The sequence below is a fragment of the Diplotaxodon limnothrissa genome, linkage group LG4 (assembly GCF_057381915.1).
Source record: "Diplotaxodon limnothrissa isolate DT_005_m linkage group LG4, D_limnothrissa_male_GT1.1, whole genome shotgun sequence".
In the NCBI taxonomy this organism is placed as follows: domain Eukaryota; kingdom Metazoa; phylum Chordata; class Actinopteri; order Cichliformes; family Cichlidae; genus Diplotaxodon; species Diplotaxodon limnothrissa.
Window position 1 is genome coordinate 23,018,026 of NC_140599.1, and position 136,825 is coordinate 23,154,850.

Here is a 136,825-nt window from a genome sequence, read left to right on the forward strand (position 1 = left end):
TTAGACTTTTTTTTCAAATGAATTTGCTTAACCAAATGAATGTATCTGGACAGAAGGGTTGTGTAAATGCTGGCTGCCATCAGGGATTTCTTTATCCTCATGCCACGTGCATATTTGAATAACGGGTAAAGTTTTCATCAACTGTAAAAAAGAGAAACAGAATGCAAATCCAGATTTGAGCCAAGTCTCTGTAATAAAAGTTAGAGCTGTCAAACACAGTTTCAGAAATGGGTGATGAACTCAGTTTGACCAGGTGCACTTTTGGAGGGATGGTCTGATGAGAATGTAACACCAAGTGTGTCTGACCTCTGTGCTGAGCAGCACCGCTGCCAAACTTGAATTACAATTAAACTGAGTTCAGAGTTGCCCCCCCCCCTCCCTCCCCAAAGTTCAGAATAAGCTCGCCGCTGTGTGACAGATGTTTTTGATAGCTTTCTTTTGCAAACCGCAGCCTTAACGTACCCCAGATGAACACCTCTCCCCCACTCTCTTCTCCAACATATTGCAAATCCCAGTTCCAAAAGTGCTAACTTTAAAAAAACGAATGGATTTCGCTCACACTATGTGAGCACACTATGTATGTATGTACACTAGGATTTGCTCCCAGCTCTGGATGAGCACCAGTCTGCCTGCAGTCTTCGCCCTGCCAACGGCTGATCCCAGAGAACAGCCGTTAATCTGAGAGGGAACATCGAGAACGTCTCCTTTTAATTATCAGCCGGGTTGGATAATGGATTCCAAATGCTGAGCTAAGGCAGAAGTGGGTGAAGCATTGGAGGAGGTGGCCACGAATGGAGAAGTGGATCAGAAGGAAGGGGGGGGACGGGTGACTCCTTCTCAGGTTCTGACCTTTGGCTGGCCCCCCTCCTGCTCGTGTGCTCTGCTACAGATTGAGACCAGATTGACTGTGTTAGGCCAGGAGATGACTGAGTGACAGAGCCCAGCACACAGTCCAATGCAGCTATCTTCCTCCCAGGGGATATCTTTCAGGCCTGCTGATACCTTATACGCTCCAGAGATTTCTAACTCATGCTGATATTATGCAGCGGCATCAAAAGAAAGTGTAGCATGAGTAGCAGCGCTGGAACTAGCAATTCTCTGTGTCCCCTAACTGACAAAAGCTTCCTTCAGGATCCGCACCCCTTCAGCATTTATCTTCATAGAAATAGCTGAATGAATTAGAAGCATAATCTCTTGTGTGCTGTTCCTCCTCGCTATTCCCAGGACACGCTGGGGGGTTTGACAAAGACAGAGAGAGATCTTACGGCCCGAGAGCTTAAAACCAAAGCAAAAAAATAACAGAATCACACAAAAACAAAACACAAGCTAATCATCGTGGCTCCAAACACATCGCACATACATTCGCACGCATGGACTACAAGACCACCCCTGAGAGCTGACCTGGCCTTGCCCCCAACCGCTCAGCGCTGGCGTGTGTCCAGAACAAACTGGGCCTCTCCGTAGGGAACAGTGGAGGCCTGAGGCCGCGCTGCTTAGCAGGCGCCGAGGGGGCGGCAGGCTGCCAGTGGTCAGTCCCTGGCGGAGCCTCTGGGAACCGTGTCACAGACGCACCACCTCACGGCGTCGTTGCCGGGTGAGGAGGTCAAGGAAGAACAGCACTCCTACGACCAAGCAGCTGGAAGCACTGTCATGGATGAGCTCATTTTGGCCGGCGTCCAAACAAGAGGCGAGCCAGACCCCTGAAGTTTGAGCTGTCTCCATGAAGTCACTCTTCAAGAGCACAGAGCATCAGCAGGACAACCTCTGAAGACATGCTCACAAACACAGAGAATAACTGAGGTTCATTCAAGGCCAGAACGATAACAGGAAGAGGAGTTACATCTGAACTGGAGCGGGGCTGAAACTGCTTGCTTCAAGACCAAGAACCACATGGAAAGTACTGGCAAAGGGAACCCCCAAGACAACAAAAAAACCACAGCTTCAACAGATGTGATCAGAATAAAGAGCAGAGACAGGGTTAAGATTTGTGGCACAGCTTCACCAACTTCCATGTTGCAGGAAGACGATAAGATCGCAACAAATTAAATCTCTAGCAGCACATGCAGTATATATAACAACTTCAGTGCCCTACCAGTGCACTTCAGCTTGCGGCCAGGAACAATGACCGACTCTAAACCGCAAGATCAAAGTCCATCGTTGTTAGTACGTCAATGACCAATGTGCATGTTGGTCTTTGTGATTGTCTGTTTTGTATTTTTTCAGCCCTGTAATTATCCTACTTAAAATGCTGCCTGTAATATGTTTTATGATTATGAAGAAGGCCATAAGCCGAAACTTTTTGGCCAGCCAATAAAACTGTTGTATGCACTAAATGTGTTAATGGGTCTACAGCTTCAATATAGAGTGAGAGAGCAAAAAAGCTTTTCTTTCAAGGCTAAATTTAGTCTTATCATCATACTCATAACCAAGCAACTATGAATACACAACAAATCTTATCGGACAGAAAAACCTTGACAATTCTAAGTGACGTTAAGTAAGCAAGCCTGAACTTCTTTAATCAAACAAACAGTGGATGGAGGACATCGCTCAGAAGGCAACAAGAAACTCTCAGCAGTCATTTGATATCATTTTAACCCAAACAACATATGTGACTCACAAGCTCCTGACCTGCACTTTTAGCCAATAAGAGAAGAATCGTAACTGTCCTTCACTGCTCACAGGTCAGATAAGTACAGTTGAACAATAAACAAACACAGTTCTTTGTGAGGATGCAAGTGCACAGAAATGCTGCACACGCACTATGAATAGTGAATGGGGAATCTGGGAGGTGCTGGAGCCGATAACAGCTGTCAGCCTCCTCCAGGTCAGCAGTGATAAGGAAGGAAGGCTAATTGGATGGTGCATGCTCTAACAAGGGCGGTCAGTATTCAGAAGACACGAGCCCGGGGAACTCTTTCACATGCTACTGAATAAGCTGGTCACACTTTAAAAAAAACCAAGAGTCTATTATACAAGCAAATAAATGAACATTTTATGGAAAAAAATCTATAAGATAATGTTTTCTAACTAACAAATGAGGGAATTAAAAATACCACCTTTCCGTTCCATTAGCCAAATTATCTACAAGCACATGTAAGCATTGTCGATATAAAAACACACCACCCATTAACCTGTGGTCTACAAAAAGGACACAGGCTTAGCAATTAAGCCACATTCCCAAACGTATCCAACTGCCTCCATATCCAAATGACTATAATTCCAAACAACGTGGTAATTTCCTTGGCAGAGAGCGCATGCCTGGTGTGCTGCTGATTATGGCTTTTTGAAAACGTATAAAGACGGTGGTTTCCTGGAGGGAGACCGCATCAGCTGTCATATTCATAATTATAGCATTTCTGCTATTTCTATCAATCTTATGATTATCGTATATCTGCTATTTCTATCAGTCATATAATTAGGTCTTCTGTCATTTCTACCTAAACTTTACTTCTGCAGTTTCCTAAAGTTTTCTTAAAGTTCACGATCCATGACTTTTATGACATTTGGGACAGCGTTTCTCCTTTTTTTCCGCAAGCAACACAGAATTTTTCTGATTGTGGAGGACGACGTGGCTGAGCACACAGTTTGGAGGATATTGCTGAACAGAAAGCAAAAATAAAGGAAGAAAAGCCTTTTTGTTTGTCAAGTCAATTTAGACACATGGAGGATTGTGGATATACCGGACAAAGGATGTTGACTATGGAGTTGCCAGGCAGGAGGAAAATAAGAAGTCCACAGAGGAGGTTCATGGATGAGGTGAAAGAAGACATGCAGTGGGTTGGGTTGATAGAAAAGGATGTTAGGGATAAGATAATCCAATGTGGCAACCCTTTAAGGAAGCAAGCGAAACAAGAAGAAGCAGCTTAGAAAATAAAAGAACTATCACTTCTAGTTAAGCAAATTCCATCTCAATGTATGCATTTATAATATATTAAAGGTTGTTCTGGAGGCTTGAACTTAAAGGAACACTACCTGTGACAGTGGCTTGATGAATTTAGGCCCTTTACAGCCTGGGCTTCACTAATGAAGCTGACTAGCAAGCAGGAGGAGGGTTTTGCTCCCTCACCAGGTGGCCATATACACAAGGACCCAGCAGGAAAAACACCTGGGAATAATAAACTTTAGCACCATCTCAGGGCTGGGACACACTGAAAGCACAGTAAAAGCTTTATCCATAGAACATATAATAGATAGTTAAACTGCATAAATGCCAAAATTAGAGCCATGAATCTCCAGATTAAATGGCTTCTGCCGCGTGGTGGTTATGTGGTTATTAGGCCACTGATGGCAATAGTATAAATCAACAAGCAGAACTGCTTTATGGGACTACTGGATTTACAAGATTTTTTTTAAACCATTAAATATGACATTTAACATTCTATGTATTGTACTGCAGTAGTAATATAAAATCAATTACCCGTACTATGACGTCAGGTTCAATCCACGCCGCGCTGGCTAAGAGAAGTGCATGCTTGTACTGAAAGACATTTATATGCCGTCCAGTTCCTTTTACCCCAGAAAAGTACTGAGCAGGTCAAGAAACCAAATGAATAAACAAAAGGTTATCCAGAGGGCAATTAGCGTAACACTCGCCTCTGTGTTCACCACAGTTGAGTCATTGATTGTGAGAGGGGAAGTGAATTTTGATTATACATGCTTCTGTGATGTTGATAGCAATCACTGGATCATGAGGTAAATTAGAAACACACTGTTTTCTTTAAGCCATAACAAGTGTTCAAACAGAGCCTGACATTACTGATGAGAGAAAAAAAAAGCGCACAACACCCTCACACCGTCCTCCTGCAGGGAACAGCGACACGACACACAGGAAAAGAAAAGAAAAAAGGGGGCTGAGGAGCGATCGAAATCTTATCTACGTTAGGGAAATTCTGCGATGATCTGGTGATGTTTATGTTTAACCATTTATGAGTAACTCTTTCAGGCAGACTACCAAACCACGTTACATACAGACACACCTACAAATCGCTTCATAATCATTAATCTAAGCAAACTGCATTGGATAAAATGTCTAATAATAACCTGAACAGCTGAAAGTGCACAGGAGCTCTTTCTTAATGTCGCACCAAACTGAATCGACGAGGAAGACGCCTCCCTCCCCTCTCCACTCCTCTAAAAAAAGGCCACCATTGTATGTGAAGAATTACCATGGATACTGCCGGCGCACTGTAAGCCTTTTAGAATTATTAGCATTCCTCTCTACCCTGAGCACTGTAGCAAAGCCGCTCTCTTTACGGTCAATCCGCCTTGAGAGAAACAACATTTCTTTCATTAGCAACTACAGGAATTTCCATCTGGCTGGGAATTAATTAAAGTCGAATTATGGGCCGCGGCAATATTGGCCTACTCAGACAAACTCAACAACGCCCGTGGAGGGTAAGAATGAATGTGGCCTTGTTAATGAGCAGGATACGAGGCACGGCCACTTGTCAGAGACACTAATTCAGAAGTTATTACTCACTCGTTATGAGACAAATCATGTCATATTTAATAGACCTATTTATAAATGAGCCGAAGTGACTGAACGGCTTTGGCACCATTATTGCTGATTCAAGAAACATATAAAGCTAATGGAAACAGCTGAAGCATGGCTTTCATATAAAATAACCTCAAACTTCATGTTATATTTCCTGATTTTGTCATGTTGATTTTCGATTACATAAACCACCACGAGGGGATTTTTTTTTCCAGTCATGGTTTTGTGCCGTGGAACTGCTGTTTAGAATATCATAGAGTTCATCCGTGAAAGAATAACTGGAAAAAATATGTCACTAATGATCTGGCAGCACACGCAGCCTTGCTGAAATACACGGAGCCAAGCAAATCATAAAAAAACTTTTTTCTCTATCCATTTTAAACAGGTCAAAATACAGATCAGTTTCCACGAGAAAGGATAAATCTAGTTACATTAATCATATTATACACAGCACAAAAAAATGTAATGCAATATAGTGATTACCAGCTTAGGGAGTTTCTACACTGTGTGACTCGCAATCAGAAGCACGTAATTTGAAAATAATGCAACAATTCTATCTTTGTGAAGGAAGGTGTCGGACACAATGTGGCTACTATCAGCCTCTGATGACAAAGGCTCTGTACCACAGAGCACCAGGGAGGCTCTGCTATCAGGCCCCGAGACTCCTCTAGCCCTTGGCACTTCCACCGATGCAGAAAAAGTAGGTCTGCGTAGGCCTCAGTGAGATTCCACGGTGTGTGCCAACATGGCTAAATGAAAACATCCCCCTGGAGTGTACGCAGACTACAGTTTAAGTTTCATCTATCTGTGTCATTCCAGGTGCAGATTACAAGTAAACAGCTCTACTGAAACCAAAGTGACATTAGGCTGTAACCAGAACGCACGCAAAGTGATAGAGATATAACCTTTATGCAGGTGTGTCTTAGTAATAACAACACAACAAATCAAGTAATTTCTTTTATACATTTATTGTATTTCGACTGTTTCCATGTGTTTTATTGGCAGTTAGAAGAGCTACCTGACATGGGGTGTTCTTCATTTCCTGTGAGTGATCAGGAAACCTGGACAGGGCCCTGCTGATTAAAGACAGCAGTTAGGATCAACTCAATTCAATTTGTTTGCCTTGTGCTCTAAACTCTCAATAATTACGCTAAATGGTTACCTTTGTAACTGGTTGTGGCCTGGGGACTCCTAACCAGTCGCAAAGCTGATTCCTATGTGGCCGAACTGTGGCGAGGTCGCTTTCCCTGGAAAGGAGCATGGCAACGTTTTACATACTGCTTATAGTCAGTTTATTTAACAGCTGCCTCCAGTATGACTACTTACCAGTTAGTGTCACTTAGCAAAGTCATGGCATCATCCAACACCTCTGGATCAACAACATCATCGTAGGTCAGAAGCATCTCATACATCTGGCTGGCTGTGGTCTTTCTTATCTACAGTTGTGAGAAATACAAATTAGAACAAGAGTCAAGAGCTATTCCAGCAATCAGCTATGCTTGATCCAAACATATAAACTGAGAACTAGACCTGATGACAATAATCATCACCCTGCATGTGTCCAAAGCCACATGCATATCAATTCATCCATTCATTAAAAGCGAGCACGTTATGCTCACATTTATTTTTATTCTTGGACTCTACTTGAGTAGCTTTGCATGATTCACAGTTCAAAAGGATTCATATATCTAATACTAATACAGTTCTGTTGATACACTGTCTGGAGGAAAAAAAGCTGTTTTAGCTCCTCTTGCTTTGAGGCCCCTTCCTTCTGATAGGTTGCCTCTCACAAACAAAAGCTTTGATCAGCAGGTGGGTGGGGCTTATGTGCTCACTGCCAGGGCTTTTCAGAGCAGAAGAAACTAGAAACTGTGTTTAGAGAAGTCTGAAAGCCAATTTTGCACTCTGTAACAGCGTGACAAAATAAGGAAAAGCACAATAGGTCCCCTTTAGTCCACTCAAAAATACAACGTGATGGGGCTCTAGTTTTCCTTAGAGCTGGCTATAAATATACAAAAAACATAAACAAAGCTGAATGTACAGTAATTAGGTGTTGAGATCTTTCCACCTGGATGAAACTGTTGATCAAAAAAACCCAACAATCCTGCTTCAAGGATAGCGGTGCACGCTCCAAGTAAACCTACCACAGGAAATGAATGGCAGAGCAGCAGCAGCAGCTGGGACAAAACCTTCTTTCTCACCTCACCTTGGAACTGGATCAGCCCACATAAACTGGGAAACACAAACCGGCATAGTCAACATACATTTAGCTTTAGCGATTTGCATCATGTGTGCATTTATCAGTGAGACAGAGACTTACACTGATATACATGCTCGCAGCTTGGAAATGTCTTTGGACTTCTTGAATTCTTTGCAAAGGGCCAAAAGGTCCACACAGAACGGATGACTAAGAAAACACAGGCAGAAAAAGTTTAGCTCTGACAAACATCCACATTTAGTTTAATACAAAGAAAGAAAAACAAATCACAGCACTCACTTCTCTTGCATGGTGAATATTTCGAAGCAGCTGTTAGCAAGAATCTGATTGAGCATCTTAAGAAAGGAAACGGACACTCTAAAAGGAAAAGAAAAGAGAATATATGCAGCTTTTACAAGTGTAATGTACTGAAAACAGGACAGATAAAAAAAAGCCTCACATCATCACGTACCTGTCATTGTGAAGATTGTCTCTGAAGATCCTCAGCAACGTTTCTCCAAATTGTCCCAGAGCAGCACTATCGCTCTGAATCAATTTCAGATGGTCAAACAGAGACTGGGAAGAGAAATGCACCTAAACAGAAACAGAAAAAACTAGTAAATATATATAAAAAAATAAATAAAGTGTTATTGTAAAACAGTATGATGTCACAGTGAAGATGAAGTCTGAGCTTTTTGTATATAAAACTACATCATTTTAACTGATCATACATAATAACACCCAAGTTTTGGCCACTGTAAGGTCCGTGTCTATAGTTTAATGCTTGTTCCAAATGGAAAAAAGTGTCTCACGGTGTTTAAGAGACAATAAATTCAATAAGACAGGACAGATTGACAACCCAAGAGTACGTGTACATGCAGTACAAAAACACTGCCGTGTTACGACTCTTTTCCTGTCATTCAAAGGCAAAGGTAGGAAATGTAAATAGAAAAAAACTGAGAAAAAACAGAAACCTGGACTATAATATTAAAATTACTGTGAAGTTATTGCTGAGCGAGTGCAAACTTGAGGAGCCTGGGAAAGAAAAGCATCAGATATTATCAGACCACCGCGAAGAAAGTGTCAAATCTTGACATTTGCAAGATAGCAACATAATATAGTTGCACAATGCCCTATAAACAGAGTTACTAAGAAACTCTTGGCTGAAAATCTCATCCACATTAATGCACATATATACACATAATAATAACAGTTTTTAATGTTTCAGTGGTTAATTTTCTGTTTTACGCCTCCAACTTTTTTCTGTTGTGTGGCTGCTCTTTTTCAGGGTCATGTGGGCCATCTACGTCCACACAATTCCTGGAAAGTTGGTAGATGCTTCATGTCTCTCTGGCCTGTGTGAATATGTGCCTGTGGTGTGAGAACAGTATTCTTGGCCCATGGATTGATGCAGTCTTGGCTCAGTTTCCTAAATGCAACCCTGTGCAAACATATCACTACTTCTCATCTCTGAGGATGTATCTGCAGTAAAAACCACTGGAAGACCAGGACGAGAGCTTGATTGCCTCTTGGGGAATATATTTAGGCCACCACTGGAAGACAAGTTTGACTTTACTGGCCCCACTGCTGCTATTACAAGCATTAAACTTATTTTCTTTAGTACATCTATAAACACTAAAAGCTAAGAAATAACCTAACTGGCTCCAATTTGTGTGTGCAAGTTCTCCTCCGAGTGATTGGTTTTAACAGGTTAGGTCATAACAGACGAAGGGGGGAAACTTGATCAACCCCAGCTGAGTCTCCCGACTGACGTTGAGTAAAATATTAGGACAGGAAATTAGCTAAACTCCAGATACAACCTATGGGATGTTCCCATTTTGAATCTGTAGGTAAGTCTGACTCACGCTTGGCCATAAAAAAGACAAGACGTAATCAGGTGGAGATGAGTAACATAGCTGGTATCAATGACTCGATGGACTGCCGTAAAGGCAGGTGTTATACGTCAGACACGAGATCAGAGTGCATCAGACTGATAGCTCCCCCTGCTGGTCTAAACTCAACCTGAGTATCAACACAAATCTTATTGTGTGTTGATCTTATTGTGGGATGTTTAATGCTGAAAAGTACATTTCTATAATAAGCCACTGCTTTATTCTACGCACAAATATCATTAAACATCTACTGGACTTCATTAAAAACACAAAAGCCCACAATAAGAGGTGCTAAATTTGTCCCTCTTTTCTGAGACGACTGAGTTCTTTAACATCTACCGGATGATGTCTTTCGAGTCTGTGTTAGCCAGTGCGATCCCGTTTGCTGTGGGAGCAGACTCAGGGTAGTGGACAGCCACAGAAGCAGGAAATCATTCCTACCGGTGATCAAACTTTACAGCTCAATAGGTGAAAATCTCTAAATCCCTCACTGCCAACCTTTTAGACGTTTACAGATTAAAACTATCACCCATCTGCACATAACAATGTAAAGATTTGACAATATTCAACTTCTCCACCTACTGTGGACTCTGTGATTCCTCCCACAGACACGGTGAGCCCCAGCAGAGTGTGGTACTGATACTCAAACAATCCCAGCAGCTGGGCGATATACTTGAAAGCGTGAGATGGAGCATTCCAGTTCAGAGTGGTTGTGGTCTCACTGAAACACAGAGCAAATGGGTCACAGATCAGCAAATAAAGCTGTCATCTACGAAACACTGTTAAACTGCATGTGCATGTGCCAAAACCGACCAAACACAAAAGGCTGGTTAAAATTATAGCAATTATTAAAGCTCCTAAAGCTACTGGTTAACTGTGGTAGTGACTCACATGGGGAAAATGCCCAACAGCTCCTCTCGGTGGGGAATGTGAGGTACTACAGGATCTGTGCTGTGAAGGAGGTGAAGGAAGATGGTGCCAGCGTGGGCTCTGTAGCGATCAATCTTCTCGGCAGATTGCTGGGCCAGGCAGCACATCATACATTTCACCCTACATACATTAGTGTGAAATAAAGACAATGAGCACTATCACTATTCTCTCACAGTTGTGTTTATACAAGTTTTGCTGCCATCAAGACTTAAGAAAAAAGATCTTGAACTACAAGAAGCTCAAAGGCAACATTGGATATAATTTATATGACAACAATAAACAGTAAAAGTAAAGTTGGAGAGCCTAGAACATACAGAAAAAACAGAACATATTTAAATAATTAAAGATTCGTACTCACATGTCTGCTGAAAGGATTTCTGGAGCACTGCTAGCCACCAGCATAGTCACATCTTTCAGACTAGTCATTGCCGCCTCTCTGACCCTGAGCAAGTGACACACACAGTATATTTAAATGGCATGGGCTTGAATAAACCCCACCACTTTCTATTAAATCTATCAATCTATTACTTTTTTTTAAGGTAATCTAAATGGACTGGAACTTATATAGTCGTTTTCTACTCCATCTGGGCACTCAAAGCGCTTTATACTACATGCCTGATTCACCCATTCACTCTTACTCATTCAATCACTTTTTTTTCTATGCTTAAGTGCTTTCTATCTAATGTTACACACATTCACCCTCTGATGGATTCATCAAGGGATCAAACCAGGGGATCAAACCACCAACCTTCCAGTCAGTATTTGAACTGCTCTACCTGCTGAGCTACAGCCGCATAAACAACAGAAGACCGTTGCAGTTTTACAGGATTCTGCAGTTTTACAGTCAAATTAGTTTCATGGCTAAAGGGCACAATTTGTTTATGTGAAATGCTGATCAGGGTGTTTATTCAAAACTTAAACACAAGCAACTTGTGAATTCTTGATTATATATGATGAAAATAAGGGAAGGACTGTCTTCATTCAGTGTTATTACGAAAGAAAAAAAAAAAGATTGCAGGTAAACAAGGAAGAAAAGCGATTCAAGAGAAAGAAGAAAATAACAAGATTACTAGACAGTGTAACGCAAGCAGCCCATCCCATGTTGGAGACAAGTGACAAGCCTGGTGACATTCCAGGCGTGTCGGTAACCGTGGCCTGGAGCTACCTGTGACATGGGCACGTCCCTTTGTGGAGGGACAGAAGACCAGACGTCTCAATGGGGAAGAATTCTTCCTCCCCGAGGCGGTTAAAAGAACATATGTGCCTTTGAGGAGCAATTTCACTCACCAGGCCCCGACATCCCCTCTGCTGTCGGTGGTGTAATCGACCATACTGGAGAGGAGAGTGCCATACACCTCATCTACATTTGCAGAGCACAGGGTAGAGTCCGGAGAGCCTTCAGCACATGCGCCTGCTTTCACACTCACTCTGGTGGAGAAAATGAAAAACAGTTTGCAAATCAAAACATAATTTAAAAGGACAACGAGAAATATACACAAACCACAGCAAAGAAATTAAATTTGAATTTTGAGGAAAGATGCTATCGGAGAAATGGCCAGACATGCCCTTCAGGTCCTGCAGGTATAGTCGGCCAATTGTTTATTTTAGCACCACTGTCTACATATCCACGTGTTTAAACTAGCAGGCAAAGAGCCGAGGACAGACAAACAAACATAACAGTGCACAAATACACACCAAAGAAACAACAGGGTAGAAAAAAATGTAGATAGAAGATGAGAAGGCAATAAGCGTGTGCATATGAATACTCACTGAGCTACTGATGTGATTGCATCTCTCCTCGCCTCAGTAAAAGTCCCTTCCTTCTGGGTTTCAGCGCACAGCTGCCGAAGGCCTTCAATGATCTATCGCAAACACACAAACCAATTTATACCTAAAATGCAGAGACAGCTAGATGGAAAACAGCTTGAAAATGAAAGTGTGGACACACTTCAAACACACCTGCTTCAATTTGCCATGGATCATAAATTTTGGCAGACAGCCGAGGGCCAGGGCAGATCCGCAACGAGTGAGCATCTGTGGGTTGTTAAGCCCTTCAGTGTACTGAGACACCAGAGCATCTAAACATGTAAGGACACGGACATGTTACAGACATTAACCAAATCATACAGATGAAATCCATATTTGGTTATAGAATAATGAGAAAACCATAGCTAAGCTACCTTGCATTTGTGGGTCAGCCTGGCCTGGACTGGCCTGGTAGTACTCCTCACACAAGGCAGACAAGGCTGATACAAGTGCAGCCTGCAGACACAGGAAAGGGAAGGCCAGAGAGTAGAAAACAGAAAATAGTCCACAAATAAACAAATGGTGACAGTATTTGATTCCACAGCTTTGAAAATGACCATACTAGTACACACTCTGGTGGAGCAACCACTTTACCTTATACTACAGATACCTGTGTTTTGCTCTATTGATTGGTTACAATAAACAGATATAACTGACGTATAAAAATGAGCATCATCATTCTCACTGGTTCCTGGAATGACCTCAACATTAGAGAAGAATGAAAAGGCATTAAGCTTACCATAATGCCATCCTTTGCTCCACTAGAAACAAGATGAAGAGTCTTTATGGTGTCGTCTATAATCCACTGCCAGCCAGCTGTAACATAATACATACTGTTAGCTGTGATGTTGGAAAAAAAAAGAAAAGCAAAACCTCAGTGCTGTAAAGAACTGCCTTACTAATGATGGGGTCGTTCTTGAAAGGCATTTTGGACAGGGACAGCTTTTCTATAAGACTACAAACTGTGAAAAAATAAAAAACAAACAATCAGGAATCGTCAGCATGTCATGCAACTATTTTTTAAATTCCAACTTTGAATGTAAACTTACTTGCTGGTCTCATCAGCTCTCCACCAAAGCCCCTATGTAACAAAATAAACATAATTGTAATACGAGTAATATATTACTGATCTGCCATACTGCAAAGCTAAACAGATTATTTCAGCATACCTGTACTGTTTTCGGTCGTGTAGCTGAAAGTGGGCCAACAAATTTAAATGAGCAAGAAGAGCAAAGTTTGTTTAATTTGAAGTTAATCTTGAAACTATTTTTAAGTTCATGCACTTACCATTTGGTGAATGTTCTTTAAAGCATCCACACATTCTGGAGAAATCATGTCCACCACAGTCCTATGGGACAAATACAAGCCCGATTTTAATAGTGCCATCATTTAATGTGCCAAAGGCTTACAGGGCACTGTCAAAGCACGCTGCTAAAACAATTACATGGACACTTTGAAAACACATCAAATCGTTATGGGTTATCTATATTGATAAGGACTCAGTAATGTGTTAGTAACAAAAAGATGCCATATTCAGGGAGTCCATTTTACTGAAATTTGTATGGCCCGATGTGCTTCCATGCATGCCTGACAACATCAGGGCATGCTTCTAATGAGATGAAAGATAGAGTCCTGGGGGAATCTCGTCCCTGATTTCAATCAGGGCATCACTGAGATCTTGTACTACCTGGTGGCATCAGATTGACCAAAATATAATGTACCAAAGGTGCTCTACTGGATTTAGGTCAGGTGATTGTGGGGGCCAGTCAAGGGTATCATCGTCCTCCAGGAACTGCCTGGACACATGAGGTCGGACATTCTTGTCCACCAGGAGAATGCCAGGACCCAAAGCGCCAGTATAGGGTCTGGCAATGAGTCCAAGAATTTCATCCTGATACTTAATGGCAGTCAGTGTGCTGTTGGCTAGCCTGTAGAGGTCTGTGCATCCCTCCATAGATGTGTCTCCCCAAACCATCAATGACACACCACCATATACTGAATGATGTCACAGGAATCAATATTTTCCTTGGCTTCTCCAGATCCATTCACGTCTGTCATGTGTGCTCAGGGTGAACCTGCTCTAATCTGTGAAAAGCACACGGTCCTGCCAAATGTGGTATTTTATAGCAAATGCTAATTGGGCTACGAGCACGGGGTGCTACAGGCTGTAAGGCCCTTAGGCCAGCCTCATGAAGGCTTTTTCTCATTGTTTTGTCAGAGATATTCACACTAGTGGCCTGCTGGAGGTCATTTTATAGGGCTCTGGTAGTGCTCATTTTCTTCCTTCTTACACAAGCAGATAGGCGGAGCAGATATCAGTCCTGTTAAGGGGTTAACGACCTTCTACGACCCTGTCCAGCTCTCTTACAGTAACTGTCTGCCTCCTGGAAACTCCTCCATGCTCCTGAGACTGTGCTGGGTGATATAGTAAATCCTTTGCCAGTGGCACATATTGATGCGCCATCCTGGAGGACTACCAGTGAAACCTCTGCAAGGTCCAGTGAGGTATGGCCTCATGCTAGCAGTAGTGACACTAGCAAAATGTAGAAGTGGTCTGTAAAACCATTCCTGTGTTGGGGGTTGTGTCATTGTTTCCCCTCTAGTGCACCTGTTGTTAATTTAATTAACACCAAAGCATGAGAATCAAACCAACAACCCCCTCTGCTACTTAAACGACCACTTTAATATGCCAGAAGTTTAACTGACTTAATGCTTTACTCTGATTAAAAAGTGTTTTTAACCCGTGTACATTAAGGTTTAAAAAGAAGTTTCAGTTCTAGACCAACCCTAGCTAATGCTACTTTTATTGTGTATATAAAGCCTACCTGTTGGTTTGAAGGCCCACTTTGTACAGAGCATGTGTGATCTGCCCGCAAGCCTGGATGGCTCCATGCCGGCCATGGAGATCAATACCCACGGCCATTTTCAACAGCTGCGGTAAAACTGAAACCGAGCAGGGAGGGGGAGTATAAAATTTCCACTCTTTATTTTTAATTGAAGGTTTCATTCAGTTTCATAAAGCATTTAGCAGTTGAACTAAAAGACAAACATTGACTGAGGAACAGGTAGGGTGACATTGTTTACCTGTTGCTGCCATATAATCAGGCACTTGAGGCGTCAAGTTGTGGAGAGCTTTAGTGGCAAGCTCTCGAATCATACTGCAAAATATATACACAAAGATAAATAGATAAATAAATAAGTGAAAACAAAACAGTGTCCTTTTCACATTTGGCAGCATTATTAATGCAAGTACTTACCCATCCCAGTGGTTGATCTTCATAGCTACTAAATGGTCGATCATGGATTTGGTGTACTCTGGGAAACCTGCTATATAGACACTTTGAGACAAGTAATAAAAAAATAACAACACACATAACAGTTTTATGCATGTTTTGGTAACCAATAGAATGCAAACATCAGTTTAGCCACACTTAAATCACATCTGCTATCACTGTGCTATGTTCCTTCCTCGTTCTGTATTCATTCATGCCCTGAGGCTAGCATCTTTATTCGTTTTCACCGCTTAAATGTTTACTAAGTTGGTGACACATTCCTGCCAAAGGTGCAGATTCTTGTAAAGGCTAAAGTTTTTCTGCACTGGCTTCAATATACACTTTATCAAATGTGTATGTGTATATACTGGGTTATAATATTAAGATTTTTGGTGCCGTTACAACTCAGTTACCTTAACCCAAGGTCATGTGATGATGTGATGATGGACTGTACACTTTATGTAAAAGGTTAATTTGAAGCGAGTGAAGAGTGGAGCCCATTGACATAGCAAAGATGAGGTGTGCTCGTGTTGTGGCAACTTGTCAATCACAAGGTAGCCACTCCCTGAAGCATGCCATGGTTTACTGTCTATTTCACTCTGAATAAGACTGCAGTGCACACAAAGACCAGTTTGCTGTACTGAAAAGGTCTTGAAACTGATTAATCAAGAAATAAGGAAAGTGTTTACTATAGTATAAAATGGAAAAAAGTGTAATTTTCTTATAGACATAATAAAGTGTGACCTTATTTTGTCATCAGTCAAAGAAGAATCCAAGATTATGACATTTCTGGACAGGTTTCTCTTTTTAGAGTGGGAGGCAGGGTCTATCTTCAAGAGCAGCGGTCCCCAACCCCCGGGCCTCGGACCGGTACCAGTCCGTGAGTCGTTTGGTACCGGGCCGCAAGAGTTGAGGCTCGGGTGTGAAATGTATGGTTTTCAGGGTTTTTATCGGTTTTCAGCGGTATTTTGTTATCGTTTTTATCATTAACTCTGTTTTCCTGGGTCTTTTCACGTGTGTTATGAATAAATCTTCTTTTTTTCGGTACCGGTACTAGTTTTATTTTGTTGTAATTATCCGCGACACCTTAAAGGCCGGTCCGTGACAATATTGTCGGGCATAAACCGGTCCGTGGCGCAAAAAAGGTTGGGGACCGCTGTTCCAGAGAGAGAGTACACAACCCACTTTTGGCCCGAATGATTTTTTTCTTGCTTGTCACTTATAGTGAGATAAGATATTTTTAATTAGGGACAACACACATAAACAGTAATGTTAGGAAAAACTGAGATTTAATTCTGTGCTGTGCCAGTGTGAAAAGAAAATGTATTACCTGTTTACAACATTTATTTTTTAGGCTACTGTGATTTGTGCAGTGTTTCTTACCTGATGTTCAGGTAGCAGTTGTTGAGATTACCAACTGCATAGTAGTCTGCTGTTGTTAAGATGTCAATACCATGAGGAAATGTCCCCTATTGAGACACAAGAAACCAAGAAAGTGCTGAGATGTTTCTACTGCATTTCATTAATTAAAGGTTGCTCATATTATTAAACACTGAGCTCATGATTATGAGATAGAAAACACACAGTTAGGTTCCAAATTCAAGAAACGATCTCACAGAGTTATTGCTCGAGGTCTACTTGCAAATCAAGCTTTTGCTGGTGCCCTGCAGCCATACTGGGAGGCTATTTCTTTACTTAAAAGGTTCTCACTAACAAGGCAAGTTTGAGCATGAGCTAGATATTTGGCAACAAATAAGCTTCAAATCACAGCGATTCTGTTAGTCACAATGTTCATGTAGTCAATACTGAGGTCACAAACCTGTCTGCCGACATTCTCCTGGAAGGCAGCCTGGGACAAAAAGAGACAAAATGAACTGCTGTCCTGTAACTGTATGTCTTAGTTAGGAAAGCATGGGATGTCGAAAAGAGAACTTACAGATGCAGCTCTGCGGCAGTTAACATTTCGATCAAACACAGCAGTGATCAGCAAAGCACTGCAGAAAGACACAAAGTATATGTTAAATACATTCAACCGCCACCAAACGTGTTGGAGAAGGTAATAACTTTTTCTTGTCACAGGGCGTTAAGTAAAGATGAATCAGCCTTCTTGTACTTTGTTTTTATAATTTTTCTGCTTGACGGATACTTCAATTTTAGAAAATTCTGTAGTTAACGCTTAAATACAGTTTTTATGCATATGGAATTAAAAATATACTAATATAAATGTTAGACTGCCCCATTCCTGTGAAATTAACCTCAATCTTCACCAACAGTGTACAGATTCTTATGAGCGCACAGATGAGTCAGATGCTAGGTTTCAATTACATCATTATTGCAAACTGTGATTGTGAACCACAGATTCTCAGCACAGACGGTAAACCATAATATGATTAAGCACGACTGCCTTCTGACCTAAATATCCCCACACCACGTTTAAGTGGGGGCCAACCTGTGACAGGCTGAGACTGACTGCTGTTGTCCTTTTTCCCTTCATGTACCCAGCTTCAGCAAGATCCCAGCATGGAGATTTACCAGCTGCCCAATTTGGCTATGCTAACTGCCCTCACCCTGAGGGTTTAGAAAACAAACTTCCTGGCTGAACTCTAGACATAAAGGTTACTCTAAATTACTTTTACCACTGCTACAATTAGTATATAGTTTATTTATTTAAGTTAGTAAGAATACAAGTGCATGAGTGTGCCCCCAAGCCACTGACAAAAGTGAGTTTTCTGTGAATGTCATCAAGCTTTGATGAATAGAGCAGGAACCAGCTTGTCTTAGCATTGCTGCCAAACGGCGACCGAAACCTACAACAGCAGGCGAAACCTGGCAGTCCTGTAGGCTAGAGAAAGGGAGGGTGTTGTCGCGACTGCTGATGATAATTTGCAGGGGTTCAAACTGACACTGCAGAGCTGGTCTGCACAGTCACAGGCCACAGGTCCATACATGCACACCAAGAAAAAGAGCTCAAGGATGAGATAAACCGTTACTATTAACAAAGACTGAACACATGTCAATGGGTGATGTCGTACTTCTCTGCATGGTTGCTCATTAGATGGGAAAATCTCCCGATCTTGGTTTTTATTTTTAGAGCTAGTTCTGATTTTAAAGTGAGGCATATAAAACATTTTACTCAGCAAGTACCGTCTGTTAATGTTCATGTAAAAACAAACAAACAACGATTTCAGTACTTCTTGCCATGCCCGTATAAGCATGCTGCATGCAAATGAAGTCTTAACTAAATGCCTGCAGTTTAACATAGCGGCTGCTGCAGCAACATGAGGGGAAAACATGCAGAAAGAAATGCACTTCTAATAGAGATAATGCAGTCTAAGGTAACAGAACATAAAAATCATTTTTATAAATTTGATGAGGATTGTAGGAAAAGACCAGATTTTGGTTCCTTGTTTTTCTAAAATAAATTTCCCTTCATGCTGCACCAGGGTTAAAAAATACTGAGATAAACCTTTCTGCACCAAACCTATAAACCTTCTGTTTTTCAGTCAAACACCAAAACAGAGCAAAATGTGCTCTTTAGCAGATATGCTAGATAATACTCCAAATGTCAACGTCCTGCAAACCAGGAATGCAGATCTTTAGATACTGGATCTCATTTCAAAACCGAAACGTAATATAAAAAGTTCTATGTAAAAAAAAAAAAAAAGGACTATAGCCTTTATTTAGCATATAAAGCCCATGTTGTGCATTTGCTTTAAAAACAACAACAACAAAAAAGTACTTTTCCCACCCACTGCCTCAGACAATTGGAGCTTTACTGAATCTATTTGATTTTTACAACATAAAAATCCAAACTTGTAGCCTATTCTAAATTGAACACATGAAAACATTATCAAATGGCGATGTATGTTGCCTGTGTGGGGACATGCAAGACTGATATGACACAGAAAAACTGGTTTGAGGCAGTAAAAACACCTTGCAGTTTCTATGCAAATTGTAATGATAATGTCACTCCTAACAGCTGCAATCAAATGACTTGACTGATTACTTGACATGTCACGTGCACCGATCTCTTGATTTCAGCCGGTTCTTTGCAAAATTTCTATCCTCCATTTTCAACTGTATTATATTAATTAGAAAGGTGTTGTTACACCCCGGCCTAGGCAACCGGGGTGCAACGCAGAAAAATAAAAATAAGGAAAATAAACGAGAAAAACTAATACGGGCCATCCACAAAAAATAATCCCAAAACGAAAGTATCGACCACTATTTTCTTTAAAGCAAAATATATTTATTTACATCAAAACACCAAGGCGCCAAACTATTTACAAGGGGGGGGAAGATCGCGACCATGACATACTGAAACACAAGGCTTAAATACATAGAAGGAGCAATTAGGGAATAGACCACAGGAGGGAAACACAGCTGGGGCAAATTAGAACTGACGAGACAGGGAAAATGTAAACTGAACACACTAAAATAACAACAGACCTTCAAAGTAAAACAGGAAACACATGACAGTCACGCAAAAACAAAACACTGACACACCGAAACGTAACAATTCCCCCTACCCAAAAATCAAACATGTAACCCTAAGTGAAATGTTTTGATCAAAACCGGATGAAGGCTGGTGGAGGCTGGAGCGGTCCCACGGACCCTCCAGCAGACGACGAAGGCTGGAGCGGTCCCCCCGGACCCTCCAGCGAAGGCGGATGAAGGCTGGAGCGGTCCCTCGGACCCTCCAGCGGAGACGGACGGCGGAAGCGAAGGCAGACGAAGCTGATGAAGGCTGGAGCGGTCCCACTGACCCTCCAGCAGACGACGAAGGCTGGAGCGGTCCCTCGGACCCTCCAGCGAAGGCGGATGAAGGCTGGAGCGGTCCCACGGACCCTCCAGCGACGACAAAGGCTGGGGCGGTCCCACGGACCCTCCCCCCGGCGAAGGCGGATGAAGGCAGACGAAGCTGATGGAGGCTGGAGCGGTCCCACGGACCCTCCAGCAGACGACGAAGGCTGGTGCGGTCCCCCGGACCCTCCAGCAGAAGCGGATGAAGGCTGGAGCGGTCCCTCGGACGCTCCAGCGAAGGCGGATGAGCAGCCCACCAGCTGCACACACGGACACGCAGCCCACCAGCTGCACACACGGACACGCAGCCCACCAGCTGCACACACGGACACGCAGCCCACCAGCTGCACACACGGACACGCAGCCCACCAGCTGCAGAAGGCTGGAGCGGTCCCCGGGCCCTCCAGCGAAGACAGAAGGCCGAAGCTGTCCCTCCTTCGGACCCTCCAGCAGACGACAAAGGCTGGGGCAGTCCCCGGACCCCCCAGCGAAGGCAATCCCGGACGAGCCCCCATATGTTACACCCCGGCCTAGGCAACCGGGGTGCAACGCAGAAAAATAAAAATAAGGAAAATAAACGAGAAAAACTAATACGGGCCATCCACAAAAAATAATCCCAAAACGAAAGTATCGACCACTATTTTCTTTAAAGCAAAATATATTTATTTACATCAAAACACCAAGGCGCCAAACTATTTACAAGGGGGGGGAAGATCGCGACCATGACATACTGAAACACAAGGCTTAAATACATAGAAGGAGCAATTAGGGAATAGACCACAGGAGGGAAACACAGCTGGGGCAAATTAGAACTGACGAGACAGGGAAAATGTAAACTGAACACACTAAAATAACAACAGACCTTCAAAGTAAAACAGGAAACACATGACAGTCACGCAAAAACAAAACACTGACACACCGAAACGTAACAGTGTTTCTAATTCTTAAATGCATTAACTTTAAACTGCTCAGGAGGATAAATGCTGACTTTGCTTGAATATTAAACCGCAGCAAGGTACTGAAGGAATCTAATGAAACTGGAGATAATTCTCTAAGTAATTATTTTGCATTTTACTAGTGGAATAACGATAATAGTTTTCCTCTGGGGAAATGAGGTTTGTTATACATTTTCTATAACAAGTGAAATTACTTTGAAAAAGTAATTAATTATAGTTACTAGTTACTTCTTCAAAAAAAGTAACTGAGTTACAATATTCTAAAAGTAATTAATTACTTGAAAAGTAACTATTGCCTTACTTTAAAAAAAAAATGTAACCCTCTGGGGTCCAGGGTATAATTGGCCATTTTTCACTACTTTTGATGTTTCCTTTACATTTCACCGTTAAAAACTATTTACTTTGCCTTGATTGGTATCATTGTTTTTCAGCACAACCTCACGTGTTTGAATTTACAGTTATGTTTTCATTTTGATATACTGTATTAACGCAATTGATCTAAAATCAGACAAAAAAAAACATAAATTCCAAGTAGAAAAGGTCTTTTACTGTAACAACCACAAACATGTTTATTTAATCATATTTCATAACTTTAAATGCAAATATAAATTGCCAATTTTAAAATCATATGCACAAGTTTTGCAAACAACAAGTTATTTGCAGCCATTTACCTTTTACCCTTTTTAAAAAAAAACATTTCAAACTATTTACAGAACAATCAGCTGTTCTGCATTCAATAAGATGCCACACAAATTATTTGTGCCACTCCAAATAAATAATTTCTGTCCACTATAAAGGAGAACATCACAGCTTGATACCTGCAGATAGCAGTCACCTCATTGCTCGGACACACAACACAAAACTATCCACAACACTACACACTAACTACACAAGACAACACATTAACTACACACTCCAAACACGCTAAACGTCACAAATCTCTCACATCTCAAAACTGTCTCTCTCTCTTTTTTTCTGCTCTCTCTCTCTCGCCATCACTCCTAAAACTTCCCCCTATTCGTAAACAACCAAATGTCAGGTTGCCATATCATTTTTTGATTGGTCGACATTTTTCCACCAACTCGAAAGAGGTGTTTTTTGTTTGTTTGTTTTTTGGTCATAAGCAGAGAGTGCTTGCTAGCGCTGTCCTTAGACCGTAAACGTGATGAAACTATTGAGGAAAAATGCGTATATATTGTTTATCATGACTCTGGTTTTACGTGGCCTATCAACACAATTTAAAAACTGGTATATATCACCTTGTTGCTTTGTCATCTTTAAGTGGTCATGTGATTGGGTTACCACAACTACTTTATTCTTCCTCAGTCAAACAGCAGCACTCATGCGATTGTTTTGCCCCCTTAGCTCCAGGTGTTGTGCAAAAAAGTGATCGTCGGCCAGAAAGTGATTGCCGCCCGTGGGAGCGTGCCGCTGCTTAAAGCTGTAGCGCCCAGATTACTTACAGCTACTTCCGTGCAACTGATTATAGGTGCTGGAAGCTAAACACAGCTTCAACCGTCTGTTTGTTGAAAAATAGTAACGCGACCGCGCCGCATTTTCTTGTTAGTAACGGTAACGGCGTTGTAACGATAGGAATTGTAATTAGTTAGATTAGTCGTTACTGAAAAAAGTAACACCGTTACTTGTAACGCCGTTATTCCCATCATTGCCTATGTGTAGCAGTGTTTCATGTGTATAAGGGAAGGTTACCTGGCAATCTGAGTGACAAAAGGTTTGAGCTCCTTGGGTTCATAAGCCCTCGCAAAAGACCAGCAGACGTAGCAGGCAGCATCACGCACATTGGAACCAACACTGCACGCTCCTCTCTTTTCCTCGTAGATTAGGGACTTGATAATGAGTGGCACAACTGCAAGCAGACACCGCAGTGAGATGAAAAGTTGTCAGAAATGTCCAAAATATATATTACACAAACTGCATGAAATGTTTTTGGTAAGCAAAGATCACTACTTTATCTTCACAAAGCTTGACTTTTGCAATTCCAGATTAAAGGAGAGTAATACAACATGAAAATAAGCTAGCACCAGTTCATAAGACTTTTCAAGGTCAGATTATGAACAATATAGTAAGTGCATGTTATTTAGGATGATTATCAAAATAAATCTGTTTCATAATAACAGAACATTTGTTTTAACAGAAAATAAAAAGGACTAATAGGAGAATAAATGGCCTGCCTGCTATTAAACTTTATTTAAAACTTCATATACATTATTTGTTCAGTTGGAACCAGAAAGGGGAAGAAGGATTGCAACCCCCCCCCCACATGTAAATCATTGCTTGAGGCTTGACTAATACCAGGTACATCAGTGTTGCCCGAGGGCCTTGCTGTTTAGATGAAAGCTCCACCCACAGGTGAGACAACTCCTCAGAGATAGAAACTCACCACACAACAAATATCAAACACATTCATGATCACACACACGTTCACCCACTCTGAACTCCGAGCACGTACCGACGGAGGTGTCCTGACCAGAAAGTGCCGTGCGGCGTGAAGCGTGGAGCAGCCCACTGGATAAAGAGGATAAGATACTGACCCTTTGGCTAGAGAAGGTAGGGTTTGTTTTGTTTTTTTCTTTTTTTGTCTTTCTTTTATTAACACTAAACTTATTTTCAGCACTCTATCAAAGCATTTCTTTGCCAATGGATAAGACTGACTGTGATTTGTAATGGTGTTTCTAACCATTTTTATTGGCTGCATAAAGGGTAGGGATAACTGTGCACCTGCTACCTCTTGATCCTAATTAGTCCCTGCTCAGGCTGCAGTAACTGAGCCACAGGTAAATATCTGAGCTCTGCAGACAACCTTTTAACCAGGTCTAAAATACTTATTTAGACAGCAGACAGACAGCCTTCTTTAAAGAATATCATCTTTAAAAAACTAAACTTACCTGATCTCACTCCATCCAGATTTATTTTAAAAAAACAAGTAAGTTTAGATCCTTTATTTTGTTTTTTGTTTTTGTTTTTTTAAAGCTGTATTATAATGAAAATAAAGACTTGTTATAAGAAGACTTTCGAAAGACTTTTACTTCTTAAGAAGGGAGTGGTTTTGCATGCTACCACAGTTGGGACAGAAACTCGAGTGGCAACTTCTTGCAACAGCGCATGACAAGCAGGTTCCTCTGAGTCCGCCCACCAACACTGAACTTACAGCTTTAGGTGATGATTCGTTTCAGAAGCCTGAAGTGCTACAGATGCCATCCTCGTTTGCAGACTTACTAATTGCTGATATTGTTCAGCTAGCGTGAACGCTGTATCACAAGAAAAACTATTAAACAATTACTTCCAATACTCATGCGTCTCCTGAGCTGGTGAGCTCATCAAGTGATAAATTCATCCCGCAGGTGTAGTCATGGGAAGCAGGTGGCTGGTGGTTCCCACGCCGACAGCGCAGAGTTTAGTAGATTGAGAGCGAGAGAGGGAGCGAGCTTGTCTCTACATGCCCTCGAGGTTTGTGCTAGAAAGTGTGTAGTCTAACTGTCTAGTGGATTAGCGACTCTCTAACATTAGAGGCGTGATGAGCAAAGCAATCGCAAAACCGACTGTCGAGTGAAAGTGCGAAACATGTGGAGGTGTTTGCAGGCTGCCGTCAATCAACCAAAACGAAACTAGGACAGAACTGCATCTATGCAAACGTGTGGCAACATTTTTGCATATGGTAGGCTACTTTACATATTTGGGTATATTTCTGTTTGGTGTCCAAAGCACTGTGAAGTTGCAGAAATACATTAGCCCGAGGGCTCTGTGTTTTGTGCAGCTAGAGATTTTCTGGCTGAGCAGCTGAAGAAACACTCACCGAAAAATCAACCACTTTTTACGGTAACCAGTCAAACAACTTGAGCAGGCTCATTACTTGACAGCAAGCTTGGGAATCTGGTACAGAGTAGGGTTGGGCATTTGGATGGATTTACTGGCCATCGGCAACTGGCCTAGTCCATTGACATTTGTGACTTTTTTTGTAAGACGGGTGTGTTTTGTTTTTTTTGCCGATTTATTGGCATGTTTACTTTAGAATAGAGGTACTTCAGTAAAATCTAAACCATTACTAAATCTCCAACTATGACACGCTATACTCTTCTTTCAGAATCAAGATGGAGACTGTTCAAGAACGCAAGCCAAAAAGACCCCACTATATTCCCCGACCACCAGGCAAGCCTTTCAAGTACCAGTGCTTCCAGTGCCCATTCACCTGCAACGAAAAGTCCCATCTTTTCAACCATATGAAATACAACTTGTGTGAAAACTCCATCTCCCTCGTATCACAGAAAGGTGGGCAAACAGCTAGACAGATGAAGGCAATGGCAAAAGCAATCCCTCCTAAAACTAAGGATTTAACAAATGCCCAACCAGCAGTTCAGAACAACACTCCAGAGAAGCAGGGAGCTGAAGAGAAGAAAGCTGAGAGCACAGATGACACAGAAAAGGTCGATGTAGGGTGTGACAGTCCAGTCATCAAGGACAGTCAGAGTGCAGCAAATCCAAATATGGTTTCAGAGACACAGAGCACGGAAAGCAACGAGGAAAAGGATCAGACGCGCCCATCTGCCTTCTCACCTGTCACACCCAACCGTGACGGAGCAGAAGCTTTCAAGACACCTGTGAAGCAGACCGAGGACTTGCAAGCTCCTGTTCCCACTTTCAACCACCCACGCTTCCCATGGAGCACGGTTTCATCATCCATTCCCTTAAAATCATTCGCGCCTCTCTTGGTTCCCGAATATTCTCCTTATCTCCAGCCTGATCGGCCCCTATATCCACCTTACTATCTTCCAGGAAATCACCATGTGAATGAGCCAAACTCTCCTTCCTTTCAGGCAGATTTTCTGGATCCCCAGAGGCCTATGGTACAACAACCAGTGACTCCAGCTAACACTTCCCCATTTCCCTCTTTCCCATACAGGTACTGCCATCCTCTTCACCCAGGGCACCCTCTGCCTTACACTCTGTACAGACCCCACGAGCTTTCTATGCCAATTGCAGGACACAGATATATTCCTTTGGATATGTATGGCCCAACTTTTGGCCATAAAGACTATGACTTGTACATACATTCACGTGCCAGTCTGAACCACCCACACACTTCTACACAAGCAGAGAGCCACCACGGGCAAAGTGGAGACAAGGCAACAAGGCTGAGTCCCAAAGAGGGCAGCTCAGCTCTGGGATCCCCTGACAGACCCAGCCAAGCTCACATCATCCAGCGAGACATCGAGGCGCTGCAGTACACCAACATCAGTGAGTCACAGATCGGCCCACAACTAGGAAACACGTCTACAGCGGTGCAACACATCAAAAATGACTTAAGACCAGAGGAGTGTGCAGAAATGTCAGCTCAGCACGTAGACAGAGGGTAAGCAAAATTCAAAATTTTGGATGTATTAATTTTAAAAACGTTTTTGTTTCTATTATTGTATTGTTATGTTGTGTACATTATGGTTTTGGCCTTTCCGTTTCAGATTAGCTGCGAACAGCAGATTTTCCTTCATGTCTGATTCTGATCCACATCCTGAAACTTCATCAGAGCGTCATGAAGTCGACAGCACAGATGATATGGCTCCCCTCAACCTCTCAACAAGAAACCAAGACAAGGAAAACATTCAGTCTGTCGACAGACTGAGCTGCTCAGACACAGTGAAATCAACAGAGCATGAGTCGCCCCTGAACCTCAGCCTCAGAACTTCTCAGACCAGCCCTGTATGCAGCTCTCCAACAAGCACTTTAGAAGATCTTCAGCAGAGCTCCATTGAAAAGCTGGATGAAGAGCCTTGTGACCAGAGGCAGACTGCAGCTCTAGCACTCTGTCAGCTAGCCATTGCAAGCTCTGCAGCGTCTTCACGTGACTTCAGTACTATAGACGAGCCCTTGACAGATTCCACAGAAGCTAAAAGTCCTGTTTATCAAGAGAAGAGCAAACAAACGACCAGGGCCAAGGCAACAGCAATCAAAAGACCACACAGTGGAAAGGCTGAAAACAAATGCCATAAACCCAAGAGAGTAAAAGCGCCCGGACGGGTTCTGAGGAGGAGATCTCGTTGCTGCTAACAACTAAACTCTGACTATAATAAGGACCATCTCTGATCTAAAGTCTAAAAGCCTCATTGATAATGGACTTCTTATTGTATTGATTTAGCACTGAAAGATTTGACTGTTTTAGCCAATAGCACTGCTACAAGGTTAAAAATGTAAAATGTTACACTGTTCTTTTTTTTTTTAATCTCAGAAATGACTTGAAAAGGTGATGAGCAAATTTTGCAAGTTTTCTAAAAGTTGAACAATTTTGTAAAGCAGACAACTGTAAATGTCATGTCATATGTATAAAGATGCTTAATAAAATAATAAAAGTTGTTTACAGTAGTCTGTGTATCATACATTAAGTATTGAGATATTAAATCACCTACCATCTGTCAATCTGGAAGGCAGCAGCAGTCCTCTTCTACCCAGTTCAGCAAGTGCCAGGCAGCCTCCATGCCAAGCGTTGTCTGTTTCCTGGAAGCTTCAGGATCAAAACACATGCAAAGCATATCAAAACGCAGAACATTGCCCCTCTATGAGGGGTAAGTAACAGAGAGAGCCGAAATGCCCCAAGCATGAATGTACCTGAAGCAGTCCAGCACTGATCCAACCACCTCATCTGCCAGCTCCTTGGGAAGCCTTCCAGTCACCCTCCCAATGCTGAGGGGTTAAACAACATAGATTACTGTAACACAACAACTCTTTCTCATGATCTGCTTTTGACATGTCAAAATACCAAAGACAAGCAGCAACATGGATGCGTTTTTATAAACAGTTCAGGTTTTTCAAGTGTCATATAAAAGGTTTGTTACCCCTTTGCTGCAGACCAGCGCACGATTGTTTCCTTATCTTTCAGTCCCAATAGCAGATGTTCTGTAGAATAACATGCAAATCAGATTTTTTTATTTTATTATTATTTTTAAATGTTTTGTAAGGACAAACATTTTAAATTAATTGGAAGCAGAAACTTACCAATGACAGTCTCCACTTCCTCGGGAATGTCGTAGTCCTCCTCCTGTTCTTTTGTCTCCACTTCAGAGGTCGCACCAGTACTGTCTGCAGCCGATTGGGACATGGAAAGGTTTGCTGCTAAGGATCGGTTGCCTCTCTGATACCTGAAAATTTTGCATATTACAAAAAAGCACACACACAAAATGCATTTCTGTGTTTCTGCTTATTTTAAAAACTAGCTGGTACTAAATCTGACCTCCAAGCGGCCAAACGGGGCTTTAAAAAGGTAAGGCCGAGCCTCTGGGTTAATTTGACACCAAGCTTCCTCAGCATGGCCTCGCTGCTCTCTGACAGATGCTTCTTTTCCAGACACTGTAGAACTGCAGGAGCTGAGGAAATTTATTTATTAAATTTATTACATGAGCGAACACACAGGAATATAAAAAGTTTGTGGAAATTAATACTTAGATTGAAATATTTTCCAGGTAGTGAAGCTATTAAACAATTAGTTAAACAACAATCACATGCCAGTTATACAAGAGACAGCATGTCAGTGATTCTTTTTATTTATTTATTTTTGTCCCCAAAATGAGACTGTAGAGCAGGGGTAGGCAACTCCAGGCCTCGAGTGCCGATGTCCTGCAGGTTTTAGATGTGTCCTTGATCCAACACAGCTGATTCAAATGGCTAAATTACCTCCTCAACATGTCTTGAAGTTCTCCAGAGGCCTGGGAATGAACTAATGATTTGATTCAGGTGTGTTGACACAGGGTGATGTCTAAAACCTGCAGGACACCGGCCCTTGAGGCCTGGAGTTGCCTACCCCTGCTGTAGAGCAAAGTCTTGCTTCTTACTTTGTGCATGAACAAAGAAAAGGAACCTACCATACTGCAAGAGGTCATCTCGTTTTCCATGCTTGAAGAGCTTTGCCTGTAACATAGTTTGTTTTTTTTAATGCAGCTGGTACATAGCTGCACTTTTAAGCATCTCCCATTAACCACAAAAACATGTAAGCTTGAGTTCTGAAGTCTTGAGACTAAATGCACAGAGCCAGTTTTGAATGCCCTAAGCAACACCTTGGCTCCAGGTTCATTTAGCAAACATTAAGTGCAAAGCGACGCTTTTTAAAAACATGCTATACAAGTTTACGTGCCAATTATACAACATTCATGTGCATGCTTGTGGGATCCATTAGATCACCTTAGATTAGACAAAGTGATCTAAACGTAGCTTATCAATGAAGGTGTAACATGGGAAAAAACTTCTGTTGTCTTAAAAAAAAAAAAACAAGAAACGTTTTTCTTAAATCATTAGATGAAATTGAATTAAGTCACTTGAAGCAAGAGATCCCACACATGCAGCAGGTGCATAACACACCTGCTAAAACCACACAGGCTATTGTGTGAAGCATACCAGTCATGTCAGCTCTTGTAAGTCCCCCTCAACAGGTTTTTATACACACAGACTACACTGTCTTCAAACACACATACACACACAGACAAGTATGCACACAACATACAGGCTTGAGTGTGAGCGCATATGTTTACCAGAGACTGCAGAGCACCATCCAACACCACAATGTTTCTTAATGATTGATCATTGGTCTGGGATATAGTGGCTAGATTCCAGTCCAAAAAGTCTCCGAGGCGCTTCTGTTTCACATCAGGGCGAGTCACGAACCTGCAGAGTCATGTAAAATAAGACAACACCATGAAAGACCAAATCGCTGACACTAAATATAACAAGAGCAATCTTGCCCTCTACTGGATAAAGACCTGATTACAGATCAATAGTTTTAAATTGTTTGTTGGAATTTACTTCGAATCTGAGATATATTTGTAACCAGGGGCAAAATGCTTTAGTAATGATCTTGTATGGTTTTCAGTAAAAAACATATTTTCACAAACATAAAGATGCAAAATTAAAAACATCGTAACTGTGTTTTTTAGCTTAGCTTTGAAGCAACACACTGTAAAATAATTAAGATTATGGTCATTTGAAAAATACCCTGGTTTCCACTAGACTGAAAGTGACTATGATGTCAGCAGCACCTGAAACACACACCACTCCGGCTTCCTCCCACCGTCCAAAGACATGCAGCTTGTGGGGATAGGTTAATTGGATAATCCAAATTGCCACTAGGTGTGAATGTGCGAGTGAATGGTTGTCTGTCCCTATGTGTTGGCCCTGCGACAGACTGGCGACCTGTCCAGGGTGTACCCCGCCTTTCGCCCTATGACAGCTGGGATAGGCTCCAGCGACCCTGAAAAGGATAAGCGGAAGCGAATGGATGGATGGATGGATATCCTATTGCTGGAGCCTACACGGTAACGCCCCTCCCCCACCTGGGACAGTCTGATCACCTTTCTTTGTTTCTCCCCCGAATATTCACCACTCATCAATCGTGTGAAACCATTAGCGAAGACAATCAAAGTGTGGCCAATGGGAGTAGGTTGTGTACTCCACGACAGATTTAAAAACATGGACTGGAGCATGTTTACCTCTCAGGTATGTTACTAAAAACACTGTTTAACTTTAAGTGTCTGTGTGGTATTTGTCCACTTACTTTGATACCAATACAGATGCAGCATTTCTTGCACTGTCGCTCACAACTAGATAAGACTGTGGAAGAAAAAAAATAGTGCGATTATTCATACTGTTTAAAAATACACAAACACATACTGTATTATGCAAATTTGAAAAAATTGACAAAAATCTTAAATGACAAGATTAAATCTAGTGCCAATATCACACTGCTGGATTTTCTTGTTAAGGAATCTCTGGTGGATCAGTTTGTACAGGAAGGCATATATATCATCAAAAATCAAGCCGCAACACTACATAGCGACTCCCAAAGTGTGGGCCGGGACCCCTGGCGGGATGCAAAGGCACTGTAGTAATAGAAATTCACCTTAAAATTACTCTCAGATATGTACAGTTAAATATTTCTATAAAATTAGTTTATGTATATAAAAAACTGGTAATATGAGATGGTTTACTCCTTATTCTGACCTAATTTCACTACTCTTGTACTGAAGTTTGTGTCTCAGTGGAAAGTGGGTCACACATTGGCCTTAGCACTTTACATATGACTGAGTAGCATTAGCTATCTATAACCAACAGCCTTTGTTATGTTTTTTAAATAAGTTTTTCAAGGAAACACATCACTTTCTTTCTTATTTTGATTTGAGTTAAAAATTTAAGACTAAGTGGGCCCCATGCGATTTTCTTTTTTAAGTAGGCCACAGCACTCTTGACTTTGGCAATGGCTATGCCAAAACATAAAAACATCATATCACTTTGGTATAACTAACCTTGGCAATAGCTAGAATGCGATCCATGATAGGCTCTCTAGCCTTACCACCATCTGACTCGAGGTGGCCATCCAGACGAGAAAGATCGAAGGGTATGAGGCAGGTCATAGACAGCCATAACAACAACATGTACCGAGTTTCCCAAGTCTGGAACAAGTAAATAAATAAAGATCAAAACAATATACACTATTGCCTATAGGTATATGTAACTGATGCATCAGTGTGAAGCTATTATTTTTCCCTTTAAACTAAAGCCTCACCTCAGAGTCACTGGGATCCTGTCTGGACATCAGGTCCAGAACTGGCTGGACATCGGCCACCTCATGAGGAAAAAGCTGCATGAAAATTTTATAGCCTCTGACCTAACCAGAAATAAACAAACAACGTGCAGGATTAGTGAATCTGCTGCATAAGACATGCGTGAGTGCAATCACATTGCGGCTTTTATTCAGTGCAGTCAGGAGGTTTTTAATGAGAAAACTGACCTTGCAGATTACGTAGAGGAACTTGAAACACAAATGAACCAACGAAGGTGGAGACTTTTCACTCCTTATAAAGTCCAGTATCATATTTAACATCCATTCTAAAATAAAAAAGGAACAAAATAAGGAAGGAAGTGTTTTTATAAACTGCAAGCTCCTTTGACTTTTTATAAACTGAGTGATTTTATTTGTAAATTAGCTGTTGTAGTGTACCTAGATGAGGGTCCAGCAGATGAGGCTGCTCTTGATATCTGTTCATTATTACTGCAGGGAGAAATTAGCAGACCATCACGTCTCCAAACTAATCACTTAAAATTGCTTATCTTGGGGAAGCTGATTTATTTGTGACCGTCTCACCTAGGAACCTCTCTGTAGTAGACTCCCTTGGCCCCAGGTCTCCGTGGACCTCCGGCAGGCTGGAGATGAGGGCTGTGGTCTCGCCTCTCTCACTGAAGCTGCCCAGCACACAAGTCTGCACAATAGCGTCCGCCTCTCCTCCTCCTTCACCACCGGAAAACCCATTCTCCGTCTCCGATAGAGGCATTATCGCAGACCTTTAGCACGAGTATCTGTTGCAAGTTATGACAGGTTTAGCTAGCTAATATTAGCATTTGTGCGAACAAATAAAAGCGGAAAGGTGGAAATTATTCCAGGAAACTGGTGAATTGAATTAAAACATATACTGATAAGATGCGTAGGAGGTTCAGAGAGTATACGCGCGAAATATGGCAGCTCTCAAAATTACATAAACTTCACTGGACACAACTATTGTTGATGTCTATAACGATGCAGCTAGCTGTTGTAGTCGTACCCCGCCCCGGTACGGCAAGCGAGATGGCTCACGTGGTTAACAGGGGCGGAAAGAAAAGTCCCAGGTCACGTGTTCTCTAGACCGTATTAATGCAGGATATGTTTACTAACCTTTTACTAAACAGTTATTTGGGCTGCTGTGAAGTTGACCTAATGATGAAACATTTCTATCCAAATGGGATTGTTTTTCTTTTCCATGCCTCCATTCACAGGGAATTAAGGTGTGTAAATCTAGTGCGTAAAGGTTTTCACACTAGATAAATAACAAATTCAGCAGGTCTGGAAAAACACAATGGATTCGCTTAGGATTTAATAATGGTTATACCATGCACAACAAGGGCTTGCAATGACTCACTGTTATACAGGGATATTTTGTAGGTGTAGTTAGTATGCCAACCTTTATTCCATTCGTAGCCATTCTACTATAATGTAGATAAAATATAAAACATTGCATCCATAGTGAAAGTCAGATTCTGGTTTGTTCTACCTGCTTATAAAGGATTCCTCAATATTAACATAAATAAATAAAAAACAATAATTTTTAAGTTCAGTCATTGGTGTGCAGTACAGACTTCTGATTTGCAAGTTTTGTTTAATTTATGTCTATAAACAAACTACACTTAATTCACTGTAACACCTTGTGCAAAATACAGAATTTATTTGCAGATTCTGTTTTAAATATTAGGAAGCAGGAAAGTGTCAGATGAGCTGGCAGGATGCAACTGTTTTTTCTATGTTAGGTCAGTATTTTCTGCACAGTACAGAAGACATTAAAGTGTTAGATGTGTTGTTTAGTGTCTTCACACACTGTTTTTGGTCAAATAAGCAAAATCGCATAATACTTCAATGTAAGACTGCAATGCTTTCTAAGAGTGCCTGTGAGTGTGTTTATTTCAGCAGGGTCTTCATAACTCTTATGGAAGAACCTTTGTAACCACCACCAAAGTGGTTCCAGTGATTCAGGTAGTGGAAGAGTTGGTAAAGCTGGTTCCTCTTTGCAAATCCTGGTGCTTGGGGAATCTTGCTGTGGTATGCAGAGTAAAAAGCACTGTTGAAGCCACCAAACATCCCGGCAATACCCAACTCAAACTCAGAGTGGCCGTAGAAGGAAGCAGGATCGAAGATGACTGGGCCGTCTGCACATTCTGCCACGTTTCCTCCCCATAAATCTCCATGTAGGAGAGCAGGGACTATCTCCACATCTTTGAAGAACTGAGGGATCTTCAGCTGGAAATAAGAGACACAACATGCACATTACAATGCTGATACAATCATAATGTCTTGTGCAAAATATGTTTAATTTCAAACAGGATCAAAGGGAGGTTGCACCTGTAACTCAGCCCATAGTTCTCTGGTCTCCCTGTCTCCATACGATTTCTCCACCATGTTAAGCTGGTGCTGTAGCCTCTGCTGGGTGTAGAATGGAACCCAATCACTCTGCCATTGATTGTCCTGGAGAGGTAAGAATGAGAAAAAACTGTGATGCTGCTGAAATTCACTTTAACATCTTGAAGATTTGGAGACCAAACATTTGTAACACAACTTAGAGACATCAATACTGTACACCCTCCACTAGAATGCAGACACAGTATATAGACACATATACATTGGCTTTACCTGTGGCAGATATCCACAGCATGTAGTTACATGGAAGCCAAATTTTTCAACAGCAGCCACATCTGACTGCCCCGCTCCTTTTCCTGCATATATAGCCGTAATATTAATAAACAGTAATCACAAACTTTTTACCTTAAATTTGACACAGTTCATTATTATTCATTGGTGTGTGTGTGTGTGTGTGTGTGTGTGTGTATTATCCACATTGTGGCATCCTAAGATGAAGTTAAACTGAATTACCCACTGTCTGTTGCTCTTTATTTAATTTTTCCAGTTGTTTCTTGTTGTGAAGATGCAGATCTGCCATCTTCTCTCCTAGCTGTTTTGAGTACCTGCTCATTGTGTTTAAAAATCAAGTATGTCATTGAAACAATATTTTGCTCAGTGTTTCTAAAACTAAATTCATCTGCCCAAATTCTGCTTTAATCTGCACTAAAGAAAAAAATGTAGTCAAGAGCTCTCTTACTTGCTAAGACTGTTCATGTCCAGATGTTCCATCACAAATACAGAGCCTCCTGTGTCAAGCTCAATCACCTTTATGGGCTTGGGGACTTTCACGGTTTCTGTCTTTACAATAGCCTCCAGACTGGCCATTTCTCCATCAAACATCAGTTTGGCCTGGATAATTTAAAGACAGGACAACACGGTCTGGTAAACACAAGCTTCAGTAAATGTGAATTTTTGCATTGTTCTCCACTCCACAACATCTACACAAAGTCCACGGACAGTAGTGTGGTGCAGCTGCTGGATCATGTCCCATTCATTTAAGTCCCGAGTTGAGCACACGCCGAAAGCCGATCATGAACTGAATGACACAACAGTTAAAGAAAATGAAAAACTAACAATAACAAATACCTCACTCTTGTGATTTATCTTTACAAACACTTTCCCAGTGTCAGTATGATAACTCTGTCCCTCGCTGATGCATCCACCTCCAGCATGACCAGCTGATTTCAGCATGGTTGTCCCCAACTCCCTCTTTAACTTAGCTTCCATGATTATTTATCATCAGTTCCAGGACAGTTACAGCAGGACTAAAACCACCTACGCATCGCAAATGCGGGTATGAAAGTCTTTCTGACAGTTTCCGTTGCGGCAGCCAACCAGGACTTTGTCCCGAAGCAGGATCTTGTTTTTCTTCCGTTATGTAAATAATGATTGAGTAGTAGCCAATCATAAACAAGTCTGGGTTGATTGATTTCTACTTTGTCCAATAGTTGCGACGTTTGTCCGGTCACGTGAACGTCGCGTGACCGACGTTTGTCCGGTCACGTGAACGTCGCCATGGTGCCAAGTGAGGCTACAGCTATACGCTACGAGTTTAACTATGGTTCTGCGGAAAAACCGGCATGACCAGCAAAGAAATGTGTTTACTCCTCGGAGCGACCGGTGTTGGAAAGACGTTGTTGCTCAAACGTCTACAAAATATCCTTTGTGGCCATGTGAATTTCTTTGACGTAAAAGGAAATACTACCAAATAGCTTAATTAGCTAACTAATTTAGCCTATGAGCTTGTGTAGTACTTAAGTTGCTAAGTAATGGACGACCAGGGTTTGTATATCGCCTTTCCCAATTGCCAAATGTCGATACCCAGTGTTATTTTATTTTGCATCGGTATGTGTACAAATTCATTTTCATAATAAGATCTGTAAGAGAGATTATTATTACAATATTTAAGCTTTGGTAGCCCTTATTAGTCCAATAGTTTGGAAATTCACATTACAGCAGAAATTAGTGCTGTACTGTAATGTGAAATTGTCAATGGTCAGAAAGTGGATAATAACAGTAATAATTATAATTATATAAAACAATAGGAAACATGTACAAGATAGACGAAGTATAATTTAAATGTGTGTACATATATGTCGCAGTGATAAAATAAAATAACATCTTTAGATGCCTAGAAGCAAAAAAACAGAGCCCCAGATGATGCTAATAGAAGATGGAGTGTTGAAAACAGTTGCACACTGTGATTTATCAGTCCCCAATGTGTGCATGTGTAAGTATACATGTGTTTTACTGCTGCGGCTCTGCTGGATGAAAAGACCTCCAATATTGCTCCTTTACACACCGTGGGTCCAGCAGCCTGACGCTGAAGAAGCTGCTCAGTGCTGTAAGAGTGTCCTGCATGGGGTGGGATGTGTTTAGCTACCATGCTACCTGTCACTTACTACCTCCACTGGGTCAAGAGGGCATCACGTTGGCACTCTTGGTCTACCTGTTTCAATTCTTTTTGACCCCAGTAGAGATACTGCTGCCCCAACAGACCAGCACCATTACAGATAGCTGTTGGAACCACAGAGTCTTCAGGAGCTTCTCCTGCACTTCAAAAGTCCTTGGCATACTTACCAGATACAGCCTGCTCTGTCCTTTTTGGTAAATAGCATTTTTTTTGATATAGTCCACATTCTCCATTTCGTAAGTGGAGAAGGATATTTGTGCCTGTGGACGTTCACCACCAGCCCTTTGGTTTTTCCAGTATTTATCTGGAGGCAGTTCTCGTTCACATAGCTATTTCAGAGATTGAAAGGGAAGTGATCTGCAACAGCACAAGTTAAACACTATCCTCCAGTTGCCTAGATTACATGCATGGGGCCCATCGCATATAAACTTAGCCCAAATTGGTGGATTATTAATAAACTGTCATCTGAACAGATGACGTGATTTCATTTGTGAGGTGACAAGTCAACAGTAGTCTCTCAGCTGTGACATCACCAACCTTACTCATAACAAATATTCAAGTTCTACTTTCATAGCTCATAAAATATTGCGTAAACATTTCAAAATGTTTTTCTTTAAAGCTGATAGCAATGCTGTCTCCAGTCGATTTTCCTATCAGATTTCATTTACAGTTTATCGTACATGGTTTAGATGAATTGGGGACACCACCTTCAACTCTTCCCACAGTAAGTACTAATGGACAGTTCAAAGTCTCTGACACCTTATCCGTGTAAGTTCTCCATCTCCAGTCTTCATTCTTTGTAGGTAGGAACCAATCTGACAGATCTAACCGTGAAGAAGAAGAAGGTGACTGTGAGAGAGCTGGGAGGCTGCATGGGCCCTATATGGCCCAGTTACTTCAAAGACTGCTCCTCTGTCATTGTATGATCTTTGTATACATGCTGTTTATATTTGTAATATTCAATATGGGTTTACTAAATTGAAGTACTTGAGTAGATTTCTTTTGTTTCTCCATAGTTCATGGTGGATTCGGCCAACATTGCTCAGATATCCTCCTCCTGTATCCAGTTGCTGTCAGTACTGTCAGCTGAGCCTCTGAGCAAGGCCTCTGTGCTTATTCTCTTCAACAAGAGGTGACACTCGTAGAATACACATCAGTCTCTATTAGTGTTTTACCATATTGTACAGGATCTCTAGCAGGTTTAATGCAATTTGTATGTAATAAGGAAAGCTAATAATACCACTAGGAAATTTTTGATTTTCTTTTCCAATTTTATATTTTCCCCCAGGGACATGCCTTGCACTATGAGCCTTATAGAGATAAAGTCACTGTTCAGGATGGATGACATTGTTGCATCTGCGACTCAGCCAATCACAACACTGGAAGTCAGTGCCAGATCTGGAGAGGGACTTAAAGAGGTGATGAGCTGGCTGGAGTCCGTCACAGTCAAGTGACATACGCTTACTGATTACTTCATTAGGTACACAATTACTCTTTCATGCAAATATCTAATCAGCTAATAACATGGCAGTAACTGAATTAGTTTAAGCATTGAAACATGGTAAAGATGATCTGCTGAACCGAGTTCTCTGGGTTCTCTGGCCTTGTTGTTGTAGATGATCAGAGGAAAAGGAGACCAGAGGGGCTAAGAACAGGAAACAGGCTATAGTTTGCACAGGCTAACCAAAGTTAGACATCAAAGAATTGAAAAATGTTGCCTGGTCCAGTGAGTGTAAGTTTCTCCCAGCAATTTGGATGGTATTGTTACAATTTGGCATAAATAAAATGAAAGTATAGATCCACGCTGCCTTATATCAGAGGATCAGGCTGGTAGTGGTGTAATGGTGTGCCGGATATTTTCTTGGTACCCTGCACCCAGCAGGATAACGCAGTATGTCACAAAGCTCCAGTCATGAACTTGACAATCAGTTCACTGTACTCAAATGGCCACAAGAGTCACCAGATCTCAATCCAGTGGAGCACCTTCAAAGTCTGGTGCAAACTCACACCATGGTTGTGCATATGACAGATCTGCAGCAAATACATAAGACTGTCAAGTCAGTATGGACCAAAATCCAAGGAATGTTTCTAGCACCTTGTTAAATATAATTAAAACAGCTCTGAAGGAAAAATGGGTCCAACCCTGAACTAGTGAGGTATACTTAATAAAGTGGCCAGTGACTGTGTGTGTGTGCGTGCGTGCCAGTTTCTGTATTTGTATCTTATAATAGTGATACTGTTTATACAAAAAATGTTCTGCCTTTTGGTCTTTATCAGCTTATATGCTACTCTGTTGAGGTTTTCATGGTGTGTTTCTCGTGTAAGAGTGTTTATCTTTGGTAGCACAAAGACATAACTGTACATTAGGCAGAGTGAAGAGGACGAAGTGATAGTATAACAGGATCAAATGATTGTCTCATTTGCAAAGGTCTTACTTTCATGCATTTGTTATTCGACGCAGAGTGGGAATCTGAGGTATTCCTGATTGATACTGTCACTTATAAGAGTTCCTGTTTTCTGTTATGGCTGTTTTCCATGGCTGTAAGTCACGTGAACTCTGTCTGAAATTAAAAAAAGCTCTTTCACTTCAGATTTAATATAAAAAAAAAAAAATGAGTAACAACTCTTATAGAACTTTATGAAGATTTTACAGAATATTTTCTCATGTAAGGCATTCAGTATTTATCTTTGTATATGTTTTTTTTCTTAATGAAATTTGGATTTTGTGTATGAACTTTGTTTTCAGTGTATGTGGATGTTATGTTTTAATTGAGAGGAGCAGTTTTTTGTGTTTCTTTTTTGGCTTATTGTCACTTTTTTCTGTTTATTCTGGTAGTGATGCAATGTAAGAGGTAATATTGCTGACTTCACCACCAGCAGGGGGCGCAAACTGCTTATGAGACAGTGATACTGAGTGTGTTCCTGAGTCGTCATGATTTCATGTGGCATGTATTGATACCAAGGGAAATGAGTAAATGCAAGTGAATAAACCCATGTGAAGAACTGAGCAGTGTTGTAAATACACTCCTATATTTGGTGAAGTCAGTGGTTTGCAAGCAATGAATAAACTCATATTCATACATTTTTTAAGGTTACTTCATATGAATTATTTGCTCACAGTCCTCCCAAACTATTACTTCATTCGCCACTTGAATTTCATAATAGCAGACTGGTATACACTGATTTTCCCCCACCAGCTCTGTTCCAGCCATATACCAGTATGATGCAGTACTTCAAGCAGCGAACAGGTAGATGTGCACATACCGAGAATGTGTAATCAGCAGTGACCACCTAAACCTGTAATGCATCTTCCCTCTACTTACAGCTTAGTTTGTTGACAGCAAAATATTATCAGACCTTTTGTTTCTACGTTGTAGGGTATGACCTTGAAATTGTACTTGACACTTAGTAGTTAGATTTAAAAAAAAAAGAAAAAAAAAGTGTTATCTCTGTTGTAGTCTGTTCATTAAAAGAGGAGCAGGATATGTTGCTGCAGTGAAGAGCAGATTCAGCTTGCGTCTACCTAAAGGTTATTGTGCATTACAAGAATATAAAAACAACTAAGAATAGGTTTTTCATAAAAGTCCATTGGGCTGTAGTTTGGTGTGCAGTTAGAGCAATATTTCAAGAGGACAATTTAGTGAATTTCCATTTTTCTAAAATATTTTTTCCGGTTTAGTTTGTCCTCATAAGAAGGGGTTTTGACTGCTCTGTGCGGCCTGTGATCCCTGAGCACTTGCTGAAGAGAAAGGCAACAAGGGCTCAGGGAGCCTCACTGGCAAGTCCAGTCCAGGATGGGTGGGGTGAGTATGTGACGACGGGATGCTGGCACCCGGATGACTTGTAGGCAGCGGCAAGGAGGCACTGTATGGAAGAGAAGTGGCGTGGGGAGCCGTCAAGGCGGAGCCGGTGCCCATTTGATTTAGACTTAGTTTCGGCTGATCTGCTTGGAATGGATTGCTGGGTGAAGGAGCATTCAGGCCTATGTGAAAAGAAATAAAGAGAAAAAGTCTACTTTTAACACCTATTCAAAGTTTATTTTTTCTAAAACTGAGCCTTGAACCTGATGAGTCAATGACCTCTTTATGTCTCTCATGACGCTACAGTTTCAAGCACACACTGTTCCCAAAACTCATCTGAGATTTAAAAGGCAGGAACAAAAAAAAAAACTTTAATTCTCATTCACAAACCAACTGGAGATCACAAAAAACAGATACCAGCAAGGATAAATGGAAAAAATGGAAATATCTAGCACTCTGCACGTGGGGGTTTTACTGCAGTCGTTACATGGCAGCGGATTATCACTCGCCTGCATTTACCAGTACATGGCACACACTGGTAAATGATTAACACTGCCAGGTGGTGGTTGTGCTCATCTTATGCACAACCAGCACCTGGCTGATTTGAATACAATGTTTTAACTACTCTGTATGTCCAATAACAAAGTGCAATGACTGCACCTGCAGTCAATAATACAAAACATACCTGATAAAAACGGGTTCTTGTTCTTGGCTGATGGGTTTCCTGGGATCAAGCTGTCCAAGTTCACCAAGGAAGCTGCCGAAGGGTCCAGGAAGGACTCGGGTGTCCGGCATGTTCGAGAGCTGGGGTCATTCAGGCTTTCTCGAAGACGAGAAAGGTCAAAAAGCTCAGGGCTGTCCTCTCGCCCACTAGCCCCGTTCACCTGACCACCATCCATAGCGTCATCAAACAGATCAGCATCTGTCAGCAGAAAAGTAGAAAGACAAGTAAGACTGCAAGTGGAACCAACGTACAAAAAGTAGAACAAGAATAGCAGATAGTGTATTGTTTACCTGAGGGACTTAGAGTTCGGGGAGCAGGTTCTGTAGGTGCTGATCTTCCTAAAGGCGCTGTGAACAGATCAGCTCCTGACGAGGATAAAAACATGACAGAAATGCTATTTAACTTTCTGTGGAACATAGGTAGTTTTTAAGATATCCAGGTGACGTCTTTATTTTAGTTACCCTACTTGTAAGTGAAAACACTCACCTGTATTTGCAGGCAAAGACCATACAGGACTGAGGCTGGAGACGTTGTCCTGTGGTGGATCCCAGGGGTTGGCTGGAGGTTCCCACGGTGGGGGAGGGCTATTTGAAGGTGGAGGTACCATCCATGGAGAATCAGCTCTTGGAACGCGGCTGCCTTCTTAATTAACACACAAATAAAAGAGTGTTAGCCGGTGAGCAGTTCAAATTATTTTGTAGGTACAAAAAGCAGAGAGTTTCATGTAAAAAAAAAAAAGATTCTTCATCTTCATACGATTCCATCTAAAATAATATACCATGACCAAGCCAACTCAAGGCTCACCGAAAGAGTCCCAATGGTCTGTACCTCCAGCCCCAGCAGCTGCCTGGTGTGAGGCATTATTCCACCGATGGTCACTGGGAGGCAGATCTGTGGGTACTGCGAAAACATCTACCAGGTCCATAAAGGCCGTCTGACCAAATTCATCAAAGAAAAAAACAAAACCAGAAAAAGTTTATATTTCAACATATATTTTGACAGTATTATTGAATGTTTTCATAGTCATATACTACTGCTTATGTTTCAAGCTTTCATACCCCGCCTTTTTTCTCCATTTCACGTTTGCTCTCGTCCAGAGCTTTCTGGAGCAGGGACTCATCTCCTTGGCGGCTGAGCTGCTCCTTTCAACAGATAAAAGACACACGTAAGCCTTTACGGGTCACATATTGTCACATCACACTATATTTCTCATTCAGTGACGGTGCACAGGAAAAATAGATGGCTTGCATTTTTCCTATGCAACATATGTACACAGTTGGCAGAAACCAGAAAATTCCCTGGCCAAAGAGAGGACAGAAAGCAGAGCATCCCTGTGATCTCTAACAGAGCAGTTCTATTGTGTTACTATATAGGAGTGTAGACAGAGAGGGTAAAAAAGGGGGAGGAAAGAGACAAAGAGAGTGAGACAGGAAGCGGGGGTCCAAAGGTTGCCGAGATAATACAACAAAGTGAACGTTATACAACTTTTTCAAACAAGGCAAAGAAAAGGAAGCAGAAAGTGTGGCAATAAGGTACTGTAAAGGTTGTATGGGGGAAAATATAATTTAAAAAAAAATACAGAGAGAAAGGATGATTTAGGACAAGTGGCACTGATCATATAATGGCTTATGTTGTAACAGAGGACTGAAATTAAACAGGTAATATTCTCCTGAGCTATTCAGGAAGCAAGTCTGAATTTACATTATAAATAAAGTATTGTGCAAAAGTTTTGACCCACATTTAATTTCCTTATATATATCACTGGGATATAAAGAAATAGGCAAAATAGTAATGTATTCATTTATGATTTATTTATTTAAGATGTGGAATAAGATGGCTTGAAATACAGCATATATAGCAGCTTTCTTTCTTCTTTGGATGTTGGCTGTCTTTACTTCTGTTCTCTGTCAAGATGATCTCACACTGTTACAATAATGGTGAGGTGTGGGCTCTGTGGAGGTTAATTCATGACCAATAGTGTTCCACTGTGTGTTTTTCTTTGCTGGATTTTTCCTGTTTCTTAAGAACATGATAAACCCTGAGACACATTGGCGACCTGCCCAGGGTGCACCCTACCATTCGCCCTATGGCAGTTGGGATACGCTCCAGCCCACCCATGACTCTGAATTGGATAAGCAAAAGAAGATGGATGGATGACTTTCAGATGCTTTCCATTTCCTTTTTTAGTCCTTCCACTTCTTTTGTCCTCCACTTGTCTGATTTCCTTAAATTTATAATGAACACACCGCACACCATGCTGAGATATGGCGAGTTTTAGCTAATAGCTTTGTGGGAATCACCTTGTTGGTGCAAAATGATTCTTTTTGGTTTGTCAAACCGTGTCATCTTTAGTACTTTTCATAGATTCAACTAAAGAAAATGGAAAAAATTTTTTGATTTTTGTGACAGACTGGAAGTGCCAAAATATACCATTTACAGTTGCTTCTTTGCTAAGTTGTCTGTGTTTACACAGCACTGATTCATCACTTGAGCAGGCTGCCTTTTTTTTCTTTTTTTTTTTGCTTAAATGATTGTTTTTTTTAAGCCACGTAACACTACCAAGAAAATAAAAATCCTTTAATAATGAGTGGAAAAAACAGTCAATGTCCAAGGAAAAGCTTTGAAAGACCTCCAAAAAGTCTGGAGAATTATGGCTTAAGACAACTTCAAAAAATAAAACAGTTACAAGAAGTCTGGTTCCGTAGAAGCCAGAAATGAGGGGGTGGCTCAAGTCTTTTGCACAGCACTGTAATTCAAACTGAAGTGACAAGTGTGGTCACCTGCACCTTCATTTTTTATAAATAACTTGTGAAAAATGTCACGACAGTTCTTACTGTCTATTTCAAAAGTGCTTAGGAAATGGTTCAAGTCCTCTCACCCACTCCCCAGGACACTCTACCTGCTGGTGCTCCTCCTTGCTCAAGCTCAGGGCCAACTGGAGCTGAGTTTCCTCGTCCATATCCAGGGCAGCAGCAGGAGCGCGTTGGACTGGCTGTGAAAGTGTAAACCAAGGAGGGATTTACAGTCAGCTTCCATTTTACCAGAAATAAAGTTGGGCATCCTCACAGTACTTCACAAGCAAATTTAACAGGTTTCCCAATCAATGTGAAGGAGCCAGTCCTTTGCCCTTCCCTGGCACCACACCAGAAGGTCAGCAGCACCAGGTCAGAGCCTGAGATGTGTGTCTCATACAAGTGTACTCAGAGGAAACAACTTATGGTTAGTATAAGAAAAAACAAAGGATGAAACCACAATTGGTTAATTTTTAGAGAAAGTTGCATATTTCTTTGCTGTTCAAAAGTGAGTGAGTGAAGGGGGGATAGTTCAGTTGTAGGAAGGAGAGAAAGTGAGTAGGCATGCAGTTGCTTCTGTGAAGGAAAAACACTGGAATGTGATACTGGGTTAAATGTTTAAACCAAGGGACAAAGAAAAAATGCAAAGGTAGCTGCATCCCTCCCAGTATACATGTACCTGGTGGGCCTCCTCTTTGCTGAGGCTCATAGCGATCTGGAGCTGGGTCTGCTCATCGATATCCACTTGAGGAGGTGGCTAGAGTTACACATGAGGGAATTGGAGGAAGGCAAATCAAAAAAAATGGTAAAAAAGCATGCTTGATTTTGCTGTAATGATAGGCTATGCTGGAAAGAAGAGAAACAGATCAAATGCCTTGGATTTCTTATCAAAAATCACAGCCGATTTGTCTGATTGCTGAAGTGGAAACTGATATGCACTCTAATATATTCCTACAGGAGCTGAAGCAGGAAGTCTCCGAGGGCAAAGCTGCCCTTGGCATGGAGACCGGGGCGGGCTGTGGAAGCTTGAGAGTGGATCAATGCACACATTCTGTCTGGCTTCTCACTCTTTCGCTCCCAGCTTCCTCACTCTGCTCGGTCATTGTTGGCTACATCAGAGGTTGAGCTGATGATATCATTTTCTGACAACAGTTCTGGAAAATACACAGTCAGGAGCAACGCTTCACCACTGGGGCAGCTGTTTAATGTTTTACTACAGCATAAAATGTCAACAACAAAGCGAAGAAGCCTCTTTCTGTCTGGCGCATGTGCCTGTAAGCGTGAAAGGTTTGTGCTCACTGAAAGAGCGAGTGTGTTGTGTGTTTTTGTACCTTTTCACTTTCTTCTCGGCTCATAGCCAGGGCCAGCTGCAGCTGTAGCTCCTCTTCGCCACTGGTTGCTGGCCGTGCTTGTTCCAGGTCTGGAGCTAGTTGAGGAGAGAAAGAGCAGAGGGGAGTGGGTTTTAGGGAGGAATGGGGAGCCATAGGATGAGAGAAACATCAACAGATGGAGGGAGGAAGGGGATGCAAAGCCAAGAAAGAAACACTTTAGGGTGATTTTTAAGGTCAGAAACGAGCTGGCACTGTTTTTGCATGTTAATTTTCCATTGCCTGTTGTTAAGGGCCTTTGATCACATTGCTTGCCACAGTCTGCCTGCACTGAGAACAATGGTGTGGCTGTGTGGAGAGTTCGGCTGGTGGTGGGGGAGAGGAATGGATGGATTGGAGTGGGGCCCACCTTATTACCCCGAATCCTCTGGGCCAGTTGGAGGATTCAGGTCCAGATTTGAGAGAGGGAATAGGGAAGGGGGTCGGGGGGAGCTGGCAGCTTACCAGTCTGGGTGCCAGGCTGTGGGTCACAGGGCTAAAAGAGGGAAGCAGGCCACACGCTGGAAAAGTCAGGTCTCGGAAACCAATCTTTTCCACCGCACTGCCCCTCAATATCCCCCGTCTGAGCTGGAATACTTTCTAGCAATTAGCTGCTGACAACCTGGTGACCCCCTCCCACGGTACTAATCATTATCATTATCATGGAATCTTCTGGAAATCACCAAAATATCCCCCCTTTTTATAGTTAAAATCAGCTAGAGAGAAACAACAACAGAGGACTGGTGGGGCTTTCTAAATCATCTGGGGTTTCTTTATCCAATTCCTTGCTATGATTTCTGGAATGGATAGGAAAGCCTCCTTCAAATAAACCATGCTATTTTTATAGTATCTCTGAACCACAGAACCAGAGCTAGGAATTGGACACTGGCCATGTGCTTCCGCTGGCACTCATTCTTGCTCAGAAAAGTATGCTAGTAATTTGTATTAGGTGGAAAATCTGTTGAACAAAAAAAAGAAAGAAAGAAAATACAGTCATATACCGTCTTGCGGGTATACAGTATTTACTTTTCCCTCATGAAGCAAGCCACAGACATAAAAAGATAAACATCTGCCCTTGAGACACCACAAGGGCAAAAGTTACTAACAGCCTTTTTAAACAACATTCCCCACAAAGACCACACATTTGCCAAAGTATAGTACAGACCAGTAGCACCACATTTATAAATGATGCATTTAGCTTTCCAGTTAGAGTTGTCACTTGTAGCTGATGAAGTCAGTGATACCATCTCTCCTCAGTCGCACACTGAAAATTTCAGTCTTATATCATCAACCCATCTAATGACCTAAACACTTAAGTGGCAGATGACAGAGTATCACCTCAAGCAAACATGCTGTAAACCTGTGTTGGAGTGAAACAAGCACACATTGGGCCTCTTCTCTATCATAAATCCAGTTTAGCTGCCAGACAATCAAAGGAATGCAGATGCCCAACAGTGTGAAGAGAGCAAAACTGAAACGAAATCGCAGTCAGTTTATGCATGTCAAGGCTCGGAAAGGTGGAGCGTGAGTATTAAAACTAATAGTGTTTTCGAAACTACCTTGAAAACAGGTTTTGATTTACTTCATCACATAAGAGTTCAGGGAACTTATCAGATGAACTCATGACCATTTTAACTTGTGACTTGCCATGTGAGTGATTCAGAAAAATGACAGCTCCCGTGCAAAAGGAAATATTCAAGTACTCAACACTGTGTGCTTTGAGTAATGTAATATATAGTCTGTAGTTACACAACAGCCCCTGCTACTCACAGTGGAAGGAGGAAGGAGAGCTTCTGCACCTGACGCCCTCATCACTCGGGTATCCTGGGTAAGGAGGTGGTAAGGGACTCGAACCTAAGCTACTTGTGACCCCTGTCATGCGTGTTTTGGTCTTCAGTGCCTGGGTTCGCTCCTTCTTTAGCTTTTCTTCATCCCTCAACAGAGCCACCAACTGTTTAGCCTTTTCCCTCACATTGAGGCCCTGGTCACGTCCATCTCGATCTAAGTACTGGAAGTCTCTCAGTGTCTGAATGCTGTATATGTTGTCCCGGCAATCCCTGGCTACGCGCTCAGACCCTGTTTTGATTAAATAGTCCAGTAGCGTGAGCGCCTTGTAAACATGCCTCCAGTTTTTGCCATGATCATTGAGCCTCTTCCAGACCATACCCATAACCTCTGTGAAAGCCACAACATTGAAGGTCAGATCTGCAATTTCAGCCATGAGCGAGCTGGAGGGTCCCCAGGGATCGTTGGAGGTGGCCTCTCTAACCTTTATCTCGGCCTCGGTGTAGTTGTTGACCATGTTTTTCATTTGGCGGCGGATCGATGATGTCTGCATGATGGCAGCGGTGTTTAACAGGTAGAGGAAGAAAATCTAGCAGCAGCAGGCCAGCCCACTGTGTTGCTTCAAAGGAAAACGGCTTGTTCAGCTTAATGGAAAAATGCGGTTAAAGGGAAGGCCCAAAGGTGACTTCAGCTGTGTCCACAAGTGTGCTCCTTCTGGAAGAATAAAAACATGATTTAAGCATATGCATATGTAAAATAAGAATTTCACATAACTTGTCAGCTTTATAACTCCTTATACATCATCTTCTGTCTGCAATTATCAGCAGCATTAGTGAGCTCGCTTAGCTCTCATGTTTTCCCACCCATTATTAGTGTTTGGAAGGAGAGAAATAACTCCACGCCTCTGAGCAAAGTGAAAAAAAAAAAAAAACACCTGATCTCGGTTTTCCCCGAATTTACTTGAAGACATGGGCGATGGCTTAAGGCATGCAGTGCACTGTTCCTAAGCGGGCAGCCACCAGCTTGACAAATATTTGCTATATCTTATTTCATTCGTCACTTTTGCTGCTAATAAAAGCACAGTTTTGTGTCATACCAAACTCACTGTATCTGGGACTACTGTTTAATCTGCAGGTGTTGGGCATTATGAGAAAAGGGAGGGGCTCCACCTCCCCTGCTGGTCTGACCTGGTTACATCATCATGACAGCGGTGGTGGGCCTCCCATAACTAACGAAACACCCAGTGTCCTGTACATGTAAGCATATGTCTATCTGCCTGAATCACCAAAATGTTTTTCTGCAGCAGTTACAGAAAATTATGCCTTACAGTACATGTCACTTTGTCCTGAACTTTGGATTGCTTTGTCTTACATAGTCAGGGGAATCATAAGCTAACTGATAAGCTTCCTCTCCCCCACATAAAGGAGTACAAAGATGAGTGACAGCCCAATCACATCAGTAGGGCTTACAATAAAAAAAAAAAAAAGTAAAACAGCAAAAATTACGCTTGAAAATCTATTGTGTTACACGAAATATGAGCACACTGCTACTTTTGTCTCTCAAAAGATTTAGCTGTACGTTTGACTGTACCAGGATAAGAGGGAGTGAGTGAGTCTATTTCTGGTTCAAAGAACAGCAGGTTCAGTGATCAATGCAGGCCCGGTTCACTGCTTAGGCCCTTCTTGAAACTACATAGCTGTGCCCAGAAAATAAGAGAAAATGCGTTCTTCCTATAACTTTCTGTCAGTGGAAGTCAGTTTAAAGGAAAAGGTGGTTTTATGGGGGCTAGCAGAGGAGAAATGTTTAACAGAAGTCAGTTAAAGTCTCTCTGGACAGATTTCTGCCTCTGTTAATGTGGCAAAATGAAGACGATAAATTCTTTTTAAGTCAAATTTTGGCACCTCGATTTCGTTAATTATCACAAAGTTCAAAGTACAGCCAGGAAGAGAAGCAGGCCCAAAACATTAACACGCACAAAAACACAACTGATTTTCCATTTCTGACCTTGACTTGACCATTTTCAAATTTGGAGGATTTAAACAATTTAAAAAAAAAAAGAAAGAAAAAAAGTCCTGCTTAAATTAAAAGAACGCGATCTATCTGCACTTATAGGACGCAACCCCCCGCCCCAAATAAAACTGCTCCCAGATCGGGCCTACATACCCGCCCAGGTATTCTTCACTGCGGGCTACAGCCGTGAGAAAAATCACTGACCCGCTGGGGGAAAGCGCGGCTCTTTTCCTGGCATGCTCTTTCTGTCCCAAACTAGGAAGACCGGGGCCATTATTGCGTCAAATGCGATGATCGGGTAGGTGAAGTATGTGACCGTGACTCAGCCTTGTTTCCGAGTTTAAAAGTTAAAACCCCGATAAAACGAAAAGAAACCACGAAAAACATAAAGATCGTCTCCACCGTGTCCACTTTCCCTCTTACCTTCATGTCATAGCGCGTCAGTGGGGTCCCAACTTGGGGAAGCTTTGGGTAGAATAAGAAACGCCTCCGCCTCTCGGCATATCCCGTAGCTGTCGCACAGAGAAGAACTAGTGGAGAAAGATATTTAAAGCCCAAAGCAGTCAGCGAGAAGCGCACGGACTGTGTAAGAATCCCAAACTACGGCGCGGAGGCGGAAGCTGCTGTTTAGTTTGTTATCAAACTAAGTTGTGTGTGCTTATCACAAATCCAGGCACTGAGCCTGCAGATGGCACAGCCCCCTATAAACACGCGAACACACACAGTAAAAATGGATGGATGGAGAGAAGGGGAGGGAGGGAGGCCTGCTCGGTGCATGCAGAGTCAGACTTAACTCTTTCACTGCCTGATGGAAAATCATCTGTCGTAACTGAAGCAGGTGATCACAGCACATGCTGAGGAATCTCTCTTTTTCTCTGCCACAAACATTCACAAGCTTAAAACAACTAGAACTGTGTGTAATTTGCGAGTGGTGCAAACACACAGCTAGACCGATGTACAATTTTGTACTGTGAGATAAGAACAAATAATCTAAGCCAGGCACAGATCTTTTCACAGAAAGTCAGCGCTGCAACACTTTTTGAGTGAACATGCTCTCCCATGGGGGAGTGTGCAAAGAACTACACTTCCTTCCCACCAGCTTCTTCCATGCATTTCTGCTCTTTACTTATTTATTACCACTAATGGGTTCTTGTCTGAACTCCCATCCTTGTGCATTAAGACCTCAATCTGCTCTGTATTCACTCTGGCTTGGACTCAGACAAATGCACAGTGTAATCTGAGGGTGTCTGTATGAACATACAGTGAGTGCAAAATGATTATCTAACTAAAGGGAGAAGCTGCTGGCGAGAGAGCAGCGGGTCTTGTGGTTGACTGAGCAGGATATACAGGAAATACCAGCTCAACCTTGTAACAACAAAAACACTCCTGAAGACAACTGAAGGGCAAAGTGCACAGGAATTAAAATGTCATCAAGCGATATGACGTATGATTTGGGGTTTAAAAATAATATATATCTCTGAAATAAGTGTGTACTGCCCAGCCCTGTGTGTAGGAATGTACTATTGCTTGCTGCAGCCGCCCTGTTCACTTTCACTGATCCAGTCAGTCAAGCTCATTTCAGCCCTCCTCCTCTCTGTCTTTATTTCTCCTCAAAACAGATGCCTGAACATTCTTTGTTCCCCAACAAAGGCGTGATGAGGTCAGGACAGGGGGGACATGCAGGCGAGGGCTGGGAAAACAGAGGGGGAGGAGAGAGGACGGCCAGTGATGACGTCATGCAAGAAAGGCAATCAGACTTCAAGTGTGTGTGCACATGTGTTACTTCTGGAGACATTAATCTATTAACACAGTCTTATACCTCCTGGGGACACCTCCATTACAGTGAGTGTGTATAATGTAAATTACTACACTGAAAGGAAGACTTAGATTATGGTGGTTATAGCTATAGTAAGTCTCAGGGATATTAACATGACATCCTATTTCATCAAAAAAAAAGCTGGATTTTTTCAACTGTATAGTGTAATAATGCAAAGAATTTAAATATAATTTAACCATAAAGTTTATTAAAACTAAGAATTTGGCACACAAGCCTAATTCCCAAAAGTTACCAGACTGTAAAATGTAAATAAATACAGAATAAACACATATTTTATTCACAGTGGAACATAGAACACATATCAAATGTAAAATTATAAGAACAATATTAGCTCCACTTTGAATTTCATGGCAGTCTTTTGGGAGAGGAATGTTGTTCCATTCTTGTCCGACAGCCCTTGGTCTTGTTTCCGTATTTTATGTTACAAAGACGGCAGTGTGTCCCAGTGATGTTCACATATGGCTTCTTCTTTGCATGTCAGAGCTTGTTGCAGATTGGTGAACCTCCGCCCATCTTCAGCTCTGAGAAACTGCCTCTCTAAGATATTCTTTTTATATCCAATCATGTTACTGACCTGCTGCCAGTTAATCTCATTAGTTGAAAAATGTTCCTCAAACTGTTTCTTTTTAATGTCACTTACTTTTCCAGCCTTTTTGTTGCACTGATCACAACTTTTTGAGAGATGTTGCTGCTATTAAACTCTAAATGAGCTCAAATTTTCACAAAAATGTCAAATGTCTTTATAGTTTAAACATTTATATGTTTTCTATTATATTGTGAATAAAATGTGGGTTTATGAGATTTGCAAATCATTGTATTCTGTTTTTATTGACAGCATATTTAAAAGTATTTGAAAAAAATATATGCTTAATTTAATTCAGTACCAGCAACATATTTTTTTTAAAAGCTGGGTGCTGTGACATCAGAGCTAAAGAAGAGAGCCTTGTTTTCAGTGCACAGTTCTAAGGTTACATCTGTGATCATGTGCGGTGCTGCAAACAGCATGGATAACTTGCTCATTTGTGAAAGGTCCATTAAACAATAATAATAAACAATTTGAATAGGTTTTGGAGCAACATATGCTGTCTCTCAAGGAACATTGTTTTTTCAGGGAAAGCCTTGCTTATTTGAGCATGACAGCACCAAACTACATTTAGCATGTAGTAAAAGAGTCAGCAATCTAAAGTGGCATCCAGACCAGACCAATCACAAAAGGAACACACCAGGGAGGATAAGACACTCTGACTAAGAACTCTGACAAAGGAGGGCTCAGGCTGTTGTTTAGGTAAACTGCTACATCAAGCAAAGAATGCTAAAAACAACAGCTAAAATAAGAGGCCATGCAAGACAAAGGAGCAGGATTGAAAATGGGTGTAATGTCCTGTAATGTGTATGAATTGGAATAATAATTTACTTTTAGTTAATTGCTGCTGCAACAAAAGCAGCATGATGTGCATAACCATAATCAATTCCTTTCCACTGGTTAATCAACTAACTTCATCTGTTTGTCTCTGGTGCCCTCTAGGGGCAGTGTTTTTGTCTCCTTCTTATGTCCTGAAAACAAAAAAGAAAATCTGCAAATTTTGCACAATGCGAATCTCAAGTATATGCTCTGATCAAAACCAAAGATGCACTAAAATACGTGGATTCGTGTTTCTGCTCACTTTATTAAGCTCACTGTTATTGTTAATGGAAAATTTTACAATATAATTTCGAAAAACGCAAACTAGCTAATATATTCACGAGCTCTCTCAGACTTTTGCACCCCATTAGTATTTCTAAAAGTATATCAGTGTTCCATTATGTACTGCTGATAGCACCTATTTAGAAACCAACCATCTACTAGTACATTATCAGCTACTATGGCTGCTTATATTACATTATTCATCACAACATGGTTTTCAGCTGTAGCACTAAAGTGCACTTATTAGAGTGAGACTGCAATCTCCATGGCGATCAGCTAGTCTTGTATATATAACTGCATGTTTTTCAGGTTCAAGAAAGAAACCATTATGTGGGCTGTTCATTCAAAGTGTCCTTGGATTTTGAGAATAGTTTGATGGAGGGAAAAAAAAGGCTTTGTATCATGTTCTAACTTCTGCACTGAGCTCACAAATGATTTGGTATGCTCCAGTGATTCACCTTCTCCCTAAAACATCAGCATATCTCTCCTCCAGAAATACAAATTTGATTTATATGTTAGTGTACCGTGGAAAAATAACATCAGCTTTCTGACTCCGGAGGTTCTGCAGAGGACTCATCGCCAGGTCATCTATGATTCATAAAGCAAAGAGTTGCTCTGTTTCAAGCTTCAACACTCGAAAAAGTCGTGAGGAATTCAGAAAATAAAGGGACTTCCAGAGTATGCGATCACAGTTCAGGAATAATAAAATCCGTCATGCACAGATTTATGTCGGGCGGTGCAGGGATGTGTTGTTAAGTGGGATTTGTTATGAAAACACTGTGGAACTGTTAAATAACAGATATAAATATATATACGGCAAATGGCTAATGTCTCCGTGACAGCGTTTCAGGAAAAGAGGATAAACAAAATTAATTTGCGCTCGCACGTCACACCTCAATTGTCCATGATATTGGCAATTATCTGTACTCTGTCTACCAAACATTTACCCAGAATTAGACAGGAATGACCTGCAGGTCAAATGCTAAAAATAGAAACGTGCCAGAACAGATCAGAGTGTTTCGTGCCACCCCCCCAACAAAGTAAGATCGTAATTTAAAACAATCCGGATAACTTTCAGAAAGCTGCAATGCACCAACTGAAAAAAGTCTACTGTATATTTCTAGACCAATCTAGCACTTTTGTCTTCCTCCAAAGGAATATTTTTCACAAGCGGGGGCCGTGGGGGGCTCCGTGCTTCTATAAAAGGAATGCATTTTGAATGAGCCTGCTGACGCAGAAACTGTGGGTGTATAAGAGATGACACTCGGCTCTGTTTCGCTGGACACATGGGAAAGCAACTGGGTTGGTGAGGTTGTGATTGCCTCTCGGTGACTGGAGACTCTTGAAAGAGCACAAGAGATGAACACAACTGAGAAGTTTTATCTTCCCGTTGATGGCATTCTCGAAATGTTGAACTCTCTCACCGGGCATCTACAATCAAGCATTACGCACCCAGATCTTCAGAGCACCTCACTCGGTCCAGTGCTCCAGCACCCCAAAGTCTCAAACGTAGCGACAGGCATGGGGCTCGTCAAAAAGGTTAAGGGGTGCTGGAGACAGCAGGATACGAGGATAGTTGTGAGTAGATCCTCAAGTTCTGGCAATCGGCAAGTGTCGGCTGATCGACTCCCGAAGAGGTCCGTGGACCTGCTGGAGTTGCGTTTGACCAAGCCCAGAAATTGTCATAGAATAGTTGTGCTTGGTGCGCCCAGAGTGGGTAAAACAAACATTCTCCGGCGGTTCATGGGGAAAGACTTTGAGGAGAGCTATGAGCCCACAATCGAAGACTTCCACAGAAAGCTGTTCCACATAGGAGGAGAGGCATACCAGGTCGATCTTCTGGATGCGGCAAGTGAGAGGGACTTCCCTGCCAAACGCAGACTATCCATCCTGACAGGTTAGGAATCAGTGCTGTATTAAATCTGTTTTTAAGGGATGTTGTTTTTTTATATTTTGAAAATGAATGCTAACTACCTTAATTTACATCTGATGTTCTTTGTCTCTCCAGGTGACATTTTTCTGCTCGTCTTCAGTTTGGATGACAGAGAATCTCTGAGTGAAGCCTGTGAGCTGCTCAGCGAAATCAAAGCTGCTAAGGCAAAGTTGCTGAAATTAAAACAGCCAGTGGGAGTGCCAGTCATTGTATGCGGTAATAAAGGGGACTTAGACTCAGAGAGAGTCGTGAGACGGCCAGACGTGGGGAAAATCCTCGGCGAGGATATCCCATTCTTCGAAACCTCTGCTAAAACCGGCACCGGGCTGGACGCGATGTTCAGAGCCCTTGCCTCTCTGGGTGGACTACCTCACGAGACTAGTCCATCGCGACATCAGGTCATACCCATCCTCACCTACCGGTCGCTGTACGTCGGCCAGCGAGGCAGGAGGGGTAGCCGTACGCGGGTACTCTCTGCGCCCTGTGCCGCAGTGGACCCTCTGGCGCGCCGCCCGAGCTTCAACAGCGACCTGCAACTCGTGCTTGGATCAAGCACCAAACACAACAAACCCGAGAAGTGTCAGATTCAATGAATTGTGAGACTTCTCGACAAACAAATTGTAGTAGTACGCTGCAATATGGTATACGTAAAGAGTTATACTCTGTAGCACCTGGCTGGACCAGTGCATTCTTATCGTGTTTTTTTTGTATATCCCTGTTCTATAACCCTGTAATAAAAGCTGAATATTTCCAACTATCTTGCGTGTTTTGTGTCCTTGCTTTCCATCCTTCCGTTTGTTACAAAAAATTTAAGAATCTCTTCACAAAGAGACGGGCACGGCCAGATTACGCACACTGACGTAAGCAGTCAATTCTCTTCGAGTGATGATGTAAAAACCTCGAGTGTGGGAGGGAGTTCAGAGCCATGGGTGGATGATTCAAACGCAGACCTTCAACATCTTCCAGTATCTGTTGTCAGTCTCGAGAGTTTTTGCACGGTTTGTTTAGAACGCCCACGGCTTAGTGAATGGCTTAAAGTACAGAGGTGCTACAATGCATATTAATCAGCCGAGGTGGTGTACGCGCTTGTGTGTCACCATGGCAGTTGGAGGAAACAATGAGTGATAGCGCATGATTTATTAAAGAGGGGAAGGTGGGCGAAAGGAGAGAGACGGAATGAGATCAGCACCATGGAGAGAGCACAACGATTATTCAACTCGGCATTTAATATTACTGACACTGACAAGAAGTTCAGTATATTTGCTTAAAATAAACCTCTCCAAACAGTAAAACTGAAGTGGATCAATAAAACCCACTTTGGAAAGATAAACTAAAAGTTTATTGACAAATTTGTCTGGTACATTCACAAATGAGCATCAGAATGGGAACGAAAGGGGATTTAAGTACCTCTGATCACAGTGAACCCATCTTCTAATGGCTGCTAAGGCTTAAATCATCTCAAACTGGTGCTCAACATGCCTCCAGTCACCAGATTTCAATCTACAAACAAGGTTTAAAAGGTGCCGATGTACCCGCATGTACTTTTTAAGTGACAGGGCACTAGCTGGGTTTTCAATACACAGTTGAATCATAAAGATCTGTATTTCCAGACCTAGTTCATGGAAAAATAATAATGTCTGAATATGTCTCATGACAGTAAAGTTCCTTGAGATAAGACTCAATCCTTTTAAATGGACTAAATATTTATTATTTATTCTCTCATGAGGGGGAGTTTTATTGTATGCACAACACAAATGTCTCACTTCTCTCCAGGAGTACCACATTTCAAAGCTCTTTTTAGGCAAACTCGACAGTGATTACGAAATGTAGAGACTTACAAGTGAGCTGGGATCAGTTTAAAGCTATATATATATATATATATATATATATATATATATATATATATATATATATATATATATATATATATATATATATATATATATATATATAGATATCCCTTTACTCACCAGGAAATTAATGTTCATCCATCTGGTATGATTTCCAGGGATTTGAGAAGACATGCAGCACCTGCAGTGATATCAATCAAGTCCGAGAACAAAATGATTGCTTACTCGGAGGCTTTACTTGGTATAATATAATTTGTTCACCCTCTAAAACTTCCCACTCACCGTGTACATTTGCTCAAAAGACTATGACATCAATCCAAAATAATTTCCTGTTTATTGTCAGAGGTATAATTATGATTAAACGACAGCAACAGCAGCAATTAAAGCTTTAGTGCAAAGTGTATCCGTTGTAGTAATGACTGCATGAAAGCATCTGGAGACTTAAATCCAAGACTCGTTCTAACCGGTGGGAGAGGCAACACGGACATAACACAATATGCTCGATCGCTGCTGGGCTGCAGTCATTAAAGATAAAGTCACGTTTGCAATGGTATGGAAAATGATGAAGAGCCTTCACTAACACGTTTAAAAGGTGTACCAAACAAAACTGTTGGTTTTTATATGTTTTGACAGCCACGAGCGTATCTGCTTTATAAACATTTGTGTCATTGAAGGTTGGAGGTGTTCTTGGTTTGTCTGCCAGCAGACTCAGAGTGGTCCCTGTGAGGCTTTGGGGGAAATTTGTCTTTCCAGCTCCACCAGGAGAGCTGGAAGGATGCTGTCCAGTAAGGCCAGTCCTTCCCAGGAGCACCTCAGACCCCTGACAAGGAAAAAAGAAAAAAAAAGACACAAATGATTTAACCTTCAAGCTGTAGAGACGTTTTAAATACCGTGTGCTGGGGAAATCAGAACAGACTATTCCCCTTATTTTCTGTCACCTCATGCACCAAACAGTTATATAATAAGGGAAATATTATCAAATAATAAAAACAATTGTTAGGTTGGCTTCCGCACAGGTAAGGAAACTTAAAGAGAAAATTAAACATCATAAGTCACCTGTCATCGAGAATCAGCTGTCCGCTCTGGAGCAACTCTTGGACGACAATGGATTCACCAAAAACTTCATCGAGGCCAGTTTGTGGGCTGAACATCTCCCAGTGCTGTTAACATAATTTAAAAAAAAAAAAAGTCTCTGCGAACTGAACATTATCTGCCCTGACAGAAAATACAATGAAAGATTTATTTTGTGTGCTTTACCTTATGATTAATGCCCTCAGTCATTCTCATTCCCATCACCAACACCTCCTCCAATCTGCCAAGCAAACATCTTTCATAACTTAAACTGAATACAGAACAGCAAGGACAGAACAGAAAGAGTAAAAGGCCTGAATACAAGTCTCATAATAGCATCTCACAAGGACAGAATGTTTGAGAGAACAAGCACATGTGCCACGGACTCAACGCTCAGTGTGATAAATTACACTGTGGACTGTCTCAGACTTCACTGCTACATTTCACATGCTCAGAGCATTTCTGGGCATCTGTCTCTGCCTGGAAGTGCAACGGCGTACAATTCAAGATGGCCAAGCTGAAGCCGCCTCCGCGTCCCGTGTCCCCAATGCCGCACTTCACGGATCCACACGTCAGGCTCCAGAGTCTGGGTCCGGGCCTCTCGAACAACACCTCCCTCCCCCAGAGGAACAAACCGCCCATGTGCTCCTGTGTCAGAGACAACAATATAAAAAGCACAGTTTCCAACAGGAGCATAACCGGAGTGATTTAGTGCTTTACATCTAAGTATTACCTGGGCCGACACCGATGTATTGGTTGCCTTTCCAGTAGCTGATATTGTGATGACTCACTGAGTTCTACATTACACAGAGAAAAACATTTACTGAGTGTTTATGAGGGAGAATAGTAAAACTGTCATATTACGGAGATTTAATGAAGACAGAAAACCAAACACAAAGTTAAAAAGAAGCTTAAAAATACAACTTAGTAGACTCTGCTGGGGAAAAACAATATAAATCTTTGGTTTTCGATAGAACTGGACATTTAAATCTCGCTCAATAACCTCGAAAACATCCGATGACTCTAAATTATACAAGAAAAATATGGATGCCTATAAAACAGAGGACTGAACATGTAGTTTGTTGTACGGATTTTGTTTTTTTACAATTAAGAGTGAAGGAAGACTTTTTTTTTGCATGAACTGTAAACAGTGAAGCCACTATCAGTCAGATTGAGATGACTTGAGCTTTGTGATATGGCACGTTATTCTGAAAGCAGTCATCAGAAGATGACGACACTGGTCGTAAAGCGATGGACACAATGAGTGACAACACTCACATAGACTGTGGCGTTCACCATTATAAACCACCAACAACCTGAACTGTTGCTACAAGGCAGGATGGATCCATGCTTTCATGTTTATGTCAATTTCTGACCCTACCATCCGAAAGCTGCAGCAGAAATTGAGAATCATCAGATCTGGCAACATTTTTCAATCTTCTATTATCCAATTGTGGTGAGACCGTGGGAATTGTAGCTTCAGTTTCCAGTTGTTAGCTGACAGGATGGTATCTGGCATGCTTCTTGAAGATTTGGTGTGGTGTGCAGTCAGAGATGCTCTTCTGCAAACCTTGGCTGTAACGAGTGGTTATCTGAGTTACTGTTGCCTTCAAGTCAACCTGGTCATTCTCTTCTGACCTCTTAACATTAACAAGGCATTTTCTACCAAGGAAGTGTTGCTGAGTGGTACTTTCACTTTTTCAGGCCATTCTCAGTAAACCCTAGAGATGGTTGTGTGGGAAACTCGCAGCAGATCTGCAGTTTCTGAAATACTCAGACCAGCCTGTCTGGCACAAATAACAATGCCACATTGTGAGTCACTGAAATCAGCGCTCTTCTATTAATTCTGATGCTCAGTTTGAATTTCAGCAGGTCGTCTTGACCGTGTCTACATGCCTAAATGCAATGAGTTGCTGCCACTTGATTGGCTGGCTAGGTATTTGTGTTAATAAGCATTTAAACAAGTGTACCAAGGAAGTGTTTTTCTTTTATTTATTTTCTCTTTTCATTCTCCGAACCTTCCTTCGATTTAACATATCATTTTTGTGTATAAAACGGATGCATGATAAGGTGAAGCGTTAAAGTACGGTTTTGTTACAGCAAAGACTTACATGTCTTGCAAAATTCGACACCTCGTACTGTTGAAAGCCGTGCTGGTGCAGAGTCTTCCTGGCGCGCTGGTACATTTCTGCTGTCACATCCTCGGAGGGCATCGTCACTGCACCGCACTCAACCTGTTTAAAAAGCTGAGTGCCTCGCTCCAGGGTCAGCTGGTACAGAGACACGTGATCATCACACACCCTCAGCAGCTCAGACAACTCTATTTCCCAGGATTCAACGGTTTGTTTGGGACGTCCGAACATGACATCCACCGACACCCGACCAGGGCACAGCCTCCTGGCCTCTTCGATAGTCTGCAAAGCCTCGTGGGAGTCGTGGTCTCTTCCCAGACTTTTCAAGTCCTCATCCTGCAAAGACTGAAGATAGAAAGTTTGATCAGAGTTGTTCCATAAAATGAAAAAAGTTCTCACCTTACCCTTTCAGAATCAAATTATTAATGCAATTTTCAGAGTTACATCACCTCATAATACATATAAGTGGGTCAACATTTTTGAATTGTGTTATTTTTCCAATATTATCGAGTCAGGAGATAGACAGATGGAAAGATTAAGCTCTGAAAACACATTTAAGCTCTGTTCCAACTGAAATCTACAATATAAAATCCAAATTGCAATTTTCATTGCATGCAATTTCATGTCTATGATGCAGAGCAAAAGAAACAAGCACTGGTACCCTAGATGTGTGATTTGGACCTGACAGGACTAAACTTCAAAAAGTGCGTTTTAAATAAATGTCATCACACAGAAGAGGGAATTTTAAAAAAAACATGAACACAATGATAGGCCTTGAGTGTAACGTTGCAACCAACCACTAAATGCTTTGAGTAAAACAGCTGGAAGGCCCTGCTTTTCCATGGGCTTTCATGAGCACCCGAGGATTACGCTCACCTGGACCCCGATGGAAAATCGGTTCACCCCGGCACGGCAATAGTCCTCTAACCTGGACTTTCCCGCAGGAGTGGGGTTGACTTCGAGGGTGACCTCGGCCTCATCCGAGAGATTCACCTGCCTGGAAACAGTCTCGAGGATCGCAGCAAAGATGGAGGGGTGGGCCAGGCTTGGAGTCCCACCTCCAAAGAACACTGAGGTGATGCTACAAATGAAAACCAGAGTGTGATCTCAGCTGCAGTTTACAGTTACTGATTGTCAGGTTTAATAAATGCACATACCAGGATACTTGACTGAGTCGCAGCAGTGTCTCAGTCTCCATCTGAAGGCACTTAGTCATGATATGGTCATTGTTCTCTTTGGATATGTACTTATTGAAATTGCAGTAGGAGCACCTCCTGAGACAGTAAGGCCACTGGGGGAGGAAGAACCTTATAGTCATGACACAGCCCACTTATGCTTAAATCAGGTGAGTCAACATGCAGTTACGGATACATGTGCGCGTGATGTTCTCAGAAAAAGAAGCTATAGCTCACGTGCACATAAAGAGACGCGCGCTCTGTGATTTGTGGAGAAGCCGCACATTCAGACACATCTTCGGTTACTTCTCCGACCGAGAAGTGCTGCAGTCGGGGAGGGAGGACACGACTGACCGCATTTAATGTGCGTCTCATCATTTTGGAGACAGCGTTTGTTTCGCCACGGGAGATTACATTCTCCGACCCGAACCAGAGGTTACTTCAATACCCGGCTTCATCACTCAAACGGTATGCGTTTCTGTGACAACAAAGTAGCTACAAAATAGCGTAAATTCACTTTGTATTTACGCTATTTGAAGGTGCCGTCAAGTCGCTCCAACCGGAAATACATGGAGCGATTTCCTCTTCATGTTCCCGGTTTGGCCACAGCGGGGCGCTGTTTTACCACAGTAAGAAATACCCGAAGCACAAGAGGGTCAGCCAGGTTTTTAGGTTTGCAACATTTGCTTTTGGTGAAAAATATGTATTTTCACACAACATCTTTTCCAGTTTTACCCAAAACGTGAAAACGTTGCAGCGGTAAGGATTTAAATATATTCTAACGCTAAAGTAGAAATGGAAAGAAACTCCTTGAACTCTTGGGATTTATTATATAACCATGTATGACCTTTACAACCATTAAACACTACGATCAATGTTATGTCATAACAAATCTCTGTAAGTACCATCTGCAGTTATCATTATTATCGCAACATTAATGAACTCCTTGCTTGTGTGGGACTTGCACATGTGTTATGTAACTATGAGACTATCAAAATGAATTATTTCTTTGTTTTTCTTTTCTTTTCTTTTTTTTTGACATTTCAGGTCTAACTGTAATACACTCATATTTATATAGCATTTTCCACTCTAACCATTCAAAGTGCCTTTAAACTTCATACTGAATGGCCCTAGCCAGGATTTAACCAGGAACCCTCTCTCTGTGAAGTGAAATTGGTAATCATTGGCATCAAGGCACTCTTTGACCTCTGCTTGTCATGTAGGGTTATATATTATAACTCCTATTCTTTCTTTGCACTAACCTGGTCAAATGTGGCCCTTGAACTCTGTCACCACCACCCCATAACAGACAAGGCACACACAGTTTTGAAGTTTCAAGAGTCCCTAAAATTCATAGTTTTCCTTGATTTTACTAATGGTAGTGAATCTGAAATACATTTGGATAGATACAGGTCAAATCTGACCCCAAATAGACTCACTATATATAAAATTTGCAAAAGAATCAAACAGTATTAAATATTTATAACACGTAGGGTATTTTTGCTGTTGTCAAAGTTTAAAATGGTTCAAATTTGACAACATGCTGGAAGGTGAATAGTATTGTTAGTACGTATTCTATGATTTAGAGGCTGATTTTAGGCTATTTCTGATTAAAATATGATTTATATGGGCCTTATATTGAAAATGATGCAGTTTATTTAGGAGCCTATGAATCATAAGTAATCTTTGTTGGGCACACCTGTTCAACTGCTTGTTATTACTTCTAGGCTGAACTACATTCAGCATTATCAAGATGTCCTAAAACTCTCTGAAAAGGTTTCAGCTGATCCAAAATGCTGCAGCAAGAGTTCTGACAGGGTCCAGAAAGAGACAGCTTGTCTTCATTGGCTCTCTATTAAATCCAGAATCGAATTTACAATTCTGATCCTATCATAAAAGGTCTTGAATACTCAGCCCCCACTTTATCTTAAAAACCTCACAGTACTCTATCACCTCTACAGAGCACTCTGCTCTGAGACATTGGGAGACAGGCACACTCTCTACTTTTAAGATTAGGCTTAAAACTTTTTTTTAAGGCTTAAAGTTTATAGTTAGGGCTGGATCAGATAACCCTCAGTCCTAATGTAAACCTTCCCTTTGTGGGAAGGCTGCTTGGGGATTCCCACAATGCTCAGTGTTTCTTCTTAATTTACCTTTTTAAGTGTTTATACATCACTCAGCATTTAATCATGAGTCATTATTAATATCTGGTTCTCTTCCACAGCGTGTCTTTATGCTGTCTTCCTACCCTCACTCCCAACTGGTTGCGACAGATAGCTGTACCTCCCTGAGCCTGGTTCTGCTGGAGGTTTATTCTTCCTAAAATGAAGTTTTTCCTCTCCTGTCACCAAAGCCATAGCTCATGGGTTCATATGATTGCTGGGGTTTTCCTCTGTTTTCTCTGTATTATTGTATGGTCTTTACCTTACAATATAAAGCGCTTTAAAGCTAGAGTTGTTGTGATTTGGCAATGTATATAATTGAATTGAATAATACAAATATCTGGCACCAACTCAGTGGACCGACACATGTAACCATAGTCAAGACAACCTAGAGACTTTCAAGGGTATGGTTGGGCTGATCCACTGGTAGATTATGTGGGAATTCTTATGAGCATAGCTGATACATTAAATAAAGACACAAGTCTATATTTGGAAAATAAATGTGTGTCCCACTAACACACGATGAAACTAACTAATGAGATATTGATTTTTCCGAAGCCTAGCACACAGACAGTAACACAGCCTAGAACAGCTGCTTTAAAAACGGATTATTTTTTAACTAAAGATTAAAAATATAAATCAGGATTATAGGCAATAAATGTCTTCATCATTCTGATATGACTGCAATCATGGATCCATGTCGGTGCTACTCATCATCAGATGAGTGTGATCCTCACTTGATAATTCAAATCAAAACAAATAACGCATGCATGTATACCTGCTCTCATTTTGTTGCCATGATGCCAGGTCTCTCTTGGAAATGAGATTTTTAATCTCAATGAGATTTTTACCTGGATAAATAAAGGATTAATAATAATAAAATTTACTGCAATATAATTTCCAAAATAAGACAGTGTTCATACATTCAATCAGTAATAAATCTAAAGCTTTAATTACACATAGATTAATATTAATGTCAATAAATGTGAATATGTTCACTGCCAGCTTCCAGCCCTGAGGTCATTTTCCACTTAATGTAAAATCTAGTGACCAGTTATCTAATCAGCAGATACAGTGAGGCAGACAGAGGGAGAGACGAGAAACACACAGGAATATATTTTCACCGAACTCAAATGTGTGAAGTCGGTTCAAGGAAAGGTTTTAATAATTTCCAAATTAAAAAAAAAAAAACAAACTACTGAATCTGTGATGTGAAGCTGCCAAATGGATACAAGGAAGAAAGGTAGGCTTTCCATTAACCATGAAAACATGACAAAGAAAGGATTTGATGTGGTTTCTCTTTGCTCTAGGCACAAAGGCACAAAGGGGAATATTCTCAAGTTGCATGTCAGGCAGGGACTGTGGGAAAATACCTAAAGGTGGAGAAGGAGGAGTTGAACCTTGGGTTTAACTTTAACAATAAAAATCAAACTACCCTACTTACTGTTAGATTTTACTGCACACATGTACCATAAGTTATGTTCAGAAAGTAGGATGAACCAGACACATGCACACACAGCCCTTTTCAAACATGCTTTGCATTGCATTGATATCAGAAAAAGTATAAAATAAGACAAACACAAACAATATGGTGTTAATGATGTTAATTGCTGATATTGTAGCTTCTTTTGACATTTTTTTTTATTGTTTTCTGAGTTTATTACACACTTAAAAAATATATCTTTATCAATCTGATCCCAATTGAATTTCTGTTTGTTTTTTTTTTTCATTTTTAAAGGTGGTGCCATAGAATTAAGGCTCATGGTGGTTGGTAGCAGTGGACCTTCTCAGTTCCTACTAACCAATTCCATACTTGGGAGACAGGTGTTTTCTAAGGATGTCACCAGCCTTTCTGGCAGCATAAAGAACAACGGTGAGCTGGCTGGTAGACGAGTGGCAGTGATCAATGGACCAAACATCTATGATAAGGATATATCTAAACCTAAGAGGAAGATGGAGCTAAGGAGGTCCAAGTGCTTATGTATACCTGGTCCCCATGCATTTCTTGTTGCCTTTGACATGGAGAAAATCTCCCCCAATGATGTGAGAACCTCCAGACTGATGAGGGAACGCTTTGGAAGACACTGTCTGGAACACGCCATGGTCCTCCTGGCCTATGAAGGAAATCAGAATAGAGCTGCCTTGGAAGATAGGGTGAAGAAGACAGATTGGCATCTGCGAGAACTCATCGAGAAGTACGGTGGACGCTTTCACCTTTTCAACAAGAACTGGAGAGATCGAAGTCAGGACAGAGAGCTGTTGAAGAAGATAGAGCTGATGGTTGCCTCGTTAGGAGGAGGCTACTTCTCCAGCAGAACTTTCCAGAAGGCAGAGGACTGTGTAAAGAAGGAGGAGAATAAGCTTAGGAAGCAGCGAGCAGCAGAGATAGAGAAGGCATGGGCTGAGATGGAAAAGCAATACATGGAAGAGGAGCTGTACTTCCAGAAGGATGCCTATACGGCTAATATTGGCGCAGAGATTAGAGCTCAAGCGGAGATCGACAACAGCTGGCTCAGGACGTCCCTAGTCAGAGGCCTGGGGACGGGTTTTGTTGTGGGGGCTGTGATGGGTGCGCTGGCCGGGTCTATAGAGGGCCCAGGAGGGATGGTTCTCTATGGGATCATAGGTGGTGCAGTGGGTGGATCAGCAGGGGGAACAGCACAGGTGGCAATAAAGCATATGGACAACAGAATGGCCCCGACTGCCAGACTGAACTTCAACTCAATCTTTATTAACCGCTTCTTTGCAGCTCCTCGTACATGACAAAGGGAACTGACTGATGACCTGATGAAAATAAAAAACTTACTCTTTGTATCCAACTTCTGGTTAGGTAGCTTTCTGACTTACTTGATAACAAACTAGATAGCCGTCTTAAGCCCTCTTTCATCTCAAGAACATACGTGTAGTACGAGACTATTTCGACAGAAAACTTGAAAGGTTTCCAGTGGCATCAATTCAAACTGTGACAACCAGTTTAAACTATAAATAGGCCTATTATAAATAAATGAAGCTGTGATTTTAGCACATTTATAGCAGATTTGTGTGAACACTTTATATTTTATTCAACCTCCACCTCTTCCTGGTGCCTTGCTGTGGATTAGTTGAAGTGCAACTCAAATAACATGTAGGGCGGAGTCTTAGCTGAACACGCCATTGTCTAAAGCGCTGCCACTTTCCTAGACAATCCACATACCTCAGTACACCTGTTCAGTGTGAACCAGTGAAGTTTCTGTGTATTATTAACTAAATTAACAAGTACAAGCCATACAGACACCGCTCCTACCCAGAAAAGATCGACTAAGTAAAGGTAAGATCACATTTCCTTTAATACTTTTTAACAAACGTGTCTGTTTTCACAAAGTTACCTGTGTGCTGATTTCATGTTAGTCCTCTCAATCTTTTATGGCCATGTTGCATAATCGTAAACTGTTTCCTATGTTACAAGGGAGTACAAGGGAGTCTGAACTGAGGATTGCACATTACATTAAAACGATCTTGAGAATTTAGTGAGTTCATTTTTGTTTTGAGTAGTAGCTTCCTCATGACACAAGAAAACTATTTGGCAAATACCAGTTTGACTGCATATTTTGCTGCCTCTGTTTGTTATCTATCTGCTGGTGCTCACACTGGCTGTGACAGTGGCAATCAAAACACGCAGAGATAGAAAGAGATAACGGAGTAAAGTTCAACAGCAGGGCATTAAAGTATAATCATGTCCAGTTGTTTCTGCCTCTTTAGTCTGTGTAGAATGAGAGTAATCCATTCTGTATGAGAACACAATGTTAAAACATGACGCCCTGAATTCCAGTGAAAATATTTCTGCCATGAGTAAATCCGCCTTCTCTCACGCGAAATGTGAGCTGAATCCTGAATTTTTACTGTTGTTTAATAAGCATGGATTTTAAAGTCAAACCTTAAGTATCTGTGTCTAAAATCTTGGGTTGTGGTGGTACTAAGGTGTCTGAAGTGTGATTAGAAAATATCCCACAGGTCATTGCACCAACACCACCAACCTGAACTGTTGATGCAAGGGAGTGCGGATCCATGCTTTTGTTTACTCCAAATTCTGATTCTAACATCTGAACATGGCAGCAAAGTGAAACTGAGAGTCATTTGTCCAGTCTTTTATTGTCTAATGTTGGTGATCCTGTGCAAACTGTAGCCTCCGTTTCCTGTTCATGGTTTACAGAAGTGGCACCTGGTGTGGTCTTCTGCTACTGAAGCCCATCTGCTTCAAGGAGATGCTCTTTTGCATACTTTGGCTGTAAAAAGTAGTTATTTGAGTTATTGTTGCCTTCCTTGAAGCAGTCTGGTCATTCTCCTCTGACCTCTCACTGGATACAATCTCTTTTTCAGACCATTCTCTGTAAAGCCTAGAGATGGTTGTGCAGGAAAACCCCAGTAGCCCAGGGTGATTCTCTGCCAAGTACTATGCTACATCGAATGTCATTTAAATTACGTTCTTCCCCATTCTTATGCTCAGTTTCAACTTCACATCATTCTGACTATTTCTACATGCCTAAATGTATGAGTTGCTGCTATGTGATTGGCAGATTAGATATTTATGTTAACGAGCAATTAAACGGACTCACCTAACAAAGTGGCCAATCAATGTATGACTAATACACTTGAAAATTCATAAAACATACGATAAGCATCTTGTAATATGAGTAACAGTGACTAGTACTTTTGATACTTGTGTACCGTCATAGTGCGCAAGTAAAATCCTGGATGCAGGATTGAGCATTTACACAATTATGTGTTAAAAACACAAATCTACTTTATAGTACTTTATAGTACTTTTAAGTTTGGACTGTTAACAAGATGGTTTCATTGCATTTGTTTATCAAACGACTTCTGTTGGCACTTCTCACTTACTCTTAGGTATCACTTTTGGTTTAGTCTTTGCTTTACTATTCAAACACAACACTCCCTTAAAAGACTTCGATATGCACAGCAGGAAAAAGCTCTGTTTCTTACTTTTTCTGACATAATTTCTTTTTCAGATCATGGCCTCTACCATCTGCTTGCTCCCTGAAAAGCACTTCTTGTGCTTTCTGTGTAGGGACATCTTCACCAGCCCCGTAACCATACCATGTGGACACAGCTTTTGCTTGTCCTGCCTGTCCAAATACTGGACACGACATCAGTTGAAATACTGCCCTCACTGCAGGAGACTGTTCACAGACAAGCCTGATCTCAGTGTCAACCACATACTGGCAGACATATCTGAAAACTACAGGAAGTCTCGACCACAGAAACCACCAGATGAGGAAACGGTACTCTTTTGTCTGTTATCTAATAACAGGTAATCTAATCTAATAAATCTAGTGTATTTTTGTGTGCTGATGCAAATCGTTTGCACATTCACAGGTTATAGATGTTAACCAAATGATTCAGGAAAGGGTGCAGAAGATAGAAAGACTGAAATACTCTCTCGGGCTACAAAAGGTGAGTGGAAATATCTATAAAATTTAAACATGTATAACATAATTTATATTTTTTCTTTATTTTCCTTTGATCTGTACATCATTAAATGATGTTGCTGTCCAATCAGAACTCTTACCTCAGAGAGGTGCGAGAGAGTCAGAAGATCTTCTCTGCACTTGTAAATGCTATGGAGAAGAGCCATAAAGCTGTTGTTGCTGCAATTGAGGAGAGGCAGAGAGAAGAGGAGAGCAAGGTAGAAACACTGGTCAAAGAGATCGAACAGGAGATTGAGGAGCTGAGGAAGGAGACCAAAGAACCGGACCCTCAGATCTCTGGTGATCAGAGTGACGACTTGAAGCGACCTGCCAAGGTAAGTTATCTCCATCTACTGCCAAATGCATGATGATGATGATGTGATTTGAAGCATAATTGTAAAATCTTTCCAACACTGCGAATGCTATTTAGCCCTGTGAGATGAAGGACTGGTCCAAGGTTACCATAGAAACTGATCCTTGTATTGGAGTCACCAGAAGAGCACTGTCAGACGTGTTGGAACAAATAAAGTTAGAAGTCAACAGACTCTCCAAAGCTGGTGGGTGGTGCTGTTTTAATCTTGCGTGCATCATATCAATCTTAAAAGATAAATTCATTGACATTCTTTTTTTTCCCCTGTTGTTCATTTTTAGAACTTAAGAGAATCGAGAAATACTCAGGTAAGGTTCTCGCTGTGCAGAAATACATTTTATCAACTTTACAAAAATGATTAGGGATTGAAGATTATTTTTGTGGATAATATCAAAAATATAACCATAATTCAGCTTCATTTTGAGTTCAAAATTTAACTGCATGAATTTTCAGCTGTTGTGAATAGCTGAAAATGAACGAGCACTGTTTGACTAATTCTTGACTTTTTGCTCTTTTTCTCCTTTCTTTGCTCTTTTTTCTTTTTAGTGGATGTTAACCTAAGTGCTAAAACAGCAAACCCTTTCCTTTGGGTCTCAGATGACAGAAAGCAGGTGAGGCACACGGATAAGCTTCAGGAAGTACCGGAGAACCCCAAGAGGTTTGACAGAGTGGGAAATGTTCTGGCCAAAGAAAGCTTCGCTGGCGGGAGGTGCTACTGGGAAGTGGAGGTTGGGGAGAAGATAGAATGGACCCTAGGTGTTGCCAGACAGTCCGTAAACAGGAAAGGCAAGTTCACAGTGTGCCCTGCAAATGGTTTCTGGACCTTAAGCCTGAAAGCTGGAGGCCAGTACATTGCAAACACCTCTCCTGTCACCCAGTTGGCTCTAGACCAACGACCCAAGAAGTTTGGAGTGTTTCTGGATTACAACGAAGGTCGTGTGTCCTTCTACTGCGCAGACTCTGGAGTCCACATTCAGACCTTCACGGATAAGTTCACAGATCGGCTCCATCCATTCTTCAGTCCTGGTCGCATGCATGGAGGCAGAAATGCAGCTCCTCTAGTCATCTGCTCAAGTTTTTGCAACATCTAAACCTCATTCCAGTTTAAAAAGAGTTACTTGTTGGTTCTTGTTATCTCCTTAATATTTATCTAGCGTGATTAATGTGTTTATTTATTTACAAAGCTATTGAACAATGAGCCACATTTTCCCTGTCAGAGCAGGCTACTGAACAAGATGGTGCAAAAGGACTACGTCAGTACACTTGAAAACCTCAATGAAACGCATAAACAGACTGAAAAAAGAAAAAAGTGTGGCAGTAAATAATAGATGGCTGTCATAAATGAACAAGTGAGTGAAAGTAGAAAAAAGAGGATTGCTGAGTTGGATGGATGCGCGGGGCTGCAGGGTTGGGACAGAGGTTGACGAGAAGCAGGGAAAGCGGGGGGGAGGGCACAGTAAAACAGCAGGGCATTGTGCCCGTACACCAGGCACTGGGAGACACACTCAAACACATTCACGCATTCACACACCAACACAGTCGTGCACAGAAGTGCGTGCTTCAGCCCACCGCCACACAGACACACTGGCATCTCGCAGGGCAGCCCCATCTCCAGTCCTGTCCTGGGTGTTGGAGCTGAGAGACAGAGAGCCTCCCCTGCTCTCTGGCCTTCCTGTTGACTGAACTGAATTCTCAGGGCTGTCATTCACAACTTCAGGCATTCACAGCTCAACTACAAAACCTACGGAGCTTCAGGCAAACCGTAAACTGTGAATCATCTCCGGGAGGAGCAGTGAAAGTTCAGCGACCTCTATTTCAGGTAAATATTCCTCATAATAACCATTTCATTAATATTGTTTGGACATTTCCAAATGTCAGAAATGTCTTCACTATGGCTTAAGAGCAAATTTATGCGATGTGCTTTGTTAGTTTGTTAGTTTCCAACACATGTATGTACTGGAAGTGGCTTTTCTTCCATTGTGTTATCTGCAAAACTTCCTAGGAATGAAATGGACATTTTAGTAATGAGATCTGGGAATATTCCAGGGCCCTCTGTTATTTTAATATGGTTTATCCACTGTCATCTGCACCAAACATCACAATAATCTTTCAGAATTAGTTTTACTGGAGTCAAAACTCAAACTAAATAACTGAACTAAATAGTAAAATGCATCCCATTGGTCCTCAATGTCCTGCTGCATATGTATCGATCTTGTTATGAATGGATCGTATAAACAGTATTAGTAAAATTGTAGCTGTAACAAACAGAAGACACAGGTTCTCCTGGCCCACTCTACAGGCTTTCATGAAAGCTGCTTGTGTTCCGAGTCTCCTCATGTTTTTCTGAGATAATCCACCACCCGGCAAGGCGTAGCTCGACACCCACAGTCATGTCAAAGAAAGCTATTCTCTGCAGTTCTTACTGGAATCCAACAGGCCTCCCAGCCTGATTCCAAATATTTATGATAACTATATGCTCCAATAGTATTTTCATACTTTACTAATGTTATGCTAGTGGTTGTTGTGGTAAATAACAACAGCATGTGATGTAATATCCAGTGTGTCTCTGAGCGTTTTCTTGCACTGCTTGTTTGATTACTAAGAGAATAACCCGGCTGGTGCGACTATTTTATGTTTTGTTAATTTTAGGATATCAATCCACATCAAACTGACCTCATCGACGCCATCATCCACAGACGGCGGAGTGGACCACGGCATTTCGAGCAATATAGACTGTCACATTTCTTTGTGGGACTATAAGTTTGGCCTGTGCAGAGACTAATATATCAGAGACAAGTCCATCTGTCTTTCGCCATGGCTACCACGGGCATGCAGTTGCTGGGTCTGATCCTTTCCATCGTGGGCTGGGTGGGTGGGTTAATAGTTTGTGCCATCCCCCTGTGGCGGGTCACCGCCTTCATCGGTAACAACATAGTGACAGCTCAGATCATTTGGGAAGGCCTTTGGATGAATTGCATAGTGCAGAGCACAGGTGAGATCCAGTGTAAGGTGTACGATAGCTTGCTGGCTCTGCCCAGCGACATGCAGGCCGCCCGCGGCCTCACTGTGTTGTCCATCCTGCTCTGTGGCCTGGCTCTGGCTCTGGGGGTCCTAGGAGTCAAGTGCACTAAATGCATCGGCGTAAACAGCCTTAAAGCCCGCATTGCTCGCATTTCTGGCTCCCTTTTTGCCATCGCAGGGTTTCTTTACCTTGTGCCCGTCTGCTGGACTGCCCACTCCATCATCAGGGATTTCTATGATCCACATGTGGCAGCTCCACACAAGCGTGAGCTCGGCCCTGCCCTTTACATCGGCTGGGGGGCATCAGCCTTGCTTCTAATTGGGGGGTCACTGCTCTATGCGGGGTCAAGTCCTCCCGGAATCCCAGGCTCTCCCACTTTCAGCAGTGGAGAGAGCAGTCCACGCAGGGCACCTGCCACACAAGTCAAAGGTTATGTCTAAAATGTCTGAAGGCCTTCCACAAATCCACCCCGAATGATGTCAAACCTGTCTTTTCTCCTCTTGACATTGATTCATGTAATTATTTTTTATTAAGTGTCACTTTTCTTTTGTTGTCTTGAGAAACGTCACAGGAGGCTGAAAACTGAACTTGTTTTATTATGTCATACCTGATACCCTTCAATAACACTCTTTCTCTGTCTGCCAGTTAAATACAATAAACGTTGTATGCTCTGTGGAGGAAAAATGGTGTGTGTTTACATTTGTACCATTACATATATTAAAGCTCCTCAAAATACTTGTTTTACAAGGAAAAACCTTTGAGTCATTTATGTAAACACTACGAGGGGTTCTGCTGAATGGAGAAGAACAATAGAACAATGGAGATGTGTGTGCATTAGCATGTGGTGCCATATTTTTCAGTGTGTGTGTGTGTGTTGTCCTGTCTTCCATCTCATTTTCCTTATCTGAGTTACTCTATACGGCGGGAACAAAGAAAAATACATGATCCTTTTTTCACTTCATAAAGATCCTGCTATTTCTTCTAATAAAATCACACATTGCTCCAGCAGATAACTGTATGATAACAAGCAAAAACCAGATTGAGCCTGAATCACTATCTGTCTTTGCATGTGTTCATGTAGTACAATTCCAAGCACCATCTTTATTCATGAGATATTATCCTTGTTCTTAAACCTGATTGATTGCACTGTAGGTGACTGTAAATATAATCGTAGTTGTGCGGGCATGCATTAATCTATCAGTTCCTTTGCTTTCTGTCTGTGACAGCAGAAGACAGAGCAACACAATGCCACTCTATAGAGCATTACAGCACCACAATAACAATAGCCACTAGTGTTCCAAGTGCCAGGTAGTGACTCACACATGACCTAAGTAGGCCTTTACCAGTGCTGGTAGAGTAATGATGTGAATACTGTAAGTCTGTGGCATTTTACTGTATGCTTACAAAGAAGACAACAGAGGGAGACGAGTGCACTAGTTACATTGTAAATAATGAATGGAGTGCTTCAAAGTGGCTTCGAGGTATGGTGTCAATGCAGTTCTTAACAATGACAGTAACAAAGAGTTAACACAGAAGTTGATTACATGAAAGTGAATTAATGAGTGTATCATTTACAAGGAGGCGATAACTGCACACGTCACTGATGCATTTGAGACTTTGGGCAACACTGATGTGTGTCCAGTTCATCTCAGATCTGCTTTCTAGAGCTCTAGAGTTCCCTGAGTAAATACAAACACTGATAATTGTCTGTGAAGTCTTTTGGTGTGAGTGCTGTAGTATGTGTGAAGTGGGGTATAGTTCTTTTCTCTTTCCTTAGGCTGTAAAAATCAAGGGTACATGTGCAGAAAATGTGAAATAAAGACAAACAAACAAAAATGATATTGGGATTTGGTTGTTTCCAAAGTCAACATAACCTTAAAATAAATGTAGCCTAATGAATTGAAGAAAAAAGAAACGTTTTTCCTAAAGATATTTTCATAATCGCATATGTATGTTCAAGTTTTAACATAATTTAAAACCACTTTCTTAAAGTCAGATTCTATTCATCGTTCCTCCATTTATTCGATTCAAGTTCTGGCTGGCTGGAGCCCATCTGTCTTAGGTGCACTCTGGACAGGTCACCAGTTCCACATAGGAAGGCCCCAGTTGGCCTGTGGATTTGAACCCAAGATGTTGCTGCTGTGATCATCACATCATCATCATCACCCTGCTGCCAAAGTCAGATTCCTACATGCAAACTCTTACTCAGATAGAAGGTATCAAGAAATAACTCACTGTTTGTCTGTGTTAGACCGTTACATAAAACTGGAGGATTTTGATCATGCTTTTAAGTGATTTACTGCATGTCAAAATGTCCTGGAGTGCAGAAAGATGATCATGAAAATCAAAACTGCCATGGGTGTTTAATTACATTTTTGGATGTTATTGTGCCTTGAGCACCAACTAATACACATCACTTTACACTTATGAAAGTTCAATTTGCTTTATCAAAGAGCATAATTAGTGTGAATGCTTGAAAAGCATTCACAGTATTGTTCTTCTAATCTTTAAACTATTTTATTATCTATTCCGTACGTTTTTTGTACTCTATCTCCTTCAAAACCGTTCAACTTAGAAAAACCATTCAAACACCGTTAGATTCCTCTTCTTTTGGACATGACTGCTTCTATTTTTCTCATTTTTAACATTTATATTTTTAAAATTATTCAACTTTTTTCAACAAAAATTTCCCATGTATTTCAATGGAGAGACGCTTCAAATTCTCATTCAACTTACTCTTCTTTAAACTGTATCTACTTCCACATACATTGACATAGAGCCACCATTCAAACTTTAAAACGAAGACAAGACGTTCAACTATCCAACTTGTATTTATCTTTTCAATATATATTATACTTTTTCTTCAGTTCCAGTTTAAGTTTCATGATGTCTTTTCACCCGTTTCAGAGTTTATAATGGGTGTGTATGGGACGGAATGTTGGGGCTAGAGTGAGACAGCTCAACTGCTAGAGTGAGAGGAGCAAAAAAATTAATCTTAAAATCTTTTTTAAAACTGCTGCTGTGTCCACAGCGTTTACTGTACAGGTATGATTTTACCCTCAAAACGTAGCCATCGCTGTCCTCTTTCATCCAATGTGTTTACTATTGTACTAGGTGTTATGGTTCTTTCATAAATGTCACCAATGCACAGCCTCCTCCCTCCAACTCTTCCATAGACTCTAATGTTAAAATGGCTCAGAAGGTTCGTTTGAAAATCAGAAGTACAGGGTGTCTTTACACTGTCACCACGTCCATATAATATACTCCACAGGCATGAAAACTGAGAATTCAGTAGACTAGACATTGCTGTCGCTCACGGTGAAAGAATTTCGTCAATACGACTTGTACTTTTCATTTGGGAGCGATTTGTTTGGGGCTGACTTTTCTGTTCATTTTAAGCAGCAAAAGTGAGGTGCATGTCTGTGTCCGTGTATGGAGCCATTGGGTGCAGTCACTATAGCAACCAGGCTCACACCTGCCTGCTTAACGAGCTCTCTCTCACTCTGCCAAGATTCATCTTAAACACTTCTCTTTCAACTGCTGCTGTGTCCACAGTGTTTGCTCTACAGCCATCATTTTACCCTCAAAACGTATCCATCGTTCTTCTCTTTCCAACACCGTGTCTTTCAAAAGCTCAGAGATGTAAACCTTTAAAACTGTGTGGATCCAAGTGGAGGGCTCACATTTTAGTCATTCAGTGATTCAAAGAATATGAACTTTTAATATTCATTCAGGTGTTTTCTGACTCTAAAGTTTCTTTTCTCATTTCTTAGATTTTTCTAATTTACAATTAAAACATTTTCAGCTTTTTTCCAACTTCTTCTTCTGTGTAACCTTCAGCTTTTAGCAGTTCAGCACTTTTGTTTTCACGTTAAATTCGGGTTTTTTTTTTTTATCATTCAACATTTTTAACTCAAAATTCAGCAATTAATTCATTTCAGTGCATACATTCAGATTCAAGCATTCACACTGCAGTTTCTTCAGAAAATGCACTTTCTAGTTCTTCTTGTTCTTTTGGCTGCTTTCTTTAGCGAAGAATCTTCTCTTTTCCCTCTGCCTAGCATCTCCATATTCAGTATCCTTTGTCTTATATAGCCACTATCGGTCCTCTGCACGTGTCTAAATCATGTCAGCCTTGTCTATAAACTGCTCAACATGAGCTGCCCTGTCAGTATTGCCTCAGAACCAGTCTCTACTGTAATTCCACCCTCACCTTAAACCAATCTGTCACTCCTACCACACATCTCATCAATGACTTGCTGATAATGCATATTTTTATTTAGATTTCTAAAGCGGCAATCATCATGTCAAGGTTTCGCTTAACAATAAATCAATCAATCAATCAATAAATAAATTCAATAAATTAAAAATAATAATAAAATGCACCCGTAATTGCGCATACTCGCCGCGAGAGGGAGACATTTCATGCGTGTCGCTGTTTCTGCGACGGAAGTGGGAAGTCAGAGGAGGCTGTACCTGCTGTACAGCTGTGCTACGTGGCTAACAGCTAACCTCCGTTGTGAAAGTATCGGGATCCGCTAATTAAATAAGTCATCTCGACAGCCACTCTGAGACTCTGACTTTAACATGGGAAAAGGTGGAGGCACATTTGAAAGGCTTCTCGGTAAGTTAACAGCACATGCGTAAGTTGAGAGTAAAATAAGCAACTATAAGGCAGAGTGCGATGTTTTCCAGCGTATTGTTTTGACAGTCGATCGGGCTGTGGCTCCCAGGCCAGCTAGCTTTTTTTTCCTAGCCTGCTAACAAATTCGCTGCTATTGTTCGAAGGCCAAGAAATGCTAAGAAGTTAGCTGAAGCGAACAGTTTTAACTCAAAGTCTGGTCCAGTGTTATCGCCTTGCTTTTAGTTAAGCTAACCAAAGCTGTTGTTGTGTTCCTGTGCGTTTCATACACGGTAATATACGATTAGCTGTTACTTCACACATTAACTACCCCATATCCAAGGAAACCAGGCAGACAAACACAACGCTGGTATTCGTGAGGCGCTCTGTTGTCCTGAGTTTTTTTTTTTAAAGACCACAACAGGTTGATTAGTTCGCTGACACATGTCTATAATTAGCGACTGGGATACTTTGTGATCCACGTATAGACCTACGCTAACGTCAGATGGCTAATAGTTGCTTTTACTCCATGACTAATCATAGAAAACAAGGCGTCTCTGTCATAGCATGTTTCAACAGTTACCTTGGTTTAAAACGAGTCCCAAGTGAATTTCCAGTTATGCAACAACAAGTTTCTTGGGCTACAAAGATGAGCAGGTTAACTAGCGAACCTGGATGAAAAATGTATACACCCAGTAAATGTCAAATTATTTTGTGAAGTGTCAAATGAATACGCAGCTGTGCATATTGATTACTATTAAACAATTTTCAGACATTTTAGGTCTCTTTAGTTCAGCTGGAGAGTTTTGCCTACTCTGCCAATGTAACCAGTAATAATTTGATATTTGAGGCCTAAATATCAAAGTGTTTGTATTAAAACCATCAAATAGGTTATAAATCGTGTGTTTGATTCTTCTTACCAGTGATGGAAATGGTTTCAGAATTTGAATCCATTAAATATAATTCCTGCCGAACTTATCGTTGCAGTCCCAACTTGTTTTTCTCAAGGATTCAAGGGTTTTTATTCCATTTCAAACGTGTGTATTCACATGAGTTGAAACTAAATTTAGCACTCAGGTCCCTGTTTAACGCCAGCAACAATGAGAACACACAAGAGAACAATATACAGAAACAAGGAAGAGAAAACATATTTACAGTGTCATAGAGAATGAATAATCATTTTTTAAGGGTATGGAGGATATTGCAAATGCACAATTGGTGTCTTTGTTACGATTGGCTAGGAGAAGTAGACACAGAAGCAGTCTAAAAGCATGGTGGTTCTGCTCTTGATACTCTGTGGCCTCCTGCCTGAGGGGAGGGGAACAAACACTGCATGTGCTTGGTGAGTGGGGTCTTTCAAGATAGAGGAGGCCCTTTTCCTGTATCTGCTGGCGTAAATGTCTGTAGTGATGGGGAGGCCCTCAGCAGAGGCGTTTTCTCTGCCGTCCTCAGGACACTCTTTCCCCACAAATCTGCAAAATAGGTTTAAGACTGAGCTAACAAGTTCCTCGTACTGCAACCTCCTGAAAAAGTGGAAGCGTTGGTGTTGGTGTCTTAACCAGGACGGAAATGTTGTGACACCAGATAGGGTTTTCAGTGAGATGTACACTAAAGCTGGTGACCACTTCCACAGTTGTTCTACTGATTTGCAGGGGCGGAAGCTAGTCTTTGTCCCTTCTAAAAAGCACACTCATCTCCTTTTTTTTTCTTGAACTTGATGCAGAGATACTACACCTGCACCACCTCTGCAGTTGTTTACCCCCTGCCTGTAGTCAGAATCATTGTTGTTGTTGAAGCATAAATTTTACCTGACGTTCAAAGTATAGAAGCAGATAAAAAAATAAAAAAAAGTCTGAACTGAGTAATGCACACCTCTAAACCTATGATCAGATTCGCAGTTTTATAGCAGATGTCATGTGTATTTAAAACATTTAATCTTTTTAAATATATTTAACTCAATTAAACCACCATTATGTGTGGGTGATTGCTGAATTCACAGCACACATCCTTCAGTTTGACATGTAATAAGATGATATTTGGTTCCTAAAAATTGGGCAGTTTTTTTTATTTTATGATTTGCAAACAGGTCGTTTGTTGTGCTGAAAGTTGGATTAGGTTCCACTTGTATTTAGAAATGCAAATCAAGACCAGGTTTCATCTACTAAATGCATCGCAATCATATGCCAAACAGGATTATCACTTCGTGCTATCAGTGCTTTCCTGTTTTCCCCACAGTTCCGCAGGGCATAACAAATGTCAGACCCAGGACTGCAGCGCTTTGGCACACCTGAATCATATGCAAGGCTATTTTCTTTCTGACAGCTGAACTCACGGAAGCATCTGTAGCAATAAAATATTTTTAGTTATCCCTGCTGATGATGATATAATAAATAAGTAGATCTCTATTATATCATTAAGGTTTGACACCTCAAACCTTTTGTGTGGTAATAGTTTGATATCATACAAAGATCGATCTGGAGTCCTACGTTAATAGCAGGAGTACAGATGTTTCTATAAAGATTAAAGCATGTGGAAGAAGCGTTTGTTCATGTGTAACTGCCGGTGCAGTTTTGTGGAGCTGCTGTTGTAGATGCCATTTGACAGACATGCATGTTAAAGCTTTCTGTACTCATGCAGATAAAGCCACCAGTCAACTGCTTCTGGAGACTGACTGGGAATCCATCCTGCAGATCTGTGATCTCATTCGACAGGGAGACACACAGTGAGTGATTCTGTCTTCTTCCCCTCTACAGTCACATCCTCCAGCAGCTGAAGATTTAATACAGCTTCGACTATTGTCTTCAATGTTTTTGAAATAAACATACTTGAGAGTTTGCTTATTGAATTTATGCCAATGATTCTGCATTAAGCGATATCTGTGTTTTTTGTCCTTGCAGAGCTAAATATGCCATTGGGGCCATTAAAAAGAAGCTGAATGACAAAAATCCACACGTGGCGATTTATGCACTTGAGGTAAGACGTGTGGAAAGTATACAATCAAAAATACAAAATCTCTGTTGCCTGTAAACATAGTTTGATTTTTGCTTTGGTTGGTGTGTTCTCTTGCTTTGTCACCTAACTGTGGGCAATAGTAGACTTGGCATCTTTTGCGTTGGGTTGTTGAGAATAATGCAGCCTCACCCTTCAGGTCTTGGAGTCAGTGGTGAAGAACTGTGGCCAGACGGTGCACGATGAGGTGGCGAGTAAGCAAACCATGGAGGAACTGAAGGAGCTACTTAAGGTGACATTCATTTTATCTACTCCCTGTCTGCTCAGTTCCCACCACACTCTTTTCAATGCCATTCAGAGATGGCCTGTGTTGTCTTCTTACTGTGAAGCTTAATTTGTTGGCAGAGGTCAGGCGGAGTGGTTGCTTTGGCTTAATCAATGAAGAGTTTTAGTCTTTATTCAAACCTTTATTCAAACACAGGCTCCAGATTCCCAAAGGTGTACATGTTAGAGTGATGTTAAAGTGAGCAGCCACACAGTGGTCTGATATTAAAGTAGTTGATACTAAATGAACTTTTTAAAAAACAGGTTTAGCGTCTTTACAGTGCTTCAATTATATATTTTGGCTGGAGGCTTCATAAGCTTTCCCCCTCTCCTATGACTGCTCACTCTTTCAGCTGACTGGATTACAGCATGAGCTAGCAATATTTGATTGGATCCTAACTGTATCATGTGACACAGGCTGTATACCTCATGCTGGTTTCAACTTCCTGGTGATGTCATTGCCTTGTGACAGGAGTCTTTTTTTTTTTTTTCAGATGAAAACAAGGGACTTCCCACCTCACAGTGTTGATGAATTCAGTGTGTTATTTGACAGTAGAATTCAGAAACAGGGAAAGTAGACCTTTTTGCTTTAATTGTGTGTAAATTCCTTGACTTCCAGAAACAGACGGAACCAAATGTCAGAAACAAGATCCTTTACCTGATCCAGGCCTGGGCTCACGCCTTCCGCAATGAACCCAAATATAAAGTGGTTCAAGACACCTATCAGATCATGAAAGTGGAAGGTAAGCTTGAACGAGCCGAGTGCTCACATCTGAAATGAAACCAAAGGATCTCTGAAAGCTTACTGACCCAGAAAATGTTTTCTAACAGGCCACTTAAAACTGGGTGATACCAGTTCAGATGATTTGTAATGATAAAAAACTGATTTTATTGATTCAAATTTCATTGTCAAAAGGTACATCAGCAGCTAGAAGTTATTGCCTCTTTGTGATTTTTTTTTTTTTTTTTTTGTAGCTGTTGTAAAAAGATTTTCTGCTTTTGTTTGTCTGCAGGTCACGTTTTCCCCGAGTTCAAGGAGAGTGACGCCATGTTTGCTGCTGAGAGAGTAAGATATTTTGTGTTTCTTGTTTTACTGATGTGTGAAGAGAGTTATGTTTTTGTGGCATGTGCCCCTTACATTGAGAAGTAGTTGAGTAATGTGATGTCTGCTTTGTTTATCTAGGCCCCTGACTGGGTTGACGCTGAGGAGTGCCACCGGTGCAGAGTCCAGTTTGGCGTTATGACAAGAAAGGTAGGCCGGGCCTGCTTGTAACTAGGCCACTTGGAGGTTTTATGGTTTCCTTCATTCATTTGATGCTGTGAGTGTGTGTCTGCGTGTATGCGGTACCTTCTCACGGCGCATGTGTGGAAATCAACCTCATTTTGTGTCCTGTGCTTTCCCAGCACCACTGTCGAGCCTGTGGTCAGATTTTCTGCGGCAAGTGTTCGTCTAAGTACTCCACTATTCCAAAGTTTGGGATCGAGAAGGAAGTGCGTGTGTGCGAGCCCTGCTTCGAGCTGCTTAACAAGTGAGTCCACAGATGTGGTGATTAAAATGTTAGAATTAGTGTGAAAAACAGGCTGTGTGTAACATGGTGGCCCTGGATAGTACAAGTGTTTATGTCTCACAATTATCTAGGGTGCAACAGATTAAACACAATGAACACGTGATTGATTTTATTCAAGGTAAAAATGATATGTAGCTGTGATATGACTTGTAAAAAATGATAGGTTAAATATGTGCAGCTGTGGTGCTGAGGTAAAATGCAGAGAATGTGTTATGGAGAGAGGAAAGAGGGCAAATAGATGTGTGGTGGAATGAGGAAGTGCAGGAAAATATTCAAAGGAGGAGGGAAGCAAAAGAAAAGTGGGATAGTAGGGGAGATGAGTAAAGTAGACAAGAGTACTAGGATGTTAGGGGTACAGCAGAGGTGGAAAAGGCTTAGAGTGAGCTGTATGTGAGGCTGGGCGCTAAGGAACGAGAAAATAATTTTTATCGACTACCTAGACAAAAAGATAAAGCTGGAAAGGATGTGCAGCACGTTAAGTTGATTAAGGGTAGTGATGAAAATGTACTAATGAGTGAGAGTGTGTTTTGAGAAGTTGGAACAAATACCATTAAAGAAAAACACGGAAAGACTTCTAATGAAAAAATGGTATGTAGATATATGAAGATAATGCCGGTTTTAAAAATAAACTATGTAAACGTATGCAAATGATGTCTGCGACTGTGTAACGTGTTCTGAGGCATGTTTGCACATGTTTGGCAGCTGATACTGAAAGACTGCTGGTAACACTGGGTGAAACATGCTGTGTAGTCAACTGCTCCAAGCAGTCGTTAAATTGTCTCACTCGCAGCTGGTAATTCACAGGACAATGCAGAAAGATTTTAGCTGGACGTGTCAAGCTAAAATCAGGAAGTACTTAGTATGCTGCAACATGAGTAGTTAAGTTTTTTTTCTAAAAAGAAAAGAAATACATGGATTGTGAAAACATGCAGACTATGTTTGTGAGCCTGTCTAGTAAGTAAGTAAAGTTTATAAGGCTTTTCACAAGACATGTTGTCACAAAGTGCTGTGCAAACAGAATAATTATAATGAAATATGATAGAAAATTAAAATACAGTTAATAGCAATACAAAACCAGGCTCAAAATAAAATGGAGATGATTAATAAACAGTGTCAACAAGAGCTTGTTTAATACGTTTTTAACTGATGTCTATCAGAATGAACAGCTCAGAAAGCAGTTCAGTTTCCTTCTTTTGGCATCAGAAGAAAGTAAGAAAAGCGCTGGCTTTTAAAATGGACTGAAGCAAAGTGGAAAAGTGTTCTGTTGTCAGATGAATTGAAATTTGAAATTCTTTTTGGAAAACATGAATATTATATCCTCTGGACTGAAGAGGAGGTGGTTTGCTATCAGTGGTCAGTTGCATTCTTGATGGTACTGGGGACCTGGCAGCCTGCACATCTGGAAAGGCATTATCGGCACTGAACGTTTTTTAGAACAACATACGCTCCTAGCCAAATGACGTCTTTTTCAGGGAAGGCTTTGCAAGACAGTAGTTGAAGAATATGCCTGCACTCCATACCTTTCACTGATTGAAAGCAGCAAAGAACACCTAGAATCCCACATCACACAGGAATTGGACAGCATTCCTTAAGAAAAATGTTTAAGTGCAAAAGAAAATAATAAATAATACTGTATTATAAAATAAGTTATGCAAACAACATAAAACGCCTTGTTTTATGTTGTAAATAACATTTTAATTTATGCCTTATAAATTAAAATGTTATTTCCTTATTATAAAACTTTCTTAAATTAGTAGCAATAAAACAAGTTCTGACAGTATTATATTTCTTGATTGAGGTAGCGCTAATGTGTATGTGTGTACACACACGTGAGCTAGTGAATGAGTGAGTATGTGTGTGGGATCCTTTAAAAGAGCATGTGGCGGCTGCAACAAAGCAAAGTGAGCATATCAACAGTTGTGGTTTGAGGCCGTTTTTCCTGCAGCAGAAAACAGACATTCTGATGATGATGATGATAATATTATTATAATGATGATAGTATATGTATGTGTGTGTATATATATCTGTATTTTCACTATCTCTTCCACAATTTGGGGGGGGGGGGGGGCAATCTGGACAAAATTTGTATGAACATCATCGCACATACAACAATAAATAATGTTGAAGTAATTAGAGATGGCACGATGCCACTTTTTTTATGTCCGATACTGATATCATAAATTTGGATATCTGCCGATACCGGTATGAATCCGATATAGTGTATTTTTCAATCAATAAAACAGGTTGTTGTTTTTTTTTATATCTTGCTGCATTTTGTATAAGTTCATACTCACGTTTTAAAAAAACAAAACACTAAAGCTATTCTGTTATACCTGTATGCAAAAAATACACTGCACCCAAAATATTTCATAGTTCAGCAATACTGATCAATCTAATAAACCTGAACCTACACGATCCTCCCTATTCTGGTATTTTAAAGAGTACTTAGCAGAAATATTAAACAACCTAACTAATAGGGTTGTCAGCTCCCAGTAAAAAAAAAAATAGGGAACCACCCACCCTCCGCCTCGTGATGCTTAATCGACGTAATCAACTAGAAGTAATAAATCAGACATTAGGACATTTCAGCATCGACTTCAAGAAATCGTGATATGCGTCTTCACTGTTTCCTGTTATTTATACACAGAACAAAGAGCTGATGAGCCAGATGTATTGATGATAAGGGTTGTTGTTTACTGTTTCTCTAATGTAGCAGCTTTCTGTATGTTAACTGGGGAAAAATACTTAAACACAAAAATAACAGAACTTTAGTGAATAAGAACGACAAACTAAAAACAAAGGTGTGTACCATACTTGGAAGCATTGTTTGTCAGTGTGTGTGTTTGGATGGAGATCCGAAATCCAAATGGGAGTAACTTGAAAGTGTTTCCCATGATGTTTTGTTGTATTGTTCTCTCTTTGGAGTGCTACTGTTGTTTCAAGCAGCATGCTTGAAACTCTGATTTACAAGGTTATTTGTCCTCCCTGATCCCTCTTCCTTAGCAGCCACCCCTCCCTCTCTCCTCCACTTAGGAAAGCTGAAGGAAAAGCCCCTTCCTCAGGCTCTGCTGAACTGCCACCTGAGTACCTGACCAGCCCACTGTCCCAGCAGTCACAGGTAATAATTTGAAACTCTTTATATCAATCACTGTCTTTCTAGATTTTTTGTTTTTGTTTTGTTACCTGTTAAATATAGGACTTAAATGATTTTCGAGTTATTATATTGTTGTTGTTTTTTTACATTTTAGACAGCTTTCTAGCCTTTTTGGAAAAAGTTGCTAAAATTGTCACACTGGAAATAGTCATGTACACCCCATCATTCATTAGCTTAAAGAACCACCTTTACCAGCAATCACTTGAAATCAGTGTTTTCTAGCTGACTTTAATTCCCATATTGCTGTGGAGGAAATTTGTCCCAATCTTTCCTACAGTGTTGCTTTGGTTCACTGAGATTTGCAGGCAGAGCTCTCTTAATGTAATTCTACAGCATTTCAATCAAGCTGAATGTCTGGGCTTTATTTGTGGTCATTATGAAACCTTTAGTGTTTTCTTTTTCAGCTATTCTATTGTAGATTTGTTGTAATTTAGATGATCCAGTTGCAGCCAAGCTTTCGCTGTTGGACTCTCCTGCTATATATTTCTCCTGCTCTTCTTTCTCACCAGATGCCCCCCAAGAGAGATGAGGCTGCCCTGCAGGAGGAGGAGGAGCTGCAGCTGGCCATAGCTCTTTCTCAAAGTGAGGCTGAGGAGAAGGAGCGAATGGTGGGTTGCTAAGCTGAAATGCTCATTTTTGGGTATGGATGTGTTTGTTTTCAGCTAGTATATAGAATAAAAGCTGACACACAGCTGAATGCTCAATTGCAGAGACATAAGAACTCGTACTCGATGTATCCCAAAACCGATCCCACCCCAGTGACTTCCTCAGCTCCCCCAGTCAGTACCCTCTACACTTCCCCTGTGGTAAGGCTGTTTCCAGCAAAATCACTTATACTCTACAAAAAATGTTTTCATGATTTTAAAAGCATGTTTGAAAGATTTTTATTATTGTTAAGCAAATTTTAAAATGCATTCTTTTTTGACTATTATGAAACACATTGCAGAACTCCTCTGCTCCATCAGCTGAAGATGTAGATCCTGAGGTACATGTGGTATATTGCTCTTCTCAAATGTTAGCAGTATTGCTGATTAATGGAAATGCTACACCGTGCTTTTAAAGCTAATAAGGAAATATGACATCATTCCAGCTGGCCCGTTACCTGAACAGAACATATTGGGAGAAAAAACAGGAAGAGGCTCGCAAGAGTCCCACCCCCTCAGCCCCTGCCCCTGTGACATTGGCTGAGCCACTTCCGGCAATCAGTCAGCCCGTGGAAAGTCACGTCCCTGTCCAGCCTGTCAACATAGTGGAGGTATGCTGAAGTTGTGAGCTCTAAAAAACCAAAATCAAGCTAAACACAAATGAGCCCCTGCTCATGGTTTGCCCTGTTCATCCCCTCTTTCAGCAGCAGTACCAGAATGGCGAATCAGAGGAGAACCATGAGCAGTTTCTGAAGGCTCTGCAGAATGCTGTCACCACCTTCCTGAACCGCATGAAGAGCAACCACATGCGTGGGCGAAGCATCACTAACGACAGCGCCGTGCTCTCACTCTTCCAGTCCATCAACAACATGCACCCACAGCTTTTGGACATCCTCAACCAGCTAGATGAGAAGCGATGTAAGCGTTGGCCTTGTGTAATTGTGTCCATGTTTATAGATTTCTCTCTCCACGTGTCCAGGCTCTGAACTGTGATGATCTGTGTCTTGTCAGTGTATTATGAAGGGCTGCAGGACAAGCTAGCTCAGGTTCGTGATGCTCGGGCCGCTCTCAACGCACTCCGGGACGAACACAGAGAGAAACTGCGTCGCGCTGCAGAGGAAGCGGAAAGACAGAGGCAGATCCAGCTGGCACAAAAACTGGAGATCATGAGGCAGAAGAAACAGGTACTGAACTGAATCTGTTCAATGAGAGTTCAGATATAATAGGCCATTACCATGCTCACAGGTATTTCTTTGGACCGCAGGAGTACCTGGAGATGCAAAGACAGTTGGCCATTCAGCGCCTCCAGGAACAGGAGAAAGAGAGGCAGATGCGTTTGGAGCAGCAGAAGCACACCATCCAGATGAGGGCCCAGATGCCTGCTTTCTCTCTTCCCTATGCCCAGGTACACATTTTATACTCCATCTGGCCTCAGACTGAACTCAACCCAAGGATAATCTAGTCAGTAAATTCACTTGATATTGCAGAAACCAAATGTCTCAATAATAGCAGAAATATATGAACCTAAAGAATAAATTTTAGCTAATGAAACATTTTTTTAGATTTCAGCAGGAGACTTTTTATGTTTTTGAACTTTTTTAAGTTCATTGTAATCTTTTGGTGAAATTTTAATGCTGTCTTTATTTGCTGTTATGTAGATGCAGTCTTTGCCCCCCAATGTCGCGGGAGGGGTGGTATACCAACCCGGTGCTCCGCCCAGCTACCCAGGCACTTTCAGCCCCGCTGGTTCTGTGGAGGGTTCACCTATGCACAACATCTATATGAATCAGCCAGGGCAGACTGCACCAGCACAGTACCAGGCTATGCCTGGTCCTACCACAGGTGAGGAGGTTCACAAGAAAAAGGATCAGCTGAAAAGACAAGAAATCTACCAACTTTGGTCATCTGGTGTTACAATTAGCGATATGATCTAAAATCTTAATCGTTCACTACAATGTTTTGTGTTTCCTCCCCCCCTTTCTTTCAGATCCCAATATGGTTAATGCATACATGTACCCACCTCCAGGAACTAATGGGCAGCCCGCTCCTCCGCCTGGTCAGGCTCCACCCACAACTAGTCCACCCTACTCCACCTATCAGCCCACACCTACGCAGGGTTACCAGGTCTGACAAAGCTCCACTTAAATTTTCTGATTAATACATGAAATGCCACAAAAACGTTTAAAGATGAATGCATCTCACTGTTCTCTGTGTTTTGTGCAGAATGTGGCCTCTCAGGCGCAGAGTATGCCCCCCATGTCCCAGGCACCCCCCACTAACGGTATGGGTTATATGGGTTACCAGCCATACAATATGCAGAACATGATTTCAGCATTGCCGGGACAGGACCCCAATATGCCCCCCCAACAGCAGTACATGCCAGGCCAGCAGCCCATGTATCAGCAGGTCAGTTGTATATTTATGTATTTGAAGCTTCTGACAGACTAAAAGTTAATTGGTTCAACTGTCATTCACAGTTAACGCATGAAAGCTTTCTTTATTTTTATCTTTGGTATTTTTATTTAGGTTATTTAAATGTCAGTCCTGGCTAATCTTCCTATTTTTACTTGTGCATTCATGCTGCTAGGTTGCTCCCCCTGGTGGCCCCCCGCAGCAGCAGCAACAGCCGCAGCAGCCGCAGCAGCAGGCACCTCAAGCCGTGCCGGGCAGTGCAGAGGCACAGCTCATCTCCTTCGACTGAAGGGCCTCACGCTGCTGGGTCTAACACACTACAGCTCCTCTCCCTGTTTGGTCTCTTTCTTCCCTCTCTGGACTCTGAGGATACCCTCTGGAAACACACACATAATTCCCACTTTCCACCTCGCTGTGATTTTTGTGGCAACGTGAAATATTGTGATGATGTTGCAGAACTGTTGCTCTCCTTGCCTCTCCCCCGCTGAAGTATAAAAATCAGGAGGGGTGAAGCTGCAATGGGAAGCGCCATAACCAAGAACCTTCACCCTCTTCCTCCTCCTTTCCAGCTGATATGTATGTAGTATCTCCTTATTAAATGAATAACTGAAGAGCAGAAATAGTCAGTGGTATTAAAGTTACAGAAAATATGACCATTTAGGAGATTAAAAAAAAAAAAAAAAAAAAAAGAGAGAGAGAGAAGAAGATGCAACCATCCTTTGTCTCACATTTTTCTAAATCCAAATTTGCATGTTGAAATTTCAGTTCTTTTCTGGAATGGAAGCAAATTATTTCAACGTGTTTTAACAGTTTAAGAAGTGACTGAGAAACATCTGTATTCACTGTTTAAGATGCTGTTGGTATGTCTGAAGAGTGACAGCACAGTCAGACACCTGGAAAAAATCTCACTAATGCATAGGCAGTAGTTTTCATATCATCCCTTCTCATAATTACAAATTAGAGTCTTCTTTTTTTAATGGGGGGGGGGCATTTATTTGTTGTGTGCTGCTTCAACTGTGTGTTAATATAGTTTCAGAGACGATGCAGGGGTTAGCACGTTACGGGAAACTGTTTAGAAAATTAGCTGGGTGGTTGTTTTGTCTTCATCAATTATACTTAATTAACTAAATCATTAAAAATCCACAATTAGTAACAAAAAAATATTCATACTAAAAGCAGTCCAGCAGTTCTAATAGCATCTTGCATCCCTTCTGTTAAAGCGACTGGTGTTGCCGAACATCAAGTGCCATCACAAAATTGAAGCATATGAATTTAACCTGTAATAAAGTGCAAGTTTCCTCCAGGAGTCCCAGCCTACATTCTATTAGTTGTAATTTTCACATATACAGATGCCTGCATCGGGAGTACATGTGGGCACTCTTTCAAAAGTCTGCTTGAGTATCCAGAAGTGAAGAAAAGCTTGCAGAGCAAACATGATGTGCTGCATGTATGTATCACACACCCAATCAGTGGTTTCTGTAACTCTTCAGTTGGCATCTGTGAACTTCTTTATTCCAACATACTGATCTGACTTTGAAGTAATTTTAAAATTATATTTAATAAATATCTGGTTCTTACTGTCCACGTGCCTCGACTTGTATTTTGTAACCACACACAGAGGAGGGTTTTTTTTTTTTTTAAAGCTTTTATTCAACTATATCCATTATCAGATTGCAGAATTGTCTTACAAATATAAAGACTATAGACTTACACTCATAACTGATGTGAACTAATAATTTAAAGTCCTTTTGGTATTTTGGCTTCTTTAGAGTTTTCTGAAGATGAGGCATTTGTAGTATTCTTCCATCTCAATCTAAAAGAAGGAAACATTACAAGTGTAAAAGACATGCTGCTGGGAGGTGGAATCGCCTCTAAGCCGAGATACATGACTTACTATCCGCTCCATACGCATCCCGTTCCCATAGGCCAGCTGTCTGAGCACGTCGATATCTGGAAGACCCCAGTCTGGATTCCTGTATGCAGCAGAACCAAACATGGTCCATATCTTATCCTAACAGCCAACCACATACACATATTACCAAATAGCTGCTACTCACATTTTTCGTAGCTCCTCATCCAGCTTTTCATTACAACTTGGTGTGATGATGCCATTAACAGCATACACCTGAGAAATGTTTTAATTTGACATCAGTTAGTAGGTTCAGGTTTATTTGTAGTGTAATTAACTATCATTACATACCCCATATGTTATCAAAAGGCCGTTTTGTTTGAGGATCTGTCCTGCTCCACTGAACACTCCCTGAGAAAATGATAAGTAAATAAAATACTGTGGGGATATATCTCAAGCTCTTCAGTTGATTTATAAGCAACCAGGCCTACCTGGGCTGTTTTGAAGGAGCTGTATTGCAGTAAATTAATGGAAATAATAACGTCACAGGAGTTGTGACTCAGTCCTGCCCATTTCTCCCACGGATCACTGGCATCCAGGTGAACAGGTGGTAGCACCGTCTTTGCTTGGGTTGCAGCAATATATGCCTTGATACTGCCAACAAGGTGTGTACGAGCTTCATTTTAGATTTAATGTCAAATCCATAGACTTCAACAAATCACTTGTTTAAATAGATCATTGATTTAACTGGAATATGTTCGTAAATCTTTCTGTCACACATAACTATACTGACACGTCAACATGGCAAGCACTTTCTGAAAGGCACAAACCTCTCTAGAGAATCCTCTTTGATGTCTGATGGCTGCCAAATGACAAAGGGCATCTTCTGAGCAAACCGTATGATCTGCTGGCCAGTTCCAGAACCAAGCTCTAAAGCAAATAACTGCCTGTGTGACTGGCTCTCCAACACATCTTCGAGCACTGAACAAACACTCTCCCAGTTCCTTTCAGCCTGAGGAGACAGCAGCATGGCCTGAAGGAAAAAGAAAAGAAAAGATGTGTGCCTCTTTTATCTAGCATTGCACTCCCATGCATTGCATTGTTCTCTTAGCGGATGCTTCTTACCTTTTATTTGCACTGGCGATAAAGGCCAGTGGAGGGAATGGCATGTTGGTGGAAGACAGTAGCAGCAGATGGGTGGAGAGATTACCTGGTTAAGAGGATTTCCTTCATGCTCCTTCCCAGTGTCCAAGTGCCCAGCATTGGTACACTACAGGTAGGACATATGCACATGCACAGCAAATAATAGGACAGCTATAGTCTTGAGTCACCTCTTATTTCTTTCTACTTTGCTTGCAAGGAGCCAGTCCACTTTACATTTTTAAAGTGGTCTTGACCAATAATTCTCCAATTCTGACTTTTCACTCATTTACTATTTTTTTCTTTTCTTTTGTTAAGCCTTGTTAAGAAAGTCCAAACACAGGACCTCGGATCTGGATCTGACATGGTTTCGGGCTGAATCTGAGCCAGTGGTGTTGTGGATAATGTCAAAGCTGATGAATTCTGAACACAGCAAAATCCCTCCCTTCAGATGTTGATCCACTATGCAATTCCACCTGGAAAGCATGTGACTGTAACAGCTTAATTTTTGAGCATTAGAATGATCCCAACCACACTGCCAATGCAGTAAAGACACCTGGATGGAAAAACAGATAATGGAGCACTATGAGTCATTGCATGTCATTGAAGTGATAATGCTAGAGATGGAAAGATGAGACTGGACATATTATTATTATTATTATTATTATTATTATTATTATTATTTCAAACTTACTTTCTTTCTGTCGCTCTCTCACGCACATTCATTGTCCCTTGTGGGCTCCCGTAGCAGTTGAATTGAGGTTTTTTAACAGTTCACGCAATGCATTGTGGGTAGGTCAGGAGTAGAGGGGACGCCATGTGCTTTTGAGGCAGAGGATCCGCTGGAAGGAGACGTGTGTGTGATAAATTTGTCTGTTTCTCAGAGAGAGGACCACCGGCTCCATTTACCGTCGGCATGTTCTGCACCAGCCGCTGCCTCCGCACCGCGCTGCGAGCCGCAGCCAGCACGCATCGGTACGTAACAGGCGGAGTACACCTGTATCCGAGTGTCTGCGGCTTCAAGGGCAGAGAGCCGGCCACTGCTGCCGCTTAATTTGGATGGAGAACACGATGTTGTCTTTTTAATTCGTCTAAAGACAGACGATGCGCGTTGTGTGAGCACAGAAATGAGTTTAGTGGTTTGCGGCTGTGTGCTAAGTAGGTTAGCCGACGTTAAGGGTTCCATCGCAGGCTTCAACGTGAACAACGTGACCAATTGAGCCCTGCTGTCCGACTAATGACACAAAACGCAGTATACCTTCATGGCTTCGTTTTAAAAAAAATCTAAGAGAAGCAAGGCTTTGACCTTTTTTTTTCTTACCTACACTGGTCAAATGGGACTTTTCTGGTATTTGACAGTAGTAAAAATACTCTGGGTGATTTTTTTAAAACATTTTTTATAGCTTGATAGGCTACATTACCCTGTTAAAACTGACTAGAGTTTTAACTGGGGTTTTTCGGGAGTCTTGAGACTTTCAATGCCATGTGTGTAAAAGAGGCAGTTGTATCTTAAAACAGACATGTCCAGACTGTCAGCTGGAGATTTTATGATGTAAGCCACCATGGCTTGTCCTGGAGCGCTTCTCTCTCTTCATCCTTATCAGGACCTCTCAGCCAAAGCTGTAGTTTCCTCCAGTGTCGCCCTGGTTACATGGAGGCTGACTGCCCTTTGCACAACTATTTTTTTTATTTTTGTATTTATTAATTTTTTTTTTTTGCCTGCAAGTACCCAGGGGTTTGTTTGGGGGTAAAGGGACTTAAATTTTGTAATCACAAGTAGAATGGGAAGCTTTGGGGGTGGGTTGTCCACATGCCTGACAATTTGTTGTAACCATCAGACACTATAAGTGCATCGTCTGCACATCCCTCATCCAACTGGTCTCCATGCAATCAATGAAGAGCAACTGCTCAGCTGAGCTGTCCACGTCTGTTATTGTGAAATTCCAAGTCTGAGATGTTTGAGAAGGCATGAAGAACCACCGTGCTGTCAGTTTTACTAACAGGACTGAGCTTCCTGCCCCCCTTCCACAGTGCATTTCTAGGTCTGCATACTTTCTTTGATTACAGTCCTGCATTCATAGAATAGCGAGGTTGCTAAACGATGATGGGTAACAAAGAAGATTGAGCTGATATATAACCTTTGTTATATAATGCAATTGTAACCTCAACAGGGAAGGTGTAACACAGAACGGGTAAATAAATTGCATCTGTGAGGGTTATAATTCAGTTGATATTATTATTGTACATTCTGCTTACATGAAACTTGATCGTGTTCCAAAGGTTTTCAAGTTGGATATTCGTGTTGCAGAGTGTACTTTTGTAATAAACCTACAATATTCCTGAAATCTGTCCTTACTGCCAGAATATAATGGTTGATTTCTTAGCTCACAGGTACTTGCCGTAATGTCAACCAGTCCTGCCCGCCCTGAGCAACCGCTTGTGGGTGGCTGTAGCTCAAGTGGCAGAGCAGGTCAGCCACTAATCAGAAGGTCGGTGGTTCGATCCCAGGCTGCCACCTGGCTGCATGCCAAATATCCTTGGGCAAGATACTAACCCCATGTTTGCCTACTGGTAGTGGTCAGAGAGTGCGGTGGCGCCAGTGTCCGGCAGCCTCGCCTCTGTCAGTGCGCCCCAGGGCAGCTGCGGCTACAATGTAGCTTGCCGTTGCCTGTGTGTGAATGACTGAATGTAGTGTAAAGCGCTTTGGGGTCCTTAGGGACTGAGTAAAGCGCTATACAAATGCAGGCCATTTACCATTTGTGCCATCTCGCATATAACATACAACAAATCTCTTCTTACTATTCTTACCAGGGATGCGTGACTCTCCAACCAAAGCTAGCCAGTACCTGCAGAATCCTGCCAAATCCTTTGTGGTGTGGTGTTTTTGTATAGCATTATTTGCTGATGCAAAACTGGAATTTCAGGGTTTTTGCTTGCCAAATTACCATAATTTGTTTGAGCTGTTAAACTGCAAAGCAATAAGCATAAAAGTGTCCTCCAGGTGAAATAAAGCAAACCCATCTCATAGTAATAGCTACTGTCTTTACACAGTGAGAAGCTTGAGGGGTTATTTGGTGGTTTGCAAATTGAGACCATTAATTATGCATAAGTTAGGCAGTCTGCACTCTAAATGTAAGAAGGATTGTTTTGTAAAGCAGTAGACAAAGTCAAAATATGGCAGTGGATGATGCCAGGTGTGATCCACACCATACTGAATATGTGGATACAGTCTGCCGTTTAGCTAACCGCTTTTCACTTTCCCAGGCAACAGCTTCAACGGCAGACACCAGCCTTATGTGCTCTCAGACTTCTGAAAACCAGTCCAGCCTCGTCTTCAGATGCCATCGCCACCCCTCCTCTAGATGGAGCCCCCAAACAGTATTCCCCCAAAATCCAGCAGCTTGTCAGTGACATAGCCAGCCTCACCTTGTTAGAGGTGTCCGATCTCAACGAACTCCTCAAGGTTTGTGGGAAACCTAAAACCACAGTGCACTTTGTCTGAGCTTCTTGCTGTCCGTTTGTGTTAAATGTTGAGTGATAACTTGTTTGTCTTTACCACAGAAAACTCTGAACATTGAGAGTGTCGGAATGATGCCGATGGGGGCGATGGCGACATTAGCTGCTCCTGCAGCTCAGGTATTGATAATTGTTTTTAAAGGGAAGTTCTGAAGACTGCCTTATAAATCATTAATGGCTTAAGTAGCAACATACATCATTATTGTTCTTTTTCAGATGTCTAGCTTAAGAATTTAAAGCCACTCATAGTTGATGTGGCCAACGAGGCTCCGTGCGCACAGTTAAATGACCTCGATTGTGTTCCTTTTGCAACTAGGCTGCAGAGGAGGAGGTGGCACCAGCAAAGAAGGAGAAGACTCACTTTACAGTAAAATTGACAGAATTGAAAGCTGCTGAAAAAGTAAAGCTTATAAAGGAAGTGAAAAACTGCATCCAGGGCTTGAATCTGGTGCAGGTAAGTCTCACTGTTGGAGCTATTTAAGCGGGCTTATTGTAGCTTTTGGCAAAAAGCAGTGGGCCGGTGTTAGAATGTGAGATATAAAATGTTTATGAGATGACGCTTTGGAGGTAATAATATGCATATATTATTACATAATAGTCTGCAAAATCAGTCCAATTTATTTTGTGAATCAGTTTCAGCTGCTTTGGTGCAAATGAAAATCTCACTGCTGGTAGCATAAAACAGTACATGCAGTCCAGCTCATCCAGGATGACACATCCATTCGTGCTGTTATGAGTAGGTTTGCTATGTCTCCCAGCATGTTCTCAAGAGTGGTGAGGTGATGCAGGTGGGCTGTTACACAAGGAAGGCTGAACAGGGCTGTAGAAGGATATCAAGGGCATCAGTGTCTGCTCCTCTGTCTGTGGTGTTGGCTTTGCAGTGAACCTGTTGTCCCTTTATTTGCACCAAAGTGGGTGAAATGCATTCCCAACAGTTTCTAACTTGACAGATTGATATGAATTTGTTGTATTGTGGTGATCAAGTGTTCCTAATTTCTTTCTTTTTATTGTGAGCAGTAACTACAAGCAAACATTGTGTATAGTGTAATTTGCTTTGTCTGCAGTGTTAAAGCTTCTCAAAGCACAAATTTGTTAATTTCACTAATTGTTTTTTTTTTTCTCCGCCCTCTTTATTTGAAACAGGCTAAGAAACTAGTGGAGTCTCTTCCACAGGAAATCCGGGCCAACGTATCCAAAGAAGAGGCAGAGAAATTAAAAGCAGCCCTGGAGGCAGCAGGTGGCACCGTGGAGTTGGAGTAGATCTCGTCTGCCCTTATGCCCACTGTTCGCCATCATTTTACTACTCATGCACTTCATCCTTGAGTTTATTTCTTTTTATTTGTTTTCTTTCCTCCCTTTTTTTTTTTTTTTGTACGACAAAGACGTGGATCGTAAGAGAAATGGAAACAAATGCCTTCTGACATTAACGCCGTCCCCTTACAACGTCAGGTCGTGACGGCACAGCTGAGACTGAACTCTCCAGCACGCAGCCTTCGCAGATGTGCCGCCGCACTGTTTGGTGGTTCGCTTGTCTGATACACGTGTCACAAACAAGCTAAGGAGATTGGTTGGATGCAGAGTAACGCCTTTTTCAGACATGTAATGAATAACATTGCAGTAATGGCATTGTGTCAATCGGCGGTCATTGATCACATTAATGTTCCTCTGGTTTCTATCTGACCTTCCTGCGACAGACTGAGAGAACTTCTCTCTCTGTCATTGTTACAAAGAGCTGCATGTGCTGCGTGGTGTTGCAGAGAGAGCTGTACCCTACCCCCCCACATGCATGCTCTAAAAAGCTTTCTTCTGAATTAGGAAGAATGCTTGAATCATATTCCAAATTAGAAACGATGTAAACGTTTCTGCTTTTAATTGCATTCTCCTGTGAGCTGAGTAACTCGCCAAAGATGCATGCATAGTTGCTACGGTTGAAATTTATTGCGTCCAGAGGCGTGATCAGGGTGCTGATGGACACGAAACCATCACCACACCAAGATGCTGTCAGATCAATGGGAAGGAGCGCATGTCTGAAAGAGGCTGAAATTACTTTGTAATTCTTTGTGTTTAATCTTCTCACAAGGTTAAATCTTGTGGTTTCCAGGTTGATACAGATGACTGATGTTGAGGAGCACCAGATACTGTGTGTAGTTCAGAGAATGGCAGGGTTGAGTCCAGATAAATCTCATTGAAATGTTAATAATGTGATTAAAGTTGAAATAATTATTTTGCTCTTATGTGTTATTGGTCGTGTGGCTGAATTTATGGAAAACTTGATGAGTGTAATCAAGATTTCATGTGTGCTGTGTTGACTGAACATTTATAGTGGAACAGTGAATTTCACTAGATAATGCTTTACTGCGGTTGTCCACCAGAGGTCTTAATAACGCTGGATAACAGCACTTGCATGTCATTTTGTTTCTGAGTAAACCTTAGTGTTGAAATGAACAGAAATGAGTAGGTTTTCCTAAAAGAGGGAAAAAAGCTTCAGTATCTGTGATGATGTATGATTTGGAGAGAAAGTAATTTACGCCATTTACACTAACTGGACACTTAATTAGGTATACCTTCCTCTGAACCCCTTTTGCCTTCGGAACAAAAAACGGTTTTCATGAATCTGTGCAAACTCTACTTTTAGTTCCCTGCTCTTAGCTGGCATAAGTGGCAACCAGTGTGGTCTTGTGCTGCTGTAACCCATGTGCATCAAGGTCTGATTTGTTCACAGATGCTCTTCTGCATACCTTGGTTGTAACAAGTGGTTGTTTAAATTATTGTTGCTGTCCTATCAGATGAAAGGAGACACTCATTCTCTTCTGACATCTCACACTGAGATGTCAGAAGAGACCTTAGAGATGGGCGTGTGAGAAAACCCCAGCAGATCAGCAGTTAAGTACTCGGTCCAGCCCAGCTGTCATTACGAGCTATGTCACTTTCAAAGTCCTTTAAATCTGCTTTTCATTCTGCCCATTTAATGTCTACATGCATTTAGTTGCTGTAGGTAGACAATCTTATTTTGTCTGCAAAAGTCAGCATGTAAAGAAGAAAAATTATACACAGTTATTTTAAAACTAGTGTTGGACTGCTTTTCCTCTTGGAGAATCTGTCTCTTCAATGGGGTTCACATAAGGAACATAAACTGCTAACCCTGCACAAAATCACCTGCAGACTGCTGACTGTAAAAAGAAAAACCTGAAGAATATAAAAATAAACAATTTCTGATTAATTATAGTTATAGGAGAAGGTGAGGAGTCAGGTGCTTTGTACTTATGGACACTAGAGGTTGCAAGGACATACATGTCAAGAAGTATGTAGAGAACATTGAAGGGGCTCAATTTCATACCTGCTATCATGGCAGTATAATGTTAATATAACAGTTTTTTATAGTGCTTTTTCCCAGTAGATATGTTGGCTAGTTGTTTTAATCAAGTAGTCTCAGCAATTTTTTGTAACTGAAGCATCAGGAAGGATTCAGGACCTGGGAACTGATGTGTTTTTAGCACAAAGAGTGCTGAGGATAAACAGTGGAGTATTTCACTCCTGTTGGATTGGTGAATATTCTGGGCTTATTGATCCTTTTGGGCTCCTGTATCGGTCCAGGTGTTGAAGATTGCTCTTATATCGTTTCACTGGTGGAATATTCCACTTTGATCCTGGGTGGAAGAAGCTTATCATTGGGGGAATATAATTAATGGGAAATCCCTAATGGTGAAACACCACAAGTAGAAGGATCGAGTGATTTCATTAACTCTGTTTCATTCCCCGATGAAGGTATGTGTGCCAAATCATGACGGAGTTTTGCTTTTAGTTTTTTTTAAGGTTAAACCTAAATGTAAATTTTAGTGCTTTGATAATTTAACATGTTTAGTTTTTATGTCAACACTCGGACTTAATCTATCGTGACACATCTAAATCTTAGAGAGAATACAGTCTGTTTTTACATCTGTCACAAGAACAAATGCAAAGCACAGATGGAGAGCAGGAAGAATGAAGACAGATGTGTACAGATGAAACATGAGAAAGAGCAACGCAACATAAGTGATTAAAAACTCTGTGAAGAACATGTGAAAGAAATGGCTTGTCATCCAGTTTTCCTACAGTGAGGAGGGAAAACCCTTTAGTCCTGATGAGAGTCGTAGAAAATTGTCCTGGAGAATGAAAATGATACTTTGCTGTGTTAGTGATGATGGCTTCTGGCTGGGTCATAGCATTGCAAGCCTGGCCTGGACTGCTGAAGGAAGTCACCACATCAAATCAGTCGCAGGTTTCATTTTAACTCACTTTATGATAAAAACAAAATCCAGCTGTATGCAATTTAATGCAGCAATTTAGCATAAAGCAGAGGGCAGCAGCATATCACTCTCCTACACTTCAAGTGACTGAGGTCAGCCTACGGTCCACCAACTGCAGACATCCAGCATCAATGCAATATAACATCCATATAGACCTAACTCCTAGTTGGTTCTTGTTATTTAATCTCAGTGTACCCTTAAAGATTTGGATTCATGTGCAGTAGATTAATGTCTGCAGTCTGACTTGATTGCAATCTCAACCGGTGTAGCTACAGCCAGCAGAAAATAATGGAGCAGGCCTGCAATAAATCCTATCAACCATGAAGGTTAAGCCTGTTGTTCATTCAACTTCATTTTTATTCTGGACCTTGCAGTTATCGTTTTGCCCATCTCATTTATTTCACAGACGGTAGGCCAAATTGCAACCACCCCCAATCTGATCAAACAGCTCCCTAAAAGAGGCCCAACAACAACAACTCATGTTAAAGCATTAGACAGAAACCTAAATCTCAGTTCTGACTATTGCTAGCTGTCATTACCCATTCCTGCCTGTGTCTGCTCACATCTTACCTTTGCTCCAACTTGGAGTGGGTATCCAGTTGCTGTTTGTATCATCTGTCATGAGTGCCCCCCCTCTGAGTCAGCCCAAGTGCTGCTGTGCCAGGCTGGTCATTCATAGCACTCATTTAAAATCATGTCATGTTCAACAACCCAGACGGTTGCATTAGCTGTAGAAACTTTCAGAAAAGTATAAAAATAATAAATAATGTTGCTGTGCATCACTGACCCATTGTTCAAAATGTTGTAACCTTGTAACCTTTTGTGCTTATGACCTGAAGTCTGAATGCTATAATTAGACAAATCTATCCTTGACAAATATTTGTTTAAACTTCGAGACCTTTGCTCCATGTCAGTGTGTCGGCCACAATTTCAAAACTACAGCAGCGGTCAAGCCCGCTTACTATTTTTATATTGGTCACGTACACTTTCTCCCATGAACCAGCTGCACCCCTCTTCTTCTTGGCACACAAACATGGAGTAAGTACAGAGGGACACTCATTATATTTGTCTGTCCACTGCTTCAAAAGAAACAAAAATACAGATTTACATTGAGATGACTCCCGTCGACTTTTAAGATGAATTGTGGCCACGCATCACCAGAAGTGCTGAGGGGAAAAACGATGAAAGGAGCACCCTCGGGCAAAGTTGTCCTTTGAGCCTCTGAGAAGTCGACCCTTTGGTTTTTTCCCCCTCTAGAGTTTGCCTCACTGACAGCATGCAGGAGAACCGTGTCTCTCGTTGGTATTTTGGTGGGGTCTCGTCCAGTGCAGCAGCCTGTGTAACCCATCCACTGGATTTGATAAAGGTAAATTATAGAGCTTATCGAATTTGAATTAACACCAGAGCACAATCCTTCCATTCGGCAGAGACAAAATAGATCCAGATAGGCCTCACTGATGTGTCTATTTTGGCTATTTTGGTTTTCTATTTACTTGCTGATGATAAAATTTGGAATAATGTGTTGTAGCAATATTCATTTTAGCAGTTTCTTAGAATTTCACTTGGCTATTATGCAGCCAAATTGCCTTTATATTGGCAATCATTAGGCTTGCTTTGATTCCTTAAGGTGCTTTAAATGATAGTAACATTTGTAGTGTATGTTTAGTGGCACAGTTTTTTATTTCTTGCAGCTATTATCCACTTATTGCATTGGTTTTCTTTAATTTAGGATGCGGACTGAATGGTGCTGGTAATATTAGAGCGTGAGATATATTTTCAGACTAGATATTAACGGTTTTAAAGACAGGAACCTTACATATATCTAAGGCCAATTCTCACTAAAAGTGCCACTGACTCTTAGTGCTGCTTCCTTATGGTTGCTTCCAGGTCCACTTGCAAACACAGCAGGAAGTGAGGATGAGGATGATTGGGATGACTCTTAACGTAGTGAGAAGAGAGGGTTTTCTGGCTCTCTACAGCGGGCTCACTGCTTCCCTCTGCCGGCAGGTCAAAAACAACACTCATTTCCATAAAACCTTTATCAGCCGCACACTCTTCCTCTCTTTGACATAGCTGTTTTTATTTATTCATTTGTCCAGATGACATATTCTTTGTCACGATTTGCCATTTACGAGACCGTCAGGGATAAGATGAAGAGAAAAAATAAAGGTCCTATGCCTTTCCACCAGAAAGTCCTCCTGGGTGCCTTTGGAGGTAAATGGTGGAAAATAGCTTACATTTTATTTAAAGATGTTGTTTCATTTTATACTTAAAATTGCATTTAAAGATGTTGTTTTTCCTTCATCAGGTTTTACAGGTGGTTTCATTGGGACCCCAACTGACCTGGTGAATGTAAGGTGAGATACAGTGTTTATGTCTTTGTATCTGTTTGCACTTCACATGTAGAATCGAATGTATTTTTGTGGTTCACCACATAAAAGTCATAGTTTATATTTTATAGTTCAGTGCATCCACTACATTGCTGTTTAAGGTCTAAATTTGCTGTCATTCCAGCCGTGAGATAAAAGTGATTCATTTTGTTGTCAAAATGCTTTAATAGTTATAATAATTCTATGAATATTTAATATACATTTAAATGGAGATTAAATTGAAACTGAATCATGAAACATATTACTAATAAAAGCCTACATTTATTTTTAGTTTGTTCTGGTCCATTTAAGTGGCCGTTTTATTATCTTGAGCATTTTAAAAATGTTGTTTATAACTTTTGGGGTTTTGCGGTTTCTGTCCACCGTACTTTTGTGCGAGTGCTTGATGACCAAAAAACAAACAATAATAGAAAAAGAAAAATACCAAAAAGTAACAAAGGATACACGAACACGGATCACTTCATTAGGTACACCTGTCCAACTGCTCATCACAAATATCTCATCAGCCAATTACATGAGAGGAACTCAGTGCATTTAGACATGTAGACGTGATCAAGATGACCTGCTGAAGTTCAAAGAGAACATCAAAATGAGGAAGAATGGTGACAGAAGCGACTTTGAAGGTGGTATGGTTGTTGCTGCCAGATAGGCTAGTCGGAGTATTTCAGGGACTGTTGATCTTCAAGTAATTCATTGTATTGGATAGTCGCTACATAGGCCTTTACCAGAGTTGCCTCAGTTGTGCCGACTGGGAGCTTGGGCTGTTTTACCCTGTGCTTCTTAGGTTATTCTTTGCCTTTGGAGGAGCCACACTAAACCAGAGTTCATAGAATGGTTAAAGACACTGCTTCCTGTGAATCACTGATGGTAAGGAATAATAACTGTCAAGGAAAGTTTCAGCAAGAGTGGATTGAGGTTGCAGAGAAAACAAAGGACAGAATCTAACAGACAGTTGCCCTTTCTCTTTTGTGCGTCTGCTAAGTTTTACACAACCCCTTATTTATTTTGTTCTTAGTACTTGGATACTTTTCTGTCTTTGTATTTCTCCTTACTGATTGCACAGATGTAACCATGTCCAGTGTATGCTATTTTGTGTTTTGATTGTTATGAAAATTGAAAATAAATAAAAGAAAAAAAATGGGCAACAGAAGGTTGGAAAAATGTCTGGTCTGATGACTTTTTCCGCTTTGACATTTGGATAGTAGGGTCAGAATTTGTCATAAACAACAGGAAAACATTGATTCATCCTGGTATCATCATGCTGCTGCTTGTGGTGCAAACGTTGGGATCCCTATTACCAGCTGAGCATCATTTAAATGCCACAGGCAGCCTGAATATTGTTGCTGAACATGTCCAGCACGCACTGTATCAAAAAGGCCTCCAGGGCTCATTTGGGATGTGGTGGAACAGGAGATGCAGATCATAGATGTGCAACTGACAAATCTGCAGCAACTGACATGGTGCTATCTTGTCAATGCCATGAAGGCAGTTCTGAATGCAAAAGGGGTCAAACGTGGTACTATCTAACAAAGTGTCTGTGAGTGTATATATATTTCTAAACACAAGTTAAGGGGTTAAGGGGTTTCTAACATAACATCCAAAGTAGGTACCTGTAGAAATGTTTTGAAGTGAAAGGAAGATAGCTGGGGAAAGTACAAACTACACAAGAAAAAAAAAGTTGTGGTGGCATAAAAGCCTTCCAATTTTAGATGGTCAATTTTCCCAGAGTGCAGAAGCAAGACAATCAGTGTTAAGGCTGCACGTGCTGACAGACAACCGGCTTTGAAATCTCTCATCTTTACAGAATGCAGAATGACGTCAAGATGGCAGCAGAGTTCAGAAGAAAGTAAGTGCACGAAAAATGGGAATACATCCTGAATCATAATTACAGACAATTATAGTTCTTTCCAAATAACCATATTGTAAGATAGTTTTTTCCCTTTTTACAGTTATGCTCATGTGTTTGATGGGCTCTTACGTGTCTGTAAGGAAGGTAAAGTCCATAAAAGCTTCTACCATTAAACGTACCATTAAAGCTTTATTTTTATTTCCTTTGTATGTTCTGTCACAAGTTTAAAATCCACAATCCTTAAACTCAAGAGAACAAATACTGACTAAAGATTTCTTTACAATGTTCATCCTTCTGAAATGTGCTTTTTAGAGGGGCTGAGGAAACTGTTTTCTGGTGCTTCAATGGCTTCTTCGAGAGGTGCACTGGTGTCTGTTGGACAGGTAAAGTCATAAACTGCCCTACAAGACAACAGTGACTGCAAATATAGTGAAACTGTGAATTTTTGAGCAGTAACAGCAAACTGTAAGACAGAACCATAATGGCCTTAATGTTATAATTTTTATGCCCAACAATTATTGCCATAAATAAATCTGTAATGGCTAAATATGCAGATAGTCAGCTGATTAAACTGTGTTTATTCAGTTTTTCTTAGCTTGTTATGTAGGGAAATATATTTTAGAGGCTACGCATAAAGTTCAATTAAAAAAATCTATACATTTAAATGTTGGTATTTTTTAAATTTTAAAATCAGTCAGTATAATCCTAAAAGTTATACTGCATGTAATTATCATGCAAAATGCCAAAATTCTGAATACTGCTCAGACCAGTAAGTGCTGTCAAAGAAATTCCTTTTTCTCTGGCAAAGAGAAACTACCAGTTGGAGACAATCATGATCACTAACGAGATGTTAACAGGCCTTGGTGTTGTTAAGTTAGTAAAAACATTGTAGGGCCTTCAGCGTCACTTATTAAGATTTAAGTGAGCGTATGTAAATGTTTGAGCCTGTGTGTATACTTTTGACCCTGCATGGATTGGAGGAAATCCTAATAAATTAAAACTTGTGCATCCAATTCTTGTTTTTTAATGTCTTTAAAGATCTATGCACAATCATTCCACCCTGGAGAAAGAAAATTTTCATGAAATCATTAAAGGCCCTAAATCACCATGACATTTATGCCCATGTTGAGTACCCACGAACTTCTGACCACAACTGTATATCCACTGTGTAGTTTGCTCTTGTTCTGTGGCAGGAAGGACACAGATTAGCCTGCAGCATTTAAACCAAAACTACATTTTGGGTTTTAGGTCTATTTCACTGATATTTTTTTTAAGTATTTTCTTGGAAATTATACACTTCTTTAAAAAATAAAGAAACAAAACAGAAAGCCATAAATGCGAGCCAACTTACGCAGCACATGTGTGTTTTGCTCCTGCAGCTCGCCTGCTACGACCAGTCCAAAGAGTTGGTTCTGGCTACTGGTTACTTGACTGACAACATCTTCACTCACTTCCTGGCGAGTGTGTTTGCAGTAAGTGACTCACGTCTGTCATAGCATAGCAAGACAAACATCACATGATTTTCTGAAATAAGCCCTCTGTTCTTGCGCAGGGTGGCTCTGCTACAATCCTCTGTCAACCACTGGATGTTGTTAAAACAAGATTAATGAATTCAGAAGTTCAGTATGGGGTGAGTGTCTTTAAAATGACTTTTCCTGTTATCTGGTTTTGCAGGAGAGTTTGGCTTATTTAGGTCTCTGAGTTCTCCCGCCCTCATCACTCTGATGTTATGTATGTTTTATTCATTGGTTATGGGGAAAATGACACAGCTTGGCATGTCTCTTGTGTGTTTTGTCTCCTTGTTGCAGAGTGTGTCTCACTGCTTAACAGAAACAGCAAAGCTGGGGCCGAATGCGTTCTACAAGGTGGATGTCACATTCACGCAGACATGATGTTTTATACAGCTCTTTCTAATTATGTGCTGTAGTAACCTACAGAGTATTAAGACACTGAAATAGTGCTTTGATTTGTGTCCAGGGTCTTGTTCCTGCAGCTATCCGCCTCATCCCTCACACAGTCTTAACCTTCATATTCCTCGAGCAGCTGAAGCAGCATTTTGGTGAGATAGTCATTACCTGAGGGTGCCATAAGATAGTTTTCCTACGACCACGGCTATTCCTTCAGGATTTTAGTGGCCCTCCATGCTGCACAGGTTGATCTCGACAAACTGAGCTGGGGTTGAGTGGAACCCTCAAAAGTCCGAGACGGAAAGAGAATCTTCATGCTACGTTTTTACATCCATAACACATAATCAAAACAACTTGTGTAATAACACCCAAAGCTCCAGACAAAAACGTGGTGACGAAACGTGGTGTTTCTTAAAAACGGAGACGGTTTAAATTATTTACATTCACCACTGTGCTACTTCACTTGTCATGAACTGTGCAACTATAAATATCACCTAAGGTTATATAAGGCTAATAAAGTAATAAATGGATTTCCATTAAATTCAAAACTGTCTCTTGAATGAATATCCTGAACCTGACAAATGAATCTTCATGCTACAAAACCTCCAGTGCCCTCTGGGGGACAGTGTTACACTGAAAAACAGCCTGCCAATATATTTATATAAAGTGTATTTGTAATTATGCAGATTGCCCAAGGATTTGGTTCAAGACAAGACTGTTTATTTTCATATTATGGAAGGAATGTGAGGGCGGGACAGTAGTGCAGTGGTTAGCACTTTCTCCACTGCCTGTGCAGAGTTTGCATGTTTTTCCCTATTCTGCCACTGATTTCCTGCCACAGTGCAAAAACAGGCATGCTAGGTTAATTGGTGATTCTACATTGTGAGCGCCTGTGATGGACTGGACCCTGCCTCTTGTGCTATGTCAGCTAATGGAAGAGGCCCCTTGGATCCATAGTTTTGTTGGAGAAAATGATTAGAAAGGAAATCTGTGGCAGAAGCGTTACTTTTTCTCATTTTCATTAGTCAGGATTGAGAATATAGTGAGAAAATAAATGATGGGCTTTATGGAAAAGAAAACAAGGCTGATTCAATTGTGAAAACAAGCTTGTGAGACACTCCCTTGTCAGTAATTTGTCTCTTTATTTACTTCTCTCACTGCATGAGTGCAGTTATTGCTGGACACATCAGACATCCTGTCAGGCCTCTTTTAAAAAGGAACACTTAACCTCTTAGACAATTAGATTCACTTGAATTCATTATGACCGTGCTTTCATTAGACACTCAGCAGCTTTTTAAAACAGGAGGCCGGCAGATTCGTGTGAAGACAAAGACAAAATTTTTGCTTAAAAAAAAGACAGAGAGAAAAAAAAAGTTGTGTGCCATGGTTCAGCAGCTGTATGTGGGTTTGTGGGTTCATGTTATTTAATATCGTTCCAGGTATTATTTTCCTGAGCATTATATTGTACAGCGATGCACAATCCATCATGCTCAGCTTTACAAGACGAACTGATATCTTTTCCATGTCCTATGGTTTACTCACTGCCTGTATCAGTGTCAGAATTTGAGTGATGATTCTTGTCTTCGGGATCCAACAGCTCCACGCTTGATGCCTTTTCCATGATGTATAGTCAAACAAAAATCAGATAAACTTTCCTTAAGAAGTCCAGCCCGCTAAGTCACTGATATCACCAAGAGATTAATGCGTAAGTGAAATCAGCTCTTTTTGATGAAACTTTTATTTATTTATTTTTTGCGGTTAAAGGTTAAGTTTCAACTTGCTTATTCCTAACTGCTGCACAGGTTACACGACCCCGTGAAACCTGTGCAAAAAGTCATCTAATGGTGAGCCGGTTATTATGTGCGGTTGTCATGGTGCTTGACGAAAGAGCAGCTTGATGACATAGGTCAGTAATGATAGATAATGCACTGCATAAGAAGAGTACATCTGCTTCCTTTTTTAGTGTATATCCAGATTTACTTTGCTGTGTATGAAAGAGTCAGACAGTTAAAATAAAAAATTATTAAAAAGAAGTGTAGGTGTTAATTTATAAAATAGAACACTTTTTTCTTTTATAATATTAATGTATGAATGTATTTCAGTATTAATTTATTTGCTTGCAAACAGTACTGAGCAGTTGTATAAGTTTTAGATAGATAGCTTAGCCAGCTGCCTCAGGTCTCTAGAAGCAAGCATTTCTCTTGGATGTTGAGCCTCCGGATTGATTTGCATTAAGAAAAATGCTAAATATAAAATTCAAAGAGATTAATAAAGCCAATCAATCGATTATCCATTCATCCACCTGTCTTCTTCCTCTTCTCTCAGCTGTTATGGGGCAAAAAAAGTGGAAAATTAAATATAAATAAATAAATAGGGAAGCATATTAATAAAAAAATGATCTATTTCTGTCACATTTTTAATTTAATTGAATGCTCTGATTTATTACACTTGTATTATTTTTATAAACTGATTCATTTAGAAATTATTTATTTTTTGTGCCATTTTCTGCCCTTCATCACTCTGAAGCCTCAGACGGCGGTTTGTGCTTGATGTTTTCTCTTTATCAGGCACTCTATCGCTGGTAGAGACTGACCGCTGCGCCCGAAGACATCCACCGGGGATGCAGCTAATGATGGCGATGATGATGCACACGCACACACGGACAGAAACACATATCGCTTTCTCATCTTTCTCCGTTTACCTTTGTTTCTGGATGCGGACGAGGAAGAGATGTCAAAGTCTGGTTTGAAGCTGAGAACTGACAGACTGAATGTTTTGGAACGGTCCTGACAACAGAAACAGAATTTGAGATTTTACAGTGAGGTGAATTGTTATACCAGATGTTGCGGGTTCATATCTCAACACGAGGAGAAGCCATTTTCATCTTTGATTTTTACCCAACAGGATGCTCACTGTATATATGAACAAACAGGCTTTTTAAAAATATACATTTTTATATTTTATTATTTCTCATTGGCCAGTTTGTTGAAATAATAATCTTTTCTTCACACTGAGAAACTGGGCTTGTGCAGATATAAGTAAAGTAAGGGCACAGACAAGGGTTTAAGTCTTTTCCAAAACAGCATTAAGAAGGTTTCAGTTAATGTTCAGTTAGCATCCACGCAAAAAACCCCAAATCAAACTATACAACCTTGATAGTTATATTTCATGTTTAATTTCACTTTTTTTTTTTTCCAGATGTCAGTCTCAGAAGTTGTCACGTGTGAGTCAAAGTTTCAGGCTGTTATGTCTTTAAGATGCTGACAAATTGCAAAACTCTTCTGCAGCCTTTAAAGGAAAACACTGACCTGACCTCATTCTCTGTAATTGTTCATTATTATTATTATCATACTAAAAGTAAGTTGAGATTATTCGTGTTTAAAACATTTCTGGATCACAACATTTGTTGAAAAAAAATAAAATCAACAAGCATGTTAAAACCGGGCATGATTTCATGTCTCTCATGTCAGCTCTGGTTCAATATATCCATACCCCACAGTGCTGGCATGCAGCTGTTAACAATTTAATGCAATAAAGATTAATTTAATTGCATTACATTTTTGTGTGTGATAAGATCCAGAGGGATAGCAAACATCCAAGTAATTCATATGTGGCCTTGATTAAATTTGAAGTGGACATTTGCATGGAATAATGTGCAAAGCGCCTTGAGGCAACTGTTGTCGTGAATTGGCGCTATATAAATAAAACTGAATTGAATTAAAGTGTCTGGCTGCACTCTTTAAACAGCATGAAATTTAAATTAAATGCACTGGGTATGGCCAAGTAGGCCGGTTAGTCCGAAGCGTATGAGCTTTGCAGTTTGTTATACCTCCGCTGTTAAGCCTGGACCAGCTGCACTGTCACAGTTCAACAGTCTTTTAACATCTAAGAAATAAAAAAAAAAGCGCTTTTACATTTCATCTCACTGCCAGCTGTGGAAATCCCTTCTTTTCTAGTTTCTTCCCTCCTTTCATCTTACTGATCCATCAGAGTTTTCCTCAGCTTTCCTGGACTCTCACAAGGTAGTTGACAGTCCTCTGTTCTTCTTCTCTGCACTCTGCTGCCAGCTGCTTCAAATGTCAGATTCTTCCTCTCATGGGCGATCTCTGTTTTTCCACAGGCTGGTCAGCTCAGTCAGTGCAAGCAACAGTGTTAGACTTCAGTGAGGGTGAAGGTGGGAAGACCTGCCAATTACCAAAGTGATCATCCAAACAGCTTAGCAGCTGAAAAACACCAAGCCTGTGAAACTTTAGATTTCGCAGCATGTTTTTTAAGCAGTGTGACTGCAGACATAAGAGAAAAGCAAACCTATACGTACAAAAATGTTACACTCTGTTAATTTTCTTCTCCAAAATACAAATGCAAGATGACAGGGTTAAATCCAATATTTTCATCTGGACCCCTGGTTCTTTGTAGTATACAGCAGCAGCTTCTGGACTGGATTGGAAAAAAGGATGAGATTTTAAATCACGGTGCAGACTAATATTAGCAAGATTAGGATTTCAGTCCAGCACAAAAGGAGCTGTTCATTCAGTGAACGTTAATTACTAAGCTTGTTAATAAAAGCACACATCTTGCTTGTTCCATTAAAATTAAGAGGTAAAGAGGAATGAGTCAGATTGACTATAATTTTTGTCCTTATCATTCTTTAGACATTATTATCTAAATTCATCTTTTTTTTCAACACACAGCCATCAAATGGACCTATTTAATGTTTGTTTAAGCAATGACAATTTAAAATCGGCAGTAAAAATGATGGTTAGCATATTTCCAACTTTTAGAGTTACAATTGATTCTTTATTAGAAGTTTTAAAGCTGATGAAAAGTTGTCATTTCGCCTGGCAAAACTGATCGTCACCAGCCAGAAATTGTAACACTGCTTTTGTCTACCTCTGTCTGAAATCATGGATTTAGTTTTTGGAAAATTTTAAGGTCACTTTCAAGTGGCTAATCTGTTACTATTATCACTATAATTTAAAAATGATACCAGAACTTAGATCCCCTCTCACTGCCCCTCCCAGAGTCAAAGTTTGGTGCATTTCCTTAATGAATCCTTCTCTTATCAACCCTGCGTTGTTGGCTGGAGATGATTTTTCCTACACTGTCTACATCTGAGGGATTTCTGCCAGCTTGCGTTGGACTGGGTCACGGCACCACCTGTGCCATGCCTGGCTGGCCACAGCAGGTAGTGCTGAAAGCTGAAGGTGCTTCAAAACCACTCTCAACTGGGCTTCATGACACTCAATGTGGGCAACAGAGGGGCCATAAATCTGCAAAATTATATTTTGCAAAATTATATATATTTAAATAGAAAAATAACCAAAATTACACTTCCCTGGTTTTCATTCGACAATAGTGATCTGCCTTTCTTCCTTTCTTAAAGCTCATTTGCTGCCAGTATCATACTGGGTGGTAACAGCGCTGATCTCCTCGGTTTGGAATGACGACAGAGTTGAGAGAATGAGCGATGGTTTCACATTATGGAAAAGTTTGTGGGATGGAGTGTGGGAGCCAGGCTTTTCTCTTGAGGTCTGACTGTGGCTCTAAGCCTGCATGCCTCCCCTCTCTGCTCCGGCCGGCAGCCCTTTGCAGCCAGAAGAGAGATATTCACATAAACAGGAGCGAAAGCCAGGGCGGAGAAAATCACCAAAAACCTTATATAAGGAGCAAAGTGACTGGCAGGCCAGAGAATCAGTGAATTGTAAAAGAAGGTGGCAAGCAAGCAAAACATTACACAGACTTGTTTACTTGGCAATTATATACAGTGGGGCAAAAAAGTATTTAGTCAGCCACCGATTGTGCAAGTTCCCCCACTTAAAATGATGACAGAGGTCAGTAATTTGCACCAGAGGTACACTTCAACTGTGAGAGACAGAATGTGAAAAAAAAATCCATGAATTCACATGGTAGGATTTGTAAAGAATTTATTCGTAAATCAGGGTGGAAAATAAGTATTTGGTCACCTCAAACAAGGAAAATCTCTGGCTCTCACAGACCTGTAACGTCTTCTGTAAGAAGCTTTTCTGTCCCCCACTCGTTACCTGTATGAATGGCACCTGTTTGAACTCATCATCTGTATAAAAGACACCTGTCCACAGCCTCAAACAGTCAGACTCCAAACTCCGCCATGGCCAAGACCAAAGAGCTTTCGAAGGACACCAGGAAAAGTATTGTAGACCTGCACCAGACTGGGAAGAGTGAATCTACAATAGGCAAGCAGCTTGGTGTGAAAAAATCAACTGTGGGAGCAATCATCAGAAAATGGAAGACATACAAGACCACCGATAATCTCCCTCGATCTGGGGCTCCACGCAAGATCTCATCCCGTGGGGTCAAAATGATCATGAGAACGGTGAGCAAAGATCCCAGAACCACACGGGGGGACCTGGTGAATGACCTGCAGAGAGCTGGGACCAAAGTAACAAAGGTCACCATCAGTAACACACTACAACGGCAGGGAATCAAATCCCGCAGTGCCAGACGTGTTCCGCTGCTGAAGCCAGTGCATGTCCAGGCCCGTCTGAAGTTTGCCAGAGAGCACATGGATGATACAGCAGAGGATTGGGAGAATGTCATGTGGTCAGATGAAACCAAAGTAGAACTTTTTGGTATAAACTCAACTCGTCGTGTTTGGAGGAAGAAGAATACTGAGTTGCATCCCAAGAACACCATACCTACTGTGAAGCATGGGGGTGGAAACATCATGCTATGGGGCTGTTTTTCTGCCAAGGGGACAGGACGACTGATCCGTGTTAAGGACAGAATGAATGTGGCCATGTATCGTGAGATTTTGAGCCAAAACCTCCTTCCATCAGTGAGAACTTTGAAGATGAAACGAGGCTGGGTCTTCCAACATGACAATGATCCAAAACACACCGCCCGGGCAACAAAGGAGTGGCTCCGTAAGAAGCATTTGAAAGTCCTGGAGTGGCCTAGCCAGTCTCCAGACCTCAACCCCATAGACAATCTGTGGCGGGAGTTGAAAGTCAGTGTTGCTCGGCGACAGCCCCAAAACATCACTGCTCTCGAGAAGATCTGCATGGAGGAATGGGCCAAAATACCAGCTACTGTGTGTGCAAACCTGGTAAAGACCTATAGTAAACGTTTGACCTCTGTTATTGCCAACAAAGGTTATGTTACAAAGTATTGAGTTGTATTTTTGTTATTGACCAAATACTTATTTTCCACCCTGATTTACGAATAAATTCTTTACAAATCCTACCATGTGGATTCATGGTTTTTTTTTTCACATTCTGTCTCTCACAGTTGAAGTGTACCTCTGGTGCAAATTACTGACCTTTGTCATCATTTTAGGTGGGGGAACTTGCACAATCGGTGGCTGACTAAATATTTTTTTGCCCCACTGTATGTAAAGCCAGATTTCATCCCACGTAAAAGCAAAAGTTTTTGTAAGCTATGTACCCCAGCTTAATTTGTGTATGTCTACTTGTGAAGATGATTTTTTTTTTTTACAGTTAATGGCAGAAAAAAAGACGCCAAAAAAGAGGCAGTGACATGTAATAAAGATAATGATGAAAAGCAGCAGGTTGTGTTCTCACTGAAACAGCTCAAATCAGAGCAGAAAAAACAGCCCATTAGTCTGAGGCAGCAGAGATAAACAGCTATGCAGAATTTCTTGTTTTTGTTTTCAGAAAACTTTTATGTTAATAAGGCGCGTCAGCCTTTTTACTTGAGGGGGTCCCATTTTTAAATAGACTCCCCACATCCAAAGTGGAATAACAGACATGTTCTTCAGCATTAAATGGTGATATTCTCAGTCAGACCAATATAGTGTTTGCTTGATTTTTTGAGAAATCCATTTTCATATGTACAGTATGAAGTTATTCAGTCCAAATGACTGACTGCAGCTTTTCATTTATCACAGTGCTTAATGACATCAGTGGACGTGCACAAACTATTACTGGAGCACGGTAATCTTATTGCTTATTAGCCCAATATAACTGAGCAGTACGTGAAAATGAACCCTGTTACCTTTAGCTTTCACATAGATAGCTACAGCGAGCACTGTTCAAGCATTTAGATCTGCAGTTTCTCCACAGGAGGTCTATCTCACACTTTTTTTTTTGTTTTTCCTTTAGCGTAAGAATCTTCATTTCTACATATATTGAAATTGAAATATGCCCGATATTTACCCGAAACCCCAATCAATACAATCAATCAAGTTCCCACTTGTTTTACTTTTGGGAGGAAATGAAAGCAGCTCCTGCTCCTTAACACAATTAAGCTTTTAAACTTAATCAAAGTCAACTGAATAATGATGCAGACAACGTTGAAGTCATGTTTTTAAACTAGTTGCAGATGTCATATACTGGTATCCATCTGTGATCGGTTCAGTGCAGCTGATGTAAGAGCAAATATAAACCAGTGACGTTTAATTTTATCACATAATCACTACTTATTGAAGCAATGTTAAGAAACAAATTGGCGTTCACGTGGAAGCTTTTTTTGATGGTAAACGAAGCATGATCTTAAATCTCATGTGTTGATTCTGAAAGGTGGCATCAATGGCTACTTACTTCATAGCGAGCTGATTACTGTATGCTCTTAGAGCCCTCTTTTCCTGCGGTGGCAGCAGGAACAAAGCATTTCCCTCCTAAGCAAGCTTATTTTCACCACCTGTCCATTATCCAGTTAGCTCAACTTAAGGTCATAGCCTTCCAACCTCTGGTTGCTAGGGAAACATATATTCCTTGACCAGTTGGCAAGTGGCTGCTGGTTGATAGTAGAGATGGCACGATACCACTTTTTTATGTCCGATACCGATTCCGATATCATAAATTTGGATATCTGCCGATACCGATATGAATCCGATATAATGTTTTTTAATCAACAAAACTGTTTTTTTTTTAAATATCTTGCTGCATTTTGTATAAGTTCATACTCAAGTTTAAAACAACAACTACACTAAAGCTATTCTGTTATACCTGTATGCAAAAAAAAAAAATTTCATAGTTCAGCAATACTGATCAATCTAATAAACTTAAACCTACACCATCCTCCCTATTCTGGTATTTTAAAGAGTACTTAGCGTAAATATTAAGCAACCTAACTAATAGGGTTCCAACTCCCAGCAACAACAAAAATAAATAAATAAAAAATAGGGAACCACCCCTCACACTCCACCTCATGATGCTTAATCGACGTAATCAACCTTAATTTGATGCAGTGTGAAAAAAAATGCACAGAAATCAATTATTTTTCAAGAAATATTAAATAGATTCAACATCTTTCTTCAACAAAATTGCAGACTGCACAGATGGTACCTTCCCAAAGGAGAAAGTACTATAGCTTACTAGGGTATATTAGACTTAATAGTTACTATATACAGTAATTGACTTCTATTCATTTTACATCAAATTAAAACTTTGGGTGTCAGATAATTATTTATTAAAAGCTAGACATTTTAAATGAGAATAAGAAAGAAAAGTATGTCTTTGTGCCCCCTTTTCCCTGTTAATGCCCTATCGGCCCCCCTGGCTAAACTTTGCTAGATCCGCCCCTGCACAGTTACCAGCCGTCAGCTACAAAAGATCCTCGAGTAGAAAGTAATATTAAATAAATTCTAACAACAGCTGATCAAGCTTAAACGTGCTGCTGTTGTTCAGCCGCTGGTTTCCTCTTTCTGGTGCAAAGTGGGCCAAAAACAAACCAGAGAGACGGAGTCGCGACAGAAAAGCCGATCAGCTGATCATTAAGCAGTTTCATGATTGAAGTAGCAGCAAGAAGAGGCAGTCGCTTGTTAAGCTTAACGCAGGAATGCTTTACAAACATTCAGAGATGGACTTACACACTTGCTTTACTTCTCTCGGGGATAACTTTGTCGGAGATGAAATGCCGGGTTGCTAGCGAAGCTCCACATGCTATCCAGACCACCGACAGGTCACAAATGCCACAGCCGCTCTATCACGTGATGCATACTGTTCCGACGTGCTAACGTTCTGAGGTGAGTTACGCGTGTTGCAAGTTTTGTGAGGTGCTTTCGTGATATTTAATGGATCGGATAACATTTTTTTTTTCTCCGATATCCGATCCAGTAATTTAGGTCAGTATCGGACCGATACCGATACGTAATATCGGATCGGTCCATCTCTAGTTGATAGTCATCATTTCTAGTTTGTATTATACTATTTTCACAATTTCACTGGATCACTGCTTAGTGAGCAGTTAGTGAGTGTCTGTAGCCATGTTGACATTTTCCATAGAAATTATTGGACCAACCACAGCAACCTGCTAGTGAGCAAAGCAGTTGCAAGGACGGTTTCAGTGTAACACCATGTAGCCCTTTGTAGTCATTTTCACCTGTCAACAACAAGCGACCTCTTACAACCACTCCCAACCACTCAAAACACATTTTTCCTTAGTTAGCAGATGTTGTTGACCTGTGTGACTGAATCCTAACATGTGTTTAATTTTAGCCTGACTCTGTCCTACGTTGATATTTTTCATACTGCAGTAGGCCTTATCTGTCATTGACATGCAGTGTAAAAAAATGGCTTAAATTGTGAAATTCAATAAATTGGAAAGAGAGTTAGAATCTTAATTTTTAAATTTGGTTACTTTAAAATCTGCATTCTCTTTGTGTGTAAGCATATTTTATTTGAAGATCTTCAGACTATTACATCCAGTTGCAAGTCTCTCTAAATGCAAAAACCCACAAAAGATTGCTTTACAGATAAAAGTCAGCCAAATAATTCATTTCTTTTTTTTAATAGTTAAACTGAAATAATCTAAATTTTATAGCACACCTGCCCATAGTATGTAAAACACTCCGCTTTATTGCTTGTCTGCAGAAGGAATTTGCACTTCTAACCAAACACAATTGATATTTTAAGTAATGTAGATGAGACAATTCCCAAATTTTCCTTTTGAGCAATCATTCCACTTTTACTGGAGCATGGCACAGCATCAAAAACTCTATAATTCAGTAACATCCCCTACATATATAATTCACAATGTGTTAAACATAAGCAGCTTATTTATTTTTGGGTTCCTGTTTCTATTTCTCTAAAAAAGACTAACGTATCTCTGTGAGACATGGTACGGGTTAAATGAAAATAAGCACAGCAGTTTTGCCTTCACTTGAGCCCTGTTCACGCTAAACTGGTCTGACTTTTATTCAAATTGATTTCTAAAACAAGTCTCTTTCCCCAGTGTTTTCCTGTTTCTGACAAAGTTCTATGTTTTGCATGAATTTGCCGGAGGACAGTTCTTAGCACATAAGAACAGTCAGATATTGTTTTGTCACCATGTTATGAAACAGTTGCTTTCATTTCCTTTCCGTCTATGTTTTTCCCCGTGGTCAAATCAACTTGATTTAAAATTCGCCTATAAGTGCATATTCCAGATGATAGAAATAACACCTGGCATTATAGCCAAAATGTTCTTTTGGGTACAAACTACATTACAAACCTAATATGGGTCCTCTATTAAACAGCGGAAGACCAGAGTTAGTGGAATATTGTTTTGCTCACACTTTGGCCTCTGATAAAGAAGCAATCCTGAGGGAGGCGGATGTTAGTCATTAGCAGATCCAGCTGTCATCAATGGGAAAATGAATTTTTTCTGCCCAAAGAGTGACAGGTCATAAGGTTGCAGACAAAGTGAGCTCCAACAAGCCATGCACAGGTGACAGATAATTCAAGTGTGGCATTATTTTGCATCCATTAGTGACTAAAGCATTGTTTCTGTGGTAACCCATTAGCTCAAACTCTGTAGCCAGCATTCAAGTTAAATCTCACTTTAACTTTTTAGGGCAGAAATAACACAGTGAGAATCAGTTGCTTTGTATATTGCAATGGTCTATTTGAGAAATTTTAGTCAGGATTTAGGGCAGGTCATAAGCCAGAACTTGCACTAAATAGAGTTTTAAATTATATTTTTCCTATCTTGCTCTCTCTGTGTGTCTCTCTACACCTCCTGGATTGTCCTCAATCTTTAAATTAAAACAACTGCTTAACAACTTAAAAAAATGGGCTGTCAGTTGAAGTCTGATGCGAGCTTGGTTTTATTCTCATCATTTTAGGGTTTCATTCAAAGGGGACTTTATCAGTCATTTATTCATTTTCTTATCCCCTTATCCAATTCAGGTATGCATTGGGCCGGTGGGGGTGTACAATGCGCAAAAGGGAGAGTACACCTTGGGTGAATCACCAGTCTATCACAACACAGGCGGAAAGAAGTCCTTAGCCTATCACATTCACACCTGCTGACCGATGCCAATGATGTAATTACCCAGCTACATTTCCGAAAGAATGCAAAAGCATTGACATATATTTTTCCTTCCTATGATAGGCCGACGGGCAGGGCAGAGATAGATTTTGGTAGCCCGACTGGAAAAATCGCTAGTCCCGGGACGTCGGGCTAGCGATTTTGCGAGCCCTGTATCTGATTGAGGAATCACTCATCTTTGGAAAAGAGAGTTTATTACAGAGAAATGGCTCTTTCCAAAATAAAAGCTATACTTCTTCTGGGCTATATTCTCAGCAGCATATTAAACATATAAGGAGAATCCTGTGCTAACGGCTGTCTAAATGACTCGGGTAAAGTTTGTAGCATGCGTGCTTGTTGTTTGTCGGCATAAATGTGCAGTCATATTCGTTGTGTTCCCACTAGTGCTGTCAGCGTTAATCTCGTTGAAATGACGTTAACGCCACAACACGACAAATCTCCGTTAACGAGCTACCGCGGATCGCCCGTGCATGGGGCTGGACGGCCAACACATTAACGAGCTAACTGCGCTAACACACTAGCTCCCACCCATGTAATTGAGCATTGCGTGGCACTTCCAACATACTGTTTTACTTTAGTCCATGACTCGCTTACCTTCAGGGTCATACGTCACATGAAAACCAAAATAGTTCCAAAGGCCAGATCTGAATGAGGGTGGGGGAGGTTCAATTTCCCATGTTGCAAGGAGAGGTTAACTTCTGTCTGGCTAGCTTGCCCTGTGTCACTACCCGATCCGTACCCCGCATGCGCAAATCTTACGTCACTTCCTCTCTTTGCCAACATTGCGACATTCAATATATTTGATTGATACGGTTAGCGCCCAGTTAGCTCCTAGCATTTCTCAACAGCTCTGCCTCCTTTTCGACTGCCCGGGACATTTAAACAATGGATAATCCGTATGCAAAGAAATTCATGCTTTTCTCCTCAACAGAGAGCGTCCCCCGATTGAGCAACAGCGCCGTAAAATAAGAAGAATGGCGCCTAATTACAGAGTTAATAATGCAGACTTTGTAATATCTCACGTGTAGATTCATCAGCCAGATTAAGTGTTTACTGACAATTGACAGTGATAGCGCACATCATCATCACTATTCCAACAATCCTCTCCTCACGGACAAGCATAAACACACTCGACTATCGCTAAATCAGATTTAACACACGTTTGTAATGACGACAATTCAGTTTATAATAGGGTTTATTCGCTCGGTCAGCAGGTGGCGGTATCCTCGTACACTGGGGAGTAAACTGCCATTAAACGAACAGAAGAAGAAGAAAACATCTGCACATGCGCGGTACGGATCGGGTAGACCCGATTTGTACGGTCAGACTTTACACATGCGCAGTAAGGATCGGAGAGTCCTGATCCGTAACTTTCTTTTTATTTTTCGTTTTTGTCTACATTGTACTGAAATGCTTCATTATTGCAAACATTTTAAGATATACTTGTTATTCTTAACATCTTAACTCTTACTCTGACCCATAACTATCGTAAAACGCTACGACCGGAAGTAGAAACCTTTCGCGCATGCGGGGTACCGATCGGGTTTCCGGTACGGATCGGGTAGTGACACCCTGCACTCAGTGAATCTGCGTTCGACTACTCCGCCTAGGCTGCACTATCGAGCGCAGATCCACTGAGCGCTCAACACAGACAGCATCGTCAGAAGGAAAGTTGATAAAATAAATTAAAAATTTTGTATTGTTCGATACATATGCGTACCGAACCGAAACCACTGTATCGAACGGTCCAATATTGATACAAGTATCGTTGCACCCCTGATTGATATATATATATATATATATATATATATATATATATATATATATATATATATATATATATATATATATATATATATGTATATATATATATATATATATATATATATGGTCACTATATATATATATAAATATGGTCACATACATATATATATGTGACTATATATATATATATACATTTATATGATGTGTGTGTGTGTGTGTGTATACACATATAGATATATATATAAACTAAAAAACTATTTATGTAAAAATGAACAGAAAAGAACATGACATATAACCTCTGTGACTGCATATGCAGTCACAGAGGTTATATTAAAATATTCATGCTGTTATGGATTATTTTTGATGTGTCAGGCATTCTACTCTTTTATAAAACGATGATCTACAAGAACTGCACATATATCTATTTTATGCAGTTAAATGTTATAATTAGATTGATTTATGGCTCTGTTTAGTTTAAAATTCAGCACTCTAGTTAAACTAATGAGGTGCCCTTTGTTTTGTGTTGGACACAGATGTAGCCAAAAAAGGTGAAGGAATGTGATGTACTCTGTGTGTGCGTTTCCCACTGTGGGCTCTTGATGACAGTCATTCAGATACAGGAGTGGCTGGAATGGAGGATATGTATGATTGTGTTACTGCTGAACATCAGCCTCTCTTATCACTCGGGTTACTTATATTTTATGGTACTCAGTTGAAAATTTCCCAGGGGAAGGAATGGAACCGGTGAATGATCCCAAAATAACACTTGTGAAATATGACTGGGCCTGAATTGAAATATTGCTGGTGCTTATCAGCTGCAGCCAGCAGAGCATGATTACTACAGACTCGCAGTCGAACAAGGTGATTTCTGTCTGAATCTAGCATCTACTGCTGCTCCAGAGCCTCTGATGAAAACCTGGACTCGCCATCACATAAATGATCCCATTAATCCCAGACGCTGGAGGACAACAGGCCACTTAGACCTGTAATTGTTTAATTATCCCTGCTGAGAGTCGCTATGAGAAAGGACATTAAAACCTGCTGTGTGGAAATGATGAAAACATAAACACAATGCGCATGTAAGTAAGTGTGTGTGGTCTAATCCCTCAGCTGGATGCTTATAATTGCGAATCAGATTGTTCACTTCCTAATATCTTCCAAGAAAGAGAGGTTTTGAAATCCTGCTGATCCAGTTACAAACTGAGCTCTTGTTTCAATCTGAGTGACAAGAAATTGAGACACACAAAACAAACAAAATTAAAGACAATATGTGCACAAATTTGTCATCAGACCCACAATGCTTTGACCGACCAGTGACCGAGGTGTGCTGGATGCTTGCGTTTGTGTTTGAGTTATTATTGTAGACTTGCATGTCAGAGAGAAAACCATCTCTGATCTTTTCTTGGTGGATATCTGACTGGACAGAAATGCTTCAACCTGTACTCAACCCAGTTTTGCAGCATTACATTCTTCCTGCCTTTAAATTTTTCCAGCAGGACAATGCCCAGGCTCACACTGAGTAGTACAGGCCTTTCTGGAACATAGGCCAGCATTTGGTCCCAATATGTGCCTGGGACATGCTGGCTAAAAGAATTTGATCAGAGGTTGCCACAACCAATGACCATTCCACAGCTGCAGGCTGCAAACATCCAGAAATGGAGAGCAATTTCTATGGGCTCAAAATGTGGTCATAAATATTTTGTACTTGTAAAAAAGATTTGTATGTGTAAAAAAGATTTGTGTGTGCGTAAAAAAGATTTGTATGTGTAAAAAAGATTTGTGTGTGCGTAAAAAAGATTTGTATGTGTAAAAAAGATTTGTGTGTGTAAAAAGAATTTGTGTGTGCGTAAAAAAGATTTGTATGTGTAAAAAGAATTTGTGTGTGCGTAAAAAAGATTTGTATGTGTAAAAAAGATTTGTGTGTGCGTAAAAAAGATTTGTGTGTGGACTTAGAAAAAAAACCCCTGCAAGTTACAAGTACGGATTTTTGACCCTATTTTTCTTCCCTTCATCTGATTGGTCAATGTCATGTCAATCACAAATGTAACAATCCAATCAGAGAACAGATGGGTTTGGCTGTCGGAGGGGCGCTGTTTTGAACTGCAGGTCCTTGAAGGGTGATACCGTTTGAAGCTGGAGGATCGCTATATAAATATCCGATAGCAGCTAGGTCCCCTAACTTTCAGTAGCTGTTGAAAGGATAAAGTTGTGGTATATCAGTGGTTAGAAATAACATTATTACTTTAGGATTAATTTAACACAAAGTCAGGGCTGACCCAGGACCATTGCTGTGAGTCACAGTGCGCAGCATAAAAGTCCTTTCACATCGGATGCAGGATACGCTGCTAATGCTAACTAAAAGCAAAGGATCCAGAATTTGTTACGCTGGCTGCTGGGCTCTGTGGGTTTTTGCAGCAGCTCTACCTGTACTAGATGCACCTGCTCCTTGTCTTTTCTATCTCTGACTTTATGTCCTCTACAAGAGTTTTTTTTTTGCTAGTTCTTCAAATGTTCAATAAAAACATGTATGCTAATTCATAACGAAGAAAGCTTTGTAATGAAGACTGTCATTTCCAAAACACTGCCCGCCCCCACCCCGCGGTCCGCAGCGCTGTTGAAAAGGCTGTGGAAGTCCCTGTATTAAACACGTAGACCTGTGACACAAAAATCACCAAACTCGGACGACCACAGACTGTTTTCCTTCGTGGTGATGAAGGAAAAGGCTGGGTTGGCATGTAAAAGGGCATTTATTCCCTTCAAAGACCTGCAGTTCAAAAAAAGCGCCCCTCGACAGCCAAACCCATCTGTTCTCTGATTGGATTGTTACATTTGTGATTGATGTGACATTGACCAATCAGATGAAGGGAAGAAAAATAGGGTCAAAAATCCGTACTTGTAACTTGCAGGGTTTTTTTTTCTAAGTCCACACACAAATCTTTTTTACGCACACACAAATCTTTTTTACACATACAAATCTCTTTTACGCACACACAAATTCTTTTTACACACACAAATTCTTTTTACACATACAAATCTTTTTTACGCACACACAAATCTTTTTTACACATACAAATCTTTTTTACAAGTACAAAATATTTATGACCACATTTTGAGCCCATAAATTTCTCAACAGCAGATGGACACTTGCTTTGCCTTTCCTATTGCCCTGCTTCCCATGGCGATGGATAAAACACTGTTGTAATCCAGCAGGTGCTAGGCACCTGTTTCAAATGTTATCTGCTCACTGAATATATTAGTGTTAGAAAATGTCACTGTTTTTGTTTAAATAAACATTTTCATAATTTTACAAAGCTCAGTTTATTTCTTACCACTGGAGATTTAGCATGCACGTCTTTGATAGATCTCTGCTGCATAATGTTTCTTTTTCTCTGTTTATCACTCATTGCAATGGACTGCCAGCTAGATGTTAAAGGGAAATGTATGTGACTGATAATAACTCGTAACAGTTATTCAATCAGGCTGATAACACATTCGTGCTGAGTGTTTGTGAATATGTGAAAGTGACACGCCTTTAAAGGTGTCAGCATATCTCCTCTTTAAAAACACTGTTTTACAAATGCGTTATTGTGGATGCAGCCTGAGAGTGTGCCTGGCAATCGCTTTCCAGCTTCCATCACTGAGTAATGATTCCCAGCAGGCACCACAAGAATTCCACAATTTATGTGGTTAAAGTCAGCAGCGGCACAGGCAGGAGCGCTCACCTTTCACTGCATGAACACTGCATGTGTGGGCAGTGGAAATATGTTTGCTCATACATTCACTTACATGCAGATGGATCATGCAAATAGACCATAAATGTGCTGTTTTATTTGTAATCTGAGCCATTGTTTGTTTTCCATTTCTCACATGATGAAATGGACCTGAAACCTTTAATCAAATTGTGTTTTAAGAGAAAAACAGACACAAGCTTAAAAAAAAGAGCCGGACCTTTTGAGAAATACCATTATATTTATTTATGCAGCCCTCCCTTCATTTTCTAACTGCTTATTCAGTTCAGGGTCGACTTTTTGAAAGACAGGGTGCACCCTGGACAGTTTATTTATTTATGAGAGTTATAGAAAAGTGAAAGTACTCTAATGTCTGAAGTAAGTAGGACGCTACCACCAATAGTTGGCTAGTTTGATGACAAGAAACAGTTGACCTTTCTCTCCCTGAGTGGTTTGAGCTGTACAGATCTGGCAGTTGTTCCTGGATGTTGTTGGCTTTTACTGGGTGAAGGTAGTGCACCAAAAACCTCCTACTGATTGCTTTGGTTGGTAGCAGATTGCCTGTAATTTTTCATGCTTGTCAGTGAATACCAACTAATAGCTGAACGGTATTAAAACTAGAAAAAGTGCAAGGCTACAAGTGGAGAAGATTTGCCTGCAAGGTAAAAGTTGTCTTCAGCTCACAGAGTAGCAAGAGAGTATTTGTAGACAAATCTGTCGCCTTTTATCCGTCACTAACTATGCCCACAGCAATATACTAGATATCCAAGTCAACTCAAACTCACTAAACTCAAAATGCACCTCTGGTTCTGCATCTCAGTATTGTTCCCCCTTAGTATGCAGTCCATCAGTTTTAATCAATCCACGTGTCTGAAAAAACAGAAACCTCTGCTGTAGGGATGGGTACCGGTGTCCGGTGCCATGATGGCACCGGTTCTGACATAAATGGTAGTAACCAGACCGAAAAGCAGCGCACATTTCGGTGCTTTATTTCGGTGCTTTTTTTTCCTGAGCTGTGACACACTTCTAGCCAATAATTTTACGTTTCCGAGGATAGTAGGCGGGTCCAGGTACGTACGTTCTTTTAGAGCAGAGCTACAGATTAAAAATGCCCAAGGCGAAGCGGTCAAAAGTCTGGCTGTACTTCACAGCAAAATATGCAAACTCAGCAGCCTGCAACAAGTGCTTTAAGCTGATACTGTGATACTGTCAAAGGAGGTAACACCTCAAATCCGATGAAACACCTGGCGACGCATAGCGTTTTTTTTAAAAGCCCAGAAATGCGCTGTATGATAGCTTGCTGCGAGACCTCACACCGAGCACATCTACTGTGCGTGGGTTGCCTGTTATCGGACCCGGAGTTAGCAATATCCCCCAAAAACCCCGAAGAGGAGAGTCCTGGCCCCTAGCCCTGTCAGTGTAGCAGAAATGACGACGGATGATGATGGCAGCAGCAGCCGTTCTTCTCTGCGTGAGTAGCTTAATGTTGTTGGTGTGTAATTTACGTTGAGTAGGCTAACCACGTTATTACATTAATGCATGTAAGGTGAACTAGCAAACATCATCATAGCTACATGCGGCTGTCTTCTTGTTTGATGGCAGATACTCCCTTCACCCTGGCCAAAAAGGCTAAAATGACCAAAGAAAAAGTGGAAAACAGTTAAACATGAGAGGTTTTGGACAAAGTTTGTGTTTTTTCCATTGATTAAGCACTGCTTCCAGCCAAGAGTGATACCATATATGCCCCATAGCTGCAGAAAAGGCTAACATTGTTATCTTTTTACAAAAAACCAGCTGAACATGAGAGGTTTTTGGACCAATTTTGTGTTCTCCATTCTTTGAGCACCGTTTGAGCACCGGCACCGTTTCAAAAGTACCGATTTGGCACCGGTATCGGATAAAACCTAAACGATACCCATCCCTACTCATCAGTTAAAACAAAGCCATCACCAAGACTGCTTGAACTAGCATATGGATGCTGTCCACCACGTGTAATGATACAAACGATACAACAACTCCTATTAAACACAACTTAGCAGGTCTTAAAAAAAACTAATGAATTTAAAAAATCCTCCATCTTTTAAGGCGAGCACCATAAATCCTGCTAACACGCCATAGTTGCTTCATTTTTGCCATAGCTACATTTTACAGGGGTTTTGATCTATTTGTCTACTCGGTAAGAAGACACTTCTCTCAGTGAATTACTATAAGCTTTTAATTCATATACATGGTGAAGATGTTGAATTTGAATGATGCATCTAAGGCTACCCTTTTATTTTGTATATCAAAGTGTGTAATTATACAGTCTGCACAAAAATGTACTTTTGTCCATTATAGACTATCAAGCGCACTTTCATATGTTATTGCAAATAATTAAAAGCTTGGGTGAAAGCTACTTTACAGTCATACTATTTGCTATTTGGAGCAACAGGAAGAAGCCCAGCAACTCTCTACTAATCATTCTGCTCTCACTCTTCTGCTGCTGCTTTTGTTACTGTCCAGGTCTCTGTTGAGTTTAATGGGCACCGCACACAGCCCCTTACACCCACTTTTTGCAAGGCAAAAAGATCAATTACATCGTAGCAGAACCCTTTTCACCTTCACATACCCCCAAATCCAGATATGCATGCATAGAGCTGAATAAAAACAGAGTAAAAACTTGCAATAGGGGAGAGCCATTAGCTAGCAGGGCAATCATCTTGTCAGGGATAATGCTGGTGCCATGGCACGACCAGTACTGTTAGCACAGGCTCACATAAGGGAAAACAGACTAGAGAAAATAGTGCTTGAGCATGCTTTGAACTCTTAAAGTAGGAAGCGGGTTCTCGAAGGTCTATAGCAGAGGATTGGAGAAAGCACAAGAGTTTGACCTTTTTAGAATGATATGCAGATGAGCAATCCTGAGTAGCTTTAAATACATTCATGGAAAACATAAAAGGTCATAACAGGGCTCTTTTGATGTGGGCAAATGTAGCATTTCAGAAGTTGGAGATGGTAATTTACAAACATCTGCTTTTATAAGTGTAAGTGTGCTGTATATGACATGCACATAATTAATGTGTGCATACAGCAAATGATTTTAATATCAAGAATCAATGCGGAAACTTCATGTTAGCTACATGAGATTGTGATATATATTAGTAAAAAACTATTAGTAAAAAATAAATAGATGTTTAATTTTCTGCAAGTAACTGGAAAACCTATTTCTAGTAACTCAGCTATCAAATTTTATGTATAAGTAAGATGAGCCGCATGATCTTCTCATGATCTTCTCATAATAATTTGGTGTTTTAGTAGGAAACCTGGATGCTGCTTTGGTGGGTGAGACCCCCATACACATTTCTGCAGATTGCAGGGATTGCAATGACACTCCCCAAAGCAGCAGCCATCCCTTGCAAAACAATGCGCCCAATCATAGTACAGATCAGAAAACACTTGGAAGCCCAAATTTTAATATGACTACCATCCGTGATCTACTCACAAACAAGTTATGTCTTCAACAAACTGTCAGTAAAAATAATTTGTGGGTTATAATGATGAAGGTATTTATTAGGGGTGCAACGATACTCATATCGATATTGAACCGTTCGATACAGTGCTTTCGGTTCGGTACGCATATGTATCGAACAATACAAAGTTTTTAATTTATTTTATCAACTTTTCTTCTGACGATGCTGTCTGTGTTGAGAGCTCAGTGGATCTGCGTTCGACTACTCTGCCTAGGCTGCACTGTCGAGCGCAGATCCACTGAGCGCAGCACAAGCTAGCAAGACAGAAGCTAAGCTCGTTGCAACATGGCAAATTGAACCTCCCCCACCCTCATTCAGATCTGGCCTTTGGAACTATTTTGGTCTTCATGTGACGTATGACCCTGAAGGTAAGCGCGTCATGGACAAAAGTAAAACAGTATGTCGGATGTGCCACGCAATGTTCAATTACATGGGTGGGAACTACTGCGTTAGCGCAGTTTGCTCGTTAACGTGTTGACGCCGTCCAGCACCACGCACGGGGCGATCCGCAGTAGCTCGTTAACAGAGATTTGCCGTGTTGTGACGTTAACATCATTTCAGATTAATGCTGACAGCACTAGTGGGAACACAATGAATATGACTGCACATTTACGCCGACATCATCCTAGTGCAAAGACAAGTGGAAGCAGACAAAAACAACAAGCACGCATGCTACAAAGTCATTTAGCAACTAATCCAACAATACATACAAATATTAACAATGGTTTAATTAGAGAGAAACACAGTTTAAATAACACTTCTAAATAACTGAATGAAGCAGTTTCGGGCAGCGTGACGTATAGGCACTTCTTCATGTTCTTCAGTTTACTGTGCTGTCTGCAAGACAATACAGTCCCAATCTCCACTTAATGGTAACTATGTGACTATCTAAAGAAGATATGCCTTATTTAGATTATACTTGGCATTTGAAAACACTCAGCGTTTTGTGTTTCCTTTTGGTATCACCTTGTGTTTTGTGTTGATTCTGATTTTGGTATTAGTTCTTAGGGTTTGGTTCTTGTGTTTAGCGCTTTAGTGTTTTATCAGCCCTACCTGTGTCTGTCCTCTGTGCTCTGTTCGTGTCCCCGAGTTTGTGTTGTTAAACAGTCTGTGAGTTTCCTGTTTTACTTTGTAGGTTTGTGTCTCGTTATGCACATTGGTTCCAGCTGTTTCCCCTCCTCTGTGCTATTTCCTGATTACCTGGTGTGTGTATTTATAGTGTGTGTCTGCCTGTGCTCCTCGTCACGTCTGTGTTACTCCGTGTCAATCTGCATTACTCTGTGTAACCCGGTGGTCATTCTGCGTCTCTCTGTCATCTCTTTCTGTGCATTTTGCTCCTCATCCCGTGTCCTTATGTTTCAGGGTAGTTTTTAGTTTTCCCCAGTTTAGGTTTGTTTACTCCCCGCTCTGCTCTTCCTGTTTTGCCACTTTTCACGTCTGTAAATAAACATTCACTCGCACTCCAGCCAGTACCTACATTTTGGATCCTTTTCTCTCTACACCACACAACTGCTGCCCCAGCCGTGACACTCAGGAGAATGATTTTTGTGATTCAGTCACAGTTTGCTTGAGAAACTTGTTAGTTGAAAGTATCTGCTAAACCAACCCATCAGTGAAGGACAGCAGAAACATACAGACAGTGTTAGGGTATGGTATGCTTGATCTCTGGATGGACTCTAAATTCTGGATGGAGTATAAATTAAAATAAAGTTTCAATAAAAAATGTATTTTATAGTAAAGCTATTTCAAAGTAAGCCTAAACATGCTAATAGACTGAAAGGTAAAAGCTGCCACACTTTGAAACCACATTATATAGTAAGACTTGACTGTACAAATAAAGTTTACTAGATAGTTCCAGCTTATAGACATGTTATTGCAGTCCAAGGGGCCCAGATGGTGAGTCGACAGCATATGTTGAAGAGCAAGATTGGCAGAGTCACACCTGAGCATGACAGAAACTGATTACACCCCACCCTTTTCTCCTCTTGTTGGACATGTTTGATCAGCTGCCGGACATTATCCCGCGCTCCTGTTTTCACTCCACACTACTTGGACAGCTCACCTGATACCACTCAGTCTGCAGTGAGGTGTGAACTGCACCATTTCCTTTCGCCAGGACTGAATTATTGCTACCTGCTTTCCAAAGATAACTCCCTGCCTTCTTTCTCCCCTGGTGTCTAGTTCTCATCACAACAATACTCCCACATGCCTCACAGTGTCCAAGCCGAAGAGTCAAACTGTCGCAGCTGTGAACTATTTTGACGTCAGATTTAGGTGAAATATAGAAATAGAGAAACCACAAGGAAGTTCAGGGAAATGGGTGTTTTGTCAAGAAGAGGATTCCTGGGAACTGAAACTGTCAAGCAGAAAGGGCAAGAAAAGTTGCAGGTGCTCAAACAGAGATGGTATACAGAGTGCAACCATTACACAGCTACAGCCTTGATCTTATAAAATTGGCAAAATATATGTAAAAAAATTAAATAAATAAAAAGTAACCAACCTTCCATAACTGATAATAATAAAAATGGATGGTCTTTTCTACCACTTATACTTTTCCTTTTAGTTGAAGTTTCAGGTCTTATCTACATCTCTTGAACTTGATTCCTAAGACATTTAAGTTCTGTTTGGTTATTTTTTAAATTGCTTTGTATGCATAGCTTTTTCTTTTTACATAGTGACATATTTTTGTGCTTTCTTGCTCATAAAAATAAAAATAAACCGAACTTGTTCTTCTTAAAGATTGTCCGTCACTTTGAAAAATTAAGCTTTATTTACCAGCTCATCTGCACAATCTTTGAGTCTTTGCTAGAGTTATTCTTCTGATCAGGGAAGATACAGATTGCAGTTGGGGAGTTAGAAAAAAAAGTACTATGAGCAGTGTAGCAGAACAAAAGGAAGAAGGCATCCTGAGCCCTGCTGTGACTGAGAAAATAACAGGGAGGACTCAAGTTGAGACACAACAGCAGAGAAGTAAAAAGAATGTTTGGGGAATTATTGTTAAATGAAACCTATCAGGATTTTCCTTGTAATCCTTAATATACACATACTGTGCAAGTCAACTGCACATACGCCCTAATAAATGCATGACACAACATGGGAGAGCCACCTCGACAGGACAAGACTCAACTATCCATCCGCATAACACAATGAATTATATTCTACTTCAAATACTTTTAAATAGATTTAAACCTGAAAATTAATATTTTATCATATAAAAAAATATGCTCTGGATAGATGTAGTTGGAATTTTCTGAAACTGATTAAAACAGGAAGTTATGCTGATTACGCAATGCCAACTGGAGGGAAAAGGAACATATTTGAAGAAATAGATTTTTCAGACATAAGGCATGTAATTTCTTTGTTCCATTTCACAGAGGATCAGTTTATTATCGAGGGAAAAGATAAACGATGATGATGATAATGATGAAAATAATGCTGATGATCCTGAGAATATCCTCTTGCAATGCTCCCTGTCTCCAGCTCCCCACAAACACAGACACAAACAAACACATGCATGCAGCCGTTCATTGTTTCTAAGTGCTCATTTGCTTATAATCAAATCACTTTCTTTTATTGCAATTAAGGTTCTCAATGCTTAAGTATTTCCTGCAATTTAAAAATGCAATAACTATTATTCAGAAAATGAAAACTGCAGTGGTTAACCATTAATAACTGAGCATCGCTGACACCCACTGACTCTTAATGGCAATAGACTGCGTTAATGGCCGATTTGGGATCATTGAGCATATTCAACATCGAGACTCCCTAAGGACATTTTGAAGAGTTGCTAATTAGCATTAATCTGTCAGACTTTAACAGAGCAGAACTTTAACTATCTGAATGTGCTTCGTCAGTAATACGCTCTGTGATACAGCTCCACACCTCCACCCACATTCACTGTTCATAGTTTCTCAATGCTATAGTTTTTATGTGGACGCTTAGAGTACATGTCTGCTCTGAATACTATAAATCCTGTAATTTCTAGTAATTACAGTAATTACACTTTCTCTAAATCAGCTAATTCTTCCCTTAGTTTCTTTGACGTACTACCAGTCAAAAGTCTGGACACAGTTCCTCATGTTTTTTCTTTATTTTCATGATTACTTACATTGTAGATTCTCACTGAAGGCATTAAAACTTCCTAACAGTGTCAACAGCAAAGCACCCCTACACCATCACACCTCCTCCTCCATGCTTCACAGTAGGAGCCATGCATGTAGGGACCATCCATTCACCTTTTCTGCGTTGCACAAAGACACGACGGGAACACCCAAAGATTTCAAATTTGCGATCATCAGACCAAATCACAGATTTCGCAGCACAGATGTAATGCCCATTCCTTGTTTCTTGGCCCAAACAAATCTCTTCTGCTTGTTGCTTTTAGTAGTGGTTTCTTAGCGGCTGTTTGACCGTAAAGGCCTGATTCACCTGGTCTCCTCTGAACAGTTGATGTACAGATGTGTCTGCTAATGGAACTCTGTGTGGAGTTTATCTGGACTCTAATCTGAAGTGCTGTTAACTTGCGATTTCTGAGGCTGGTGACTTAGATGAATTTATCCTCAGCAGTCAAAGTCTCTTTGTTAGTCTCCCTTGGGAGAAATTTGCTTTGGACAGAGGGGTTACACTGCACAGACCCAATACACTCTTCCATACCATCACAAAAATGATAAATACATACATAGATAAATAAAAATGTTTAAGCAGAGGTGACTCTTGAGCTTCCTTTCCTGGGGCGGGCCTCATGTGAGCCAGTTTCGTTATAGCACTTGGTGGTTTCTGGACTTGGGGACACATCCCAACTTTTAGCAATTTTCTAGACTGACTGACCTTCAGTTCTTAAAGTAATGACTGACTATCGTTTCTCTGACTGGTTCTTGCCATAATATGAATTCTAACAGTTGTCAAATAGGACTGTCAGCTGTGAACCAACCTGACTTCTGCACAACACAACTGATGGTCCCAACCCCATTAAGAAGGCAAGAAATGCCATAAGTGAACCCTGACAAGGCACACCTATGAAATGAAAACCATTTCAGGTGATTACATCATGGAGCTCACTGAGAGAAGGACAAGGGTTTGCAGCGCTGACAACACAGCAAAGAGTGGCTACTTTGAGGAATCTAAAAAATAAGACATATTTAGGGTTATTTGTCCATTTTTTCTTTGCTACAAACGATTGCTACAAACGAAAGAAAAACGATTACAGGTCACCAGAGAACTTCAATCTATACACCTAAAAACCACAAACCAGGCGAGAAATTTGGGTGTAGTGATGGATGCAGACCTAAACTTAGAAAAACACATTAAGACAATAACAAAGTCAGCTTACTATCACCTCAAGAATATTTCAAGGATAAAAGATCTGATGTCTCAACAGGACCTGGAAAAACTAGTCCATGCATTCATCTTTAGTAGGCTTGATTACTGTAACAGCATCTTTACAGGTCTACCTAAAAAATCAGTCAGACAACTACAGCTCATTCAGAACTCTGCTGCTCGAGTCCTCACTAAGACCAAAAAAGTGGACCACATCAGTCCAGCTCTGAGGTCTTTACACTGGCTGCCTGTCCGTCAGAGGATAGACTTTAAAGTTCTGATGCTGGTCTATAAAGCTCTGAATGGTTTAGGACCAAAATACATCAGTGACCTCCTGACCCAGTATGAACCTTCCAGATCCCTCAGGTCATCTGGATCCGGTCTTCTATCAGTTCCCAGAGTCAGAACCAGACACGGAGAAGCTGCATTCAGCTTTTATGCTCCTTATATCTGGAACAAACTCCCAGAAAGCCTCAGATCAGCTGAAACACTCAGTTTATTTAAATCCAGGTTGAAGACTCACCTGTTCTCAGCTGCATTTGAATAAAGCACCAAATCCACACTTTTAAGCTTAAATTTCAAAACTTACATTTAACTACTGATTTTATCTATTGTTCTGATTTTATCTGTTTTGATTTTATATACTTTTTTGTTTGTTTGTTAATTAGTTTGTTTGTTTGCTTGTTTTAATCAATTTTAAATCATGCTTTTATTTGTTTTTGTTTCTAATGTCTCTGTAAAGCACTTTGAATCACCTTGATGTTGAATTGTGCTATACAAATAAACTTGCCTTGCCTTACATAATTCCATATGTGTTCATTCATTGTTATGATGCCTTCATTGAGAATTTACACTGTGAATAGTCATGTAAATTACAACAATTAAATGAGGAGGTCTGTCCAAACTCTTGACTGGTATATATATATATATATATATATATATATATATATATATATATATATATATATATATATATATATATATATATATATATATATATATATATATATATATATATATATATATGAGAAAATGGCACAAAAAGTTGAAAGCTAGACTGAAATATATATATATATATATATATATTTCAGTCTAGCTTTCAACTTTTTGTGCCATTTTCTCATGCTATCCTAGGGTTCATTGCTTACTTTGTTTCTGTTTGTTAGACTTTCTTGTCAGCGGACTCAACCTGGACTTGTTTGTCTACATTACCACATGTGCATGACCTTGGTCAGTTTTGGATTAGTTTGTTACATGACAGTATTTTGCTGTCTACAGTAAACTTGTTCACATTTTCAAATAATAAGATTTCATCATTAAAAAGGTTGAGGCTTTATAGATGACAATGACATGGTGTGTTTGGCAGATGTAGCTAACACAGAATCTCAGCTAAAGATGCCTGTGGGTGCTGTGTGAAGTTTCACAAACCCAGCACAGAGCAGCCAACATTATCCAAAACTCAATAGCGACTACAGTACTTTAACCTGATAAAATCCTTCATATAGCACTTCATGTTGTTAGGATAAATAAGTCCAAAACGTGTAGTAATTGCTGTTGGCTATAACTCTTTTTTTCTTTTGCTGTATTTTTTGTAAGGTTGTACCTTAAATAACATTACCAAGGAATTGAGCATTTATAATGTGGCTTTCAGATGTATTTGAGTTCCTTCTGGGAAGAAGTTAGGTTTAATTCTCCTTAGCCAGCTGATATTTAAAGTGATGCGCCGTATATGCTGCATTTGGGCAAAACTGTGCATGTGTAAAGAGGAAGGAGAAGAGTCGAAGATTATCCCTGAAACTCTTTGGTGGCTCCATCACCACAAAACACTGTAGCTTGGAAAGACTAAACCTCAGGCCAGAACATTAATGCCATCCACACAAGGATGGAGGTACCCAGATATAGCCGAGAGAGAGAGAGAGAGGGGCATAAATAATGGGTTTTTTGTCTGCAATCAAATGGTCTGACTGCACTGACTATGAGCAATTCCATTACAGTAGTCTGGTTCCCATGGCCCTGTAAACAACCCAGCCCAGTCACAGTAGTGATCTCTTTAGTCGGTGAGCACTTAATCAAATTCTACTCTTCTAGTAGGCAATTGTGCAGCCTTCTAAGATTTATCTGTATGCAATTTAAATGTGATTAGACTTGCACTTTATTTGTTAGATATAATGGAGGAAAATGAATTAGTGTGAGCAGTGTGAGCAGCTGGTATATTTTTAGCCCAATAGATGAACATGCCCTAATGAAATGTGACTGAGTGAGAAAATAGTGAAAATGTAGCATGACATGTTCTTACCTGTTGTAAGAGTGTGTGTGTGTGTGTGTGTGTGTGTGTGTGTGTGTGTGGGGGGGGGGGGGGGGGGGGTATGAATATATAAAGGACCTCTATAATTAATATTTTTACATGAAGACATGACTTTATTTTATGAAAGGTTTGCTCTTAGTGACACACCCTGAAAAGGACCGGCCAGGTTTGCAGTTCTCCGAATCTTTGCCGAGTTCTGAGTCTTTTTACGTGTAGCCATCTCAGAGTTCTCTCAAACAGATAAAGCAAATAATTAGTGTAGTTAGTTAGTTAGTGTCATACCATTGCGTGATTGATTTCCTGTGTGGCCCAGCACAGTCTCAAGGGTGTGGAAAACATATCAGGGTTTGAAAGATCCATAAAAGAGCATCAACTCCCTACAAAGTGATTTCCAGCAGGGAAACATATTTATATGTTTCTGACCAAGCTGATAAATAAACCTACTCCACGACGGTGGCATGAGGTCCCAACATCCATCAGTGGGATTTCTGCTCAATGACCCAGAACAGTGCATCTAAACTGGTGTCTGCTGACTGATTGCTGCCAAAAAACAACCTGTGTTGTACAGTAAATTACATTCCCGCTATACAAATCCAATGTAAATTTTCACACACAGAAAATTATGTTGTTCGTGTTCTTTGTTAACATAAAAACAAAACATGAACCTATACAATACATTATCTGGTATACAATAACAAGCATCACTGCTCTCCCTGAATATCTGGGGCCATGAAGCCCTTGAACATAACAGTGTGCCTGATGCTGTCAGAAGAGGGACAAGTGAGACAGGAACTAAGGACAGAAAAGTGCCCTAGCTGATGTCAGGGATGTATTGCATGCAGGATGTAGGAAAAACAATTATCAGTTATCAGCCCAAACACTTATCAAACCCATGATCTCAACCTTTGTGGTGTTGTGCTCTAACCAACGGAGCCAATTGAACATTTATTGGAAATTAAACACAGAACAGGCTTTTGTTTGGAGGACAGAAGGACAATTGTTACAAATGATGACAGTCCTGTGTCCCATTAGAGAACACGTTGGCCATCGGGTCCCGTTGGCTTTCAGAGGGCCCACAGTGCATGTGATTGGTTTGAGCACAGCAGAAAAAACAAAAAGAGCTCCGCATATAAGTAGCATTTGTTTTATTCGTGAGTCCAGCAAGAAAAATGTAATTCATTGCTGAAATGAGGAGACATGATGTCTGTACTGAAAAGTTCTTGAAAAACCCGAGGCTTGCTGTTGTGCTTCATGTTTCAGTAAATGTTGTGTTTGCTGATGCGTTGTGGTATAAATGGTATGGTGCGAAAAACAAATGAGAAACTGTCAGTAGAGATGTAGTGCGTCTTGCTTTTTCATTGCCGAGGTGCCTGCCCATTGCATGTTGACGGCAGGATGAACTGCTTCTAAAATCATTACATCTTCTCTGTAAATCCACAGGCTCTGTGAGATCCATGCCAAGGGAAGAAAATGGATGTGCGGTAAGAGCGGCTGCTGTAATAAACCAGGTCCTTATGTAAGTGGAGACGTGATGTCCCTTTTACTCACAGGGTGAAAACTGCTGCTTCCCTTCAGCAGACGCTATCCAGCTTTTTCTCCCCTGGATGGACATGCTTTGGCTGCTTGGCTGTAAGCGAGCTGATTTTTCTTCACACTGGGATCCTGTTTGCATTGTTTATTTCTCTTTGACACATGCAGAGATGAAGAAGATGATGTGGGGAGGAATGCTTGATTCAGGCCATTATCAAGAGAACTGGTGCTTTGAATAAGCAGTAGGAGTTCTGCTTTCTTAATGAAGGTTCCCTGACTGAGCCTCGTAAGTGCGGTTACTTTTAATTGATCTTAAATAAAGGTTCTTTCCATTAAAGGCTCCCATGGTGATACAAAGCAATTTTTAGCTTTCTCTAAATACCCTTGAATCATTATAATCATTACATAATTCAATTCTTACAGAGGCCTAAGGAGCTTAGACTACGATGACCTGGATGACTGAGAACCTTCACAGACAATTCTTACAGAGATATAAAAGCATCCCGGTGTGTGTTTTGTCACCTGACAGGAAAAAACCCAATAACTTTACTGATCCTGTCACTCTCCATAGTGCCATCATGAGGTTCAAATTACATGACGTTTCTAAATGTTACATTATGATATTATACTACACCCAGACACACACACCTTTTAATAAAATGTAATAGCCAAATGTCACCATTAGATTAACATTTGCCCCATATTTTTGCTCTACAGTGTATCACCTAGAAAAAAGTGGCATTCATTATCTTCAGCTAGATATTTTTGTGTTTAGTGTTAATCAGCCACAATTTACTCAATGTTACCATCTCCATTGTTCTTCAGCTCTAATTGCCACTTGCCTTAAATACTTCTGTCAGCTCTGTTGTAGATTCTTACTCCTGTTTGCAAATGTGGCTGAGATAGCAAATTTCATTAGATCTAACAGGGGAAAAAAACCCACACTCACACAGCAGTGAATGGATGTACACATCTAATCCTCCTAGTTTTTCTAGAATTGGCCACAACAGTAAATCCTCCCCCAATTTGAAGACCTAAAACCACAGCAGTGACTCATGTAGTCATTTCTGGCCTGGTTCTAGTCCATCCATCTTTCTCAAGGTTGTGTGGTTTAGTAAATCCGCCTGTTAAGTCTGACTTAATCCTGGGTCTGGCCTTCAGTTTCCAAATACAAATAAACACTGAGGCACACCTGAAGGTTAAAACTGGTTTCAATTCCCTCAACTGCAATAGAGTGATCAGTGCAGCTGTCTTAGGGCTTACAAAGACTTGTCATCTCCGAGACGATTTGGGCAACCATGAAAACAAGGCTTTAGGAGGGCAGCATGATTATAAATACCTCGCTGGATGAGAATAATGTATTTTCCTGAATGAAATATCCCTAAATCACACACATGCACGTAAAAGATAACTCTGGGTAAAATGATGAAAAGCTAGCCAGGTTTTTGACTATCAGGAGGTAACAGAGATAGAAAAGAGATAATGATTTGCTATGAAGTTGCTTGCTGACCTTCAGCAGCACTGAAGGTCAGCCATTGAGGTGCAGCACAACAAAGACACATAAACGAGGTAAAAAATGACTCCCAAGACCCTCTGAGATGACACGGCACAAGGTTGTGCGTTCTGTGTGTTCTATGCTTTTAATCATATACCAAAAAACAAAAAAAAAGGAAATGGCCAGACACGTTGAACTTTTCAAACATTCAAATTCTGGTGTCTGGTATATAATGAGCTTGGGAGCTATATGACTTTTTTCAGGCTTAGAAACACCAGGGAAAAAAAGCATCACATATATTAAGGTACTAAGCTGTATAGACTAGATACAGTAGTTTATTTTTTCACTAAGGGCAGATGGTAGGCACATTATCACCACAGTAATGGCATATTGTACATCATTGCA

General features: G+C 40.8%; 14 protein-coding genes across 22 annotated transcripts; 9 read left to right on the forward strand and 5 right to left on the reverse strand.

Annotated features, from left to right (window-relative positions):
- Positions 1 to 6,475: 6,475 nt before the first annotated feature.
- Positions 6,476 to 32,938, reverse strand: tbcd (tubulin folding cofactor D). Its single transcript, XM_085352544.1, has 39 exons — positions 32,485 to 32,938; positions 32,341 to 32,391; positions 32,131 to 32,228; positions 31,906 to 32,007; positions 31,646 to 31,792; positions 30,898 to 30,953; positions 29,879 to 30,011; positions 29,216 to 29,261; positions 28,588 to 28,720; positions 28,353 to 28,495; positions 28,193 to 28,253; positions 27,966 to 28,040; positions 27,767 to 27,861; positions 23,061 to 23,217; positions 17,528 to 17,585; positions 17,411 to 17,440; positions 16,975 to 17,060; positions 15,577 to 15,657; positions 15,404 to 15,477; positions 15,145 to 15,262; positions 13,607 to 13,667; positions 13,489 to 13,511; positions 13,369 to 13,400; positions 13,219 to 13,281; positions 13,059 to 13,135; positions 12,694 to 12,775; positions 12,473 to 12,591; positions 12,284 to 12,375; positions 11,801 to 11,941; positions 10,872 to 10,955; positions 10,475 to 10,633; positions 10,166 to 10,304; positions 8,164 to 8,285; positions 7,992 to 8,069; positions 7,815 to 7,901; positions 7,639 to 7,726; positions 6,821 to 6,930; positions 6,657 to 6,741; positions 6,476 to 6,570 (listed from the first exon to the last, which is right to left on the reverse strand). The coding sequence occupies exons 1-39, from the start codon at positions 32,669 to 32,671 to the stop codon at positions 6,547 to 6,549; spliced, it is 3,597 nt and encodes a 1,198-aa protein (XP_085208670.1). The 5' UTR covers positions 32,672 to 32,938; the 3' UTR covers positions 6,476 to 6,546.
- Positions 25,460 to 27,410, forward strand: znf750 (zinc finger protein 750). The gene is made up of 2 exons (XM_085352543.1): positions 25,460 to 26,718; positions 26,825 to 27,410. Exons 1-2 carry the CDS (start codon positions 25,460 to 25,462, stop codon positions 27,408 to 27,410), a joined length of 1,845 nt encoding a protein of 614 aa, XP_085208669.1.
- A 303-nt stretch (positions 32,939 to 33,241) lies between the features above and the next one.
- fn3krp (fructosamine 3 kinase related protein) lies at positions 33,242 to 35,611 on the reverse strand. The gene is made up of 6 exons (XM_085352545.1): positions 35,410 to 35,611; positions 35,021 to 35,172; positions 34,795 to 34,886; positions 34,555 to 34,637; positions 34,267 to 34,389; positions 33,242 to 34,164 (listed from the first exon to the last, which is right to left on the reverse strand). The coding sequence occupies exons 1-6, from the start codon at positions 35,548 to 35,550 to the stop codon at positions 33,826 to 33,828; spliced, it is 930 nt and encodes a 309-aa protein (XP_085208671.1). The 5' UTR covers positions 35,551 to 35,611; the 3' UTR covers positions 33,242 to 33,825.
- Positions 35,612 to 35,861: 250 nt separating this feature from the next.
- Positions 35,862 to 38,826, forward strand: arl16 (ADP-ribosylation factor-like 16). Its single transcript, XM_085352546.1, has 5 exons — positions 35,862 to 35,979; positions 37,405 to 37,460; positions 37,540 to 37,656; positions 37,753 to 37,868; positions 38,025 to 38,826. The coding sequence occupies exons 1-5, from the start codon at positions 35,904 to 35,906 to the stop codon at positions 38,188 to 38,190; spliced, it is 531 nt and encodes a 176-aa protein (XP_085208672.1). The 5' UTR covers positions 35,862 to 35,903; the 3' UTR covers positions 38,191 to 38,826.
- A 603-nt stretch (positions 38,827 to 39,429) lies between these two features.
- epn3a (epsin 3a) lies at positions 39,430 to 49,898 on the reverse strand. Of its 2 annotated transcripts, none has more exons than XM_085352548.1 (11): positions 49,638 to 49,898; positions 47,190 to 47,918; positions 45,384 to 45,478; positions 44,732 to 44,809; positions 44,160 to 44,252; positions 42,319 to 42,402; positions 42,089 to 42,194; positions 41,747 to 41,902; positions 41,551 to 41,625; positions 41,222 to 41,458; positions 39,430 to 40,718 (listed from the first exon to the last, which is right to left on the reverse strand). In XM_085352548.1, exons 2-11 carry the CDS (start codon positions 47,755 to 47,757, stop codon positions 40,423 to 40,425), a joined length of 1,788 nt encoding a protein of 595 aa, XP_085208674.1. In that variant the 5' UTR covers positions 47,758 to 47,918; positions 49,638 to 49,898; the 3' UTR covers positions 39,430 to 40,422. The 2 variants fall into 2 exon arrangements, with proteins under 2 accessions (XP_085208674.1, XP_085208673.1); XM_085352547.1 differs by having other exon boundaries at positions 42,065 to 42,194.
- Positions 49,899 to 54,094: 4,196 nt separating this feature from the next.
- On the forward strand, positions 54,095 to 55,261 carry rasd2a (RASD family member 2a). Its single transcript, XM_085352549.1, has 2 exons — positions 54,095 to 54,632; positions 54,744 to 55,261. The coding sequence occupies exons 1-2, from the start codon at positions 54,095 to 54,097 to the stop codon at positions 55,259 to 55,261; spliced, it is 1,056 nt and encodes a 351-aa protein (XP_085208675.1).
- Positions 55,262 to 57,188: 1,927 nt separating this feature from the next.
- On the reverse strand, positions 57,189 to 61,444 carry rsad1 (radical S-adenosyl methionine domain containing 1). Its single transcript, XM_085352551.1, has 9 exons — positions 61,134 to 61,444; positions 60,879 to 61,012; positions 60,598 to 60,802; positions 59,701 to 60,066; positions 58,323 to 58,386; positions 58,090 to 58,237; positions 57,776 to 57,830; positions 57,575 to 57,678; positions 57,189 to 57,338 (listed from the first exon to the last, which is right to left on the reverse strand). Exons 1-9 carry the CDS (start codon positions 61,272 to 61,274, stop codon positions 57,227 to 57,229), a joined length of 1,329 nt encoding a protein of 442 aa, XP_085208677.1. The 5' UTR covers positions 61,275 to 61,444; the 3' UTR covers positions 57,189 to 57,226.
- A 2,838-nt stretch (positions 61,445 to 64,282) lies between these two features.
- LOC146633826 (GTPase IMAP family member 9) lies at positions 64,283 to 65,821 on the forward strand. Its single transcript, XM_085352552.1, has 2 exons — positions 64,283 to 64,301; positions 64,797 to 65,821. The coding sequence occupies exons 1-2, from the start codon at positions 64,283 to 64,285 to the stop codon at positions 65,819 to 65,821; spliced, it is 1,044 nt and encodes a 347-aa protein (XP_085208678.1).
- Positions 65,822 to 68,067: 2,246 nt separating this feature from the next.
- btr02 (bloodthirsty-related gene family, member 2) lies at positions 68,068 to 69,984 on the forward strand. 2 transcript variants are annotated; one of them, XM_085352553.1, is made up of 6 exons: positions 68,068 to 68,337; positions 68,432 to 68,509; positions 68,616 to 68,858; positions 68,954 to 69,080; positions 69,175 to 69,201; positions 69,440 to 69,984. In XM_085352553.1, the coding sequence occupies exons 1-6, from the start codon at positions 68,068 to 68,070 to the stop codon at positions 69,982 to 69,984; spliced, it is 1,290 nt and encodes a 429-aa protein (XP_085208679.1). The 2 variants fall into 2 exon arrangements, with proteins under 2 accessions (XP_085208679.1, XP_085208680.1); XM_085352554.1 differs by having other exon boundaries at positions 68,963 to 69,080.
- A 681-nt stretch (positions 69,985 to 70,665) lies between these two features.
- On the forward strand, positions 70,666 to 72,519 carry cldnk (claudin k). The gene is made up of 2 exons (XM_085352555.1): positions 70,666 to 70,712; positions 71,543 to 72,519. Exon 2 carries the CDS (start codon positions 71,708 to 71,710, stop codon positions 72,353 to 72,355), a length of 648 nt encoding a protein of 215 aa, XP_085208681.1. The 5' UTR covers positions 70,666 to 70,712; positions 71,543 to 71,707; the 3' UTR covers positions 72,356 to 72,519.
- Positions 72,520 to 76,403: 3,884 nt separating this feature from the next.
- Positions 76,404 to 89,162, forward strand: hgs (hepatocyte growth factor-regulated tyrosine kinase substrate). Of its 6 annotated transcripts, none has more exons than XM_085352559.1 (20): positions 76,404 to 76,539; positions 79,174 to 79,258; positions 79,434 to 79,509; positions 79,685 to 79,777; positions 80,429 to 80,552; positions 80,823 to 80,875; positions 80,993 to 81,061; positions 81,214 to 81,338; positions 84,381 to 84,495; positions 85,041 to 85,139; positions 85,242 to 85,337; positions 85,478 to 85,516; positions 85,622 to 85,786; positions 85,880 to 86,093; positions 86,187 to 86,359; positions 86,440 to 86,580; positions 86,834 to 87,017; positions 87,163 to 87,299; positions 87,399 to 87,581; positions 87,763 to 89,162. In XM_085352559.1, the coding sequence occupies exons 1-20, from the start codon at positions 76,503 to 76,505 to the stop codon at positions 87,874 to 87,876; spliced, it is 2,322 nt and encodes a 773-aa protein (XP_085208685.1). In that variant the 5' UTR covers positions 76,404 to 76,502; the 3' UTR covers positions 87,877 to 89,162. The 6 variants fall into 6 exon arrangements, with proteins under 6 accessions (XP_085208685.1, XP_085208687.1, XP_085208686.1 ...); XM_085352561.1 differs by having other exon boundaries at positions 85,883 to 86,093; XM_085352560.1 differs by having other exon boundaries at positions 84,384 to 84,495.
- Positions 89,163 to 89,352: 190 nt separating this feature from the next.
- Positions 89,353 to 90,466, reverse strand: LOC146633830 (methyltransferase-like 26 B). The gene is made up of 6 exons (XM_085351667.1): positions 90,267 to 90,466; positions 89,928 to 90,090; positions 89,788 to 89,847; positions 89,645 to 89,712; positions 89,482 to 89,560; positions 89,353 to 89,400 (listed from the first exon to the last, which is right to left on the reverse strand). Exons 1-6 carry the CDS (start codon positions 90,464 to 90,466, stop codon positions 89,353 to 89,355), a joined length of 618 nt encoding a protein of 205 aa, XP_085207793.1.
- Positions 90,467 to 91,378: 912 nt separating this feature from the next.
- On the forward strand, positions 91,379 to 96,288 carry mrpl12 (mitochondrial ribosomal protein L12). The gene is made up of 5 exons (XM_085352562.1): positions 91,379 to 91,551; positions 93,841 to 94,039; positions 94,138 to 94,212; positions 94,409 to 94,546; positions 95,236 to 96,288. Exons 1-5 carry the CDS (start codon positions 91,493 to 91,495, stop codon positions 95,350 to 95,352), a joined length of 588 nt encoding a protein of 195 aa, XP_085208688.1. The 5' UTR covers positions 91,379 to 91,492; the 3' UTR covers positions 95,353 to 96,288.
- Positions 96,289 to 99,412: 3,124 nt separating this feature from the next.
- Positions 99,413 to 108,164, forward strand: slc25a10a (solute carrier family 25 member 10a). 2 transcript variants are annotated; one of them, XM_085352564.1, is made up of 12 exons: positions 99,413 to 99,744; positions 100,266 to 100,385; positions 100,478 to 100,592; positions 100,687 to 100,735; positions 102,573 to 102,614; positions 102,718 to 102,761; positions 102,930 to 103,000; positions 103,997 to 104,089; positions 104,170 to 104,247; positions 104,426 to 104,482; positions 104,595 to 104,676; positions 107,092 to 108,164. In XM_085352564.1, the coding sequence occupies exons 1-12, from the start codon at positions 99,655 to 99,657 to the stop codon at positions 107,271 to 107,273; spliced, it is 1,023 nt and encodes a 340-aa protein (XP_085208690.1). In that variant the 5' UTR covers positions 99,413 to 99,654; the 3' UTR covers positions 107,274 to 108,164. The 2 variants fall into 2 exon arrangements, with proteins under 2 accessions (XP_085208690.1, XP_085208691.1); XM_085352565.1 differs by lacking the exon at positions 107,092 to 108,164 and having other exon boundaries at positions 104,595 to 105,243.
- Positions 108,165 to 136,825: the final 28,661 nt, after the last annotated feature.

Coding starts and splice junctions, on each gene's coding strand:
- mrpl12 (XM_085352562.1), top strand. CDS start 91,493: ATGTTCTGCACCAGCCGCTGCCTCCGCACCGCGCTGCGAGCCGCAGCC. Junction 91,552..93,840: donor GCCGCAGCCAGCACGCATCG/GTACGTAACAGG, acceptor TCACTTTCCCAG/GCAACAGCTTCAACGGCAGA. Junction 94,213..94,408: donor TAGCTGCTCCTGCAGCTCAG/GTATTGATAATT, acceptor TTTTGCAACTAG/GCTGCAGAGGAGGAGGTGGC.
- epn3a (XM_085352547.1), bottom strand. CDS start 47,757: ATGCAGACATCATCGATCCGCCGCCAAATGAAAAACATGGTCAACAAC. Junction 42,403..44,159: donor GCAAGGAGGAGCACCAGCAG/GTAGAGTGTCCT, acceptor ATCTGTTGAAAG/GAGCAGCTCAGCCGCCAAGG. Junction 41,903..42,064: donor AGACCATTGGGACTCTTTCG/GTGAGCCTTGAG, acceptor GTGTTAATTAAG/AAGGCAGCCGCGTTCCAAGA.
- rsad1 (XM_085352551.1), bottom strand. CDS start 61,274: ATGATGAGACGCACATTAAATGCGGTCAGTCGTGTCCTCCCTCCCCGA. Junction 60,803..60,878: donor CGACTCAGTCAAGTATCCTG/GTATGTGCATTT, acceptor TTTCATTTGTAG/CATCACCTCAGTGTTCTTTG. Junction 60,067..60,597: donor GATTTTCCATCGGGGTCCAG/GTGAGCGTAATC, acceptor TTCTATCTTCAG/TCTTTGCAGGATGAGGACTT.
- znf750 (XM_085352543.1), top strand. CDS start 25,460: ATGGAGACTGTTCAAGAACGCAAGCCAAAAAGACCCCACTATATTCCC. Junction 26,719..26,824: donor GCTCAGCACGTAGACAGAGG/GTAAGCAAAATT, acceptor TTTCCGTTTCAG/ATTAGCTGCGAACAGCAGAT.
- hgs (XM_085352559.1), top strand. CDS start 76,503: ATGGGAAAAGGTGGAGGCACATTTGAAAGGCTTCTCG. Junction 81,339..84,380: donor TGCTTCGAGCTGCTTAACAA/GTGAGTCCACAG, acceptor CCTCTTCCTTAG/CAGCCACCCCTCCCTCTCTC. Junction 87,018..87,162: donor TATGCCTGGTCCTACCACAG/GTGAGGAGGTTC, acceptor CCTTTCTTTCAG/ATCCCAATATGGTTAATGCA.
- rasd2a (XM_085352549.1), top strand. CDS start 54,095: ATGAACACAACTGAGAAGTTTTATCTTCCCGTTGATGGCATTCTCGAA. Junction 54,633..54,743: donor CAGACTATCCATCCTGACAG/GTTAGGAATCAG, acceptor TTGTCTCTCCAG/GTGACATTTTTCTGCTCGTC.
- cldnk (XM_085352555.1), top strand. CDS start 71,708: ATGGCTACCACGGGCATGCAGTTGCTGGGTCTGATCCTTTCCATCGTG.
- LOC146633830 (XM_085351667.1), bottom strand. CDS start 90,466: ATGCTGCTGTCTCCTCAGGCTGAAAGGAACTGGGAGAGTGTTTGTTCA. Junction 89,848..89,927: donor GCTCCTTCAAAACAGCCCAG/GTAGGCCTGGTT, acceptor TCATTTTCTCAG/GGAGTGTTCAGTGGAGCAGG. Junction 89,713..89,787: donor GCCTTTTGATAACATATGGG/GTATGTAATGAT, acceptor AACATTTCTCAG/GTGTATGCTGTTAATGGCAT.
- arl16 (XM_085352546.1), top strand. CDS start 35,904: ATGACCAGCAAAGAAATGTGTTTACTCCTCGGAGCGACCGGTGTTGGA. Junction 37,657..37,752: donor AAGACTGCTCCTCTGTCATT/GTATGATCTTTG, acceptor GTTTCTCCATAG/TTCATGGTGGATTCGGCCAA. Junction 37,869..38,024: donor CTTATTCTCTTCAACAAGAG/GTGACACTCGTA, acceptor ATTTTCCCCCAG/GGACATGCCTTGCACTATGA.
- fn3krp (XM_085352545.1), bottom strand. CDS start 35,550: ATGGAAGCTAAGTTAAAGAGGGAGTTGGGGACAACCATGCTGAAATCA. Junction 35,173..35,409: donor AGATAAATCACAAGAGTGAG/GTATTTGTTATT, acceptor TAAATTATCCAG/GCCAAACTGATGTTTGATGG. Junction 34,165..34,266: donor AACTATGGGCTGAGTTACAG/GTGCAACCTCCC, acceptor TCTTATTTCCAG/CTGAAGATCCCTCAGTTCTT.
- btr02 (XM_085352553.1), top strand. CDS start 68,068: ATGGCCTCTACCATCTGCTTGCTCCCTGAAAAGCACTTCTTGTGCTTT. Junction 68,859..68,953: donor ACTTGAAGCGACCTGCCAAG/GTAAGTTATCTC, acceptor AATGCTATTTAG/CCCTGTGAGATGAAGGACTG. Junction 69,202..69,439: donor GAGAATCGAGAAATACTCAG/GTAAGGTTCTCG, acceptor TTTTCTTTTTAG/TGGATGTTAACCTAAGTGCT.
- tbcd (XM_085352544.1), bottom strand. CDS start 32,671: ATGCCTCTATCGGAGACGGAGAATGGGTTTTCCGGTGGTGAAGGAGGA. Junction 28,496..28,587: donor CCCCGTTTGGCCGCTTGGAG/GTCAGATTTAGT, acceptor CAAAATTTTCAG/GTATCAGAGAGGCAACCGAT. Junction 15,263..15,403: donor TGATTATATGGCAGCAACAG/GTAAACAATGTC, acceptor GCTCGGTTTCAG/TTTTACCGCAGCTGTTGAAA.
- slc25a10a (XM_085352564.1), top strand. CDS start 99,655: ATGCAGGAGAACCGTGTCTCTCGTTGGTATTTTGGTGGGGTCTCGTCC. Junction 100,593..100,686: donor CCTCCTGGGTGCCTTTGGAG/GTAAATGGTGGA, acceptor TTCCTTCATCAG/GTTTTACAGGTGGTTTCATT. Junction 100,736..102,572: donor ACTGACCTGGTGAATGTAAG/GTGAGATACAGT, acceptor TCATCTTTACAG/AATGCAGAATGACGTCAAGA.